This window comes from Miniopterus natalensis, chromosome 2, assembly GCF_054644295.1.
Source record: "Miniopterus natalensis isolate mMinNat1 chromosome 2, mMinNat1.hap1, whole genome shotgun sequence".
NCBI lineage: Eukaryota > Metazoa > Chordata > Mammalia > Chiroptera > Miniopteridae > Miniopterus > Miniopterus natalensis.
Window position 1 is genome coordinate 152485824 of NC_142082.1, and position 144179 is coordinate 152630002.

Consider the following 144179-nt stretch of genomic DNA (forward strand, 5'->3'; position numbering starts at 1 on the left):
AGAGAGAGAGTACAGGGGGATGAAAATAAAGAGAAAACCAGAATGAGAGAGAAATCAATAAGTAAATAGAGGAAAAAAAGTTATGAGAGACATACTTAAAAAAATTTCTTAGAATTGAGTTTCTGATTGATAGGGCCCACTGAGTTCACCAAGGCACCTTGTCCTGAAATTTCAGAACCTTGGGGATAAAAAGAGGATCATAAATGCTTCCAGGTTGAAAAAAAAAGTCAAATATAAAGGATTCAGAATCATAATTGTATCTGCTACTCAACAGCAACACTGGAAACTGGAAGACAACACAGTAATATCTTCAAAATTCTGAGAGAAAAAATATCCACCTGGAATTATTGAAGTCTTATAGTTCCTGAAGTACTGACACCTACTGAGCTAGAGACAACTGGGTGAGAGTTTAGGGATAATATAGTGATTGAAAATTAAATGAAGTCACCAAGGAAAAAGTAAAACTCATAAATTTCTTTTGTTTGCCCAGAAAACTAGACAAACATAAACACTGGGCAATTTTTAATTCCAGAGTAAACGCACAGGGGCTCAAGAAAAGAAATATAAAAAAATTACAATATATTACATGTAATTTGTCCACTACATGGCTCAGCTGTGCCTGGCACATAGTAAGTATTTAATAAGTGGAAGCTATGTGTAATGTAAGTGGTAGAATCGAGATATGTATAAAGTTGCATAAGAACACTATTAAAAGTAGAACTTAATTCATGCTCTGGTTGGTATGGTTCAGTTGGTCCCATGCATCGAAAGGTTGCCAGTTTGATTCCCGGCCAGGACTTATGCCCAGGTTGCAGGTTCGATCCCCAGCAGGGGGCGTGCAGGAGGCAGCCCATCTATATTTTGCTCTCACATTGATATTTCTCTCTCTCCCTCTCCCTTCATGTCTGTTTAAAAAAAAGCCAATAAAAATATTTTAAAAAAATAAATAAAATAAAAGAACTTAATTCTTTCAGCAGATAGGAAAGGCTTCATAGTATTAGAAAGCCAGGTGACAAGTGGGAAGGACATTCCAGGTGGAGAAAAGTATAAGCCCTCAGAGCTCACCGGTGACTGGCTTGTTTATGGTAAATGATGCCTTTTCGCTTTGACTCCTGGCTCAGGCCCTGGGGCCACTACCGTGTCCCAGATAAATTAAAGGCTGCTTAAATTGGCGGGGGAGGCGGATTGAGCAATACTGAGAAGCTCTGGGAGCATTGGGCATTTAGAGAGAGCAGCCAAGGGAGCCTCCCGGATGCAGCCATAGGTGTCCATGTCCATACCAAGACCGGACCTTCTGGAGAAACAGAGGTCTGAAAGCTCGTCATGTGTTAAGCAAGGAAGGTTGGGAGCCAAGGATTTACATTCTGTCAAGGTGACTTTCAATGATCAAGGCTGCAGACGAACCATTATGAATACTTAGCAACGCAGAGAACATTGTTGCCATGAACTTTTCCTGAGGAATATGCTAGAAAACTAGGCTCACATAATCAAAATGACTAAAATGATCTCGGCATTGATCGTTGCTGGTTCTAACATCACACCAAGAGAGAGTCCGACGCTGTGCGCGTCCTTGGGGAATAGCATGGCACGTCTGTGCAGCCGCGTCGAGGACACGAACCGAAGCCTCAGCATGGTGATGACCAAGAGAGGCGGAGGCTAATTTGAGAGAAAATTTGAGTGCAAACTCAGAAGCACCCAGCCACCTGGCTCCATAGGACAGGGAAAGGAGGGAGTTAAGAATGACAGTGAGGCCCGGCCAGGTGTGGCTCAGCGGTTCAGCACCGACCTGGGATCCAGGGGATCGGGGTTCGATTCCTGGTCGGGGCATATGCCCGGGTTGCGGGCTAGCTGATCAATGACTCTCTCATCATTGATGTTTCTATCTCTCTCTCCCTCTCCTTTCCTCTCTCTGAAATCAATAAAGATATATTTTTTAAAAAAAAGAATGACAGTGAGATTTCTAGTGTGGGTCACCTTGAGGGCGGTAGCGAGCTACCAAAATTTTGCTTTGGTCTTTGATTGATGGTAGAGGAGTGACATGATCAGACCCGCTGGGACAGACTGGCAGTTGGGAGGAATGCAGGGTTTCAGGGAGCCTAAAGGGAGAGAGAATGACTGGGAGGAAAAGGGGGAAGAAAAACTTACAGTTCACAGGGCTGAGGCTTCAAGTAATCAGGAAATATTATTTAGCCATTAACCTCGCAGACAGTGTGCTTGAGTGACAGAGGAATTGTCTGAAGGTAAAAAGTGACAGGGTATCTGTTCTGTTTTCTTAGATTCTGTCTGTCTGTCTGGCACGTGTTGATCACACCTGAAGGTTCACTCCTGTCCTGCACATCAGCTTGTCTGGAACTCACGCACCTGCTCACCTAACTCTCACACGCCAAGCCCACGTTTCCCCTGCCCTAAGCCTCCCGCAGCAGCTAGAGACCACCCCACAGCCCCAAGCCACTGAAATTATTCACACTAGCCCATTCCAAACTGTTGACTCTGTCCTGTCTTGCCTTTTCTGCAGAAACCCCAATTAAGGCTCTGGCCTGTGTCTTCCCCTAGCTCCTGCTTCTGCCTCCTCCGTCCTCTCAGGGTTCGTAATAAAAGTGGCATTGACCTCTTTTTTTTCTCTTAAATTCTCACCCTGGGATATGTTTTTATTGACTTTAGAGGGAGAGGAGGGGAGAGAGAAACACTGATGTGTGAGAGAAACATCCATCAGTTGCCTCCCACACTTGCCCCGACCTGGGATGGAACCCACAACCTAGGTGTGTGCCCTGATGGGAATCGAACCCACAACCTTTGGGTGTTCGGGAAGGTGCTCCAACCAAATGAGCCACACTGGCCGGGGCACACTGACCTCTTCTTCATGTAATGTAGTCACCTCCATAAATTAAAATCCTCAAAACAAAAATTAAAATAAAATTAAAATCCTCAGGGTAAAAACGAAACAGTACTATCTAATTCTGGATAATAAACATTACTTGGGGGAAATTTTTGTGTGCAGAAGACTGCAAAGTGTATTAGATGGCCTTCTAGTCCAATCTCTCCCTAGGAAATCTTAGACTCTGTGGTAAGTGAGAAGATAAGTGAATTAAGAAATGGAATTAAGCAAATATGGTTGCTTTGTTTGTGGTCAGGATGTAGAATTAGACACAGGTGGGAGAAGCATTCCCGGGATAAAATATGTGAAGACACACCCTACAACTCTGAAATGCATGTGAAAGTGCAATATTTTAACACAATCTTTTATTATTGAAGGCTGCAGTCACCCACCCGGTTTTTATGGCAATGCTGGGGCATCCTGCTCGTGCAGGCGGAGTCCTGTCTTTGGAAAGGTGGATTCCCCCATCCTACTGTGAAGGATGGAATGAGGGGTGGGGGCGACGCCCCTGTATTTCAGGAGGTTCAAGCTCGGTTTAACTGGCAGTTCCGCGAAGCGCGCGGCCCTTCTCGAGTGATGGGCATCACCTGCTTAGGGCCGCACATGCGGCCGTCACGAGTGCAATCAGCAAGGTGCGGGCGGACCCGGGCTACCGCGGCTCGGCTCTTGGAGACGCAGCGGCCCCACCTCGCGCCCCGCAATCTGCGCAATCGCGGGGAGAACGCGCCCTCTGGCGATCGAGCTCCCGCCGCCGGCCGACCTGGAGCGAACGCCCCGGGGCCGAGCGGGCTGCGGCCGCGGCGGGCCCGGCAGGCGGCGGTGTGGCACCGCGGCGCTGCGCGCGGGCGCGTGACGGGGCGCGCGTATAAAAGCCCCGCGCGGCTTAAAGGGAGAGCCGGGCGAGCGCGCGGAGGCGGGGGAGCGCTCGGCGCCGCGGACGCCGGCGGGTCCGGGAGCGGAGAGGAGGGAGCCGGCAGGAGACGCGCGGCGGGGTGGCGCCGGCGCACCCACGGAGCTCTCCTGGCTCCCGCCCGCCTTGGAGGGCGAGCCCGGGCTGCGGCGGCCGCGGCGGCCTGCGGAGGTGAAGCGGGGCTGCGGCAGCTGAGCAGGCGGCGGGCCTGGCGGGGCGGGCGGCCCGGGCCGCGGCGAGGTGGACGGGGGGCTCGGCCTCCCCGGGCAGGGCCCTCCTGGCAGGTGGCCGGTGCGTTTCTCTCCGGGTCCGCCCGCCAGCTCCGTGGAGGCGCCTGCAGACGTGGCCCCGGCCGGTGCCTCGGCGTCGGGAGGCGGGGGAAGGGCGGGGGTCGGTGCCCGGGGGCGCTGAGTGCTGGCTGGTGGAGGCGCGTCTGGCGCGGGCCCCTGCGGGGATTTGGGATCAGCGCCGAGGTGCGTGGGGCCCGTTATGCCCTGACTTCGGGGCTGCCCCTAAGGGGGGTGGGACGGACCCCTCCGACGCGCGGGGATGGAGGGCCGGGCTCGCCGAGAGGACCCCGTACACCGGTTGGGGGGTGACTGGTTATGGGTTTAACAAACCGGAAAACCAGCTTCGGGCGCTGGCAGCTCGAGGGAATCTCCCTGCAAAGTGCAGTGGTGACGGACTTGCCCGCAGGCTCCGGAGCGAGCGGAGGGAAGTTGGCATTCTTGTTCAAGGAGCGACTTCTCAGTCAGCGATGGAGAGCTCTAAAATAATTGTGTTCGGGATTTAAAAAAAAAAAAAAAAAGAGTTCACGATTGGGGTTGAGGCTGGTGGTGAGGGATAAAGAAGAGGGTTGAATGGTCCCAGGGGTGAAAGCGTATTTTTTGTGCTGACCGTGGAAGTCATCCCGAGCGCAGGCCGCTGCCCGGGGAGCGCTGGAGCCGCTGCTTCATTAGCAGTTCTTCCCCCGTCTGTGGAAAACGGAGCTTCTGGAAACATTGCCTTGCTGGGGACTTTGCCTCCCGCAAGGTGCTGGCCCTTGGCGCTGATTGCCGGAGGCGCAGTGAGGTGGGCGCCGGTCTCTGAAGCGCCGCCGGGGTTGGGCTCAGTTCTGTGGGAGAGGATTTCCAGGGAGCGGGTCTAGGTTGTTTAGGGAAGTGAAAGCCGGGGTGCGCCCGTCGAGTCCTAATTGACTTCGATATTTTGTTTCCCTTCCCTCCTTCAGGATCCACTGTTTCAATGGTGCAGCTCTCTTCATCGCCCTGTGGCCACCAGGCGCCCTCAGGCCATTCAGAGGCAGGAAGAGGGGGCGCTATGAAGGCAGCCAGGCCCCAGGTGAACCACAGCCATGGGGGAAGCCAGCGGGCCCCGAGCCCCCTGCAGTCCCCTCTCCGATCCGCTGCCGCTCCCTCTCAGGCCTATGAGACCTACATTGAGAATGGACTCATATGCCTTAAACACAAAATTAGAAACATCGAGAAAAAGAAGGTAACTATTCTTCTTCTTCTCCCAGCCCAGGTATTTGCCCCATTTTAAATAAGGGTTAGGGAACTGACATTTTGGCTTTCCATCAGGGCTCATGGATTACTTCTTAAAGTTTTGACTAGCCTTGGGATTTAGCTGGCTGAAAACGAAAACATACAAGCAGGCTAAATATGGGGCATAGTAAACATTTTCTGTTTGATTGGTCAGCGTAACTGAATAAAGATATTCTTCATGGTAAAATTATGCGTGCTAAATCCTGGAAGAGCTAGCTACTTTAAGTCAGATTAATCCCTTCAGTGTAGTATTAATGTTTCCTTTCATAGAGTGCCTGATTTTATTTTTTTTTAGCTCGTTTCCCTTGTGACTTTCTGCAGTAGTTGATATTGCAGCATAGATGCTGCAGTCATTGGAAGCGTTAATGATGGTAGGGCCAGGAAATGCTTTAGCACTGATTTTTGTGTTGCTAGGTGCTCGTTTGAGATTGGTAGGTGAAAAGCACTGTAGAGAGCCTTGTACAGGGATTCAGGAGATGCTGATGTGCAGATCCACTTCATCCCTCATTTCCTGAGTCATGTGGCCTGAGGAACAGTGCTGCGCGTTGGTGTGTGGTGTCATGATTCTCTTTGCTTGTGAGAATAAGGCGAGTCATTAACTCTCCGACCTAGGAACTCTTAAATATTTTTATGCCAAGACCTTGCTTGTAATGGAGGAGTGTGAAAAGATTTTTTAAGGAGTCTGATTGACTCTGTTTCTTTTCCTTTTAAAAATGTTTTTATTTTAAAAAATATACCCAGGGAGGTCATGAAGAAGGGCCAGTTACTAGTAGCTTCTCTGTAGCCCTCGCTCTCATCGGTTGTCCTTTGAACGCATACACGGTGTGATAAGGTGAGTGTGCCTGGGTCAGCACAAATTCCCCGACACTGTGGGAAACTAGTCAGAGCAGGATCTATTCAAAACAGGATCTGTTGATGGAGACTCATTACTGTCTTCTCCCAGGTGGAGGAACGATGTATGTCGGTCTACTTAAACTCTGGCTTAATTATATTACCTCTTGGGATACCTGACAGTTCCAAAGCTTTTGTTTCAGGCTTCTGGGAAAGCATTTTAAAGCTAAAAAGCCAAACGGGAGGAGCCTGAACATTGCTTTCAGAATACATTGTGGGTCCTGTAATTTTTATGGGCACAATAAATGCGATTTATTTGGCACTTGTTTACTGAAGTATAAAATTTAATTTAAAAAATAGCTTCAGTTTGAGGCTACTATAATGCTAGAAAAGAAGTCTTTTACATTTCTGTACTTCCATTAGGAAGCCTCCTATCTGACAAATGCCACATAATTCAACAGGTGACTAGTGGTTTAAGCATGAGCTTCAAGCAGGGTTTCTCAGCCTCAGTACTATTGACTTTTGTGGCTGAATAATTCTTTGTTGTGTGGGGCCATCCTGTGCATTGCAGGATGGTCAGCAACATCGCTGGTCTCTACCCACAAGATTCCAGTGGCACGCTGCACCTTTCTGCCATCCCCCAAGTTGTGATACTCCTGGGGGACAAGATTGCCCTGATTGAGCAGCACTCAGTTAAGGGCATATAATTGACTAGTTAAGCCTGTAGCCTAAATATATACAGAGGCTATTAAAAGGTTTTACTAAGCTTTGTAATTCCAGACTAATGTTCATTGTGTGATCCCCCCCCCCCCCCCCCCCCCCCCCGCCACTGGAACTCAGTTGCTGCCCCCTTTGTAGTAAAATGATACTGTTGCAGATTGATAGCTTACTTCAGGAACTTTGTTTTCATAAGAAACAAAGTCTAGTATTTATTTTATTTGCTTGAGAGTTTTATATTAGACTATAATAGATACAAGTTTCTCTTTTGTAGCTCAAATTGGAAGATTACAAGGATCGCCTGAAAAATGGAGAGCAACTTAATCAAGACCAATTAGTAAGTGACTTTATGATTCTTTGGTCAGACTTGCTGGTTTCCTTTTCTTGATAAAACTGTAGATAGGCTTGATGAGACCAAAAATTTGATAGGCCAAAAAAGAAGAGTGATAGCTGGCTTTTTGTTTTTGAACCTTACTATAAATATTAGACTGTAACTTTAAAAAATATTGTTTAACTTGTCCATGGTATACCTGGTCATTGCAAATTTTATCTAATTTGGTGGCGGAGAGTTTTTGCAGTATGGAAATAAAAAATAAATGTTTCATCCATGTTTGCCATTTTGACTTGATGGCATCTCCTAGCTGGGAAAGGACAAATGATCTTTTTCAATGAAGATTTTTGGTTGTGGATTACAGATGCTGGTATTCAAGGGTTTCTCCCTGGCCACACTGACTCTCTTTCACTGGCTTTGCATTTTGTGATGTAGTAAATTATAATTTTGCTGAGGCACAGATTTGAATTGTGTGAGCTCTGAGAGTGATGTACTCACATGAAGTACAGAATGATGATAAAGTGTGATGAGGAATCTAACCTAGTCTGGAGAGTTGAGGACAGCTTCTTAGAAAAAGAAGTGCTTTAGTTAAGACCTAAAAATTGAGTAGGACTTAGCCAGTTAAAGTGGGGAAAGAGGAAGAGCAGGCTAGGCAGATGCTAATGTGTAAAGGCCCTGAGGAGGAAAATAATATTTTTACAAAGAGCCTTTCTAAGAGACTGGAAAGAAGGCCAGTTTGGATGGAGTAATGAACCTGGATGGGGAAGAACACTATGCAGATCCTTCTATGCCACTTAAAGACTGCTTTCCCTAAAGGCATTGGAAGTGATGTAGATATGTTTTAAGCAGAGAATAGCTAAAGATTTGTAGTTTTAAAGAAATCACTTTCTGCGTGAAGATGTTTTGGAGATGGTAAATATGGATGTAAGGAGACTAGATACGGGCTGGCTGTAGTATAGGTAAGAGACTATGGGAGCTGGCCTCGGTCGTGGCAGAGGGGTTTGAGTAAAGCAGTGGGATTTGAGAGGTGAAATCAACATAGCTTGGTAACTGGATGTGTGAGTAGAGGGAAGAGCCAAGCGTGGTTTCCAAGTTTCTGCCTTGAACAGTTGGGTAGATGGCAAAACCATTTATTGGGCTTGGAAACACTGGGAAAGAAGAAGGTTTTGGAAGGGTGGGATACAGAGCTCAATTGTGGACCATTGGGTTTTTATGGGTTTTTTTTTCGACCATTGGTTTTTAACTTGCCTGTGAAACATGAAAGGGCGATGTCTGATAAGTATTTAGAATACAGGTTTGGACCATAGAGAAGTTTAGTCTACAGAGAAGTTTTACATCCCTCTGAGGACTGTGTACAGCAGGTCTTCAGTGTTGTTTTGTTACAACATTGATGAGAAAAAACATTGATTCTTGGCCCAGGCCACCGTCTGTGGAGTTTGCATGTCCTCCCATGTCTCTGTGGGTTTTCTTCACCAATTTCCCCCACATCCCAAAGATGTGCACTTTAGGTGAACTGTTGTGTCTCCATTGTCCCAGTCAGAGTGGGTGTGGGTGTGGGTGTGGGTGTGGGTGAGCTCTGTGATGGAGAGGCATCCTGTTCCAGGGTTGGTTCCTGCATGGCGCCCTAAGCTGCCAGGGCAGCCTCCAGCACCCGTGACCCTAAACTGGAAGAAGCGTGATGAAAATCCCCTCCCCTCCCCTCCCCTCCCCTCCCCTCCCCTCCCCTCCCCTCCCCTCCCCTCCCCTCCCCTCCCCTCCCCTCCCCTCCCCTCCCCCATTTATTTCAGTGTTTCATATTAGAAGTGTTTGGGGTTTTTATTTAGAAGTTTGATGTTTTTGTGATCAGAAATAAGCTGTAAGAACTTAACACTTGTTTATAGCAATTGGCCTTTGCTAAACTTGGTTTCATTATTTGTCATTTCACTTAAAGTCAGTTTCCAAGAACCTGTTGATAATCTTAAGGATTTACCCTACTATGGTGTTACCTGTGCATTCTTGGTTCTGTAGTTGGAAGACCCCTCTTTTTATTATGAAATATATGTTCCAAACAAAATGTTGCATGTGAATTATAATGCATAGTGAGGCAAGCATCAGAATCTACCACTCGCCCGGCTTGTGTGGCTCAGTGGTTGAGTGTCGACCCATGAACCAGGAGGTCAGGGTTCAAATACTGGTCAGGGCACAAGCTCCAGTTTCAGGCTCGATCCCCAGTAGGGGGCGTGCAGGAGGCAGCCGATCAGTGACTCATCACTGATGTTTCTCTCTCTCTCTCCCTCTCCCTTCCTCTCTCTGAAATCAATAAAAACATATTTTAAAAAAAACCCCAAACCTGCCACTCAACTCAAATAGTACATAACCAACACCGTTGAAGTTTCTGCCCAGGACTTTCTCCTGTAACCTGACCCTGAACTTTTTCTCCCCTCCTCCTCTGCTTTTATTTTAGAAGCACATGTGTGTTGCCCTTAAATCTGTTCAAATTCCTTTTTTTTGGTACCTTATAATAAATGCTATCATTATATATTTTGCAGTTTGTCTTTTCACTTGTGTTTAAGGTTTTTATATTGATGCAAGTAACTATATATCATTTGCTTTACTCAGTAGTAGTCTGTGACTATATGAATGTTTGAGTTGCTTGCTATTATGTTTTGGTATTCTACTTCGATCAATATTTTTATTATTTATTCATTTATTTATTTAAATCCTCACCCAAAGGTATTTTTTTCCATTGTTTTTCAGAGAGAATGGGAAAGAGAGCATGTGAGAGCGATGGGTGGGGTGGGAGAGAAACACTGATGTGAGAAAGACGGATGGATTGGCTGCCTCCCAGGGAGCCCCGATCGGGGCTGGGGATCGAGCCTGCAGCAGAGGAACATGCCCTTGGCCAGAATCGAACCCGGGACCCTTCAGTCTGTGGGCTGACACTCTAACCACTGACCCAGACCGGCCAGGGCTGGTCAATCTTACATGTGTTATTGAGACACAGGTGCAGGATTTTTTCAGGGCACATCCTTATAGTGAACCTCATAGTTAAAAATGTCAAACTGTCTTCCAAAATTATTGTACCAGTTTAGTCTAATACTGTTAGTACTTAGGAGTTCCTGTTGCTCTATATCTTTGTAAAGACTTAGTATTTTCAGACTTTTAGAAAATTAACCCATTGTGACTATAGAATTCAATGGGTTGTTGTAAATTTGTAGAGTTATGCAACTGTCAGGATAATCCAGTTTTAGAACATTTTTATAACCCCACCATCCCTTTTGCGCCCTTATTTGCTTTCTATCTCTATAAATTTTATCTTTTCTGGGTATTTCTTTCCCATCTGGCTTTCTTGACTTGGCATTATGTTTTCGAGGTTCATCCATGTTAGAGTATGTATCAGTAATTCATTTCTCTTGATTGCTGAGGATTATTTCTTTGTGTGGTTTATCCATTTACCAGTTGCTAGATATTTGGATTTTTTTATTTTGGGCTATGATGAATAATGCTGCTATATAAGTTTGCATACATGTCTTTTTTTTTTTTTTTTTAATATATCTCTATTGATTTCAGAGAGAGGAAGGGAGAGGGAAAGAGAGAGAGAGAAACATCAATGATGAGAGTCATTGATCGGCTGCCTCTTGCACGCTTCCAACTGGGAATCGAGCCCGCAACCCAGGCATGTGCCCTGACCGGGAATCGAACCTCGATCCCCTGGATCCTAGGTCGATGCTCAACCGCTGAGCCACGCCCGGCCGGGACATCTGTGAAATCTTAAAAAAACAACAAAAAAAGTCCCTTTAAATTTACAATATTTCTTTTACAATCTTGCTTAATTTTGTTTGTTATAGGTAATTGTTTGCAAATCTCTTCTACCATAGTATAAATTTCTTGAAGCTGCTTATTAACTGTGTTACCCGCATTTTGTTACTTGTGTAATATATTTGAGTAGTAAATGAATATTGACAGAAGTCCTATTGGCTCAGTGCTCTTAAAACCCATAGGTTTCTCTGACCTTAGCTTTATAGATGGGGACTCAGCCCTGTTATTATCATTATTGTTATGATGATAACATAAAATTTGAATTTTTAAATTTAAGTTTATATAACATCTAAATACTCTTTCTACTTTTTTGATTAAATGTTGTAAATGGCTAGTTCATAATGTCTTAAATCTCTCATGTTTTTAGGGAACGCTTATTTTGACATTTATGCTTAGACATTCACAGAATTGGTGTGCTCTTCTCGTGTTTGGCAGGAAGCAGTGGAGAAGTATGAAGAAGTGTTACATAACTTAGAATTCGCCAAGGAGCTTCAGAAAACCTTTTCAGGACTGAGCCAAGATGTGAGTATGTTTTCCATGCTTTTCCTAAATCCGGTTCCACCACTGACCTTGAAGAAAATGTCAGTATCTAATGATGGTATCTGGTTACCATCCAATCCCTGTTGACATTTTCCTGTGGCTGGGGGTTGAGGAGAGCTACTCCAGAACTAGTGTTTTCAGATTTCCCGAGCATCGAGAAAACATAAATGACATCTGAATATGAGGCATTGTGAATAAAGTATTAGTTACCTCACACTGAGAAAGGAATAAAAGCTGTTTTTATGGATACATTTATTAAAGATATTTTAGGATATAGGCCTGTATATTTATATACTATATAGGCTTCTAAGTTTAGCATTATTTAGTGTATTAGGAAACATAGACTCTTCTTGAGACTGTGGCAGTTATTACCAGGAAAACTTATGATTCATGTTAGAGTTAGTCTGGTCTCACTTGTTAGGTTCTCTGTGTTGGCAATTCAGACTTTTATCTCTGACAAATTGAATCGGTAATTAATGTCATGTCTTAAGCATTCATTGATGAAGGATTCTTCACTGTTTTAGAAACTTAGTTAGAAAGATCATTTTCTAACTATTAAAATTTTTTTGTAAATTTCTGGGTTGGGCAGGATGCCTCATAAGACAGTCCCGCCCTGGCCAGTTTGGCTCCGTGGTTAGAGCGTCGGCCCGAGGACTGAAGGGCCCCAGGTTCGATTCCGGCCAAGGGCCCGTACCTTGGTTGCAGGCTCCATCCCTGCACGGGTCGGGGCGTGCGTGGGAGGCAGCCAATCTATGTGTCTTTCCACATCAGTGTTTCTCTCTCTCTCTCTCTTATATTCTCTCTGAAAAGCAGCATGCCTTTTTACATGGTACTCGATTGATTCAGCAAATGTATGAAGTCCCGGCATGTGCTGGGCACCAGTGATAATGTTGGTGAACATCATGGAGTTGAAGCCCAAGGGGAGGGGTGCAGAGAAATAAAAAGATAACCATTTAATGTAATAGATACTCTGATGGGGAAGTCCAGGGTGGCAGGAGCCCATAAGAACACCTAATCCCACCTAACGAGAGAGCCGAGGTGATCGTGACCCAGTCCTGAAGGTGCCCGCAGCATCGGCGCCTTTCCCTTTGCCATCAGGAGACTGTGTCGAGAGGGTCCCACTCCTTGGGTAGCTGGACTTGCCATCTCTATACGTTTTCCTCCTCTCAAGCAGGAACTGAGAATCCTGTAGCAGTTTTGGTTCAGTGTCATTGCTGTAAGTCCGTATTGAAGTCTTGGAAAAGGTTTTCTGAGGCTTTGCCATCCTGAAGAAAATACCTTCCCCACATTACCCCCAACCAGCCTGTTCCTCATTCTCAAAGTTTTATCTCTTGTCCCTGATAGTAGCACGAGTCAAATTTATTAAGTTGCTTTCATACCCTCTAGAAAGGAATTAATAATTCCACAAGGAATCTTTTTCCTGAGGTTCCCCCTCAGTCTTCGTTAGGGTTCATGAACATACGTAACTCTCTTGTAGAGTTTTAAATACTGACGTTGTATCAAAGCAGTGTAACCCACCCACAGGAAAAATCGTTGATTTTTTTTGTTTTGGTCTCCTAGTCTTTATACCTTGGGAAATATTCAATATGAAGGAAACATTATCATCAGGAAAACAACTATGGGAAGAAAAGAACTTTCAGGTTTCTTAGTGGAAATAGATAGTACTTTTTATTGGCTTTTTGAAAGAATGGGAAGCCACTTTTGGGACCCACGGGTCGTGTCAGACTTTAAGGTGTTACAGTTCTGAGCTTTAGAGTAGACACTAATTTTCCATATGTGTTTTGCCCGCTAAATATTGGAAGATACAGCTCCACTCGGATTGACACACAATTATGAAAATATCTCTTAACTTTACTTTTAAAACAAACCTGTTTGCTGTGGCTGTTTTTTGGCGTTACATTTGTAAGACATTTCTCTTTGGTTTTTAGTTCCTTGTGCTTTAGCCAGTCGTCTTTGGTTGGTTGAAAACTGACCATTATAGTTTAAATATTCCCTCTTCTGGGATACAAGATTAAAAAACCCCCAAAACAGAGTGAAGCATTTTTCTTAAAATATTTGCTCTAAAAAGGCTTGAAATACATAAATATGGAAAAGTAAAACCTTGGGATTAACATGGACATCAATGGTAGGTGCTTTGCTTCTCACCGTGGCGATATTAGAGGTACTAGATACGGCCTGGAGTTGGGAGTCAGGTATTTGGACTCTCTGGGCTCTGGCCACCTGAGACAAACCAGCTTATTACTTAGTGATTTCTTTAGTTGAAGAAGGAAGCAGGGTGAAATGAATGTATCAGTTTTACAGTCAGTGTTACACACAGAAGTGGGCAGGCTTAGGTTTACAGTTGTAATACAAATATTACATTGTAATGATACAATAATTACTAAATAATAACACAAGGATAAACTGTGTGTTCTGGGTGCTCACAGCTGCAAACCTACTTTTTCCCACCCTGTATATGAGATTTATCTTCTCAGCTCTTTGGGATTAGACTTACTTAGGTGACAGTTGCTCCTACGCAGTGGTGGAGAGTTGTCAGCTTTAATGAGCATTTGTTTTAACAGCTACTTAAAGCTCAGAAGAAGGCCCAGAGAAGGGAGCACATGCTGAAACTTGAGGCGGAGAAGAAAAAGCTTTGCACCATCCTCCAAGTTCAGTACGTATTACAGAACTTGACACAGGAGCATGTGCAGAGGGACCTGAAGGAGGGCTTGAATGGTGCAGTGTATTTGCCTTTAAAAGAACTCGACTACCTCATTAAATTTTCCAAACTGACCTGCCCAGAAAGAAATGAAAGTCTGAGGTAAGCTGATGAAAATATTGTTCTGAAATAGAACACACAACACTTTAGTCTAGCTTATGTAAATGTAAATGTGTATAGATAATAATTAAGAAAACACTAATTGGATTCAACTTGGGAAATGTGGGCCTGCCTGGACTCTGACAGGGTTGACAGAGTATCTAGGAGCAAAGTGACTTTGGATGACCTTGGTATCATACTTCCTTATTGTAACACTGATTAAAAAAATAATGTCTGATCATCATGTTTTAATCTTATGCCAGGATTAACCATAATACTAATTATATATATTCTTAAAATTTGTTTTTGTGATTATCTTAGGCTGTGGTATTACCTCAGAGTCTTGGCCTTTTTTTACTGCTGTACTTAAGTGGAGGAAAGTAAAATTTAACTTGGCCAGTATATTGAAATTTTAAAGGGAGAATTATTTGATGTTCTTGTGTATGAATAAATACTGAGAAACAAAGCTGATAATTTAAAATACAAAACCAGCAAATTATGGCTCTTCCTCCTGGGAGCCTGCCCTCCCCCTCCCCCCTCTTCCCTTCCCTTCTCTTCCCCTCCCCCCCCAGGTGCCCTACCATCAGCTTCCTCACTTCCAAGCTCCAAGGCCCTTCCTGTGCCTCTATAACTTGTTTCCTCCTAGGAATTACTTCTTCCACCTCTGTGATTTACCAAATAAATGTTCTCTTGCCAAAAAAACCCCCAACAACCCAGCAACTCGAGGCTGCTCAGTTACCCCCCTACAGTTATACATTTTCTATTCTTGCTTTGATGGAATAAATTAGCTAGTGAACAGCTCTCTATGATTTTGCTTTGTTAGATACAGGTTATTCCAATAGTCTGTTAGCCTTGCTAAAGCAGAGTTAGATTACAATTGTTATTGGAAATCAGCCTTGTACAAGGGAGAAACCTAATAAAACACCTATGGACAGCCATATATATATATATATTTTTTATCTTCACCCTAGGATATTTTTTCCATTGCTTTTCAGAGAGTAGAAGGGGGAGGGGTGGAGAGAGAGAGAAACATCAATGTGAGAGAGGCACATCGATTGGTTGCCTCCCGCATGTGCCCTGACCGAGGCCCAGGATCGAGCCTGCAACCCAGGTATGTGCCCTTGGCCAGAATCGAACCCGGGACCCTTCAGTCCGCGGGCCGACGCTCTAACCACTGAGCCAAACCAGCCAGGGCCACATCTATATTTTTTATTCATGCTCCTCTGCCGTCACCCACGTGGCGCCTGCCTCCTCCTGCCGCACTTTGGTGCATGCAGGGGACGCAGCTTGCTTGCAGACGTGGAATGTAAGTGACCATATCTGAAAAGCAAGCTGTGATCTTAAAATTACACGCAGCCCCTCACATTTCCACGCCACCGTCCTTTCACTTAGGATGCTCGGTAACAAGGGCTACGGCATGGACAGCTTTCCGCTCTTTTTGGTCTGTTCCTTATTAACTGTATTTGGTAAAACAAAATCTTAATTTTGGTGGTTTTGAGGAAAAGTGCTTAGAGTTGAAATTCATAAATGGGCAGTTAATCGTCTTCTATAAAGTTTCAATCTCCCATTTTCAAAGAGTAAAAGGATAAAGCTCATGTTGAATGCCTTGACTGTTTGTGGGCTGGTCGTGTAGATTTGCTGCTCCACGTATACATGTATGTACCTCTAAAGCCGCTGTGTCTGCTGCTGCTTTCCTTGTCAGTGTTGAAGACCAGATGGAGCAGTCCTGCTTGTACTTTTGGGACCTTTTGGAAGGTAGTGAGAAAGCAGTGGTAGGAACGACATGTGAGTGTTCTCTACTCTGGACCTACGCAGTAAATACTGAACTTTCTGTCTAGAAGTTTAGAATGATATTGGGGGCCGAAGCTCTGCCAGTCCATCAGAACCGACATGTCTGACACACTGCGTCCATCGGGAGGGTGATCTCCCTGCTAGTGCTCTTAAAAGCAGCCGTGGTGTAACTGCACTCATCACACTGCAACCACGGGCAGCTTTGAAGCGGGAAGTCACTGGGATTTGGGAACAAGAGCTAAGGTCTGGTGCTAGCTTTGACGTTGGCTTGACCATTTTGGGGTTCAGTTCTCCATTCTGCATAGTCCCTGTTCTATTTCAGAATCTTAAATCTACACATTGTTTATATCAAGGCCTGTCTACCGGGTCTGCCTAAGAAAATATGAATGGTTTGGCTACATTGTCTACTGAAGCATTGTCGTCTATTGATCCGGAAATGAGCTGGAGAGAAAGAGTTTCTTTTGGCTTCCTACATAGACCTTGGCCCAGTGCTCAAGTAGAAATGGCCAGACATGAAGTCCATAGTTTTGTGTACTAGCCTAAGATAATGCAAACTCATTAGAAGCTAGTAAACATTTTTGTTAATAGTGATTAATAAATACTCTCTATAACTGTGACGAAATTTCTAAGTCCTTTCAAGTTTCAATCACAGAAATTTATTTCTTGGTTAGAATGCACAATGTTACAACTACTTTGGAAAATAGTTTGTGTGTTTTTAAAAAAAATAAAATTAAGTGAACACTTACTATATAACCAAACAATTATACTTCTAGTACCTGAGAGAACTGAAAGCATATGTTCTTATAAGTATTTATACATGAATGTTCATACCAGCTCTATTCATAATAGCTCCAAACTGCACACAGCCCAGATGTACATCACCTGAAAATTGATAAACAAAAGGTGGTCTATCCTTGCAGTGGAATCTACTCAGCAATTAAAAAAGGAATGAAGTTTTCATACCTGCAACAACATGGGTGAATTTCAAAATAATGGTGCTGAGTGAAAGAAGCCAGACAAAAAATAAGTATACATGTTGTATGATTCCATTTATATGAAATTCTAGAAAAGACATAACTAGAATGATAGCAGGTCAGCAGTTGCCAAGGAGTTTGGGGAGGGGATTGATTACAAAAGGGACATGAAAGAACGTTTTGAGTTGATGAAAATGTTCTATGTCATCATTCTGGTGGAAGTAACATGACTAGACTGTGCACTTAAAATGGGTGAATTTTGTTTGTAAATTACATCTCAAAGTTGATTTTCTTAAAAAAAAAAAAGACAAAAACCTATGCCATAGTACACCTGTGAAAGGATTAATAGACACAAATCAAATATGGGAACTCTGCTTAGTTTGGGAATCATGTTTTTAGTGGATATTAAAAATGAAACAGACTAAGACCTATTTATGGTGTAGTGACTTTAACATCATTTTAAGATTGTTTTTCTTGATCATCAAAGGGAGATGTGCTAGGAGTGACATAAAGCATAACTCAAGAGTAAAGTCTTAATAATGGAGTTTTGTAGTTTAAAAATCCCTTAGAGATGGTCCCAGATCGGGTTTTCTAATGGCTCTATGTTTGAGGAGCTTTTACTTCTCTAAAGCCTTAGTTACTTGAGGACGACAGATTGCTGGTTGTGATGTCTTGGGAGCAGATGGGAGAAATGCCTTTTCCTTAAGCTCAGGAAATAAATGTGTGCCTCTGCAACATACTTGAGTCTTTGATAAGGATTTCTGATTTTTAGTCATTTTTCAAATAGTGGAAATGGAGACCCAGAGAAACTTACGTGACTTGCTAAACTTTGGGATTCTGATCTTTAAAATTTATATTGATTCAGCCTGACATAAAGATGGACTGCATCTTTACTTTTCAGGTACTGACCAGTTCTTTGAATCCCCTCAAATGTAGAATGTTGTGATGACACTATAATTAGGATAAAATTATATTAGGATTTCTTTTCCAAATAATTTTCCATGATAACTGAGTCTTAATCACTCTTTCTTAGACAAACATATGAAAGATCTACTGTCTAAATTGCTGAACTCAGGCTATTTTGAAAGTATCCCAGTTCCAAAAAAAGCTCAGGAAAAAGAAGTATCAGTGGAGGAAGAAATGCTAATGAAATCAGAGAAGAAAAAACAATTATTGAAGACTGAATCTGTCAAAGAGTCAGGTTTGTGTGCTCTGTGAAATTCTTTAAGTGGTTGCATTTTTAACACCTCAAATGAGTCAAATTATTGTGAAATGATTGCCTTATTTTAATTTGTTAGTGTCTACGTGCACGGAAATCTTTACTTGCTATAGGATAAGCCTCGACTTAGGAAACATCTCTAGGCTTTATCACCACGATTTACCTTCTATTAAGAGAGAACCTTAATGGAAACATTAGGTTACACTTTGTTACAAGAGAGTACGGTCCACTGTTAAGATGAGACATTTATGGACTTTGAATCTCTTTGTTAAGCTACTTAGTAGGATAATTCCATTTGAAATTATTTAAAATGTAAGTTATAGTAGAATCCAGTACTGCAGTAGAACAAGAGTGTAAATAACCTAAGGTTAACATTACCGATTCAGGAAAAAGTTGACAAAATATAATATTTCCAGTAAAGGAGAGATACTCTTCAAAATTCCACTTTTGGGGGGAAGAAATACTGAGTAGATGACACTTTTGCTTTTGTTTGTGGAAGCTGGATTTATTTAAGAAATATTACTTCTAAGGAGGTGGTCCAGGCAGGGTTGCGGAAGCCACTTCCTCTTGGTTCTTAATACTCAATCCAGAGCTTCTGTATCTTTGCTCCCTTGCTCTCCTCCCAACCTTAAACCGGCTGGTGGGAGGCCTTTAAGGGCTATATTTCAAGCCGAGATGACTAATTTTTACCCCATGTAATTCCAACGTGAAAGAGGCTTTGTGGGTCAGAGGAGGTAGTCTTAGTTTTAATTATAAGTCAGTTTTTAACTGTAACTTGACTTGGAAAAGGATCTTATATGAGGAGAGCTGTTAGCTTCAGCTACCCTCAGACCACACGCTTTTGATCAGCAAGCAATAGCGAATATACTGAATTTTACTATCCTATTTCTGTAACTCCTCTGAAATATGTTGCTTAGAATGAATTAGCTGTAATCAGTCTGAAAACTTACAGTTTACCTAGTATTTATTCAATATTTCTTTTATCTTTCCAGAATCTCTTATGGAATTTACACAGCCAGAGATACACCCGCAAGAGGTAAGGTCCTGAGAGGTAATTTGCTGATTCGGTTCTGGAGCCTTCGGGTAGGGTTGTGGTCGGGAATTCCTGCCCCGGAGCTGGACCGCGTACGCCTGAATCCTGGCCCTGCCCCTTACTAGCTCAGTGACTTCGGGCAGGTACCTGTGTCTGTGATCCTCATGCCCAAGGTGGGGGGAATGGGGATGCCCGCCTCGTGCCATTCTGAGGGTTAAAAGACTCAGCTTAACTTCTGAATTACTTAGACTTTGGCCTGGCACACAATAGCTGCTTATGTTAGCTGTTACTGTTGTATTTGGCCTTGTATTAGAATTTAAAAATGGGTAGAATCTTGCTTGCTCCAAAATTTACCCAGGTTGGTAACAGAGGAGGGTATTTGTTCTTTTTGAAGTGACATTGAAATTCATAGAAGCTGAAAAGCATGGGAGAGGCAAAATTCAAAGTATTGATTGATTGGTATATAATGGAAATGAAAGTCTGGGAATCCAGGAAAGCTGGGCTTACGTTAAACAGTCTGACTGTGTTGTTGGACTGGCCTCTGCCTTAATGTTTCAGGGTGTCAGGTGAGTAGTGAGAAATGCAAACTTGGATACTTTGGAAGTAGCGATCTGTATCCGAGTCGCCTAAGACTGCTAAGAACTGCAGGTCATGGTGCCACGTTTACCTGATTGAGGCTCTTTTATCGAGATTATTCGACTCTGCCAGTCAAGTACAGGTCGCCACGTATCAAATACCAGAGTCTGCATTTCTGTTCATTGAGGGGAAAGGAATGGACAAAAATGTAGGACAGTCTTTGCAAGTAGAATCAAGACGGAAGTCCCCTGTTAGCGCGTGGTTCACCAGTGGACAGAGGAGTGCTAAGAGAGCTGCCTTATTCCCCTCAAGGTCTTCTATATATTTGGTGCCTCAGCACATTTTTTCCTCTGGTCTAGTTTCTTAACAGACGCTACATAGCAGAAGTAGATTATTCAAGCAAACAGCGTGACATGCAGTCTTGGGAAGCAGATTATGCTAGAAAACCAAACCTCCCGAAGTGCTGGGAGATGCTCACCGAGCCAGATGGCGAGGAGGGGAAACAGGACTCCTTCGAGTCCTGGGAGTCTTCCGTTAAGCTCCAGGAGCTGGCAAAGCCTGCGGTTTCCTCAGAACACAGGGAACAAGAGATGGCGAAGCTCAGGGCTGCTCTGCAGGAAGAGAAGCCACAGGACGTCCCCAAAGCCAAGCTAGCTCCTAGCCAGTGGAAGCCAGAGACGCCTAAATCCAAAGCAGGGTACGTTCCCGAGGAACAGAAGAAGCCGGAGACACCAAAGCCTTGGCCAGTGCAGCTGCAGAAAGAGCAGGAGCCAAAGAAGCAAACCGCAAAGTCCTGGGCCCCTTCTCTGCAGGGCGAGCAGGACCTCAGCAAGCCGTGGGCCGCTCCCCTGCGTGAAGAGCCGGGCTCGGGACGGCCGGAGACTCCCGCGTCCTGGGGAGACGACGCTGAGGGTGAGAAGCCCCCTTCAGCACCACGGTCACCCAGTTCCCCCGAGCCCTGGGGCGCGGCTGCAGGGAGCCTCGCACCCAGCCACCGGCTCCTGCCCGGGAAGTTTAACGCGGACCCCAAAGATGTGAGTCTCTCTCTCGGTCTGCTTCTGGCCGTGTAGACATAAATAAGGACTTGTGGTCACGATAACCTTTTGGTTTTCTTTAAAAAAAAAAAAATTAACCAAACCCATGTTCAATGAATGTATACAGTACTTCACTTAAACTATTTCATGTGTAATTTATGGTTTTCCCTTGAAAATTGGAAGTAGACCTAGTCCGTTGAGCCTAACCTGAGATGAAATTTCCACAGTGAAACAAATACCGTTTTAATGCCCAAAATGAAATGACGTGATATGACATCAAAATAGTGGATAGTTGAGACAAGATGACTGTGTAAACAAGTGAGAACTGGAGATGCATGTCACGGGTGAGAGCCTTGTTGTTAGATGGTATGTCACCGGGTGTCTTCCACCTGGCACATGGGCCACCTTTTCCCACAGAAGTTACACTTTTCTGTGTTCTCTCGCTTCTCTCTCTCTCTCATTTGCAGTCCCTCAGATTAGCCTGTTCTCTTTGAAGAAGGGACACGGTGGTTGCAGATATCCCAGTCATTGGGGACCCACCTGAGTTACTTTTCCATTCGTTTCATCATAAGAATTTTCTTGAGGCGGAAACCATGGACATTAAATATTCTGGAATTAGGTTTTGGAGGGTGAGATTTAGTTCAAATAGAAGGCCTCGTTCTATTCACGATAATTCATCTATTTCAGGAAGAGAAGAGGGCTTGCAGTGAATAATCCTTGGATACAGTGCTAGTTAGTGTTTTATTTTTATTCAATTGTAATTTATGTACCGCTATTTGAATGCAGGCTCGGTGCACCTTGTGTGCTGAGGCGCGTGAGCCTTCTACCCGCCCGCAGTGCTCTTCATCTCTAGCAGTGTGCCTCGCACGTCTGTGCCATAGTAGCCAAAAGTTTCTGAGAACTCTCTTGTCCTCTTAACAGTGTGGACAGCATTTTGCTTGGGGAAATCAGAGCGTTGCATTTTATAAATATACTTTTACCTCCGTTCTACCCAAGAGGAGAGTTTTAGAATTACTTGTCTCCTTTTGTTCTCCTTTCTTCCTATTTTCTTCAAGGGCTAATACTAATTTTAGCTTCTTCCTGACCCTGCAGAAAATGGGTAGCGTTACTTCATTAACCAGATGTCACACACAGTAATTGAAACATGTCAACCATTTTGAGAAACTGACGTTTAAAAACTCAGTTTTATACCTCAGTAAAGCTGTTCCCCCCCCCCCCCCATAAAGCTGTTTAAAAAAGCCCAACTTAAAATTCCGCCGGGTAGAGCAATGCTGAGCCTTTACGATACCACAGTATTGATGCCATGCCGTTTGCTGAACAATTTAAAATCAGGGGTGTTCCATTGGAAAGGTCAGAACTCATTTAATTTGCTTTTATGGCACCGACAGCATTATCCTGAAATTGCAAGGCCTTTCGGTGACTGAGAGGACACTGTACAGTCCGGGCTTCGTCTGTCTGTCTTGCGACCTCAGCTGTCTAGGACATGACCAAGTGCAGTCAAGGGCAAAACAGGCTTCAGAGACAAAAGACGGGATAACGTGAATTTAAGCACTAACGCTCATCCTTTTCTCCTAAGAGAGCTTTTCATTTATTCACTTAGGGTCTATTAACTCTTGTTTTATGCGATGCTTTGATAAATTTAGCGGTGTGACGTCCGAGTAAATGAAACGTTGACGAGATGCCGGTAGGGAGAGGCGGGCGGAGAGCTGGAAGCAGTGACCGTAAGCATCCGGCCTAACCCCGGGTGTGCGGCCCCCAAAGCGGGGCAGCCCGAGGGCTGCCCACCCTGCGAGCACCAGGAGCCCTTCACAGTATGCGTGCTTTCCAACAAGATATAATACTGCATTTCCCCAGTTCTGGGATATATATGTCTTCATTTTTTACATCTTAATGTTTCTGAAATCAGATACATCTTAAAAATGGAATGCGTATTTAAGGGGGTAGTAGTAATTTTTTCCATAGGGAAAAAATAAATCATTGGTGTGTCTTACAGTCAGTGGCATCTTATCCTAGCAGACGTACACTAACCGAAGCCCATGATGAGAGAACTTCCTGCCAAGGAAGTCCTTTATTTTGGGACTTCTCTTAAAAAATAGGATGTTTTAGAGAGATTCCCATTAAAGTTATTCCGAAGGTGGAAAAAGTGTTTAAAGGTTGATTAAACTATTTAGAAAATGCATTTATGTGGAAATTCTTGACCTGAGATAAATCTGATAAATGAGCATTGCTGTATGTTTTGATTTCATTTAGATGTCATGATAGGCTAAGATTCCTGAATTAGGCTGTTGAATTTGAATTTTACTCTTCACACATTGTGGGCTTGTCTCGTAGGTGCCTGAGCCTGTGCATCAGCCTGTAGGTTCTTCCTCTACCCTTCCAAAGGATCCAGTGTTGAGGAAAGAAAAACTGCAGGATCTGATGACCCAGATTCAAGGAACCTGTCACTTTATGCAAGTATGAGTCATTATTGAATGAATCTTAAATGATATTCACGGGGCTGCTCGCTTCTGACCCGAGGCATAATGAAGTTAAGAGCACACTCATCCAATGAGTAGGAATCCTGGCTGTGCCACTTCCTAGCTTGTAGAGTTTAGGCAAGTTACTTAACTCTCTGCCTCTGTTTCTTTTAAAATTAAGGATAATAGTTTCTATTCCTGTTTGTTGTAATAAAGTGAATTAAACACGTAAAAAGCTTAAAGTGCTCAAATACTAATACTGCTATAGATCATCAGTAGTTTCCACTGAGACTGCGAGAACCTACTCTATGCTTGGTATTCTGATAGGTAGGTGCCCTTGTGTAGAGAGAATCATAAGACATTCATTATCTTTAAGGAGTTTATATTCCAGTTGTGTAAGATTGTGAATTTGTGTTAAGTCAATAGTTAAATGTTAAATTGTGTCATACAGATTCTTAGAAAACTTCAGAATAGTGTGATATTACTGAGAGATGAAATAGACAAATAAGACACCCTTGTGTAGTAAAAAGATCTTGAGCTTTGGAATTAGATATGTGTTTAAATCCCACTTCTACCAGTTTACCAGCTGTAGAATCTATGGCAGGTTATTTAGCTTCCTTTATTTGTAAAATGAAGGATTTGCTATCCCCTCATATTATCTGAAGATTTAACTAAAAGACTAAAATGATCACCACAAGTGTGTTGCTTCAGTGCTCAAAATGTTGGAAACATTTCTGGGAGAACCACGGTTGGCAGGTGGCAGAAGAGAAGGGCTTCTTATTATGAATGTATTTAATAGCATGAGCTAGTCTAGAGGTTGAGATAATGTAATCAGACCCTCTCATGGTTTGGGTCTGATAAACATGAGGGTTCAGTCTGTACTAGGATTAATGCCTTGGTTTAAGGAGTTTTCTTTTCCAAGGTAGGCCTTAGAATTTAACTCTTAATTTCTGCTTCTGCAAAGACTTAGGTTATTAACCTTTTGAGATAGTTATTAGCTAGGTTCCTCTAGCTAATAAGCTATGGACAAGATCATGAATAATTTAATAGTAATAGCTCTTAAATGAATAACCTTTGTTTCTATTCATTATTTGAAAACTTGGCTTTAGGAATCTATTCTGGATTTCGACAAACCTTCAAGTGCAATTCCATCGTCACAGCCGCCTTCAGCTACTCCAGGTAGCCCAGTAGGTGTGTAATCATTCTTAAGGCTCTGAACAAACAGCTGTAGGTCTAGCAAGTATTTCTTTTACAAATAATTTTACTCTAGATATCTTAAGGGTTAAACTGTGTCTCTGTGTTAATTTATTCTAAGTGCATCCATATGTTGTCAGTTACATACAGGTAAATTACCATTAGAATAACAGTGTATTTAACTGACTTGTTTGCATTTTGAAGAAGGTCTCCAGATGGGTGAATGGAAATGCACAATAGCTGTTTTTGCAGTTTTTTATGTTCTTGGAATGAATTCTGACCAGAACTTGCTTGACTCCTTTCGACTTTATAAATCTAGCGTTGAGGATCCCAGGTCCTGACTATGAGTGAAATTACCTCAGTGATAATTACTGAGGAGCATAGTAATTAATGACGGAGCCTAGATCTGAATCTGGTCTGGCGCTTCACACTTCAGGCCTTTTGCTCTACACCAGTTCATCTTGGGAGGGGTGATGTAATCAAAGACATAGTCCAGCTGTAGTAAGAAGTATACACCAGCTAGACGACACAGAAATTCCTGGGTGAAGTAAGGAATAACTAGAGGAATTAACAGAAGTGATGGACATGAACAAGAAGAAACCAAACAGAAACTATGTAACTAAAAAGTACATTTAGAAGTGTGATCAAAGAGGAAAAATACCTCGAGACAGATGACCCAGCTAAGATTTACTTTGAAACTTGAAACTTACATGTATGAATTAATTACTATCCATCATAGCTCAGATTTTATCTTTTACATTACTATTACCCGTTATTTTTAAAAGTCATATTTCTGTTCTTTTGGAGGCCTTGTGCTGCTTTACTCATTTAACCTTGAAATGTGTATCACAGATGGAGCTAGTATCCTGTTCTTCTGCAATCCTCTCAGACTCTGTAGGGCTCTAATAGAAAATTCATGATGGACTTGAGACCTACTTTTTTCAGCTACTGCTTTTTTTTTCCTTTTCTGTAGAGTATGAACTTTAGTTTCCACCCAGTTGATATGCATAAACTTTTCTCCTCCCTCAGTGGTTTACTGTTGATTTCACTCTCTGCAGCATCTACAGAACAGAATCTATCCAGTCACAGTGATTTTCTTCAAGAGCCATTACAGGTAACTTCTCCAAATTAATCTTTCATTTACTCTTCTTTGCTATTCAGGGAAGAAACTCTTGCTTTGGCAAGAATAATCCAATGTAGTGATTCTAATATACATGTCTAGTTCTTAGATTAAGTGCAACCAGTCCTCAAAAGATTCCCTAATGACCATGGGCGAGGCATAGATTATAATAGAAAAAGCTAGTTGACTTGGTAAGGAAAGAGCAAACCTGAGGATTTCAGAAGTACTATGTCTGTGAATCTTACTTTGCTACTGAGCTACCTAAGTAACTTAATGTATCAACATAGTAAAGGGTCTAAAGAAAGTAACTAATTTTTTAAAACTGGTGGTTAGCCAGTCTCCCTGTAACAAAATGTAACAAAGTAGATAACATTCTGAGGAACTGATTTTCACAGAACACGCTTAGAGGTATGAAGGGACCACATCACTGAGATCTGTAAATGCCACATTGCATTTCTGTCAATGGTAAGTTCAAGGTTCACTAGTTTTCTGGCTATCTTTTTAAAAAATTTCCTCTGGATCCCTCTGAAAGCCGTATTGACCATTTTCTTGACAGTAGTTGCTTTGACAGTAGGTTAAATATTTTGACCAGGTGGGTCAATAGTTGTCTTCCTTCCCTTCCAGAAACTTCTGAGGAAATACCATTTGTTTACAGTTGTTTATATTTAGTTTGATAAGGTGTGGCTCAATTTTCAAAATGTGTTTGTTGAGCCAGGCGTTTCACCCCAGTCAATGCTGCATCTAAAGAGCTCCATGTCATCTGTTGCAGCTGTTAGGGTTCTACATGAGGCTTTCAGTTGACTAATTTTTTTTTTTAAAGCCACTGGTCTGGTTTAGTAGTTCTGGTTTGTAACATCATATTTACTCATCAATACTTAAAATGACCTTCAGCTGGTGTACTTAAAGAGCAATAATTTGGAATCAAGAACTACCATAATTTCTAAATGACTACTAATGTAAAGAATGCCACTTCATCTTTTTTTGTTAAGTGAACCTTTTAACTAAAATTCAAGTCTTTTAAATTTTACTGTCAAGTGGCCTGAGTTGCCTTAACTTAGCATCTGGGGATCTTTCTGTGGCTGGAGATGCGTTACGTCCCCACAACAGCCAGTCCCGCTTGTTGAGGGCAGCTGTCTAGTCTAGGAGAGGGTTAGAAGAAAGGTCTAGTTTTAGAAACTCTCCAGTCTCATAATAGTTCTAATATTTTGGTCAGATCTAAATTATACCTATTTATTTAGTTATATAAAATGTCCTAAAGGATATCAATATTTTTTCCCCTAAGGCCTTTTTCTTTGGTCCCCATCTCCTTCCCAAGAAGTGTTATATCATGAGGACCCCTTCTAGAAGGTCACTGAAGAAATGTAACTAGCTTGATATTGGCTACCATTAATTAGTTTTCAATTCACCCATTTTATTGCTTGGGCTTCTGAGAACCACATCGAAGTATTTACATAAAAGGAGTGGATTCACTGATACTTCAGGCCTTGTGACTGCTAGATTTTCATGGGCCGCTTTCCATTATATCCAGTACCTGTTGTACCATAGAATTCCCAGCCACTAGAATTCCTAGTTTTTTATTGGTTAGTTTCACAGCCTTCATTCCTATCTGCTTTTTCCCAACTTTTACTTTATTATTAGCTTAAATTTTTTTGTTAGAATTTTGATGCCATTGTGATTTATACAGAGCGTATCCTTTCTATTTATATTTCTACCTACCTCTTTAAGCCCCTGAGAGCGCTCAGGGTAAAAGCATAGTTGCTGTGCTGCCTGGCAGAGCTGTACCTAGAGTGTTAGATTTTCCCTGAGCTCATCTTCCAGTGAACTGCTGTTGAGGCCAGATTGAAAATCTAGCCCCAGGTTTCCAGGGCCAAGAACCTTGATAAGTGAAGATGGGACTAGATGTGTCCCTTTGGTGACCAGGCCTGGAAAGGCAGGGTAGCTGACTGCTTGGGTTTGAATCTCAGCTCTGCCACTTAATTTAGTGTGATCTTGGGTAAATTACTTAATCCTTCTTTGCTTCTGCCTGATTGTGAATAAAATGGGGATAGAAGTGCCTTCCTCACAGGCTTGCTGTTGGATTAAATGTGTGTAAAGTGCTTAGCACAGAGTCGGGCACTAGTGAGTGCTCAATAAGAGTAACGTGAGGAAGCCCAAGGCCCAAGAAATATAAAGTGAACAAAATGTGCCTTTTATAATGTTTTATGTCTTCCTGTGTCCAGGCTGCTGCTTCTCCAGTTACTTGTAGCTCAAATGCTTGCTTGGTTACTGCTGATCAGGCTTCTTCGGGATCTGAAGCAGAGTTTATGACCTCAGAGACTCCTGAGGTAATGTGAGACCAATTGTCTTGTCCTCTCTTCTGTCTTAAAGAGTAGCAGAACCAGCTTATTTTATGAATTACAGGCATGATCAGTTGAATGATTTAATATTTACACTGTACCAATGTGTTGCTTTCTGTAGATGTGGTCCTGGAATTCATACAGGTCATGTTATGGTGACTTTGCTGTAAAGTAGACTTAATAGAGTCTTGCTTTATCAGATGCAATACATGTGTCCAAATTGCTAATGTCAAAAAAGATGAGAAGTTCTGGGTAGGATTAGGCCAAATTTCTCACTATTTTATATTGAAGAAATACTTAGAAGAAAAATCTTTTTATTCATATAGCTGTGAAGCCTCAGTAACTTTATAGTGGTACTGTTAGCACTTGCTCAATTGGAATGATTTACATTCTTTTTTTGGCTAATTCTGTCAAAAGCATTTTATAGTATTATATTTGTGCTTTCAATTCTAAAGTGATAGTTTTTGCTAATAACTTTAAGCAAATCCTTGAGATGTAGCAAGAAAGGATGATTTAAAAAAATTAATATAACAATTCTTAGGTTTTATTGGGGGGGTTAACTTATATGAGAATATGTATTCCTTATAGAATATAAGAAAATATAGATGGACATTAGTTTTTATGGTACAGACTTGGTCTAAATTGAAATTACTTGGTTGCTCATTTCAAGAAGAGGAAATATTTGCTACCAAGTGAGTCACAGCCGTCTGCTTCATAATCTGAGTGGGATTGAATTTTGGTATCTTTTTAAGCCTCTGGATTTATAATCTGTTAAATCAATGTTTCGCTTATCCCCTTAGATAAGAATTATTTAAATTAGATCAAGCTTGGTTCTCTTTCTCAGGCAGCTGACTTAGAAATCCAGTGATAAGATTTTAAAATAGGGAAAAATCTACACCGACCCAGGAGCTAATCCCAGGTTTCTTTAAAGCCTGATTCTTCTGTATAAATTTGGAATAATATTAGATTCTTAGCCTAATGGAAAATACCATTTCAGGGTTTGAAAAGGGCTAGATAACTCATGGAAAGTTCAGCCCCTCATCCGTGAGACTGATCATCCGTGAGACTCTTTCACTTGGTCAGCAGGCTGTGTAGAGCAGACGCTAGTGTGCATCCTCAGCAGATGAGATTTGAAATTGTAAGCAGAAGCTGTTCTTTTGCACTCCCGTGTCCAGTTGTCACCCTGCGGAACCTGCTGACTTAGGCCGGTCTGGGGGTTAGTGTATGTTAACTGCTTGTTACACGGCAGGCGATTGGCTGATGCGGCATTTCTCCTCCCCAGGCAGCAGTTCCCCCGAGCAAGCAGCCACCTTCACTGGCCTCTCCAAATCCTCCCACGTCAAAGGGCCCTGAGCAGGGCTTCCAGTCACCTCCAGCGAGCAGTGGTTCAGTAGCTGTTAGCTCAGCGCCCTTTCAAGCCATGCAGACAGTGAGTATGGGACGCGCATGGTGACTGCAGCTCATTATTCCTGTTGAAAAGCCGTGGTTTCTCTTACATCTGCTGCCGGATACTGTGTGAATAAATTTGCTACTTTGTTACTCTTACTTACATTTGTCCAGTGGAAATACTGTTTGTGGTGGCAGAGGAAAGCCTCAAGAATTTTGAATGGGTGTTTTCTCAGAGCATTTCCCCCTGTGTGAAAATCAGTAGCAGGCAAAGCTGAGGACCCCTGTTAAACAAATAAACGGTGTGGGCGAGAAACATAACTTTGTCGGGATACTAACCCTTTCTATTATCACGCTAGTGATGGTCCATAGCATCAGTAACCCAACACAGAGGGCGCAACCTGGGTGTTCTGTCATTGTTGAAACTTTCATTTGATTTCATCTTGACCTCATGCAAGTTTTCAGAGGATTGTTCAGATTTGTGTGGTATTTTGGATTACATACATTACAAATTGTAGTTTAAATTTTTTTATGGTAATATTACAACTAGGTTTGTATGTTTACTCTGAAAATACAGAATAGCATAGAACAGTTTTAGGGGAAAACACACACAAAAAGGCTTAGCCAATAAGCACCTTCCCTGGTGGTGCCTCACGGCCCACTCCAGGCGGGCACTCCTGAGCGCAGCGCAGGGACTTAGGCTGGGGAACCCACACCCCGCTTCACCAACCCCAGCACGTCCTGCGGGCCGCTTGGAACAGCTTAGTTTCTTCGCTTTCCCTCTCTCCCTGTCAGTCCCTCTTGCACAGAATTGCCACATTGCTTGTACTGACTTTTTCCTGTTTCTAATTAAAAGCAAACAGTGGTTTATTACAGAATGAAATTGACAGTCCTTGCCTGACAGTAACTTTCAAAGTCTCGTGTGACAACCTGTCAGACTGGTCTCCTGCACGCGCCCGCACGTTCCTGTCACAGTGCCTTTGTTGCTCACGTCAGCCTGTTTTCTTCACCTGTCTGGATTCTGTCCAGTACAGATTGGTGCTCATTCGTTCATTCATTCAAAAACCAAGTAGTTATGGAGCCAGGCACTGTTCTAAAGTTTCTGGGGTTGTAACAGTGAAAAAGAGACAAGTCTTTGTGCTGAAGAATCTTACTCCTTTTTTTTGGAGGTGGGGGGCTAGAGAGAAAAGTATGTATATAACACATCAGGTGCTGTGTGTTGCGAGGAAAAATAGAGGAAGGTAAGGAGACTAAAGAGTAATCGAAGCGCAATTTTACAGATCATGGCCAGAGTCTGCACAGCCCATTGCCTGCCACGTGATAGAAATTCAGTACACTGCAGAGTTTTAAAAAAAATATCTTTATTGATTTCAGAGAGAGGGAAGGAGAGGGAGAGAGAGAGATAGAAACATCAATGATGAGAGTCATTGATCGGCTGCCTCCTGCACGCTCTTGACTGGGGATCGAGTCTGTAACCCGGGCATGTGCCCTGACCGGGAATCGAACCCCGATCGCCTGGATCCTAGGTGGATGCTCAGCCACTGAGCTACACCCGACTGGGCCACTGCAGATTTTTTTCATTCATCTTTAGGTTTTGAAAGAGTGCCACTTTCCCCTAAATAGCTTTCATTCTCAGTGAGCACAGTAGCAGGAAGATTGACTTTCGTACTTGGGTTTTAATTGTCAGAAATCAAATAGAAGCTTTTGTTTTTATGATCGTAAAATATGCATAACATAAAATTTACTGTTTTAACCATGTTTAAGTATATAATTCAGTGGCATCCACAGCATACAACCATCACTGCTGTCTATTTCCAGAGTTTTTTTTGTCATCTAAACAGAAACTCTGGACCCATTAAATAACCCCTTATTCCTCCCTCTTCCAAGCCCCTGGTAAATCTCTTCTACTCTGTCTCTCTGAATTTATCTATTCTGGGTACCTTGTATAGGTGGAATCACAATATTTGTCATTTTGTATCTGGCTTATTTCACACAGCATAATGTTTTCATTCATGTAGCAGGGATCAGAATTTCATTCTTTTTTCTGGCTAAATAATATTCCATTGTGTATAACATTTTGTTTATCCACTCATCTATTGATGGACACTTGGGTTGTCCCCATCTGTTGGCCATTATGAGTAGTGAACATTGGTGTACAAATATCTACTTGGATCTCTGCTTTCCATTTTTGGGTATATGTCTAGAAGTGGAGTTGTTGGATCACATGATAATTCTATGTTTAGCTTTTTGAGGAACCATGTACTGTTTTCTACGGTGGCTGCACCGTTTTACATTCCTATTAGCAACACAAGAGGATTCCAGCTTGACCAAAATGTTGCCAACACTTGAATTGTCTTTTTTTTTTTTTTAATAATAGCCATCCTAATGGGTATGATGAAGTAGTATCTCAGTGTAGTTTTGATTCCTATTTCCCTAATAACTAATGACGTTGAGCATCTTTTTATGTGTTCATTGGCCATTTATCTTCTTTAGAGAAACGTGTATTCAAGTCCTTTGCCCATCTCATAGAAGTTTTTGAATGTTGCAGAGTTTTGCTGGATGTCACCCTGAACCCTTTTCTATGAAACTTCCCGAATGACAGTATATATACCCTTGTCTTTTAAGGTATTTAATGTTAATGCACCTCTGCCTCCACGGAAAGAACAGGAAATAAAAGGGTCCCCCTATTCCCCTGGCTACCATCAAAGTTTTACTACAGCAAGTACACAAACACCACTCCAGTGCCAACTGCCAGCTCTACACGTGGAACAAACTGTCCTTTCTCAAGAGACTGGTAAGATCTGCGTGTGTGATATTTGAAGACTTAGATGACAGCTAATGGAAGGGAAGGAACTGTGCAGTGACACCTGAGCAGTTTTTTCCTGAGTAGTAAGCATTCTCTCTCTACATGTTCAAGTGCTGACAAAGACTTAATGCCTTTCCCTCTATTTAGTGAAGTTCACTTCAGCTTCTGTAAAGGTGGAACTCAGATGGTCGACTTGTATGAATATAGAGGCTCATACTTTTAACCCTGGGCGCTTTGATTGCCACAGACAGTGACAGAGGTGGATGGGGCATTGTCCGGCTGCTTTTATGAAGGGTTGGAAACCTTTCTGTTAACTCTTTTAGCACGGACTGGTGGCTCTTTGGCCTTTGCTCTTTTCTTTCTTCTTATAATAAAAGCATTGATTAATGCTACACTGTAACTTAGTACGCTTATTGCACTGTTTGCTTAGAGATGAGAGATTACTTTGATCTTTCATGCTCTTCTAAATCATGCAGGAATCAGCAACTTTGTAGTTATTTCCTAACTTAAGAGGCACTTGTAGATTTTTAGTGTTGGTATTTCAGACCCCCATTGAGTCTTCTAAACCTCGAAGCTGAGCAAATGAGTTGCGTGTTCTGGGTGCTTGGTTAATCACGGAGGCCGTGACCGTAAGCCCCTGGACCTGGCCACAGATGATCTCACTCTCGTCTCACCTGTACTGGGAAAACGCAGGGCAGGGGATTCACTGAAAGGAGATTTTTGTCATATGCCTTCTCAGTTACAGTAGTAATGAAAATCCATTTTCTTTTACTCCTTGATCTGGAGTATTTAGCCTTTTTTTTCTTTCATTGTGGTAAAATATATAAAACATAGAATTTATCATGTTGACCATTTTTAAGTATACGGTCCTGTGGCACTGAGTACATTCAGGCTGTTGGGCAGCCACCACCGTCCCCCATCTCCAGGACTCTTTCTCTTCTGCAGCTGAAACTCTGTTCTCATTTAACACTCAGTCCCTGTCCCCCTTTCCCTCCAAACCCCGGCAACCACCATTCTACGCTCTCCGAATGTGACTGCCCTGGGTACTTACCTTACGTAAGGGCTGTCACAATACTTGTCCTTCTGTGACTGGCCTGTTTCACTCAGCGTGTCACTCAGCCCAGTGTCTTCCCTGGTGATGTCAGAATTTCCTTCCTTTTTAAGGCTGAATAATGTTCCATGTAAGTATACAGGGTGGAGCAACAGTAGGTTTACAGTTGTGAGTACACGGAACACAGGGTTTATTCTTGTATTATTATTTATTGATTATTGTGTTTTCCATACGAACAACTGTAAACCTACTGTTGCCCCACCCTGTGTATATAGAGAGCTATTTCTCTCTCTCTCTTTCTATATACACGTATATAGCACCTTTTTTTTTTTTAAAGGGAAACCATTGTATTAAAGGTTTTGATACATAGTGACTTTTAGGTATAAAGAATATTGAGTCTTGATGACAATTTAATTCGTGGATTTTAAAACTGTTTCTTTAAGCAGCAGGTTATCCTGATGGAGCTATTCAAGTAAGCAACGGGAGCCTTGCCTTCTACCCGGCACAGACGAATGTGTTCCCCAGGCCCTCTCAGGCTTTCGTCAGTAGCCGGGGGTCTGTGAGAGGATGCACTCGGGGGAGATTACTGACCAACGCGTACCGGTCCCCTGGTGGCTATAAAGGTATGCTCTGCATAAAATTTAATTACACTGAATTATTTTGTTTATGTATTTACTTGACTCAAACTATTTTTACTTTTCCTGTTTCTTTTTGTAGTTGTCATTTATAATGTAGTAAAGAAGCCCCCATTTCTGCAAAATACAGTACTTAATATCCCTGTTCTCTAGAACTGAGGAACTTTTTGTATGAAAAGCAGATTCATCTGTTATTGACTGAAGTGAAACGTTGAGCATCTTTTTTCCCCCCCAGGAATGAATCTTGGTTTTCATAGTTGAATACGTTTTTGTTAACTGACTTGATTGCTCGAAATGTGTCATAATTAGACGATGCCCATTTTCTAGTTATTTGTCTATCAGAGTATGCCACAGATAAAAGCATAAACTTAGAGACTGTAATAGTGATATTCTCTTTAGTTTTAAATGTGTTTCCAAGTATTCCAGTCACGGCTCGGTGTTAGCAAAGTACACAGAAATCTTAACTACCTATTTACCTAACTACCACCATTTCCCAACCCCACCTGCATTCCAGCAATAGCAAATTTCTGCAGTTGGCTTATTTGAAGTGTGCAATATTTTATAAATGTCTGTCTTATTGTGGAAGCATATTGATAGAGTTTGCTTAAAGAAGGCATAAATCTAATGTTGGCATTGTAGGATCAGGTTTACTTTTAAAATGGTATACAATTAGACTATTTAAAAGTTTAGTATAAGTTTGCTCATAATTTTATGTAAGTTGTTTATTTATTAGGTTTTGATACTTATAGAGGACCTCCTTCAGTTTCCAATGGAAATTACAGCCAGCTGCAATTCCAGGCGAGAGAGTATCCCGGGACGCCTTATTCCCAAAGGGTAAGAAGAGTTGTCGGAGTTGAATAGTAGTCCCATTGTTGATGCTGAGCTGGTGATTTTTCTGTAGTGCAGTCATCATTTGTTTTGTATAAGGCACTCTTAGTTTTTACTCGTCAGTACTGTGAAGAGTTGAGTTGGAAGCTTTTCTAGTAACCCACCGAGGATCAGAGACAACTTAGAAGGTCTTGAGGACTGTATTAATCATGTTGTTTGTATTAATTCGTGTCATCTTCAACCTGTAAGAGAAATGGGGGTTCAGAAACATGTTAAATAACTTGTCTAAGGTCACTTGGCAAGTAAATAGTAGAACTAAGATTAGAATGCAAGCTCCTTAACTCCATGAATTTTTTTTTTTTAATGTCTTTATTGATTTCAGAGGGAGGAAGGGAGAGGGAGAGAGATAGAAACATCAGTGATGAGAGAGTCATTGATCGGCTGCCTCCTGCACGCCCCCTGCTGGGGATCGAGCCCACAACCCGGGCATGTGCCCTGACCGGGAATCGAACCGCGATCTCCTGGATCCTAGGTCGATGCTAACCGCTGAGCCACGCCAGCTGGGCGAGCGCCCCTGATTTTAAGTTTGCTATATTGCCTCAAATTTTACTTTTCTAGATATCAAGTATAGCAAAGCCCTTTTTAAAAACAAGTTTAATTTTTTGGTATATTCTGATTTGAATAGCTCAGCAGATATTCTTTACTATAAATGACAAAACTTTGATAAGAGGATGTTAGACGTTCCACCTTGGGAGCTCCCTGTCATCATCACATATGAACATATATGCTACATCAGCATTTTCACTTCTGAAGTTTTATAAGCCTTGAAGCACGGTATCCTACGGAGTTCTGTTGGAAATGTATGAAGTACCTGCACTAGAAGAGCCTGCAGTTCAGGGAGGAAAGCTGGGTGCCTGAACAAAGGCAGCCTTGGAAAGAGGCGGAGAGCACACCCTGGAGAACGTGCCGAGTCGCCTAGTGACGTGTTTGACCCGATACCAACCACTTCTCTTGTGTGACCACAGGCGTGTTATTTAAACTTCCTGAGCTCTAGGTCCTCATCTGTTAGATGAAAACTCATCTGTTTCAATTGCTCATCCGACTCTGAAGTGCTGTGAGGATTGCTCTGTGAGATACTCTGAAGATTAAATGAGCTAATACACAGGCTTAGCACCACACGCGGGGTGTACATCAGGCAGGCGGCTGTTAGCTGCTATTACGTGATCCTCAGGTACTGTGCGAAGGGGCTCTTTGGTTAAGGTAGACTTCAGTAGTGGACCTGGCTGTTCTTTATAAGTTCTCACGTGAGGATATGCTTATTGATTTTAGAGAGAGGGGCAGGGGAGAGGGGGAGAGAAAGAGAGAGAAACAGAACATTGGTGAGAGAGAACATCGGCTGGTTGTCTTCTGTACTCACCAGACATGTGCCCTGACTGGGACTAGAACCTGAAACTTCCGCCCACGGGACAGCGCTCCTGCCGCAGCTCCAGGGCTGGTCCTGTCTTCTGTTCTTTCTGTTCTTAATCCTCAGCTGAGGCTCCCTTTTCCATTGCTTTTCAGAGAGAGTGGAGGCAGAGAGAGAGAGAAACACTGATGTGCAAGAGACACATCGATTGGCTGCCTCCCGCCTGTGCCCCGACCCGGGCTGGGGACGGAGCCTGCAGCCGAGGTCCATGCCCTTGGCTGGAATCGAACCCAGGACCCTTCAGTCCACAGGCCAGTGCTCTAGCCACTGAGCCAAACTGGCCAGGGCTGGTCCTGTCTGTTCTTCACACCAACATTCTAATATTTTTGTGCACTGCTTTAAATGCCTTCCTGAGGAAACATAATATATTAATAATAGTGGCTGCTATTGGAAAGAGGGCTCTAGGGGAGGAGGCTTAATTATTATATTCGTTGCATACCTTCTTGTATTATTTAAATTTTTTATTACCTGTATTAATCTACACCACTAAGTATTCTTCTCACGGGTTGTGTGGAGGTGGACTTTTACCATACCTGGAGGCAGTTTAAAATGCTGCCTCTTGAACGTTTTTTCTTGAAGATCATAGATTACATTTCCAGGGACTAATACATTCATACAGTATAATTCTTGTCAATTCCCCTGTCAAGACAAAACAAAGCCCTAACGTACTTTGTACTTGTCTTTATAGTTAATAGAGCAAGATTGAAATAGGCTGTGTTCCTGCTTTATTAGCTCCCTTTTTTAAAAAATACATCTTTATTGATTTCAGAGAGAGGAAGGGAGAGGGGGAGAGAGAGAGAAACATCAATGATGAGAGTCACTGATCGGCTGCCTCCTGCACGCCCCCTGCTGGGGATCGAGCCCGCAACCCGGGCATGTGCCCTGACCGGGAATCGAACCCTGATCGCCTGGATCCTAGGTCGATGCTCAACCGCTGAGCCACGGCCAGAGGGGCTCTCCTTTTATATTGAGATGAGGGACAGAAGGCCATGCCATATTTTTAAATTTCTTTAATTGCCTAGCATTGTATCTAGGCCCTGGCTGGGTAGCTCAGTTGCTTAGAGCGTTGTACCTATACGCCAAGGTTGTGGGTCCGATCTCTGGTCAGGGCACATATGAGAAGCAACCGATGAATGCACATGTAAGGGGAACAACAAGTCGATGTATCTCTCTACCTTCCTCTCTCTCAAATCAATAAGAAATAAATTAAAAAATGTATTAACGTATCTAATCGGTCAGGTTCATTAACAGGTGAAGCAAGTATTGCTCCTGTTGCCCTTGTTATTTGTTTTTCTTGGCGTTTGGAAACGTCTGAGCCTCTTTGGAGGAGACCAGATTAAGGGCTCAGAGGACTTTAATCTTACAGAATTACCAGCCAGCAATCCTGGGTAATAACTAATGATTGTCTTGCATTTTGGGGGCCAAGGTAAATAGTATGTGTTTGTTTTAGGATAATTTCCAGCAGTGTTACAAGAGAGGAGGGACATCTGGTGGTCCTCGGGCAAATTCAAGAGGTAAGGATAATTGACTAGTTTATTTACCCCAAACTGCCTCATCCTGTGTCAAGTTCTACACTGTTTTCAGCACTTATCTTGTTGAGGTTTTCAGTTTGCTTAAACTGTAGTGCTGAAGACCTGAAGGAGAGATTAGACTACTTAGAAAGGCTGTGGAAATCTGTTTTCAATTTAATTAAAAGTGTAAAAAGTGTGCATGTGTTTTAATTTTCTTGACACCAGAGCACAGTTTATTTAACCTTAGATATACAGGGTGGGGCAAAAGTAGGTGTACAGTTGTGAGTATGGGACACACAGAATTTAGTTTTGTATCATTAATGTATTATTGTCTATGCAGACAATCGTACACTTACCTTTGCCCTCCCTCCCGTATACTCGCAATGCCAACATCAGGTCGTTTCATGGGATGTTTCAGGATGGTGGTCTTCGTGATAACGGGCACTAGCGAGTCCTCTAGTGTCGCTACACTGATACATAGGTATAAGCAACAATTAAGATACACGATTAAGATTTGAAACAAGCACAGGAAACTTGTAATACTGTTTAAAATGTGAAGGTACTATTTAAAGATTCAGTGTAACCGAGAAAGTCAACAATTACTAAAGATTAACTTTGTCACAGGAAAACAGTCCTTTTTTTTTTTTTTTTTAAAGAAAGGAGCCGATATTCGCATTGCCTTTGAAGCAGTATTTTTGTACAGTGCTTGAAACATTTTGTGACATCACATTAACTTGGACATAAAGAACAAGCATCTGTCATGGGCTTAGCTCCGTACCAAAATACCCTCGAATGGCTATAGTTCTGAAAGTTGGTTCTTTTAGGTATCTCAGTTTTATTGAGTTTTTCTACATCAGAAACTTTGAGTGGGTTTATCACTGAGGAATTAAGAACAGTGAGAATTAGGAGAAAGATGAAGTGAAAAGAATGTTTAAGCCTGGGTTTTAAAAAGTCTTTCCTAACCGTAACTAGTGGGTTAAGTTATCCAACCTTTTGAGGGCCTAATTTTTTTAATCTTAAAAGAAAATAAAACTAGGCAGGATCATCCAAGTCCCTTCTGGCTTTAGATTAGTGGCATAAAAGCCTATTGTGGGAAAGACTTGGAAAGCATCCTGTAGCTGTGCTTCATTGCTTTTGTTTTGGAATTGACTATAAAATGTATCTTTATCTGTGTTTCAGTAGCCGACTAATGTTAAATACTGTGTTCAAAGCTAACTGCTTCATTATGAGAAACTCACTGTTGCTAATAAAACAGCAGGGTGGAGTGATTCTTCTCAGGTGAGCAGCCCAGAAAGAGACAGCGAAACCTTTAACAGCGGCGACTCTGGCCAAGGAGACTCCCGCAGCATGACGCCTGTGGACGTGCCGGTGGCAAACCCAGCCGCTGCCCTGCTGCCGGTCCACGTGTACCCCCTGCCCCAGCAGATGCGGGTGGCCTTCTCCGCAGCCAGAACCTCCAACCTGGCGCCTGGGACCTTAGACCAGCCCATTGTGTTTGACCTGCTCCTGAACAACTTGGGGGAGACGTTCGACCTTCAGCTCGGTAGGTTCAGTTGCCCGGTGAACGGCACTTACGTTTTCATCTTTCACATGCTGAAGCTGGCGGTGAACGTGCCGCTGTATGTCAACCTCATGCGGAACGAGGAGGTGCTGGTGTCTGCCTACGCCAACGACGGCGCCCCGGACCACGAGACGGCCAGCAACCACGCCGTGCTGCAGCTCCTCCAGGGCGACCAGATCTGGCTGCGGCTGCACAGGGGGGCCATTTATGGGAGCAGCTGGAAATACTCTACGTTCTCGGGCTACCTTCTTTATCAAGATTGAAAGTCAGCACGGGATTGAGGACAGACGGTGATGTTCTGCTCAGTGGGAGTAGAGGAAAAGGCGAATTGGTTTAGGGAAATGTTTTCATTCCTAGAGGAAGGAGGAGGGTCCTTATTTTTGTTTTCCTCCCCAAGGTGAAAAAACGTCAAGCTGAATGACAATTAGCACTAATCTGGCACTTTATGAATTGTGATGTAGCCTCGCTAGTCAAGCCGTGAATGTATATTGTTTGCACTTAACCCTTAACTGTATTAACGTTCAGCTTACTAAACTGACTGCCTCAAGTTCAGGCAAATTATAATGCCTTGTTGTGCCTCAATAAAGAAGTTACATGCACCCCGGTGTTCTTACTTGATTAAACATTTAGCTGAGAGGTAAAATATTTTTTGTATTCATCACTGATAACTCTGGAATAAGATTATTTATGGGTTCATACTAATATATGAAAATAAGCCATTTATATATAACAGTTCCTTTTAGAGTCACTTTTCTCTGATATTATACATGTCACCCATCAAAAGATTTTTGTTTTGCATTGGCTAAATCACATATTTTCCTTGAAGCTATCTTGCAGTAGGACATGCGCTGTCCTTTAGTTAGGTATCTTCAAGTGCCTAATTCATGTATAACAACACAAGATACTACGACTGGTCCACCATCAGGAAGGCTTACGCTTTCCAGTGGATTCTCAAGTTGAGTGGCAACACGTTTAGTCATCAAAAGGCGTAGGTCTGTGGTCAGGCAGTGCTGTGTTTGAATTCTGATTTTGCCCCTTAGTAACTGACCTTGGGCAAGTTATTTTACCTCTAAGATCGATCTCTTTCTTCCAAAAGACCATTTCCCCAAGTGTACAATGGAGATGATGGATCAACCTCGTAGAGCAGCTGTGAAATTCAACTAAGAATATATCCAGACAACACCCTGCCGGCCACAAGGGCTTAGTCAATGACAGGCGCTGTAATTGTTTTTCTCATTCTGAAAACCTGAGTGTTCTGCGTGTGTGCTCCCTCACGCAGTGCAACAGGCACTGCCAGGACTGTGTCCAGTCTAGATGTACCTTCTCCTACGTCACAATTTAAGCTGCTTTATGTTTCTCATTAATAGGAACTTAATGAATAGTGTGTTTCTCAGTTACTTTAAAGAGTAGTTTTTTAAAGTAAGCATTTTGATGGCAGTGACCTGGAATGTTAGGGTTGGAGAAGTCCATTCTTACTGGGCAACCCAGGCGAGTCATTTGCTGAGGCAGAGAGCTCCTGTTTGGATCCACCTCTCGCTCAGAGGTGTTAAATAATTTCAGGACCATGGCATAAGAGTGTTATATTATTATAGTTAATATTTTTGAGTTGGGAGTGGGTTCAGCAATTAAACCCTGAAGACATATTTAACTTTCCATGGTGTTAAATTTTAGTATAGTGTTCTCAAGACAGGATATAACCTGATTCACTGTTTAACAGAACTTTTTCAATTCATGGCAGGTACTTTGTGGGCTAGGGATACTGATATTCCAGTTAAATAAGTTCGTGGCTTTTATGTTCAGAACAAAAACTGAAAAGTATATAGAAGAGCAGAAATATGATCAAATGAATGAAGGGAAAACTTGATGTTTAAAAACCATCATTGGTTTTTCAGTTCAGCAATGCCTTTCAGTCATTTTTACCCAGTATGTTATATACTACACTAGGGTCTTCAGCTTAGTGTTTTCTCCTGCACACGATGTTTATTTAAAATTGTGCCTATATATTTTTTAAGGTAAGTGTCACAACCAGAAGATTTATTAACTAGGGTATCCCCTCAAAGTAATGGCCATGCTTAGGAGAGGATTTTAAATGAAATACTGTCTTGTGTAAAGACAGCTGGAAATTATTCTTAGGCTTATGAGAATGAAAGGAAAAAGACCTTTGATTCTGAAGCAATGTAACTTCTGAGTAGACAGTTATTCTGGACACCTTTAGTAAAAAAAAAAGTCCAGATATCTCCTACAGAAAGGTGCGCACACGCACAGATTTTAGATACACTTACAAGTGGAGGGGGGATCCGCAGGTAGGTTCAGCCCATTTACGGGCCTTGTGTACAGAACTTACATTTTAATGGGAAAATCTGGGAGATAAGACTGACTGGAAAGGCATTCCCTGTAATTACCACGTAGTCCTTCAGTCTGTAGCTACTTTGTTGTCTTACTGGAGGTGGACATGGGAAGGTAAAGGAAGTTATTTACTAAATTTTCCCTCGAGGTTTTTTTTTTCCTTCTTTCACTTTAAATTTTGGGGGTGGGGAAGCTTTTTTCTGCCAAGGCCATTTGGATATTTATAACATCATTCAAAGACCATACAAAATTACCAACTTAAAAATAAGCTATGTAAAAAGCTAGATTTATTGAATGTTGAGTCCCGCCCACAGTTGCCTTGGCGGGCCAGACCAAATGATTTCTCAGCCGGCCTATACGGCCCGCGGGCCAGATGTTCCCCACTCCTGCTTTAGGTCGTTTAATTTTGTTAAATGAATTCTCCCCCAAGAGTTGTGAGCTAATGACTGACGTCCTCTAAAATGATTTAGTGCAAAATTGAGGTATTTAAAGCAGGAAATGTGTTTTGAGAGGTTTGCTCACTAGCTTCCTGTACCAATTATCTGTCAACCATCCTATTTTTTTAACTTTCTCAACTCGTAAGAGCTATATTTTTAGTGCTTTGACATCACATGTTGTGATTTTAATACCTTAATCCCTTTTTGCAGTTTTAATTCCTTAGCTTTAATGACTGATATTCTGTTGCGATCCTTGTAATAACTAGGATGATATTTTATGTATTTATCAGGTGAAATAATTGTGGGCATATAAATGCTAAGGTTTTTCCATATGAATTCCACTCTGCTCCCCTGCTAAACATTTTATTTTGATGGAAAAAAAATTTAGATTTCTCTCTCTAGGTCCTCTACTTGCTAATCTGTCTCAAGGTTTCCTAATCCCCACTTTAATGATTAGGCCAGTAGCTTTACCCCCATTTTCAGCTTTCGGGCCAGTGTTGACAACTGGTAAGTACAGCTCACTTGATACCAGTATGAGATGTTGAATAACAGGTTATAAGATATTGTTACGCATTATCAATACTAAGAGGTCTGAGGCTCACTCATTCTGTTTCTCAAGCATTACTCCTTTATTCCGCATACCTTGAAATAAGTTAAATGACTAATTTAGTCTTTCCAATATATGGGTTACCTGATTCGTACCTGGTGTGGGGGCTGCAAAGATGAGTGACGTTCAGATGTTCAGACGCATCAAGCCTCAGGCATATCCGTTTTACCTGCTGAGAGCAAATCTATTCTGGAATTATTTCTTTGGTTTCTATCACACCCCTGTTTTTTCTGTTCGAGGTCTGGATTGTTTACTATTCAGAAGCTAGACCCCCTTGGACCAGTTCATTACTTTTATCACCTTTTGTCGTCTCGGAGTTTCACTTTCCTGGGAGGTTTCCTGGATTTTATCTCCCTACCTTTTTACAGAGTTTTAAATTCCTGCCACATTTAAAATTTATGAGTACACTTCTATTATCTGAGGGTTCCTTACATACATGTAGTCTCCTGTTTCATGACTGCATTTTCTAATTCTAAGGATAAAGGTTTTTTAACAAAATTTGTCCCCTCTGTAGTCTATTGCCTACACTTTTTTGTTTTAGCCTCTTATCTGTATTGTTATATTTAGTTTCTTGTGATAATCAGTTGACTGTCTATGTTTAGGATGGGGCAGCAAAAATGACTGAAAGCTTTGAATGTGGAGATGGGACTTGCTGACCTCTGGGGAGAGCACCAATGGGGAGGTCTGCAAGAGTTTCCGAAAGTGGGACACACAACCCAGAAGCCCTCAATTTAGGATGGACCAGTTTGACTCGGACAATTTATTCCCCTAAAACTTCTGTTTAGGGAAAATAATGGCAGAAGACAGATGATCACCTGCAGTGGGAGGAAATCGAGAAGAAATAGATGGCCCCAAACAGGGCAACGGATGTGGAGGGGCAGTTTGTACCTGCTGCGAAAACATCAGGGAGCATAGGTGGAGTTTTAAAGTACATAGTTTGGCAAACGTGGGGAAGTGGGCGTTCATATTGTAAATGGGGATAAAACTGGTACATTTTGGAGAGTAGCAATCACTATCAAGATAAAGTACATGCTTTTGACCGAGAAGTTGTTCTGCTAGGAATTTACAAGTAGTTTTGGGATTATGACAAGATATATGCGTACGGGTATTTTGTGTAGCGTTAATTATCGTGAGCTTGTGGAAACAACCTAGATGCCTGTGGAGAGGGGACTGGCCACCTAAGCCCGGACGGAAGGTTCAGAGCAGAACGTGCAGCGTTTGTGTAAAAATTCCTGAAAGCATGCGTCTGATCACCTACAATCGTTTTTTTCTGGTAGTGTGTGCAAGAAATCTGACAGTGTTGGTCGTAAGGGGGTTGTACTAGAAGGAAGGGCGTCTTTTCTCTTTCTTTCTTGATCTTACCGTAGAACTTGAAACGTACGTGTTACTTTTCTGTTAGGAAATCTCAGGTAAAAGGTAAAATGATAGATTTCTATGGTCTTTACTCTGCCTCGTCTCCCCTCGGATAGAGCTTGAGTCTGGGGTACTCCCTCCATCTTCTGCTGGCACGTGCCTGTCACCCCCTAACTGAGGGACTGGTCTTATCCCTGGCGCCTTGTCGGAGCCCCCGCGCCTTTGTGAGGCGCCCCGTGTTCCAGGGGCTGGAAAGCCGAGGCCCGGGGCAGGCGGCCGGGGCCGGGCGGCGCGGCGTCTCCCGGCGTCTCCCGGCGCCTCCCGCAGCTCCGCCGCGTCCCGGCCCTCGGCGCGGCGCCTCCCGCAGCTCCGCCGCGTCCCGGCCCTCGGCGCGGCGCCCCCCGCAGCTCTGCCGCGTCCAGCCCTCGGCGCGGCGCCTCCCGCAGCTCTGCCGCGTCCCGGCCCCGGCGCGGCGCCCCCGCCGCATGCCCGCCGCTGTGCCGCACGCGCGCCCCCTCCGCGAGCGGAGCCCGTGGGCTCGGCGTCTGTGCTCTGGTTCCTCGTGGGCCCTGAGGCTGAGGCAGGGCGGCTCCTCTCTGCGCGCACAGGGCAAGCCTGAGGAAATGAAGAAGCGTTTTGGGGGGCCAGGGGGGGAGCTGATTTAAAAGTCGATGTTTCTTCTTTAGCTCTCCTAGTGCTCCTATTGTTAGCTTCTTTCCTGCCCACAAGCGCTACCATGTTAGTGCACAGGAACCCCGTTACTTTCGCTTGCATATCACTGATTCGTTTTTCAAAAAATTCCCCTTCGCCCCGGCCAGCCTGGCTCCGCTGGAGTGTCGTCACCCCCGAGAGGTGGCGGTTCCATCCCGGGCAGGGCGCGTGCAGGAGGCACCCGATCGATGCTTCTGTCTCACATCATGTTTCTCTCCCTCCCTCTCTCTCTAAAAAGTCAATGAAAACATATTCTTGGGTGAAGATTAAAAAAAAATTCCTCTGCTTGGCTGGCGTGGCTCAGCGGCTGAGCGTCGACCTAGGACGCTGGAGACGGAGGTGATTCCCCGGCAGGGCCCATGCCCGGTGCGGCTCCACCCCCAGTGCGGGGCGTGCAGGGGGCGCGGATCCATGACTCTCATCATTGATGTTTCGATTTCCTTCCCCCTTCCTCTCTCTGAAATCAATAAGGACATATATTTTTTTAAAAAATTAAAAAAAAAATCCTCTTTAACTGAGCGGTCAGTCCTCTTAGTAAATTGTACTCAGAGCTTTTGGTTACATGTGATGTTTTAAAGGAGGTAACTGTTGACTTCTATTAACAAACTACGAAGAGTCTTACACTTGCAGGATCCTTGTACATACTCCTGCGTATCTATCAGGTGCTGTGCATGCAGAGCTCTGCCAGTGGAGACGCTTTTTGAGTAGAGGTGTTTAACCACAAACTTCTCAGTATTCACTTAGTTTGTTTAACATGGTTTAAAGGCCATACTGTTAAACTTAAAGGTAGGGATTTTTGTGCACTGGGTTTTGCTCCCATGTTCTCTCTGCCATGTGGACTAGACTTAAGCCTCCTCGTAGACCAGCAGATGAGCCGCTGCCAACAGATGGGGAGGACAGCTGTGATATTCCATCTCGATGATAAAGTGTTAGATCTCCGAGAAGGCCACAGCGGCAGTGCTTGGAGTAAAAAATTACTTTCTGGAATTTGAGCTGTAATCACGCCAGTTATTCTCACTGTGCGCTATATTCCTAGGGTAATGGCATCCACTCCTGTGGGGTCCCCTAACCTATGACCCACTTTTCTAACTCTAGCCCTTATTCCCTCTCCTCCTGCACAGCTTCCTGCCTGCTCACCCAGCTCTGCTGTGAGTGCCAGGTGTGGCTTTCCAGTGGTCACTGGAAATCTCTAGCTGTATGACCCATAAGTACTTCTATTTCAACATGTCCACAGGTAAATTCATCTTTCCTCCAAAATCTAATACTCCTTCCGTTTTCTCTGGTTAATGACTTCTATAAGCCATCAAAGCTTGAAACTTCAGCACCATCCTTTGTTACTTTGTTACTTTGTGTATCTTATCAGTCACAAATTCCTCTTTATTCAACCTGCAAAATGCTTTATGTCTGTCTGTCTTTATTCCCACTGCGGGTATCCTGTTTTGGACCCCCTATTTCTCTCACATGTTTTCATTGATTCATCCAGCCAGTAGTTATTGATCGCTTATTATGTGCCAGGCACAGTGTGAGACTGTGTCTCACTGTGTCACATTCATCAAAGATGGGTAAGGTTTCTCCTTTTAAACAGAATACAGGATAATATTGCACCATGAACGCTGTGCTTATCTCAGTCTTCACAACAGCTCTTGGAAGCAGAAGAGGAAACAGGTACAGACAGGTGAGGCACATGCAAACCATGGTAACACAAGACAATACAGCTGGCTCAGACTCTACCTTAAACATGGCGACAATATCAATAGATACAGACATCCTTTCATACTGTGCAAAGAAATAGGAGGGGACTCATAAACAATGGACCAAATATAAGTTACACTTAATTTGTAGTTTAGGGAAAGCTACTTTAAAACACTTGCAAAGAGCCCAGCCGGGCGTGGCTCAGTGGTTGAGCATCGACCTAGGATCCAGGAGATCGAGGTTCGATTCCCGGTCAGGGCACATGCCCGGGTTGTGGGCTGCAGCCAATCAATGACTCTCTCATCATTGATGTTTCTCTCTCTCTTTTTCTCTCTCTCCCTCTCCCTTCCTCTCTCTGAAATCAATAAGGATATATTAAGAAAAAAAAAAAAAAAAGCAGTGTTGTGAGTTGTTCTGTTGAGTAGACATGATGAGAGTAGAGAAGGCGAGAAGTGGGCTGAGGACAGAGCTCTGAGGCTCTGGCAGTTGAGAGGTTGGGTGATCAAGTCCGTAATCAAAGGGAGAGGAATATATGCTTTAAGAGAGCACAAGGGAAAAGATTAAAAAGAAACAAGGGCATTTGGCATAATGCCAGATACCAGAGAGAGGATTTTTAAGATGAGAGCTGAAAATGTCTCTTGCATTTGGTATCTAGGGGATCAGTGTTGATTTTCGCTTGCCATTTTTTGGGAGAAAGGAGGGCAGAAGCCTGAGGATCGATCGCTGGTAGAAGTATTGAGTAGGAAATAAGGAAGCAGAGACAGTGACTGAAGACTATTCTTTGGAATGGAAAGTGCAAAAGATTGCACAGTAATTAGAAAGCATTACTGAAAAAAGATTGTGCTGTTTTTAAACTGGTATTTAGACTGAGATTGAGTCAGTGGAGAAAAAAGTTTGACAAATTGTCAACAATGGGCATGTAATAATACCCAAAATTTAATTAAAAACATATAAAGAGAGTAGAGTTATGGAGCAAGTTCCCAGAGGAGATGGGACAGGATGGGGCTCAGGTTGAGGGGAAGGAGATTAATTCGTGTCCGAGTGAGTGGAGCCTGATGGCTTTGCTCATCTCTACAGGGCTCTGTGAGAAGGGGCAGTTGCTGAAGGGGTGGAAGATGGTGCTGATCAAAGACAAGGAAGGGGATTGTGAAGCCAGAGAACACAGCACACATTTGTAGTGGTGTCGGTCTTCACAATGGGTCACGCGTAGACTTGGGAAGCGGGCGTCGGCCCACGGACTGAAGGGTCTCAGGTCTGATTCCAGGCAAGTCAAGGGCAGGTACCTCAGTTGCAGGCTTGATCCCGGCCCTGGTCGGGTGCAGGAAGCAACCAATCGATGTGTCTCTCTCACATCGATGTTTCTCTCTCTCTCTCCCTCCCTTCCACTCTGAAAAGCAATGGAAAAAAATATTCTCTGGTGAGAATGAAAAAAAAAAAAAAGAAAGAAACATGACTCTGATTGCAGCGTGGAGAATGGGTTAAAGGAGGGGCAAAACTGGAAGCAATCAAACACACTGCTAGGCACTTTTGCACCCAACCGAGGGGCACTGTCCCACTTGCAGCCTTTGCAGAGGAGACAGCTTTCAGGCAGGCAAGTTTTCTGCCACGTATACAGGGTGTCCTCCAACATCTATATACACTGTAACAGCTGGTAGTTCAATTTTCAAAAATGAAATGTATTTTAATAAACACTGCCTTTATAATTATTCAAGCTGTGTGTATACATTTTGGGGGGACACCCTGTATTCTACCCTCTTGATTAAACTGTGGTAGGCAGTGAGCCAGACAGGAACAGAGCAAGGATGATGGGCCAGGTACGGAAGGTCACCAGGGTGGAAAGCCCCAGGTGCCCAGCAACCGACAACTGTAGGGTCGGACCTCACCCCCAGGGTGGCCTTTCCTCTGCTAGCACTTGTGGTTTGGACCCCCTGACCTCTCCTCCCTAGAGATAACATCTAGGCCTCACTGTATTTCAGCTCCAGGTCCAGAAAAGCAACAAAACCAGCCACAGCTGACCTCAGGACCAGCTGCATTGGATAATGAGCCCCTGCCCTGGTGCAGATCAATCAATTAGTGGAGACCTAGACCCTGAAAGGACACACCTGGAAAGATGCTGAATATTCTATTGAGACCTTCCCTGAGACCTCTCCTAAAATCTCCATCCTTAAAACTATTAGGATGGGAGACAACAAGATGGTGTTGTAGGTAACTGCGGTATCTGCCGCCTCCCACAACCACATCAAGATTACAACTAAAATACAGAACAACCATCACTCAGAACCTCCTGAAATCTAGCTGAACAGAAGTCCTATAACTAGGAACTGAAGAAGCATCGAGACCGGTAGGAGGGACAGTGACATGGGGCAGATTGGGGCTTAATTGCAGAGAGGTGGCTGTGGTCCCACACCCGGTGTCATGGTTGAAAACTGGGAGGGATATCTCGGCAGTGGAGGTTTCCTGGAGGAGCAAGGGTCCCAGTCCCACATCAGGCCCCCAGCCCAGGGTTCCAGGGCCAGGAAGAGAAGTCCCACAGCTTCGGGCTGTGAAACCAGTGGGGATTGTGGCTGAGGGACGCAGAGGCTGTGGGAATCCCAGGTGTTCCTCTTAAAGGGCTGGCACATAGGCTCACTCAGACGTGCTCCCTCTGAGCCCCAGCGCTGGGCAACAGCTTGAAAGGAACCTGTGACGTTCTGGGAGAAACTAACTTGCCTGGAATCAGGGAGAGACCTGGAAGGGCAGCTTTTTCACAGACAGAAGTGCTGGCAGAGGCCATTGCTCCTTTGAAGAGCCCTCCCCTAACAGAGCCAGCAGGCAGGTGCCTTCTCTAAATCTCCATCATCCTGACTCACACCTTTTGCCCCACCCTGGTGGTTCCCAGAGACTTCACCCCTCCCTATTTGCAAGCTCATCTAAGCCATTTCCAGTGGCTTTTCTATGCAAGTGGCCTCTCTAGCCTCATGCTTAAGACTTTCCTAAAATCTCTCAAAGAAGCAGCAGCTGGCCTCAACGTGCCCCATATCTCTCCATAAGTGGCCCCAGGCCTGGCACTAGTGGCAGCCTGCATTGGTTCATAGCTTGGCCTCTCCTGGACACCTTCAATCCCAGCACAAGTAGCAGCCACCTACGGTTTGCTGTGTAGTTCATATTGGGTGGCCCTGGGCAGGGCAAAAGCAGAGGCTGACTTTGCATCTCCTGGGAGGCCCCAGAGACAGTGCACCAGATGGTCAGCTTTGACCATGCTGGATTACAACCCTACCACATCCATGAGTGACACACTCAAGGGGCAGACTCAGTGAACACCAAAGCTCCACTAAAGTAAATCCTGCTCCAAAGGGATGTCTCCAGAACAGCAGCTCTTCAGCTGTAGCTGTAGCTGGTCCTTGCAGCTGACTGGCCTGGGGGTCAATTCCTCCCAGTGATGCCAACAGCAACCAAGGCTCAACTACAACAGGACAATGCACACAGCCCACACAGGGGAGCACCTAGAAGGCCCAGCTCAGGTGACTGGGGAGACAGAGCCACCGGACCCTACAGGACACCTACTACACAAAGCCACTGTACCAATTCCAGGAGACATAGCAGCTCTACCTAATACATAGAAACAAACACCAGGAAGCAGCCAAAATGTGGAGACAAAGAAACATGTCCCAAAGGAAAGAACAGAAGAAATTTCTAGAAAAACAACTAAATGAAACAAAGCCAAGCAAGCTACTAGGTACAGAGTTTAAAACAATGGTTATAAGGATGCTGAAGTACCTTAGTAAGACTATTAAGGAAGAGGATCAATGGGGGAAAAGGGGACATCTGTAATACTTTCAACAATAAATATAAAAAAAAAAAGAAAAAAAAAAAGACTTGTCCAGCAGGGTGTATTTCAGTGGTTGAGTATCGACCTAGGATCCAGGAGGTTGGGGTTTGATTTCCGGTCAGGGCACATGCCTGGGTTGTGGGCTGCAGCCGATCAATGACTCGCTAATCATTGATGTTTCTATCTCTCTCTTTCTCTCTCCCTTCCTCTCTCTCTGAAATCAATAAAGATATATATATATATATATAAAAAGACTTAAGGAAACTAGTGAGATCATCAATGACATAATAAGTAACTGGTCAGAAATGAAGGCTACACTAACTGAAATGAATAATTTACAGGGAATCAACAGTAGAGTAGAGGATGCTGAGAATCAAATCAGCAATATGGAATATGAAGAAACAAAAAACACCCAACCAGAAGAGCAAAAAGAAAAAAGAATCCAGAAATATGAAGATAGTATAAGGAGCCTCTGGGACAACTTCAACCAGCTTAAAATCTGCATTATGGGGGTGCCAGAAGGAGAAGAAAGAGACCAAGAAATTGAAAACCTATTTGAAAAAATGACAGAAAACTTCCCCTACCTGGGGAAAGAAATAGACTTACAAGTCCAGAAAGCACAGAGAGTCCCAAACAAGAGGAACCCAAAGAGGCCCACACCAAGACACATTATAATTAAAATGCCAAAGGTTAAAGATAGCAAATCTTAAAAGCAGCAAGAGAAAAGCAGTTAGTTACCTACAAGGGAGCTCCCATAAGACTGTCAGCTGATTTCTCAATAGAAGCTTTGCAGGTCAGAAGGGAGTGGCAAGAAATATTCAAAGTGATGAAAAGCAAGAACCTAGAACCAAGATTGCTCTACCCAGCAAAGCTATCATTTAGAACTGAAGGTCAGATAAAGAGCTTCACAGATAAGAAGAAGCTAAAGGAGTTCACCACCACCAGACCAGTATTACAGGAAATGTTGAAGGGTCTTCTTTAAGAAGAAGCTAATGAACAAAATAATCTGACAAAATAGACCCAAAGACACTGAAGCATGCAACCGATGTTTGGTCGTATCTCAGAGGGAAGAGGGAAAGGAAGTGTGAGGTGGGAAGAGATTAACCAAAGAAGTTATATGCATATATGCATAACCCATGGACACAGACAATAATGGGTGTGAAGGCCTGGGGAGGGAGTGGGAATGAGGTGGAGGGGGTCAATGGGGGGAAAAATGGGACACCTGTAATACTTGCAACAATAAAGATAAATTAAAAAACAAAACAAGAAACTATTAGGATGGAGGACCCAGTGCACTCTCCCTCCTGGGAGCTCACCAGGGCCTTTCCCTTTCCCTTGCCCTCCCTCCAGGCAGATTACCATTAGCTTCCTTACTCCCAAACTCCAAAGCCTTTCCTTTGCCTCTATAACTTGTTTCCTAAGCCCATTTCTTCTAGGAATTGCTTTTTCTACGTCTGTGATTTACCAAATAAATGTTCTCTTATAGTTTGATTCTTGGCTCTGACTTCTTTCCTAGCCAGGACCCAAGTACCAAGGTTGCTGAACCCAGGTCCCATCTGACCCCACTGGTCAGACACCTGGTGCTGTGCCCACCACCTACAACAAAACCCCGTTAACTGAGCCAATGTATCCCTTGCTGACCGACTATTTCCAACCAGAACTCTCTTGTGTCGCCAGCTACTTTGGTCAGCAAGGTGTTATTATCTGCTCCTGGAAAGATCACATTCCCTCAGATGTATCTTGCCCACAATATATAATCAGAATTTTCTTCTGGTTAACCTTAGGGAAAACTAGCTCCTCAATATTTTTATGCCATTGAAATTGGCCATAGTGTGTGGAAACGGTATAACCCTTCAATGCCTTTCACTACTTTTCTGAGAAGGTCTGGAAATTTTTCAGAAACTCAGGCAAGTAGTTTCTCTGATTTCCGTATTTCCAGAGTTGACATATTTTACCTGTTTACATTTGTCTCTTCTGCAGATTGTAAACTCCTTCATAGTAAACTGCATCAAATTCATGTTGCTACAATGTGGCACATGGATATTTCAGTTCCCTGGTTCCACAATAGGTTGGACAAACGTTCAGTGAGCGAATGAATGATTGAATATGAATGAGTGGGCTAGATGATCTCAAGGTCCTGCCAAGTCGGCCCTGGAGTAGGCTCCGTGGTGATGCCGGAACAGTTCTCGGGCTGACAAGAAGGGCTGGTCTATCCACATAAGGTGAATTTTGAAAGCGCTTGTAAAGAGACACCTGGCCAGTCGGTTTCCGCAGAGCGGGAGAGGAGGGCGGTGTATTCTGCAAGCAGCTCCGCGGTCGCTGGGGGCAGAGAGAGCCGGTCCCTCAGTCCCTCGGCGGAGACCGCGTTCCGTACAGCAGCATGGCGGCCGCCAGGGGGAGCCCATAGGGAGCCGCCATGGCCCCCGCCGGGGGAAGGGGCCGCCGTAAAGCACGCGCGCTTCCTCTCCTCCCGCCTCCCGCCGGCTGTCGTAAAAGGGTGAATGGAGAGCGAGTTGTGGGGGGTAGAAAGGGAGGATAGGGGGCGCGGAGTCGGAGTGGCGCAGCAAGTGGCTGCAGGTGGCGACGGTGGCGGGGGGTGGGGAGTGAGGTGGTCCCGGGGTCACGGAGGAGGCGGCTGAGGGGCCGAGGGGAAACCAGAGCTGCAGCCTGGCCTACTGGCCCGGGGCCGCGGAGCCCCGCCGGGGAGATGGACCTCAACCGGATCATCCAGGCGCTGAAGGGCACCATCGACCCGAAGCTGCGGATCGCGGCGGAGAACGAGCTCAACCAGGTGAGGCCGGGCGGGGCCCGCCGGCGCCCCGACCCCCGCCCGGCCGCGGCCCCCGCCCCCGCCCCCGCCCCCCGGGTGCGGTCGGCGCCGGGCCGTCCCGAGCAGCCTCCACCTGTTGGCCCCGCCGCATCCCTCTCGCCGCTCTCCTGCCCCGGAGCCTGGTGCGCGCGGGAGCTGCGCTGCCAGCCTGTGCGGGGGCCCCGCCGCATCCCTCTCGCCGCTCTCCTGCCCCGGAGCCTGGTGCGCGCGGGAGCTGCGCTGCCAGCCTGTGCGGGGGCCACGGTGCATCTGGGGGCGCTGACGTGGGGACGCGGGTGGGAAAACCCCCTCAACATTCAAATCTGCGTTCAGCTGCTCTGCACACCCGGCCCTTCTTGGGTGCTGCTGTGGGAACCCTGCCCCTCGCCTGCCTCGGGGCGCTGGCGGGGCTGCCTGACGCCGAGGGGGCCGGGGTGGGGGGCGGGGCGGGGGGCGAGGCGGGGGGGCGGGGCGAGGCGGGGGGCGGGGGGAAGGGAAAAGGAGGGGGTCGGGGGTCGGGGGGAGGGGAGAGGAGGGGGGCGGGGGCGGGGGGAGAGATGGGGCGGGGGGAGGAGGCGATGCTCCGGGGGCCCTGCCTCACACCTGGCACGTGCAGTGATTTCCTGCAAACGCTGAGATGTGCACGACTCTTACCCTGCATCCTCTGTTCCCACCAACCGGCCTCGGCCTTGTTACCCCGGCATTTCCAAATTCTAGCGACCCCAGACTCCAGCCTACGTTTCCCTCCTCACCTGCGGGAGTGACTCCGGGCCTCTCACTAACCAGCGCGAGTCGAGGCCACCCCTAGGTTAGGGCGACAGCTGCTGAGGGTGCGGTGACCCCTACAATATAAAGGAATGTTCCTAAGTGAGCGGTTCCCCCAGCGTGGCCCCGGGAGAGCAGCGGCCCCGTCACCTGGGGACTCGTTGGAAAAGCAAATGATGGGGCTTCAGCCCAGACTTAGAGCCTCAGCAGCCGGGCTGGGGCCCGGGTTTGTCTTCATCAGCCAGCAGGGCGGTTCCCTGCTCCCCCAAGTGTGAGCACCACCCGCCTCAGTCGGTTTGTGCGGGGTTCGGGGGCTCCCCGCCTGGAGCTGAGTTGAAAGGGCAGGTGGGCCTCGTGAGCCTTTGAAAGGCTTTGCTTCCCTGGGACCCCGGCGGGGTCTGGAGTGAGTGTGACCCCAGGATTCCCGGAAGAAAAGGGACAGCGAGACACTGACTCGGGAGGGGAGGCTGAGCTGAACTGAAGCCCAAAGGGCATGTCTTTCTTCTTAAAAAGAAAAAGACTCTCACTCAGAATAGGAGAAAGTTAAAGTTAATACCCGTCCCAGGCTTTACAGGCAAGGACTGTGTGTTGATTGGTTAGGAAAATAGTCATCCTGGGGTTGGTTAGGAGGAACAAAGCAAGAGCTGGGCTTGCAATCTATTACCATGACTATTTGCGCCCCCTTCTCGCGGTGACCAGATGTCACTTTGATAGTGTCCAGGGGGTTCCTGCCTTTGATACCATGATAGGCTTGCCGGCCTCTGTTAGCACGCCCTCGCTTTGGGTCGGGTTCATCAGTGCGTAAGTGCCGCTGATTGTATAGAAGTGGAAGAGGCAGGTGGGAGATCCCGTAGAACGAGAAGTGAAATTTAGAATCCAGTTCTATTTTTTTTCATGGTATTTTAATCCAAATTCATTCCATTCTCACTCTGCCCTACCCCATATTCACCCAAGTCGTCACAGACCGCAATTTCCTCTATAACTTCTAAAAGCAGCTTATTGCAGTGCACTCTTTCGCGTTTATATTTTGTATAATACTTTGGATTGTAATATGCGCTAAGTATTTTTTTGAATTGTGTGTAAGTAGAAGACTTCAATTATGAACCAGGTGAAGAACTGGGAGGGGGACAGAGAGGGAAGGGCAAGTTCAGTAGAAGCCCTCAACATGGCATGTTGGAGGACTAGAAAAGTGAATGTAGTGGGGCCCTTGAGGCAGAGAATGGGAAAACATCAAGTCTTTGTTTTAAATGAGCTCTCATGAAATGCAGAGTTTAGCTAAGCAAGTAAACTCTTTATTTTCAGAAAACTTCACAGATACAAAGTAAATAGCCTCAAGAAATCATTGAGAAATGTCTCCCCCCCCCTTTGAAATGTGAAGCCCAAGGTGGAAAAAGAAATTGGATAAATATTTGTGAGGAAAGTAGTGTGAGAATACATCTGAAGTAACCACTGAAGGTTTTAGCTGGTCAAATTAACAGACTGAATCAGGCCTAAATGAAAAGACAGAAAGTTGCAGATGTTCTTTGAAGTGCAAACAGTTGCAAAAAGAGGGAGTCTAAAATGTGTAAATGGCAACAGTGTTGAAATAAAAGTAGTCTCTGCAATAATTATTTTCAAATAAGTAGCATTAATCTAAGTATAAAGATTATTTTGTATTTATGTATAATAAGATTTTAAAAAAAATACTAAACTACATACATTAGAAGTAAACTATATAGATATTTAATTCACTATAAGATCTTCCAGTATCTCAAAAGTTGCAAACACAAGTTATTTTATAATGTAAATGTAGAAGGTGTAGAAGATTGGGCTAAATCTGTGTTAATTTTGACTCTTGTAAACTGTTGTTGAAAGAATTTTTTTTTCTTTAAAACTACTTAAAAATTCTGGTGGCTTCAATTATGGATGAAACAGAATTTACTTCATTTACAACAGATTGAGATTCTGAGGTTTATACAGGATGAAAGGAAGAACGATTATAAGATAATTCAAAATTATAGAAAGGTTTGGGAAGCATACTGTTCTTAGATGGAAAGGTTCAATATTTAAAGATGCCACTTTTCTCCAATTTTTTTTGGTCAGTCATTTATCTTAATAAATGCAATTATAAATAAATGAATAGGAAAGGTGATACATTAAAAAAATTGAGTGGTATGCCATCATAGATCCAGGCTCCTAGGGGAGGGTAAACTGAACATCATTTATCTGGGTTTAGCTTTACTGCGAATTTATGAGTCTTTTCTGGGAACGTCAGCGGGCAAGGCCAAGTACAAGCTCTGGAAACCTTGCAGGGTTGTAATACGGTCCAGGTACCAGACATCTGGTGGGAGTATGTCAGAAGGAATGGGGTGCTTCTTTAGTTTTTTGTGCTTCTAAAGTCACCCTGGCCAAACTCAGAAGTCAGTCAAGTTAGAACATGGCTATGGGGTGAAATGACCCAGGCAGCAGGCACTTCATCAGCGCAGGCTCACTTGGGCATAGTTAAGTTTAAAAGATGCTCCAGCAGCCGAGGGCAGCGCCGATGGCAGCTCTGAGTGCTGTGAGGCACACTCTTCCCATCAGGACAGGTTCCCTCCAGAGCTCATGCACAGCTACCTAATGTCATCTTCTCCATTTTCCTGTGTTGGATCTTCTGTTTTCTATAGCACATGTTTTTCTGTTTTTGGTTTGTTAAAAATATACCATAAACAAAATCAAAGCACAAATAAGCTGGGAAGAAACACTTGCAATGTACAGGTCAAATAAAAGGTTGAGATTGTAGCTCTTAGAATTTATTAAGACTAAAACAGATATTCCATTTACAAAAGGATAAAGGGAATAAGGGATTTGTAGAAAAGCAAATAGCCAACAAACAGGAAAAAGTTCAACACAGAGGAAATGTAATTTAAAATATGAATAAGATTTTAAAGTTTTTGAAGGAATGATAATGCCTATATTGGCATATAGGCACACTCACATGCTACTCTTGCTACTGTAAATTGCTAAACCCTTTCTGGAGAGCATTTTGACCATATATGTGAAAAAACAAATAAATAAAAATGTTCATACTCCTTTATTCATCAACTTACTAAAAAAAAGTACTGTAGTAATCTTCATTTTGGAGAGTTTCTCTCACTCTGAAAGTCTCTATTATTCACAGTAGTGTATTTAGTAACAAGTACTAATAGTTATTCATTTATATTGCCCTATTTTAAAAAATATTTCTTTGTAATTTCAGTCCTACAAGATTATCAATTTTGCCCCCAGTTTACTTCGGATTATAGTCTCTGACCATGTGGAATTCCCAGTGCGTCAGGCAGGTGAGTTGGGTTTGTATCCTTTATAAATTTATTTGTGGTGAAAGGAAAATAAGAGTTTTATTTTAATTCTAAATATCTGTGATTTCTTGAAGAAAAAAAAAGGAAGTGCACAAGAAGTGTTTCTAATGGCTTAAAAATCACTTTCCTTTTCCGTGGAAACTTAGAGGTAGACACTGAGCTATTAAATTTTCCTTAGTTTTTTCTTTCTACTTTTCTTTTTTCTTTTTACTTTCTTCCTTGCTACTATACCTTGCCGTTTTCCCCCCATCCTTCCCAATTTTAATAGCTTCATCTCCCTACTTTTTTATCATTCCTGGTGGCTTAGCCATTGGGCGCACAGATTAATACCATGAATTTATATATGTGAATTTGAGCTCCATTCATGCGTCAGATCATAGAGGTAAAGTATTACACAGGTGTCCTAACCACACGATTAGGGAGCAGGACTTTTGTTTTAAACTTAAAGGTAAATAGACTTACCTTTAAGTCTATTGGACCTGTGGTAATTCCATGGTGTTGTGTATTGGTTTATTTTGTTTTATTTTATTTTTTGCTTTTTTAAAAAAAATAAAAAATCTTTATTGATTTCAGAGAGAGGAAAGGAGAGGGAGAGAGAGAGATAGAAACATCAATGATGAGAGAGTCATTGATCGGCTGCCTCCTGCATGCCCCTGACTGGGGATCAAGCCTGCAACCTGGGCCTGTGCCCTGACAGGGAATCCAACTGTGATCCCCTGGATCCTAGGTCGATGCTCAACCACTGAGCCATGCCCAGCTGGGCAATTTTTTGCTTTTTTAATAAGATGGTCATTAGAGCCCAAAAGGTAAAAAAAATGGAAAAAGTCTTGGAGTACCATGATTCCTAAAAAGAGAGTAACTTCAACATAGAGGGGGTAAAATAATAATAGCTAATTTAAAAATAAGTAGTTAAAAAGGCTTTTTAAAGTTATTATTTAACTGACATATACTCATTGTACATAATTTGGGCAATAGAGAAGAATACCAAGAAGAAAGTAAAAAATTACTCAGCATTCACCACTCAGAAATGAGCATCATTAACACCTTTGCATGTATTTGGGTAGAGGGATTGATGAACAGTTTTACAGAAATGGGGTTGTACTCTACATGCTGATAAAAGTATTTAATTTTACTTGAAATAATAATGAAAAACTAAGGGATCATTAGGCTTCGGGAAAATACTTATAACTATATGTATGATTTCCTGAAAGATGCCTTTGTAGTTAAGAAAAATCTATAGAAAAACATTTGTATTGAAATATTTGTAAGACTTCTATGTATGTTTTTTGGAATGATTGCTCTCAGTTTATTTAATCTTTGTTTTATAAAATAGGCTGTTCTGAAGCCACATTTTGCTAAATGGAACCTATTTTAATAACCTAAGTATAGATACGGCCATTGTGAATTTCATATGGAAGCTTTGTGGAAACAGTACTTTTAAAGATCTTAAAGCGACTTATTAAGCTAATATACCTTTATATGACATATAAACATTACAGAAACACAGAATCTATATGTTAGATTGCTCTTAATCCCACTCCCAAATTAGCTGCCATCAACTTTGGTGCATGGTTCTCCAAGTCTTTTCCCCCCCGTAGATATGCTGGCTTTAAAAAGTAGCAAAAATCTGTTTATATTACATATGCCATTTTATAATTTCCTTTTTTTCATTTAACCATGTACCTTGGGGGATTGTTCCATGTCAGTGCATATGCATATACTTTATAACAATTATTTAGTATTTCTTTGTACAGAACTGCTGTGGTTTATTTAAACAGTTTGATGTTAATGAACATTTCCTTTATCAATCCTTTTTGTTATTGTTAGAGAGGCAATGCTCAAATGAGCATCCTTGCACATATATTCCTGGATACTTGTGGGAATATTTTCTTAGAATACATTACAAGAAATGGAAATGCTAGGTCGATGGATCTTAATGATGTGAACATTTAGAACTTTGAACCTTATTGCCACGTTGCTTTTGCTTGCGTTTTCTAGCAACAGTGCATTAGAATGCTAGGTTCCCCATATGATGACAAAACCATTTAAATCCCTATAGAACTAGTCTCGAAAATAAAAAGCAAACTTCAGACAACAAAGATACATACATGGTAAAATCATGGACTTACAATTCAGTCATTGAATGCTGTTAGTTTTATAACTAGAAAACATTTTTATTATGGGGCACCACACGAGATGGCCTATAGAAAAGGCACAGTGTAAGATTTATAACTGTAAGATTTTCCATTTTTGCTGGCTGTCATGTTTAACATTGAAGGGCTTAGCTTTTTTTCTGTAAAGCTGAATTAAAGTCATCTTTTTGGTACTGCTACATTAACATTTTTTACCCCCTCTAACTTAGCTGCCATTTACTTGAAGAACATGGTGACACAGTACTGGCCAGACCGAGAACCTCCCCCGGGAGAAGCAATATTTCCATTCAACATTCACGAAAATGACCGCCAGCAAATACGTGATAACATTGTGGAAGGGATAATTCGATCTCCAGATTTAGTGAGGTACATTATACTGTATTTTCCTACTACTAGGAAGCACAAAAGCTATGGACAGGGGGAAGTTGGATTTAATCATCAGCCTCAAGTTTGGTTTTTCAAAGAGGTAAACTAATGAAGACGGACACTCAATGAATATTGTTTTACTGATTTGTCTTGCGTTTGTAATCCTTTGCAATTATTTTGGGAAAGATTTAGTTGCTTTAAGTTGCCACAAAAAAGAGTTAAGGCAAAAATCGCACTTAACTAAAATTGTTGCATAAATCCCTGCTGTGTAAATAACTTATGCTCTTAGTTATGATCTCTTGACTTTTTCCCGTCTGCTTTCCTTTTTCCTGACACAGGGAAATTGACTTCTGGGAGTTTTAACCTACCACATTTCTTAACACTTGACCTATCTTTTGATTCATTTTTCTGACCCGAGTCCCTCTGCCTTTGGAGGAGACGGGACAGAGTGGTCCGTGGTTTTTCACGTTCAGCTTAGGTGCCGTGGAGCAGTGCTGCCAGGAGCCCTCTCTGCGGCCACGGGAATCTCCTGTAGCTGCGCCGTCCGGGGTTTAGCCGCGCGGTGTAAGTGGTATTGAGTGTGTGAGACGTGGCTCTTCTAACTGAGGAGCCGAATTTTTAATTTAACTTTGATAAATTCAAAGTGTGCACATGTAGCTGGTGGCTGCCCCTGTTATTGGACCTCACGGCTGTAGAGTCATAAGCATTTTGCAGTCTTAAAATAGGAGAAACAAACTCTTTTCAACATGAACTAGTAATTAGATTCCTTTTGAAAATGGGGGAGGGAAATAGATGAAGCCAAGGTAGGGGAATGAAATTGTTTAATGTCAAGAGATTAGATATCACTTTCCCCCGAGTGTCTAAGGCACATTATGACATAAGCAGGAGAAAGGGGAAGAAAGTGTGAGGAAAGAGAAGAAACGTTGAACTCCTCTTTGTTCAGTTATTTTGTCTGTTTAGAGGAGAAAATGGGTGTCCTGATTAAAGAAAATCACCATTATTCGCATTGGTTGTCCAAATGCCAACCTAGGCAGTGGCTCCTCTGATGTACCATCATGTATCCATTTCTTGTCAGAATCTTTGCATTTTCAGGTGGCCCTGAGTCTTGCAGTGCTTCTACATAGCGATGTATGGAAGGATGGCTGTTCATAGCCGGCCTCTGCTTGGTTGCAGTGAGAAAGGGTTTGGAGGGTCAGCCTGAAGATGAAATTTGAAAAAGTGAAGTTTCAGTTTCGTTGCATGCAGATTACACTTACTAGTTGTTTAGGAACAGTTGCTGGTGGCACAAGGGGAGACCTTTATTTTTATAATGAGACGGTTCTTTGTGGCTTTGCTGCTTTTATGTCCTGAAGCCTTGACTAATCATTTTTGAAGAAATATTTTTAAAGTTCATTTAAGAGTATTGCAAAGAAAATTTTTCAAATAGGTTTGGTAACATAAGGAAAAGGCATTTTGTTTGTTTCATTTCAGTGAATCTAAGTTATTGGCTGTTCAACTCAACACACGCTTTTAATTTTTTTCACTGTAAAATTCTAATTTAGCCAGGCTCCCTTTCTAACCATTTACAAATGACCATGTAAGGACATATTAATAGTTTATAGAAGAGAACTTTTTCCTCTCATTTTCTTTTTAATAACAATTACAGTTGGGATCCTGTTGAGGAAATGATTACTGACCTAAGTGTTATGACATCACATCTTTTATTTTTTTACTTTGTGGTTTTATTGAAAGGATTCCTCTTTTTCTGTTTTTCCTGTGGCTTTTTTTCTTTATATCTTCAGAAATAGCTCTTAGATTTCCTCTTCAGAAATTGTCAGCTTGTCTCTTGTACACAAAGCACAAACTTTAATATTTCAGGAAGCTTTGCTGGGCGCAGCGTTCGGTGTTGGTTGTTAACTGAAAGTAGATGCTTCCAGGTTTTGGCTCCCAGACGTGCTTCCCGTCACTGTGTAGGCCTCCGTTGTACTCTGACCATTTTTGGGCTAAGTTTGTCCACTTAAAGGGCACAATACTTTATTTGTTTTGTTTTCCTCTTAGGATGTGATAGCCAAAATATAAAATATAACAAGCTGGGAAATTTTGTAGAGCTAAATTCATAGTTTTTTTTTTTTTTTTGAAAAATTTTAATGAATTTATTTTAAATTTATTTTTTCCCAAAACTGTATTTAGGATAAGACTGTTTGAAAGGTTTTATTTATTTATTTATTTATTTTTAAAGAGATGACTTGTTCTCTTTATTTTCAATAAGTTGAGCCACTGAGAAGGTTTGTCTCAATAGTACTGTTCTTTGTCTTCCCACCCCAGATAGATAACTATATAGTGTAGGTAAATAGGAGTTAGAGTGCTTGTATATAAAATAGTAGGGGTCTTTGAAACCTGATATTTATTAACTACTTAGACTTTCGACTTTCCTCCCCCACCTTATAGAGTCCAGTTAACAATGTGTCTCCGTGCCATCATTAAATATGATTTCCCCGGTCACTGGCCAGCAGTAGTTGACAAGATAGACTACTACTTGCAGTCACAGAGCAGCGGAAGCTGGCTTGGCAGTTTATTATGCCTGTATCAACTGGTGAAGACATATGAGTAAGTCGATTTCCACCGGCTGACAGTATCAGCCTTGCGTTACTTCGAGTTAACTTGCATAGAGGGGTCTGCTGTGGGTGTGCTGGGGAATCGGGTTAATTTGGCAAGTGGTGGCTGAGCACAATTACACTTGTTTATTTACGGCAGTCGTTTAAAGAACCTTTAATCTGCAAGTGTACATTGCTGATCTCTGAGGTGGTGATAGGATGTGAGAATGCTGTGCTTTTCAAAAATTATTTGTTAGTTTCAGAGGACCATTTATTAATAGCTTTCCTTGGAAACTTTGATATACAGGTATCTTAACATTTGTCTTCAAGTGAGCACATTATTTATTAAGTACACCAAACATTTAACTTTTTAGATGCAAAATAGGAAATATTAAAGCTTCTTTGCTAGTGATTTTCTTTTCCATAAAAGTTGCCTGGGAGGCGGGAGACGAGTGTCACATTTATTAGCACTGCTTTCTGGTTTCTAAGAGGACTGCTACTTGTACATGCAAAGTCCTGTAGTTCTTTTTACAAGCTAGTGAGTTCATACTCTGTAGAGCTTTTAGAAGATATTTTAGATTTGTAGAAGTTGAAGTGACCTAAGAGCACATAAGTTTGTGAACTGTTTTAACTTCTCAATTTAGGGTAGTATAAAAGGAAATGTTTCCCCCCACATTATTTGCTATATAATAGGAATGTCTATTTAAACAGACATATCAACTTGTATTTTATAGGAAGAACTGTGGTATAATAAAAATTAATTTAAGTTGGAGGAAAATTTATTTAGGAAAGTCACAAAATAGCCTTGGATTCTTTTGTTATTTTATTTTTTAATTTAATCCTTACCTGAGGATATTTTTTCCATTGCTTTTCAGAGAGTGGAAGGGAGAGAGAGAAACGTCGATGTGAGAGAGACACATCTATTGGTTGCCTCCTGCACCCGCCCCGACTAGGGTGGGGGATTGAGCCTGCAACCGAGGTACATGCCCTTGTCTGGAATCGAACCCGGGACCCTTCAGTCTGCTGGCCTGGCTGACGCTCTAAACCCTGAGCAAACTGGCTAGGGCAGTCATGGGTTCTTCTTCTTCTTCTTCTTTTTTTTTTTAAATCAAACATTTTTATTGATTTCAGAGAAAGGAAGGGAGAGAGAGAACATCAGTGATGAGAGACTCATTGATCGGCTGCCTCTTGCACGCCCCCTGCTGGAGATTGAGTCCGAAACCCAGGCATGTGCCCTGACTGGGAATCAAACCTCAATTTCCTGGATCATAGGTTGATGCTCAACCACTGAGCCATGCCAGCCGGGCAGTTCTTTTAAACTAGTCTAATTATTTCTGAAAGATTTTCAGTATTCTTTCTAAAACAAGGATGTGCTCTTTTAAAGTTCTTTCAAGTTTATTCTAACAGTCCAAACAGAAAATGTAAGCCAGTGGTTGGGATGTTTTTGCTTTGTTAGTTTTATATAGTTTAAAAATATATATATATTTGTTTATTATTTATACTTCTTTTGTAAGGGGGGGTGGAAATTATTTTTCTTTCTTTTTGTCTTTGCTCATGTAGATATAAGAAAGCAGAGGAAAGAGAACCTCTTATAGCAGCAATGCAAATATTTCTGCCTCGTGTTCAGCAACAAATTATGCAGCTTCTTCCTGATTCCTCACATTATTCTGTTTTACTACAGAAACAGATTCTGAAAATCTTTTATGCACTTGTTCAGGTAAGTTTCTGTTGGAGAAGATGAATATGGGGCCTTGCTTTCCTGCCTGACACATGGAAAGTGCTCAGTAAGTGTCAGTTATTGTAAAAAATTATTATATAGTCTCACATATGTTTCTTTAAAAAAATGCTTATGAGAGAACTGGCTCACAGAAATTGACTTGATTGGCCAAAGTCATCGGAGTGGCAGAGCTGAGATTCAGTGTCCATGTGCCTTTTTCTCCAGTGTCTGAAGTGCTGGGTCTGGAAGAACCAGGGTAGTGAATGGCCCCAGAAACCGGTTACTTGGTTGATCTGTCCATAGCCTTCTACCTGTAGATTAGTTATGATTGTGGGAGAAGAGGAGGGAAGAGAAGACACTCCCTCTTTATCAGGAAATCATACTGATGGGAGTTTGTTTGCATTTGACCTACTTTAAAACTAACAAAGAAGATTTAGTGCTCTCTTCAGGTGAGGGGTAAAAAAAAAGTGACCTCGTCACCCTCCCCCAACCCTCTGTTCCCCATCTCCAGCCCAGACTCCCCAAACTCCCCACTGCACTTAGAACAGAGTGTGAACTTCCCAGCACGGCCTGTAAGCCCTTCGTCTCTCCACCTTTCACCTTTCTCACCTTTGTGCCTCACACTCCAGCGGAACTGAAATTCGTTCAGCTTCGTGAACGGGCCGTGGCCTCTCTTCCTTCCGAGCCTCTAAAAGACTGCGTTTCTGCCTGGCCCCTGCCTCCCCGTCGTACCCTGGCCGATTTGTGCCCTTTCTCCAGGTCTCGGCTTGCAGCCCTCCTTCCAGAAAGTTGTTCCTGATGGCACCCGGCTGGACGAGGCGGTCCTCCTGGGTGCCTTTGTCGATACTGTGCCGCTCTCATCTGTACCCCCGTAACCCCACAGGTTAACTCCTGGCGTACAGGTGCTTTTTCCCTCAGCGAGAGTGGGAGGTGAGGGACTGTGTCCCCTCATCACTGCGTCCTTAGCGTGCAGCAGGCTTCGGGTTGCCTGCATGCAGAGACGGTGCTGCCTCGTCTCCCTTTCCTCACGTGTAGCGAGGGGACCCACAGTGACACGGGCTATGTGTTATGCCAGCGGAGAGGAAAGTTGTTGAAAAAATGTTTCAAGAGGTTTTCATTAAAGTGGTTAAAATGAGTTCTCAGCACCAAATAGGTAATTATGTGAGATGATAGAGGTGATCTTACTGTGCTAATCATTTCTCAATATATACACACGTATCAGAGCCTCACAGTGTGTGCCTTAAGTGTATCCACACAACGCTATATGTCAGTTATATCTCAATAAAGTTGGGAAAACTGGTTGAAGTGAAAAGTTTGAAAAAGGGGTAAATGGTAAAGGGGTAAATGGTAAATGGTAAAGGGGTGAATGGTAAAAATCACTTACATGGAATCTAATGCTGAATAAATGAGACCTTACTGTATTAAAAATTTTGTTTTTCACTTAAAAAAAGTAGCTCCGAGGAAACAATTCATGGCATGTATACTACTGGATTTTAAAATTTTAATTTGCATGCATATGTTTATAGTCTGTTTTAAACTTGAGGTTGAACCATATGAATTACTGTTTTCATGGTCAAATGTTAGCCATTTATGTGTTTCTACCTCCCAGTGTGGATGAGATTGCTGACTTTTGGAGGAGGGGGAGTGACTGCTTGATGGCCATGTTTTTTTGTTCCCAGTATGCGTTGCCTCTTCAGCTGGTGAGTAACCAGACCATGACAGCGTGGATGGAGATCTTTCGAACTATTATTGACAGGACGGTTCCTCCTGTAAGAAAGAGCTTCTGTTCCTAAGAAAAATCGGGAAAACGTGGGTTTGGGGTATTTGTGGCAGACTGATTTGTGATCTTATCCTATTTGGGGGAAAAAATGTAGTAAAAATAATTAATAGTACATAAGCATTTTGGGAATGTTCCTGTAAGCGAAACTAATAAAATAATTCTATTTAATCCTACTAAACTGATAAAAAAAATTTTTGAAAACTGGTATTTATTTCTCTAGCCTTTTTTTCTCTGTGTCTATATACAACCACATTTTATTTATAAAAATGGTATATGCAGGTACTGATTTGAAATTTATGTTTCACTTAAAATCTTTTATAAATATTTTTTATGATTATGAGTGTTTTTACATTCTGTCATTTTCATTGAATGCTTCATTTGCCGGATATTTAGGTTGTTTTAGTTTTTTAATGTTTTAATTGTAAGGATGTAGTTAAAATTTTATAAACATACATGATTATTTTCTTTGGATAGACTCCTAGAAGTGTTTTAAGACTTTGACAGATCTTGCAAAGTACTTCCCAGAAACATTGCCCTGGCTTATACTTTAATAAGCGGTGACTGAGAATATTTTACATAAAAGCCTAAGTTTGCCAGTTTGATAGGTGAAAGATGGCATCTTATTTTTATCTGCAATAAATGATGCTATAGTTCACTTATTAAATTAACTGAAATAGCTAATAAAATAAAATTAAAATATATCAAGTATTTTAAGATTTAAGCTTGTCTTTAAATACACAGTTTTTTTCCTTAGTCAAAGCTCATGACAAATTATAATTAAGTTTAATTTATAAACATAAATGCACAGAATTTATTGAACAGCTCAGTGAATTTTGGCAAACATACACTTGTATTACTGTCACCCAGACCAAGATATAGGACCTTTCTGTCATCCTAGAGTTTCTTCAAGTGACATGGTGTTTTGTTTTCTATTTATTTTGGCCTTTTGAAGATGGGAGATAAATGTGAACAGCATTGGTTAGTTGAAATTTACTTTGCTTATTTAATTTCTACCTAGCAATCTGTAAGAAGGAATTTGCATTTGTATGGCAATCTAAATTCCACAATTAATATTACTTAATCTATATAGCAAGATTTATTCAGCCTGTGTTATTCACATAAACCTTTTTATTATGCAGAAATTTAATCTGGGTGTTTTTGTTCTCTTAGGAGACTATGCAAATTGATGAAGATGACAGACCAGAACTAGTCTGGTGGAAGTGTAAGAAGTGGGCACTGCACATTGTAGCTCGTCTGTTTGAACGGTAATTCCCTTTATTAGATTTACGATCTTATGGTCAGTATCTCAGTATTGGATATAATAAAATTGGATTGGCCCCTTGATGGTTCACAGTATATGCTTATTTGTCTTTAGTGCCATAGAGGGTAAAAAGTCACCCTCTGTTTTAAAGTAGGCTTAATTGTGATCACTGACTTTGAGATATAATGAGGTGCTCAGTCTTCTCTGAATCTTTCTACTTTTCTATAAAAAAAATGGGGAAATAACATTATTTAGCTTATTGGAAATATCCAGGAATTGTACAAGAAAGTGCATGGCCATTCAGCTCCACAGGAAAGTTAGTCAAATTTAGTTATAGAAGCATTTATTGAAAAAATATGTTAGATATATTTTTATTTGTAATATTTACCCTTTAGGAGATCTTTGTTAATTAAGTAGGTAGAAGTTTCCGTCTGAAATTTTAAGTATGACCAGAGTCAAAGTATACATGATTTCATTTTGGGGCTTGTGAAAGGGAGGGAAGTGTTAGTTTTCTGCCCCAAGAGACTACATCTTTCAACAAGGGACTGTATTTAAACTAGCGAACATGCTTGTTTTTAAAATGCATGGTATTTAAACATTTTTTCTTTGTCTTTTAAGATATGGAAGCCCAGGAAATGTCACAAAAGAATATTTTGAATTTTCTGAATTCTTTTTGAAAACCTATGCAGTGGGAATTCAGCAGGTAATAAACTTATGCTTTTTAAATAGAAGTAGTTAAGTAATTTCTATCCAGTTAAAAGTAGGGTTACAAACTTTAATACATTGTGTATTTATAGGGGATGAAATGGCAGCTCTGGGAATTTAAGACAGTGCAATTAGTTTTAGAACCAAGTGGCCTAGGACAGCTACTACAAGAAGTGCCCTTCCTGACTCCTAGATGCTGGACTCAAACCTTTTAAGTTTGTTGATACTGGTGCAGCAGTCACCAGTATTAGATTGGATTCTTCTATTAACTTTCTGACCTCTTATGAGTTTCTTAAGCTCTCTTTCTTTGAGCCTCACCTCTTTGTTCCAAGCTTTTATAAGGTAAGAGTTAATGGGATACTAATTGATCTATTTCAAGAGGATTGAGCTCAGAAGTTAAGACTTTCAGCTGAGAACTTGTACATTTTTTATGGAAGTTTGGGAACCATTTCTATGCAGTGACAATTAGGTGTTCTTGAGAAAGAATCTAGGTTGATACTAATATTTAAAAAAAACTACAAAGGAAAAGTAGACATGAAGATTGATTGATCCGTATTGCCATTTGAATCGTATTTTTGTTAATATTTCAACAAATAAAATGTAATAACTATTGAGCACTATCTGTCAGGGCCCTATTGAGGAGGCAAAGATTGATCAGATATAGTAAAGGGCTTTAGTGATATAAAGAGGGTGTTTCTACGTTGGGGCTTCTGTGTTGTAAGTGATACAAAGTTGCCATTTTAAACCTGTCATCTGAGACGGAATGCTTCCTTTTACAGACTGTCATTTTATGGAGTGCCATTTCTAAAAATTATCTTGTAACAGTTCAGGAGAGCTAAGGCTGTAATTTTGTCACAGATTAGTTTGTTGGCCCTTGAGACAGGCTGTAGGGAAGATGAGTGAGTGGCGGATAACGTGACCGGTCAGCAGTTCACCGGGATGCTGCGTGCTCAGGCCGGTCCGCTTTGCCTTTGTCCTCGCTGCTCGTGCACCCGTGAGCCGCCTCAAGTCCATGCCCCCTGGAAGTGCCTTCGGTGAACTTTTTCCAGTGTCGCATAAACGCACACATGCATTTAAATTTCACACCTTTGCAGCCATGTCGTAAACTACTTGTACCTTAGTTATTGAAGGCATATATTTCTAGTTTTGAGGAATAGTTTTCTCATCAAAAACTGTTCCTTTCTTTACTCTTACGTGCCGTCTGCCTCCACCGCCGAGTGGTATGAGCCCCAACTACTGGGAAGAACCTATTCAGTAGCATCCATCTTTAGCCTGCTTTGCTAAAAACTGCACAGGTGATGGCAGGCCTTCTGACAAATTTTATAAACCCGAATTTTACATAACTTGAACTGAATTTATAAATTCTGTAATGTTTTGAAAGAACCCTTTTTATTTATTCAGTTCATTTATAAGCCTGCCATAGTGAGGAGCTCTGGAGAGCAGGGATTAGAAGACTTGGACTTTGTTTTGTTACCTCTGCTGGGGTTTTCGGGACAGTCATGGATGCTTTGGGCATGGTTTCTTCCTTATAAACATTCTCTCTCTTTTTAATCAATCTTTTGAAAAATAACTTCTTGCCTGCCTGGGCGGGGCTCAGCGGTTGAGCATCGACCTAGGATCCAGGCGATCGGGATTCAATTCCCAGTCAGGGCACATGCCCGGGTTGCGGGCTCGATCAATGACTCTCTCATCATTGATGTTTCTCTCTTTCTCTCTCTCCCTCTCCTTTCCTCTCTCTGAAATCAATAAAGATATATTTAAAAAAAACACAAAACTTCTCAATTTTGTGTTATGTTTATAAAGACTTTCTGTGGTCTGAGATTCTAAAATGAAATTCTTCCATATTCTAGGAATTTTATGCTTTCATTTCTTTTGTTGTTGAATTATTTCCCCATCTGGAATTTATTTTGGTTAGGGAACCAACTTCATTTTTTTTCAGGGGATTAATCAGAAGTCCCAGTACTATTTTTTGGATAACTTATCATTTCTCTTCCTATTTTAAATGCACTTTTATCAAATATTAAAATCTGTGGTGTCTGTTGCTGTATGGTTGTTTTCAGTGTTCATTTAGTCAAGTTTGTTGTTTTTTTAACAGGATTCTTAACTTATTTGAAGAGCTAGTATATGAAATAGAGTATGAACTTACTCTGAGTAGTTCCATAGGTTAGAAGTAGGACAAATGGCTGGGCATTACAGTGAGACACCGTTCCAATATAACATGGACCTGTCTAATAATTAAAACTGCCCATGTGCTTTCTTTCAAAATATTGACTTCCTTTAACATCTGTTAGTTTTTACCTTTATGCATTCTGGGTTTTAGGTCATGCCTAAAATGCCCCTCCCCTTAACCTTAATATTGTTCATGTTCTCCTATATTTTCTCTTCCTATTTTCCTATAGGTACTACTGAAAATTTTAGACCAGTATAGACAGAAAGAGTACATAGCCCCTCGTGTTCTTCAGCAAGCATTCAACTATCTCAACCAAGGGGTTGTTCACTCTGTAACGTGGAAGCAGATGAAACCGCACATGCAGGTTGGTATCAGGGAGCAGTTCTCCAAAATTATTCAAAATGATAGAAATCAGGTTTTCGCCCGGCTGGCATGGCTCAGTGCTTGAGCACTGACCTATGATCTAGGAGATTTTGGTTCGATTCCCGGTCAGGGCACATGCCCAGGTTGTGGGCTTGACCCCAGCAGGGGCCGTGCAGGAGGCAGCCGATCAGTGACTCTGTCTCATCATTGATGTTTCTCTCTCTTCCTCTCCCTTCCTTTCTTTGAAATTAATAAAAACATATTTAAAAAAGAAAAGAAATCAGGTTTTCTAGACAGGTTGGTGTCAGGGACCAGTTCTCCAAAATTATTCAAAATGATGAAGTCAGGTTTTCTAGACAAAGCAAGTGTTACTAATTCCATATTTTATATTGAATATATTTTTATTCCCTTAATAATTACAAATGGGTGCAGTCATATCTGATATGAAGGCTTGGAAATTTAAGTATTTGAGAAGAGTGAGTACTTCCAAGTTTTTTTAGTTGGAAGACTTGGATTCAGTTGACCTTGTTTAATTGCTTACTTAAGGATAGAATTCCACATTGTTATTTAATTAAAAAATGAGAATGAAAAATTATAGGCCATTAATAAATAAATTCTTATTTGCATGCAGATAATTTTTGGGTAATTCAATAATGTTAGGAACCAATTTTTTTCCTCTCTCAAACTATAAATTCTTAAATTCTGTAATCTATAAGATGGTATCTAAAAAGGAAAATAAATTCTTTTTCTTTGCCTGTGGTGTTCAGGATAAAATTTGTTTAGTGTTATTACAGATCTTAACAAATATAGTATCTTTTGCATTGTTTTCTGTGGATGTCTTAATAATATTTGCCTAATCTCCTTGATCATAGAGGGATCACTTCTTTGCAATTAATAGATACTGATGTCTAGCCTGTGTGGCTCAGTGGTTGAGCATCAACCCATGAACCAAGAGGTCACTGGTTCGATTCCTGGTCAGGGCACATGTCTGGGTTTCAGTTTCAATCCTCAGTGTGGGGTATACAAGAGGTGGCCTGTCGATGATGTATCTCTTTCATCAATGTTTCTATCTCTCTTTCCCTCTCCCTTCCTCTCTCTCTAAAAATCAATAAAAAAAAAAACCCCACATATGTAAAAAAAGTAGATACTGATTTCATTTTATTTACTGTGTTCCTGTAAAGTAAGGCTGAATTGCAATAGTATTTTTTCTACTTGATGTCTTTGGCCCTAATTTTACATGGCTGAATGTAGGAATAAGAAACTGATCCTTAGGCTGAATTTTTGCTCTTAGAAATATTCCATTCATTTAAGAGATGATTCTGTCTTTTTTTTTTTTTTAATCCTCCCCCAAGGACATACTTACTGAATTTGGGGGGCGGGGAGGGGGGGAGAGAGAGAGAAAGAAAAAGAGAAACATCGATAGGTTGCGCTCTGACCAAGGATCGAACTCGAGACTTAGGTATGTGCCCTGACCGGGAATCAACCCACCACCTTTTGGTGTACGGGACAGGAGCCATGGTGGCCAGGGTGAAATGGTTCTGTTTTTACATAAGTAATTGTTGGAGCACAAAAGGGCTTAGGACAGTGTACATACACTTAGCAGCAACGTACATACAGGTGTGGCTTTACTTTTCCCCCTGAAACCTGCATGCGTAGAGTAGGAAATTAGGCTTTTGAAAATGGAGGAAGAAAAGAAAATTTTAATATTGTTGCTATGTTGACATTTAGAACCAAAACAGACAGGTAAAAATGTTCATAAAAGGAAAAATAACAGTAAATATAACCTTCGCCTAATATTTATTTCTCCTTAAAGAGTCAAGTTATGCTTAACGCTGATTTGTTAGTGAAACTTTATTATCCTTTCTATTGCTTCAAAGAATAGCATTTACATTCATCTCTTTCTCTGTTTCTTTAATCAGTTGTTGTTTAAAAACAGTCTTACGTTTAACCCACCCCTTTACCCCCCTCCCCCCCTCCCCCCTGCCCCCCACCACCCCCACCCTAGGCTCTTGCTTTCCTGCTTTCACCTTAGTCACTGCAGGCTTAACAGAAAGATTAATATAACAGTTTGGAAAACTAACATCATAAAGGCAGTCAGTAAATACATTATTAGTATTCCCCAAATTTGAATGGCCTGTACTCATTTGTTGTTTTGTTTCTTTTCTTAGAATATCTCTGAAGATGTGATTTTTGCTGTGATGTGTTACAAGGATGCAGATGAAGAGCTATGGCAAGAAGACCCACATGAGTACATACGGATGAAATTCGGTAATCGAGATGGCTTCGCTCCCCCTCAGTTCCTGGATACAGAAAGTCATACACCTAAATGTGTATCTTGAGGAGATTTTGTTACTTTGTTAAATTCCCGGAGTTCTGCTTTGCACAGTAACCTGTGAAACTCACGAGGGTTTGATGTCCGGTTGAGCCAGTAAGCTTGAGGCCTTGGGTGGGAGGGATGAAAATCCGCCTTGTCTACCCACCTCATGGGGCTGTAGCAGTCTCGGAGCCATCTGCAGCCTTTTCTGCTGTGATGTTGATCTGCAGGGACCATCCCTGTCCGAGCCTTTTGGGATACACGCGCTTGTAGATTGGGCTGTGCTCAGTCAGGGGGATCCTTTGGATTTCTGCATATTTTAAGAGCACCCCAGTTTAGTTTAGTTTCCCCCCTTATCCTAGAGGCAGGTATTCACTAGAGAATGAGATTATCCAGTGGCCCCACTGTGTGTCCCAGTTCTCCGGGGGGTCCTTTTAGCTTGGATTTTCCTGGAAGCTGTTGAACTGTGTAGGCTGCCCGAATTCATTTCCTTTTATCTCCAGTTTGAATTGATTGCTTCTTGAAATGCTCAGGCACTTCGCCAGGCAAAATCTTATTTGCGCACCTTTGTTTCTCCCGCACCTTAGAGTTGTCTGAGGGCAGGGGCATTATTGTATCTATTTCCTTTATTTTGAATTCTCCATTCCTTCTACATCTCTACATTCTGTTACTAGTGTTTGGTTCTAGTATGTCCTCAATAAATGTTGAGATCAGTACAATATTGCTAAAGCTGTGACAGTGCAGTGCTTTCCTTTGTGGGACCAGGTGTCCCTGGCTACCTGAGTGAAGCCTACTGGTAGGGATGCGAGGTTGTTTCTACAGTGCTTTGTGTTAGTACTGCTTGATTCAGTAACTGAGGAAGTGCCTCTTCTCTTGGAGACAAAGTACAGGGAAAGCAGATGAGTGAGAAGTGATATTTACCATCTACTTTCCCTTCGTTTTACCTTTGCCTTTTAAAAATCACTGGGTTTTTTTTAATTCTGTAAACCAGTGTCATATGTGGACTGTTTTATTTCTTGATTTTGGAATAGTGATTAATCAGGTTTAAAATCCATAATAAGTAATTGTATTTTTACTAACATGGTTTCACCTTTTAAAATCTTAGATATTTTTGAAGATTATGCTTCTCCTACCACAGCAGCGCAGACTCTCTTATATACTGCTGCAAAGAAAAGAAAAGAGGTACGTAGCTATTCTTTGTAAATCCTGTGTTGATTTGATGCTCTAATATAACCCTAGTATTTGAAAAGTTGTATTACTAGTTATAATTTGTCACTTTAAGAATATTTTCCTGTCCTGGTAAGGGCAAAGAGTTATTTTGTTTTCTTAATTATACTTGTTTGGTAAAACACAATAAAATGGCTTTCATTTTGAAAATTTGTGCATTATATACTTAAAACTATAGTAATGCAAGGAAAATTAATGTAGACTAAAATGGATTCTTCTATTTCTTTAGGTGTTGCCAAAGATGATGGCATTCTGTTATCAAATCCTAACAGACCCGAACTTTGACCCTAGAAAGAAAGATGGAGCCCTGCATGTGATTGGTTCCCTAGCTGATATTTTATTGAAGGTTAAGTTACTTAAAATTTAATTTACTTAAAACTACGAAGCACAGCCAAATGACAATATGAAAGCTATGGATAATTTATAACTGGTGACTGCTTCTGCATAATTGAATTGACTGTAAATATTCTTCCTGTCACCTGTTTCTTTTTTCTTTTCTTTTTTTAAAAAATATTTTTTATTGATTTCAGAGAGAGGAAGGGAGAGGGGGAGAGAGAGGAAAACATCAATGATGAGAGTCATTGATTGGCTGCCTCTTGCACGCCCCCTGCTGGGGATTGAGCCTGAAACCCAGGCATGTGCCCTGACCGGGAATCGAATCCTGGATCCTAGGCCGATGCTCAGCCGCTGAGTCACACTGGCGGGGCAGTCGCCTGCCTCTTTAGTTAAAAAGAACATTTGACTTTTTTGTTTGTCAGTGTTTCAGTATGAAACTGTTGCTATATAAAAAAAGAATATGAAATGACTTTGTTTCTATAAAAATCAATCAGTATCAAATTATATTTAAGGTACTATTTTTGTCTTGTTTTAAAACATGCAATATGTAGGTGAGGTAGTTTTACAAAATTGTAACTAGAAATATATATAGAAATAGATATTTTTATATTTTATATAAATATTTATATATTTATATTAATATATATATATTTTACATATTTCTATCCTATATAAATATATAGAAATATATGTATTTCTTTAACTAGAAATATATATAGAAATATATAGAAGTATAAGTTATATTAAACATACTTTATTAGGATGTGATTTTTACATATGAAAAAGACTTGATAAGTTGAAACTTAATTTCTATTTTCTAACAGAAGAGTTTATTCAAGGACCAAATGGAGCTGTTGCTGCAGAATCATGTATTTCCATTATTATTGTCTAACCTGGGGTATCTTCGAGCTAGAGTAAGTTTTCCATATTTCCGTTATGTATCTTAAGATCTTCATTTGTAAAATAATTATTGAACTAAATGTTTTTGGATAAATTGACACATATTGAGGTAAAATGAATAAAGAACAAACTAGTAAATAAAGGGATTTATGGATTTTAATTCCAGCTGTTTTCGTTTTTCACCCTAGCCTCACTTCCTGCATATGCAAAAGATGCAGTGAGAGGAGTGATGTTATAGCAATGGTACAATGTAAATTCATAGACTGATTAATTTTCAGTGTCCAAAAACAGCATGAAATTCTAGTTTGGCTGAAAACTTGATTATGATTTCCAGTGTATTAGGTAGATATACCTTAGTGAAGTGGGAGAAATAATAATCCATGTAAGCTTATTTGTGTTCTAAGTGTGTACTACTTATAGAATCAATATATTTTATGGAGAAATAAAAATAGAACTTTAATTCAAGCTCCTAGAATTTATAACTGCATCAACATATAAAAAAGTTTGCTAAACACAATGTATGTTAATAATACCTTACACATTCTAAAGCATTTTATAAACAGAAGATAATCATCACTGGAGAAATATTTGGGCAACTGAAGATTAGAGATGTCGAGGGCACATGGTATTTTTATAGGTAGGCTGCTATCTTTGAGATGATGTGTAAATTGTAATTCTTTTGATAAAAGTCTTTAGTAATTCAAATTAATTACTGTTGATTGTGTTTTATGCACATAGAAAATTTAAAAAAGTAATATGATTCTGTGGTCTAATAGTTTAAAATCTGGTAATCTATACAAGGTTTAAATTCTTTGTATCTTATGTGAATGAAAAAAGGAAGTTTGCTATAGTGGAAGGAAAATGATGTTTCATTTGTTTACTGTAAAGGCCTGCAAATGAATGTCGAGCACTGGTTTGTAGTAGCTTTTACAAATAAATAATAAATTAGTTATGAATCATAATATTTATTAGAAGGATAACCGGGACTTTTTAAACTCGTGTTTTCTGAATTTATTTAGTTTTTCAATATATGGTTAAGAAACTTGAAGAAAATTCAAGTATAGGGGTTAGGATTTATATTTGAAATAGGGTAGACTTTTTTGTTTTGTTTTTCGGAGACACTTAAATTTGGCTCTGTTTTCTTTTCCCTGTGAAAAATACCATTGTATATAGGTAATTTTAGAAGTAATCAAACTGCCTTTTTTTTTTTTTTAAATAAAACAACTGGGAGATCCAGAGTTAACAACTAAGGCTTATATGCTACCCTTCAAAAAACAAACAGTGCTTGTTAGAATTAATGATATTTTACTTGGTAAGAAGTTCTGTGTGACATTATTACAGAATACCGTAATCCTAATAGTTCCCTGTTTACTTCCTTCTTATAACATAGTCCTGTTGGGTACTTCATGCGTTTAGTTCTTTGAAGTTTCATAATGAGCTCAATCTAAGAAATGCGGTTGAACTAGCAAAGAAGAGCTTGATTGAAGATAAGGAGATGCCTGTCAAAGTGGAAGCTGCCCTTGCTCTGCAGTCATTAATTTCTAACCAGACACAAGGTAAAGCCCAGAATACCTTTTAGAAGGTTGGTTTGTTTGTTTACTTATGTTTGAACGTGGTTTTCTCAAATAGTTTTGTTCATTTCCTTGCCCAGTAAGGATGATTCTCTAAGTCTTGAGGTTTAGGGTTTGGATTTCTGAACTTCTGCCCCCTCAGAATTTTATAGGAGTTTACTTTTGACCTTTTTTAGGAGTTCCTTTTGACTGTGGTTTCCAGAAAAATTTTAAGTTAGGGAGCAAGTTGATAATTGTTGGGTGTTATGATAGACTGGGAATTAAGAGGCCTGGTATCTAGTTTTGATTGTGCTACTAATTTGCCATATAAACCTGGGCAAGGCACACGAATTTGTCAAGGCTGAGAATTCTATACGTTTAACTTTACGGGGGTTGGACTAGAAAGCTTTAGGATTCCTTTCAACTCTAGGATTCTGTGGTTCTGCTACTTCTGAAAGTAGCAAGTATTATTTCTAGTGCGTGATAACACAGGTATCCCCTTTGTTTGTTTAGAAGAATATTCTGTCCAAAGTTCAAATAAACCTTTAAAAGTAAACATGAACCTAGTTTACCTCTCTTGAACAGTGTTTTAAAGGAGGTCTGAATATTGTATAAGGATATGTGGGAGGAAGACGAATAGAGATGCGGTGGGGCAGGGAATGGGCACCATCAATCAGTATTGGGCATGGTTTATGTACATGATTTTTTGTATTTGTATCCTGGTGTCATATCCATGTTCTATAAGTCGTGCTGATGACAGAGCCTATGTGTGATTAAAGCTTATCCATGGGGGCTATTGGCATTTTGGGCTGGACGGTTCTTTCCTGTGCAGGACTGATTCTGTATTACTCATGGGAATATTGATACATTGATGAAGATTATTTTGGTGCAGCTTTTTAACTTACTCATTACCGCAAAGCAAGTATCTATCGAGAACCTGTTACCCTGTGTTGCTTTACCTTGTGAGCAAGTTAATTCTTTTTATCACTTGTGAATGCCTAACTTTTTAGTGATTTTGTTTGTTTTATTGCATTAGCTAAGGAATATATGAAGCCACATGTGAGGCCTATTATGCAGGAGCTGTTGCACATTGTTAGAGAGACAGAAAATGATGATGTAACCAATGTTATCCAGAAGATGATATGTGAATACAGTCAAGAAGTAGCTTCCATTGCTGTCGATATGACCCAACACTTGGTAAGACTGGCAAAGTTTTATGTTTGGTTGGTATAGAAGCCTTGAATAATCTAAATAAATTAAACTCCAAAGTTTGGAGTTTGGTTTTATGTGTAATTGTAATGTTAATATAAAAATGTTTGTTCTTCTGATTTTGACAGTTAATTTCTATAGTTAATTAGATTTAAACCTAATAACATTTAAGATGATCTCTTTTCATCTATAATATTCTGAGATTTCATAGTGATTTGCTTTAATGTGAACCTTCTAAATTTTCACTTTCTGGACTTTGAATCTTGAAACTCATTTTCTTCAGTTTTAGGCAATTTCTTGTGTTACCTCTTTGATGAATTTTTCTCTGCTATTTTTCCTGTTCTATAGTTCTGATGTAGAATATTGGGCCAGGACTGAGTTTCTGATTTCCTTACTTTTCTCTCCTGTCTTCCATGTCTGTTCTTTCTGTTTCATTTTCTAGGCGATTCCTTGACTTTGTCTTCTAAACTTTCTATTGAATTTTTTGTTTGAGTATTACTAGATTTCGGTTTTCCTAGAATTTGGATTTATTTGTTTAATATCAACCGTAAGTTAAATATTAGCTATCTGATTGTAATACCTAACATATGTTCCACTCTAGTTACCAGATAAGGGAAAAAGGGGCTATATTTAAAACATAACAGTTTCTATCATTGATTCACTCAGCAAAATGCATAACACTGCTGACATTTACGTGTGTGACACTGCTGTTTTGCCGACTTATAATAGTGAGGGATGGGAATAACTACTAATTGTTGAATATGCTTATGCTATCTTCATAGGCGGAGATATTTGGCAAAGTTCTTCAGAGCGATGAGTATGAAGAAGTTGAAGACAAAACAGTAATGGCCATGGGAATTTTACATACCATTGATACCATCTTGACAGTTGTTGAAGATCAAAAGGAGGTGGGGTTTCTTTGTGTTTTATTTTGTCATCATAGTAACATTAACTGAAATTTATATGATCAGTGGGCACACATTTTAAAGTCTTGACTTTTAAATTGCTATTTAGTTGTATTGCTAGATTTTAAAAATTACCCTCAAATTTAAAGACACATATTAAAATGATTGAGGGGAAATATTACATGTGGTTATAAAGTGTATACTACATACCCTTCATTCTGAACTGAAGTAAGTTCAGTATATCACGTCTGCTATGTCCCAGGCTAGGTTTTTAGGGAATACCAAACTGAAGAAGATATGACTCTGCCTTCCGGAACCCATAGTCTAGTCTTCTTGGTAGAGAGTGAAAACCATTCAGTCACAGTGACAAATACTAAATAACAGAACAAAGTTCAGAGTAACAGATACTGTGAGGATGGAAAGGAAGAATAGCTTAAAACATCATTTTCCTGAACTGAATTCCAGAACAATTTGGGATAAGAATTGTGCAGACAGTCGTCAGGTGCTTTCACATCCATGAGCTGATGGAATCTTACCCACACCACGGTGAGTTAGATGGAGCAGGTAATGGTAGTGTCGTTTTGAAGAAGTAGAAACAAGATCAGGTAGTATCAAGGGACTTGTTCATGGTCACCAGGTTTTGGGTTTGCAGTCAAATCACCCTGATAACATACCAGTTTATCCCCACCTAAAACCTGCTGCTTTCTTCCCCAAGCATCACATAACCTTTCCTTAATTCAAATTAGATTTGTGTTCTTTATGTCTGTGAGCTCAAGTCGACTTGTTTGGCAGTGATGGCAGCTCTTGTTTTACACAGCGAGGACTTAGGAAGCAGGTGCCTGTTCTTTAAATAGCAATGTTAAACCCTGTGGCTGCTGATTTATCCTGTGTTTATCATGTATCAATGCAGGATTACCAGATTCCTAACAAGGTTCGGTGTTCTTCTCCTAGGCAGGCCTTCTTTCATCTAAAAGGCTTAATGTGAACATTTTTTTAAAAAAAATCCTCACCTGAGGATATTTTTTCCATTGCTTTGCAGAGAGAGAGTGGAGTCTGGGGGGGAGAGGGAGGGAGGGAGAAAAACATCGATGTGAGAGAAATGCATTGATTGGTTGCCTCCTGCACGCGCCCAACTGGGGCCTGGGATCCCGCCTACAACTGAGGCATGTGCCCTTGGCAGAATCGAACCTGGGACCCTTCAGTCCACAGGCCGATGCTCTAACCACTGAGCAAACCGGCCAGGACCTTAATGTGAATTTTAATTTCCATATTCATTCTTTTAGTTTTGTATCCTTTTAAAACTATACAGGCCTCTTGGGAACAGTGGGCTGATCCAAATTAAATTACAGCAAGTATGCTTAAGGATAATTCTTTTACCTTATATGTAGAACTTGTATTTTAAGTTTGAAGAGAACTAGACCTGAGAAATCACCTCATCCAGTTTTCCCAAGTATGTGTGTGTAGGATGGGCAGTAGTAGAATGAGCAGCAGGATTATTTTGAAAACAAAATAGCATAGCATTTTATATTTTTGTTTTAATTTCTTTACTCTTGATATTAAATTTAGTTTGAATTTCAAATAGAGTTAAAGGAGCAAGTGAACTTACTGTAATTATCAAGGGAGGCAAGGGTTAAAACTGAGAGCAGTAATCATATCCAGCTTCTTTACTTACAGATGAAGAAGCTAAATGGCTTTACCAAGGTCATAGATCAGCCATTTTCAACCTTTTTCATCTCACCGCACACAGAAACTAATTACTAAAAATGATGTGGCACACCAAAAAATACATTTTTTGCTGATCTGACAAAAAAATAGGTATAACTCTTATTCATTCACACTGGATGGCTATTGTGTTGGCTGTTGTCATTTTTTTATTTGACAGTCTAAAGGAAAAGAGGTCAGTGCCCCAGACTAAATAGTCAGGCATCGCATGTTTTAAGAATTCTTGAGGCACCCCAGTGTGCCAGGGCGCACTGGTTGAAAATCGCTGCCATAGATAATTAGGGGCAAAATAAAAATCAGAATCTTGTCTCCTGATTGCTTGTCCTCTGATTTTAAATTTTAGCGTGTTAAAAACAAACTTTGAAAACAGTATTTTCTCAAAAGGGAAAGTCACAAGTGATGAATACATGTATAAATACTCCGTGTGTGAAGAGCACAAGTGAAAGGCTAAAACAGTTCTTAAGCACAATGCATTTTTGCTTACTAGTTTCAAACATATTGACAAATTTTTAAACTGGGAAATTTTGATCATTTGAACTTTAAGACAGAAGCTTAAGCTATTAAAGAATACTTGTGAAAGTTGAAATAAGATACTTAGATGAAAAGTGTAACCCATAGTGGATTTTAATTTTTTCTTATTTAAAAAATATTTAGTACAAACGTTGAAAATTCAAAAGGTGTGAAAAGGTATTCAGTGAAATTTCACCTTCTCACTCAGCTCCCCAGACATCTGATTCTACCAAGGAGGTAGCTCCTTTACCAGGTTTTTTGTATCCTTCCAGAGATTTTTCTATTATAATATCAAGGCAAGAAGTGAATATGTGTATTTTTCTTCAATGAAAATGATAGCATACAGCTCTTATCTGCCATTTTTACTTCATATTTCTTGATGATTCTTTCATATTAGTCAATAAAGTTACATATTTTTAACAGTTGCGTAATATTTCTTTGTATGATAGATCAGATTTATTTAACCAGTCCCTTGTTAATGGATATAATTTAACTGACTCTTGTTAAGTGAACATTTGGTTGTTACTAATCACAAATGTCACGGCAATGAAAGATCTTTTACATGTCATTTTGTACATGTAATAAAATATCTGGAGGGGAAATGCCTTTAAGCTGAGTTGCTGGATCAAGAGATGTATGTATAAGTTGGAAGGATACTGCTCACTTGTCCTTCACACTCCCTAGATCGAGGTAAAGTTTCTCCTTTTGGTGGTGGTGGTGTTAATCCTCCCTGAGGATATTTTTTCCATTGCTTTTCAGAGAGTGTGGAAGGGAGGGAGAGAGAAACATCGATCGGCTGCCTCCTGCCAGCGCCCCGACCGGGAATTGAGCCTGCTACCCAAGTGCGTGCCCCTGGCTGGAATCGAACCCGCGACCTTCAGTCTGCGGGCCGATGCTCTAACCGCTGAGCCAAACTGGCCAGGGCAGCTCCCTACTTTTTGATTACTGCCAGTTGGATAGGTGAAAAGTGTTAATTCTGTGCTTAGAATTTGTACTCTTATTATGTATTAGAGTAAACATCTTTTTATAAGGTTAAGGTCCATTTATATTTCTCTTTTTGTAATCTTTGCCGTTCTTTTTGTTGGTAGGATCTCCTGTGAGGGGAATTTTATCTTTGTGATATCATTTGAAAATAGTTTCCTCAATTTTTCATTTATCTTTGACTTCCCTGTGCTCTGTGCAGACATTTTAAAATTTTGATACCAAATGCCTCAGCATATTTATTTCTGGTTTCTGGGCTTTCGTTCGTTTTCCTTCTTTAGGGTTATACACAATTCTTTTTATATTCTCTAGTATCTTTCATGTCTAAAGTCTTAACATTGAAATCTTTGATCTATTAGGAATTTATTTTGGTATAAAATGTGAGGTAAGGAACTAATTTCATTCGTAATTTTATTATGGATTTGATTCTCAATTCCTCTGTTGGTTTAGTTTTCAGAATTTTCTGGTATTCTTACATGTTTAATTTTTCACATGAAGTTTAGAATTAACTTGTCAATTTCTCTCAAAAATCCTGTTGGTATTTTCATTGGGATAATATTAAATTTACAGATTAACTTAAGAGTTATGATGAATTTTAAACTGTTTAAAACTTGTCTTTAGGTTACTCAGCAGTTAGAGAATATCTGCCTACGGATCATTGATCTCGTTTTACAGAAACATGTTATTGGTAAGTTTAAGGGTTGAGTAAAAATGTAAATTGAGAATTAAAAAAATTTGATGAACTTTCAGTGCGTTGTTGCCCCTTTAAATTCAAGAAGGTGGACAGTACTGAGAAAGTGAAAAGGCATTCTCTTCAGTTTTTAGATATACTTTCTAATATCTGTTTTTCATTTAGAGAGAAACTTGAATACATTCAATTAAGAACTTTTGGTTTTAGAATTTTTAAAGCACACAGAATTTTAACTTTTACATTTTGAGAAACCAAGAACTGGGATGAGGTTCAGGTGATTTAACCTGGGATTGAAAATTTGAAATGATGGGCATGTCTTAGCAGAAGTGTGACTTAATTGTTCTGATATCTGTTATGGTGCCTGACTTCTGAATAGAATCAATAACTAATGCCGGATATTATAAACTAATGGGAATTTTTAGAGGAGGCTACTTTTCCATAGTATCCAAGTATTTTGAAGATGCTAACAGCTCCAAGGCATTTTCGCATGAGGGAGATGTATCTGTATGGTATACAGATAGAAAGATGCAAGAAAAGCATGTTACTCCTTAAGAGCAGTTGCTCCCAAAGCTTTTATCGTTTACCCAAGTAGTGAAAAATTGAGCATCCACTTCTAATATATATGAATGATTTTAAAATATATATTTATAGGCAACATACATATATTGCTATACTATATGTACATACATAAAGATAGAAATATAATGCGATGAGATTAAAAGTGCTCTAATACATACTCCCATCTCGGTGGGTTATTTTGCATACTGCCTCAGGTACAAACTCCCTACTTTTTGGAGTCATTGCTGTAAAGCAGTAATTCTCAAACTTTGGTGTGCGTAAGAATCACTAAGGACCTAGTTAAAGGGAGGATTCCTGGACTAGAACCCCAGAGATTCTGATTCTTAGTTTGAAGCAGTGCCCAGGAATCTGCATTTTTACTGAATATTCTGGGTGATTCTTATTCAGGTGAAACTAACCTGGAGGTGCTTTTTGCTAGTAGGATCCCTGAATACAAATGCCTTTCTTTACCTTCGTGCTAGAGCAAATGCAAAACAGGTAACATAATCTAGTAGCCAGGAAAGATAGTCGCTAGTAATTGCAGGAAATTAGGTGACTAAATCTTAAGCCCTGGCTGTTGTAGAAACAAAAGGAATTCTTAGTGAAAGTGGTACACTAATAAACAGAGTGATTTATGTGACGTGGTTAGAAACTTATTTAACCTGTTAGGGACTCCAAGGTCAACTTTTATTTTTTAGCAAAGCATCAATTCGTATAAAGATTAGGCAAGTAAGGATATTACTGTAGTCCCCCCTTATCCTCGGGGGTATGTTCTGAGACCCTCAGTGGATGCCTGAAACCGTGGATAATACCAAACCCTTTATGTAACTATGTTATTTTCTATACGTGAATACCTGTGATAAAGGTATAATTTATAAATTAGGCACAGTAAAAGGTTAACAACAGCAATAATAAAATTTAACAATCATACCAACATACTGTAATAAAAGCTATGGGAATGGCTTGGTGGCCAGTATTAAGGAACACAAGGGTTATGGAACACAAGCACCCGAAACTGTCACCGTCCACCTGATAATCAAGAGGGCTGCTAAGTAATGGGGGGGCATACGTACAGTGTGGGTGCTCTGGACAAAAGCATGACTCATGTCCCAGGTGGGACGGGACGGGATGGTGCAAGATTTCATCCTGCTACTCAGAACAGAATACAATTTAAAACTTATTGTTTACTTTGGGAATTTTCCACTTCTATTTTTGGACTGTGGTTGACCGCAGGTAATGGAAAGCGAAACTGGGTGGGGGGAGGGGGAGATGACAACTCTGTTGGAATCATTTGAGTATTATACCAATACACAGATAAGAGATATAAAAATTATTATATACTTGAGGGTGGGAGAAGTGGCTGTGGCCAGGCAGCCCAGATTTGCAAAGGCTCCTGCCGCCGCGATGCCCACGACGGGCGGCTGGGAGCAGCCCAAGAGGAGACCCGAGAGGCTGTCCGCTAGACCTGCCCCTGTGGCAGTGGGAATGAAGCAAAAAGGGTGGCAGGAAGGGATGAATCTGCAGACAAAGCAATGCAAAAATAGGGAAAACGGGAGCAAGGGGAAAAACAGGCCGAAGTGTCTCACCAGGGAATTAAAACGGAGAAACTGAGAACGGAGAGGGCAGCCTCTGATGGAGAGAAAGAAGCCGCGTCTGATGAGTATTGTTTGCCTTGTCTTGTCAGTGGTCCCTTGTACAATCCAGAGGAATATTTTTATCAACTATTTTGTCAATGCAAGTTTTTGTAGCTCTAAAAACATTTTTAAGAAGAGAGAAATTCCACTGCATCCCATTTTTAAGTGTAAATGCTTTAAAATTTTTTTTAAAGAGATGAAGTCATTTGCTGGTTGTTTATTTTTTGGTACAAGGCTTTGATTTATAACTTTACGAGGAACTATATTTTATATGTTAGAAAATATTCAGTATTATAAGTATTGGTAAAAACCCCCACACCTTTGCCTTGTCTGATTGAGGAGGGGCAGGTCTTGGTAAGAATGGAAGCTGGCTGGCAGTATATGTGGGTGAAGACGTGAGGGCCGAGAAAGGGGTACGTTGGCTAAGAGCAGTAGGTGTGCCTGTATAGCCTGAATCCCCGTGTGGTCTTTGTGTTTAATTGTTGCTAATTCCTAGCATTCTAACTAGAGATTTTCTTCTTTCCAGAATTCTATGAAGAAATTCTTTCCCTGGCATATAGTTTAACCTGCCATGGTATTTCCCCTCAAATGTGGCAGCTTCTAGGTATATTATATGAGGTTTTTCAGCAGGACTGTTTTGAATATTTTACAGGTATGGTTTTGACCGTGTAGCATTACTTTTCTGTGTCTAGATATTATTTCCTTTGACACTTGAGATAAAGACATAGATGATTTCAGTACCAATCAGAAAATAATTGTTCTTACTTCCCTGTGAGTAAAGGGTGGGGCTGCTGTGGCAGGGATTTTTCAGCCTCAGGAATAGAGGCAAGAGGAGGGAGCTCGTGTTTCCTGTTGTATCTTAAATTAGTTTGCGATCTGTGTGTGTAATTCAATTACTGTTTTCTGAATACTGATTATATTCCAAGCACCGTTCTAAGCTCAGCAGTGCAGCAGCGAACAGAAGAGCCCTTGCTTTTCTGACATTTCGTTCTGTGGGGAGGGGAGGGGAGGTATGGAAATGCACAGACAAGCAGGAAAGTACGTAGTATGTCAGATGGCGATGAGTGCTCTGGAGGAAAGGAGAACATTCAGATCAATCCCTACGTCAAAGGATGAACACTTTAATCTTTCTCATCCACACTTGCCTCATCTATAAATAGGGCACATTTATCACGTTTGTTTCTAGCGTTTTGTAGTTGCGAGGAAAGATAGTAATGTGTGGGTGCAACAGAAATGTGGTTTCAGTGGGAATAACTTATTTCTACTCCTGTTACTCAAGTCTCATTGGGATTTTGAATTTTTTTTCCAGACATGATGCCTCTCCTGCATAATTATGTGACAATAGACACAAATACTTTACTCTCCAATCCGAAGCATCTAGAAATACTTTTCACCATGTGTAGAAAGGTAAGCATGCCGTAGTCAGTGGTCGTAGGGTCGAGCGTTTTACGCTTTCATTTGTTTCTTATGCATTTAGCTCTCCTGTATTGCCTTCATCAACATATATTTGTCGTTTTGCTTTTTAAATGGAATTTGGAATTGTGATTTGAAATTTTCATGTTGTATGTTGTACTTGAGAATGTTAGCCACTATTCTAGCTGTGTACTTTATAATGTTCAGAGGTAAGTGATTTTCTTTGTGCCCTTTTCTTTCAAAAATGCAAACCTGTTACTTGATTAAAGAAAAGTGCTCGGAAAATAACCATAGTATGTCAGTCATTGATTTTTCTCTTAATTGAATGCATATATTGGAAGTCACTAGATATAGGATGTAAGACAAAAGATTGAAATTGTTGGAAAAACAGCATCATTTAGTTCAGTCCAGGATAATTTATAAACTACATAGTGGTAACTGTTATGTTTATGTACAAACATGATTGTCTACTGTGTCATCTTTGTCACAGGTTAGATTTGGCCTTCTGTTAGTTATTTCTTGGAATCATTAATGACTAAATAATGTTTCCCTTCTGTAGGTGAATATATATATATATATAGTCATAAATATAAAACTGTATTGCATACAGCTGGCAGAGTTTAGGAAGCTCAAATAGCCAGACCTAAGAGTTTGGCCTTGGAGTTGGGAGTAAAATTATAGTGTACAACTTGTTTTCCTCACTGGAAGGGATGTGTTCCAGGATCTGCTAAGAGCACTGGACCGATAATTAGTATATCTGATTCAGGTCGCAGTTCGGTTAAAAAGAGCCTGGAAGATGTGGGGAAGTCACTAAGTTTCATCACATATAGACTGAAGGAGTAGAATCATGATTGTAAAAGATCGCTGTAGCTGTAATAGCCCAGCTTCTTAAATCATAATCACTTGGTGTTCTTCAGTTTTTCTAAGTTACAGAAACTGCTGCTAGTGAGGAAAAGAGGAAGAGAAAGCAGCAAGTAGGAAGCATTCCGTTAGTAACCCGGAGCTGCTTAGTATTATAGCAGGTGGAATAAAAGTGATACTCACACTGATGCACTTACGCTTGTCAAGGAGTGAGAGTGTTTCATAGTCCTCGTGTTAGTAATAATTAATACTTCTTGAACTCTTACTGTATACTAGGTATTTCCTAAGCACTTTATACCTATTATTTAATCTTTACATTATGAGGAAGGTATCACTTCTTTGTTGAAGAGGAGACTGAACCACAGTTTCTTGCATTGTGCCTGAAGTTTAGTAAATTGTCCTGAGTCACAATGTGTTGGAATCACACTTGAACCCAAGCAGTCTGGTGCCAGAGCCAGACTTAATTTAATTTTTAAATTACTGAAATATTTTTTGTTTCTTTTCCTTTTGAGGAGTTGGGGCGGGAAAACAAAACCAACCAACAAAAAACCCAAGTAAATGCAATTTGGTCAAAGGGAGTGATTTTTTCCTTTCTGTATCGTACAGCCCCATGAGGCAGATAGATTATCACTCTCCTTTTACAGATGGGAACCACAAGACAGAGGTTAAGTAGCTTCTCTAAAAACACAGCTACAAAGTCGCAGAGCTGGAATTTGAACCAGCATTCTGGGCTCCAGAGCCCATTCACGTTGAGAATCTAGATCTAGACACATCGCCTAGAGGTAGAATGTTAAATTTATGTAAACAGAGTTGATTCTTGGTTTGGCGGGTACCTGCTTATTATTCAACTCACTGTTCCATCTGTTTTCTAGCTTCCAAAATTTTATAGCTGTCTCTTTTTCCCTTCTCTCCATCTTTGAGAATCTGTGCCTCTAAAATCTCTTCATTCTCATTTTAATGGCCATGTGGGAAGGAATAAAATCAAATGGGAGTATTCAGTCTGTTGTCTTTTTCTGGAATTTCTTTTTAATTCAGTTTTCTTAAATTGTATTTGTCTAGGAAATTATCCAGTTCATCTGAGTTTTCAAATATATAAGGAATAGAGTGTTCCCCATATATTCTCTTATTTTTAATCGCTCCTTTGTATTTATATCTTTCATTCCTAATATTTTATTATTTTGTTTTCTTCGCTTTTTAAAAATAATTTTTTATAAAAGTTGTCTATTACATCTTTTTCTCGATGAATCTTTTTTTGGTTTCTCTCTCTTACCTCTTTTTGTCTATATATTTAATTTCTGTCTCATCTTTATTCTTTGGATTGAGTTTGTTCTCTTTATGTCTTGTGTTTGAACTCATTATTTTCCCATCTTTCTTAGTTTCTATCATAAGCATGCCTCTAGTCTACAAATCTCTCTTCTGGGAACCTTATAAAGTATATAATATTGAATTATGGTTATTATGAAAAAAAAAAAAAAGGGTACATATGGACAAGAAATCAAAAAGATCGGAAAAATACAGGGTTTGTTTTACTGTTTAAAAGGGAGATTTAAAACATTTTATTTTAGTATTTTGTTGTTTTGGTGCCTTTAAAGAGAAACTTCATTTATCTAGATAGCTAATTCATACAGCCCACTTTATTAATTCAAAATTAAGTGAATTTTTACTCCTTATGAGGAATTAGAGTAAAGAAGATAGATCGACTTTATTTTGACCTTTCCTCTTTGGGTTGGCAAAGTAAACTTAGAAAGCAAGCAAAGCTATAATTTTAATGGTGAATTTTTATGGGATATTTACTTCATGTGGATTCGATTTAATTTTATGCAGTGCCACTTACTGCTGAGCTAATTCTAATTACTGCAGGTACTGTGTGGAGATGCAGGTGAAGATGCAGAATGTCATGCAGCCAAACTTCTTGAAGTCATCATTCTTCAGTGCAAAGGAAGGGGAATTGATCAGGTAATATGCATGGAAAGCCTCTTACTTGATGTTTACATTTGAAATTACATTCCTGATTGACTTTTGTTTATATTATGATGGAGATTTAAAAAGATAGCCTAAGCCCTGTCCGGTGTGGCTCAGTGGCTCAGTTGGTTGAACATAGTTTCATGTATCTAGAGGTCACCAGTTCCATTCCCAATCAGGGCACACGCCTGGGTTGCAGGGGGCGTGCAGGAGGCAACCGATCAGTGTTTCTCTTTGTCAGCAATGTTTCACTCTCTCCTCCTCCCTTCCTTTCTCTAAAAATCAGTGAAAACATATTTAAAAATAAATAAAAAGATAGCCTAGAGTTTGTGTGTACTGGTACAAATCCTATTTAAATGACAAAGAAAAATATCCGTGCAATTTGGAAATTGTACCTTGCATTTTTGCCGAGAAGGAGATACACAGAAAAATATGTAATAACTTAAGGGGCTATCAAGCAAATCATAAAGAAGATAAATGTGTTAATGCCACACAGTTGGATTCCCAGAGATTTGAAATTTTTCTTTGTTTTTGTGTGTATTATTGCAATATTCTCAGATTATCTTTTTTTAAAACCAGAAATGAAGATAATATGTAAAAAAGAAAAAAGTTCCTGTTCACTGATTTAAAAAGTATTATAAATTTTCAACACGATTACTTTAGTTTTTGATGTTATTGTGGTGTGATAATGAATTACTGTGAAAAAAGGATTTAAGTGTTTAAGTAAAACTATAGAGTTGTCTCTTCTTTCCATTTTTATGACAGCTTTATTGAGATATAATTCACATACCATTCAATTTACCTCTTTAATGTGTATAGATTTGCCTCTTGTAGACATTTCACATAAATGAAATCATATGTCCTTTGTGAATGACTTCTCTCACTTAGCATAATGTTTTAAAAGTTCATCCATGTGATAGCATGTATCAGTACTTCATTTATTTTTATTGCTAAGTACTCTGTTGTGTGCACATATGACATTTAGCTTAGCCATTCATCACTTGATGGGTATTTGGAATATTTCCATTTTTTGGCTATTATGAATAATATTATGAATATATGCAAATTTTTATGCAGGCAGGTTTTGGTTTCTCTTGGTATATATCTAGGAGTAGTAATTCTATGTTTAACTATTTTAGGAACTGTCAAACTGTTTTCCAAAGTAGCTGCACCATTTCCCATTCCTCCCAGCAGTGAATGAGGGTTCCAATTTTTCCACATCTTCACCAACACTTGCTTTGTTTTCCTTGTTATAGTCATTCTAGTAGGTGAGAAGTGGTATCTTGTGATTTTGATTTGCGTTTCCTGATGGCTAAAGATGATGGTCTTTTCATGTGACCATTTGTATATTTTTTTTGAGAAATGTCTATTAAAATCCTTTGCCTATTTTTAATTAGGTTATATGTCTATTTATTATTGAGTTGTAGGAGTTCTTTATATGTTCTAAATTCAAGTTCCAAAAAACTTGCAAAAATTTTCTCAACTTGTGGATTGTCTTATTTTCTTTTTTTTAAAATGTCTTTATTGATTTCAGAGAGAGGAAGGGGTAAGGAGAGAGAGATAGAAACATCAATGATGAGAGAGTCACTGATCGAGTAACCTGGGCATGTGCCCTGACCTGGACTCGAACCACGATCTCCTGGGTCATAGGTTGATGCTCAGCCACTGAGCCACACCAGCCGGGCTCAATTTATTTTTTAATAAACTTTATGTTTTAGAGCAGTTTTAGCTTCATAGCAAAATCGAGCAAAAAGTAGAGATTTCCCATATACCCCCTGCCCCCACGCATGCATAGCGTCTCCCATTACCCACACCCCCATCTGAGTGGTACATTGGTTACAATTAATGAACCTACACTGACGTATCAAATTCACTCAAAGTCCATAGTTTATATTAGGGTTCACTCTTGATGTATGTTCTGTGAGTTTGGAGAGATTTATCATGACATATATCCATCATTATAGTAACACAGAGTAGTTTCACTGCCCTAAAATCCCTCTGTTCTGCCTGTTCATCCCATCCTGCCCTGAAACCTTGGTTTTTAAAATTTACTTCTAAAATGAGCTTATATTAAGACGTCAGAATTTTATTTTACAGAAATGGTTTCAGCCCATCCATTTTAATTGAGAATAACTGCTGGCGCAAATACTTGTAATACAATTAGGTCATGGGGTCAGACGACTTTGTTTTATTGTGCCAAGTCCAACATGCTTTTCTTCAGTCTTTTTCTTTTACTTAGACCAACAGGAATTTTCTCTCCCAAGAGAAATTCTGATCAGATCGTGCTTATTCTCAATCCTTTCACTTATCTCCCCAATTTGATTAATCACTGTAGTCATTTTACCTTAAACTTAAACGTGGGAAGGCTGAGTCCGCATTGGATTGTTGCCACCGTGTGGGCGTGGACTCTTTAGGACACTATCCAGCTGTGATCTGCCCTGGAAAGGGAAGGAGACTTCCTGGCACTCCTCTAGGACCTCTCTTTGGCCCTTTCATCTCTCTGGGTTTTTTTGAGAATATAAATTTAATATCTCTAAAAATGATTTAAATAAGCAAAGGTTTTATTGCCATTAAGAGTATCTTATTTACTGATTATACTTTTTACCAACATCCAGCTTTCTGTAAGTTACTTACTTTCTCTGTGTATGTTGATTCTCTTTTTGTGTTTTTCCTCTAGTGTATTCCACTTTTCGTTCAACTTGTTTTGGAGAGATTAACCCGAGGGGTCAAAACTAGTGAGCTCCGGACTATGTGTCTCCAGGTTGCGATTGCTGCCTTGTACTACAACCCTGATCTGCTGCTGCATACCTTGGAAAGAATTCACTTGCCTCACAACCCTGGACCTATAACTGTACAGTTTATAAATCAGTGGATGAATGACACAGATTGTTTTCTTGGGTAAGTGTTTTCTTAATTTTACACTACATTTCTGTTTCTGGAAAGTTGAATTTTTAATATATACACATAATAGCATATAGAAAGATAATTTTCATATCTTTTAGTGTGTTGCTAACATATTTAATTTTTAGAGAATTAAGAATGTGCTTCAGGAGTTTAATCTAGTGAAAAGAACGGTGGCTTTGGAAATTAAGTATAGCCCTTCTCCACTTGTTTTTAACTTGGCATATTATTATATCTCCACGTAACAAAAATTAAGTGTCCATCCAGGTTCCATTACTATTAAGTGTCTGTGGGTAAAAACATTCTAAATTGAGTCAGGTTTCTAAGGAAGTTACCAGTCTGGTAGAGATATAGTGTCTGTCCCAGGATATGAACACCTGGCAGAAGGGAGCCCGTTTTCCAATGTGAGGTCAGGATGGTTACTTGTAGCCTAGGTGCTGCCCTGGTAGGAAAGCTTGTGCTTATATGAAGCACCCTCCTAGTTTTCTAGCATAGGGAAAGTGAGATTCTTTTTTTTCTTTATTGATTTCAGAGAGAGGAAAGGAGAGAGAGAGAGACAGAAACATCAATGATGAGAGAATCATTGATTGAGCTCGAAACCCGGGCGTGTGCCCTGACCGGGAACCGAACCCCGATCGCCTGGATCCCAGGTAGACGCTCAACCGCCGAGCTACACCCGGCCGGGCAGGGAAAGTGAGATTCTAAAGTAGTTATATGCCCACTTCAAGTGACCCAAAACATAGTAGTGACTGCGTTATGCTAAAATTTGAGCTAAATTGCGGACTAATGTGTTTAAAGCATTAGAAATAATGAGTGTTCTTTTTAAGCTTTGTAAGATATCATTTAGAAAACTTTGCTGTGGGGCAAAGACTTCCAGCAGGAGAAATAGTTAGGAGACTGCTAAGTGTTGGGGAGATAGTGGAGGCCCAAATTATGATGGTAGAACATCTTTATAAGCTGCTATATTTATTCAAATTATTCTATTTGTAGGAGACTGGAATTTGGCCCTGTTTTAGATTTCTTACCAGAGCCTTGGAGGGACGAACATAGTTTAAAGAGAAATTGTGCTTCAAGTTGTCTCTGACAAAGATTTAGGGCGTAGAGATCTGGTCCTTCACAGTTGTGCAGTTGGTACGCTTGTCTCTATTAGTGTCTATAAGCAGTTTTCCAAACATAGAAAAGCTGCCTCAGCTATTGCATAGACTATGCATGCTTGGACTGCGGTTCCTTGGATTCTTTAGAGCCCCACTTGGTAATCATCTTTCCTGCTGTGAACCCCTGACACCTGGTGTGCGGGACTAGTTAGGGGCTACATGGATGGAGGGCCTTCTGCATGCCCCCCACTGGGGACTGAGCCCACAACCCAGGCATGTGCCCTGCTTGGGAATCGAACCCCGATTTCCTGGATCATAGGTTGATGCTCAACTACTGAGCCACACTCGGCCGGGCCATGCCACAGTTATACCATATGATAGCCTTTTTATTCTTAATATTTTTAGTTTTAAACAACTTAGAAGAAACATTTAGTAGAAAAATGTATGTAATGTATATCGGTCAAACTTCTTTCCTTCCTAATTCAATTTTCCTTATCTTGTGTTATAGCAAAAGACATTTAACAGATTTACTTATAAACGTTAAGTTCAGCTTATTAGATGCTGAGTTTTTGAAATAGCTTTTTGCACCTGGGGTTAGTGTAGAGTATATCTGCCAAAAAACCTTAGAGAAAGTCTAAGGGACTCTCCCCTTTTTCCTTTGGATAGGAATTTTATGCTGCCAAATGCAGGTATTCCTGCTTTAATAAAACTTGTTATGCTCAGGCCCTGGTACAGCATTTCTATTAATCACAAATTGATAACACAGTAAGGTTCACTATCCTAATTGCAGACTCCCATAGGTCTTTGATGATGATAATTGGTTTAGAAAACTTCATTTACGTAGGATTTCATATAGTACAAAATGGGGCCTGTGTCTGTGTAATTCCAGTGAAGGCACCATAGGGTCCCCCTTGGACAGCCCTTGTTTATTTCTTCAGACTTGGTCCTCACTCCCCACATGCCCGTTTCTGTTTCCTCCATCACTTGCAGGCATCATGACCGGAAGATGTGTATAATAGGACTGAGCATCCTCTTGGAGCTGCAGAGCCGGCCTCCTGCAGTGGATGCGGTGGTGGCACAGATCGTGCCCTCAATTCTCTTCCTCTTCCTTGGCCTCAAGCAGGTCTGTGCTACCAGACAACTGGGGAACCGGGAAGATCGCTCAAAAGCAGAGAAGAATGATATGGAGGAAAATGGTAACGGCTTCTGACGGCAGGGGGTGCTGGAACTGAGTTTTTTCGAGCATACATTTCCTTTGAATCTTAGTCTATCTAAGTCATTAAACAGATTTATGTTCTTTGGCCTGTTGCACATTTAACAGATATTTTGGGTTTGGTTGACTTAATTATATCATGTGATACAAATTTATATTTGGTCACTTTTGACGTTTAAATGGTTTATTATTGAGCCTAGTGAATGTTGTTACACCCTGGAAAATACATTTATAACAGGATTAAATGATCTTGACAATAAGTTAACAACCCAGTATTTGTTAATTTTTTTGTGCCAGTGGTCGCAGTGAAGGCCGCAGTTATGAGTTAAATGAACCGTTAGACTTAGAAGTGTTGTACAGCAGATTTGTACAGAGTGCCTGGTTTTTTAAAAATGGTTCATAAGTGACTCATCATTAAAAGTGTAATTGGGAGATATTTGTGGCTTACATATTATATATTTAGAATAAAGCACATAAGTGAAGGTGATTTACTTAATCGAGTCAGAGTAAGATTGTTAGAGTCAAGAATATTAGATCTTTATTTTACTTAATGATATTGCAAAACTGCTTGCTAGGGTCCAGGAAGTAATATTATTGAACTCCAAATGGAGTTTTTCCTCTTCTGGTTAAAAACAAAAATTTTTCTGGAAAACATACAATTCTATTTTTGATTCTAAATTCTATGGAATACTATGTAGGTCTTTTGTAGTAATGTTCCTTTATTAGAAGGTGTTTTTTTTTTTCTAAGCATATGCCAACAATGATAGATTTTTTTTAAGTATGTTACGATATTCTCTTTCTAATTTCTTGTATTGTCCACTTTTTATTGGCTTATAATTAATATGACTTGAGGGAAAAATTTCTGTAATATTCCAGACTTTCTTGTTGAATTTCTTACTAAAGCATAGAATGATAAACTAGCAAAGGTATTTCTTGCTCTCTTTGTAATTATACCTTTGTTATATGCGTGTGTTTATGTGTGTATATGTATATGTGTGTGTGTGTGTATGTCAAAACTATGGTTTCTTGCCTTATTTCTAAGCTACCTTACAGTTTAATCCAGGTATTTACTGTCTACTGGTTATTTAAAATACTGGTCTAACTGCTTAGATCAGACCAGCACTGAAAATAGAAACAGTCCATGGTAATAAATAATTCGTATTTTGACTTTTCAACCCACATATAGCTAATTACCTATTTTATTTTTCCTTTACATTTCTATATTTTTCTGTTTCTATTAGCAGAAGTGACCTCTTCACTCAAGCGTTTCTGAGCAGTTCATAGTCAATTAATTGTTAAGACTGAATTCTCAGTGGGAGCTCATAGTTATTTAAGATGTGTTGTATACTTTAGTGCATTAATTGCGCCTATATGTAGACTCCCTGGCAGTGGGAAATCTGAATTCTTACCAACACAGGCATTAATCGTTGTGTTCAGGGACCATCAGCAGCATTGCCATTGGTGACATAATAAAAGTTAAAGTTTCAAATTAAAAAAAAACAACAACACACGTGCTGACTGCACAGTCATTTTATATCTTTTATGACAAAACAGTTAACTTGGGTATCTGCTGTTAAGCAGTATCTTATATTGAGGAACGTGAGGCAGCCACGGCCAGACACCGGCAACGTTCAGCTGGCCGCAGACTTGGGCGTAGCTGGCGATTGTTTTCAGAGAGGGGATGGCCCTTTTCAGCGGAGCAGCTACCAGAAAGCTAAGGGTTATTTTTAGACATATATTAAATTGTGTGGTAGTTTTCCCATTTCCAGAGTGTCATTTTGTACCTTTTGTTTTCTTTATGGAGCCTCGTATTTTGTTCTCATGTTCTATTTCCTGTCCAATGGCGAATGGCCCGCAGAGGAGATTTCCAGCGACGAGGAGGAGGCGAGTGCCCCGGCGCAGGCCGCGCCGCCGAGCAGCGGCCGGGGGGACGGCGACGACGAGGACGGCGACGACTGGGACGAGGAGGTCTTGGAGGAGACCGCCCTCGAGGGCTTCAGCACTCCGCTCGACCTGGACAGCAGTGTGGACGAATACCAGTTTTTCACGCAAGCTCTGTTAGGTATGTCTTCCTTCCCTAAGTCCTCAGGTATGTTGTCTAAATTCTCTCCCCATTTCCCCTTGTTGGAAGCTGTGGGATCTTTTTACTTTGTTAGCAATTTATCAAATTTGTACATCGGAGGACACTATAAATACAGTTAAGGACGTATGAAAGATTGGGAGAAAATATTTACCACGTACATGTCGTGGGCTTAAGATCCACAGGTAACGAAAACCTTCTACAAATGAGTAAGACCAATAACCCAGTATGAAAATGGGAGATGCAAATGGAAAATTGATAGAACTAAAATAATAAACCAATGAAAATGTTTAGAAAATTATAAAGTTATAATGAAAAGATTTTATTAGTACAGATATTTTTGTCTTATAGCTACATAGTATTCCTGTGGTTGTATTATAACTTATTTCCCCTGATGGACTATTTACAGTTTTTTTTGCTATTATAAGCAATATTAAAGTGACCAACCTTATGTATAAAATATTGTTACCAACAAGGTAATGCTAGTATAATAAATTGGCATTATTTAGCATTGCTACAAATGCTGTTAATGAAGGTAAAGCCAATTCTATGTTTTATTGAAATTTAGCAGGAATTAGAGAGAGCGAGCACAGGGCAGGACGCCCCAGAGCACGGGGAAGTAAGAGCATAAGTGTGGAGGCGGGAACAGGGAGAGTCGCCCTGAGGCCCTCGCTGCCACGCGTGGGTGTGCGTCATGATCAGCAGGAGCTTTTCGGTCTTGAGTGGGGCCTTAGGATATGTATTTTAAAATGTTCCTTAAGTGATAGGCAGTCATCTATGGATCGGCATGTGATGGAAAGAAGCACGTAGATGAAAGCCTTTCAGAAGGCAGCAGAGGGTGGTGGGAGGGGACATGGGGAAAGGGGGCAGGGGTGGGGATTTACGGTGCGTGGCTGGGGGGAGGGCGGAACTGTGATGGGGGTGGGGAGGTGAAGAGGGTTTGGGGGGTAAGATGTTAAATTTGGTTTTAGTTGTGCTGAATTTGAGGCACTGTCCAAATGGAAAAGTCCAGGAGGCTTAGGGAATGATTTTGCCTAAAGGTCCAAGTTTGAGTTCTTGGTGTAGGTGCGATGCGGAAGCTGCAAGTAGCATGAGGATTCTGGAGGAAAATGGTAACAAGTGGGTACAGGGGCTTCCCAGTATCTGGATTTTAGGGAGCGTTCATTGTTAGTAAAACCCTAGGGAGAAGCGGAGATGGTGAAGGAGGCAGAGAACTAGTAAAGCAGAGGTTTTTCGTGTCCAGCTGTCCTTTGATAGCCCCACCTAGTTGGCTACTGAGTGGATCCTCAGAAATAATCCAGTGTTGGAGTAAGTTTCATCACCTTGTGTTTGTACTTTCTGCCTCTTCCCGTCTGCGATCACTTCATTATAATTTGATCATGTCATTATTATTCTCTGAAGTAATTATCACTGGGCTCCCTTATCTTTTCCTCTACCTACCCCCTTCCCTCCAAATGCAACAGCTGTGCAGAATCGGGACGCTGCCTGGTACCAGCTGCTGGTGGCCCCACTCAGTGAGGACCAGAGGAGAACGCTGCAGGAGGTGTTCACCCTGGCAGAGCACCGGAGGACGGTGGCAGGTCAGCCAGAGTGGTTCTCGGATTAGAGTACGTGTGTCAGAGTGCCAAAGCAACCCCATTCAATAAACCCGGGGCACCCACATACTGTGTTTTTAATTGTTAGACGCCACCCTTTCAAGATAATAAGAAGTTATTATTTTTTCCATCTTTTTAATCACTCATGATACCTTAGCCCTAGGAAACAAGGTGGGTTACTATGTATCCGTTAGTGGTAGTGTCATTCCCACGTTCGTCCTGTTTTGGAGCCAAAGGTAAGACATAAGGGTTGGGATGAGTCTTGCTGAGGGAGAGTGAGTCATTCCTCCTAAACATCTTACGCGCAGATGACCAAGGCACTTTATGAGCTCGGGCAAGGAGCTGGCATTCCTGGAAATGAAGGACTCTCCGTTTCTATTTGTTGGGCTTTACATGGTGGTGATTCTTGTTGATTTTTAGTTTTTGAGCCGGAGACATTATTTTATGCCATCATTATTATGGTCACTCCTAGGAAATCAGTGGAAGAGATTTTGTAATTACAAAGATATTTTTGTGGGAAACATCATAGCATAGGCATCTAGAATTGAGAACCCAGGCTTTCTTCGCTGACTTGGGTTTTCAGTCCCGCACAGATTCTCTTCCTGGTAGGAGAGGCCTAGGCGTCTTTCCTGGAGCTCGTGGAACTCAACTTTGAGGCTTGTTTTCATTTTGCTCATTGTTAGCAAACAGTTTTTCCATGATGGTGAACATAATTACTTACTGCCCTCAGGAGGGCAGGATCATTAATACCATGAGTGACATTTCTTTAATTCCAGCTTCGCACCTTAAATGCTTTTCTTTCTCCCCTCTCTCTTGGCAAATGCTAGAGGCAAAGAAGAAGATTGAACAACAGGGAGGCTTCACCTTTGAAAATAAAGGAGTCCTCTCTGCTTTTAACTTTGGGACTATGCCCAGCAACAACTGAAGATGGGACATCAACTGACCAAGACCAAGTGTCATCGGGATATTTCACTTCACCAGGGGAACGTGGGGTCCAGGGAGGAAGGGTTGGGAGCTGCTGTTTGGCACCTTCCTGCTGTGCCAGTTACTGCCTGGCATAGGGCGGTATTTTTATCCACTCTCTCCTTTGCCCTTTCTCACCCTGAAATATGTATTTTAAGCAGCTACTGTAATGTATGAAATTAAAGGAAAACAAAATCATTGGACTGTAAAGGACAAATCATATGCTCCAAAGGATGAATGACCAAGGTGGTGCTGGAGGATTGGATCAGATGCACGTCTCAGGTTTTTGCAGAATCAGTGGATTGATGCGGATAACAGTGCCTTCTGTTGTACATGAATTATCTGACAACATTTTTTTTGGAGTGCATTGCGGTTTTTTTTAAAGCATAAAACATATTTCTAGATATAATGTAAACCTTGACGATTGTTGACTTATTCTGCATTTTACTGTGTGAATTTACTGTTAGGCAGTTAGCTCCAAGTCACTCTGGTTTCAAAAACGTCACTGCTCCCCTTGCTCACCCGGCTGCTGGGGCTTCAGGGGCTGTAACATATGCGCTGGCTCTGGGTTTTCCTAAGGAGTTCTGTGGCTTTTCTGAGTATTGTCTTATTCCCTGTCCCATCTTGTTTTTCAGCTCTGAAAGGGTGGTTATTTTTTTTTTTTTTTCTTTTTAAAAAAAATATATCTCTACCGATCTCAGAGAGAGGAAGGGAGAGGGAGAGAGAGATAGAAACATCAATGATGAGAGAGTCATTGATCAGCTGCCTCCTGCACACCCCCGACTGGGGATCTAGCCCACAACCCGGGCATGTGTCCTGAGCGGGAATCGAACCCCGATCTCCTGGATCCTAGGTCCATGCTCAACCGCTGAGCCACGCCTGGCCGGCAGAGAGGGCGGTATTCCTTTCGGAGGCAGCAAATATGAGTATCAATTTTATTTATAACCTGATAAGTTCAGGACTCAAAAATTTCTTGGCAGCAAGTGTCAGGCACTCTTGAGTCACTGGAATTAGTAAGTCCAAGTATATTCTGAATCTTGTGCTTAGTTATGCAGTGAATTGATAATTATTCTAAAACACATTGAACCAAGGGGAAAGGTACTAATGAGCACGCTGTCTTTCCGGATGGGGACTTGCATTTTAATAACATCATTCTAGCTGTGTTGGACCCCTGTCCAAAGCAGTTTGTAACAATGTTTTTTTAATCTAGGAAGAAAGAGCCCAATCTAACTTGTTGCTTCCTCACACATCAGAATTTTCTCCTGCCTGATTCATTCTAGTCTTTATCACAGCTCAGTGTGGCTTCTTATTTTTTTCAAGGGTCGGGGCTATTGGTCGGCTGCACTCGTCGGTAGTAATGATGTGAGCCCGTAGACAGTATTGCAGATGGAAATGACAGCTGGTTTTCTGAGCTGACTCAAGACCGGCACACGGGTCATGGTGTTTTCATTCAGTTAAGTGGAAACGTGTCTTCAGAACTTCCTGTGTTACTCTGTGTGATACAGTCCGTTTTTGTGAGAAGTCCGCAGCTTATATTTCCCATCGGTGACCGGAGGAATTTTCTCCAGGTGCTTCCTATTGTACCGTCTCTTATGAACTCTTTTTAGAATTTTGGGTTATTAAAGTAGTTTTTACAGAAGCAGCCTAAGAAGCCATGAGTTTCGAGTTAAATGATCCCTTGCTTTCCTCGGTCCCTCTCTTCCCAAGGTATTGATGTCACGTCGAATGTGCCAACTGGTGGCTGGAAGAGGAAGATGGCACTGGGGGAAAGTTGAGCTATCTTAAGCTTTGAAACTCTTTTTATTCCTCCCATGTCCCGAATCATTTAATTTTAACGTAAATAATATGCCTTCACACTGGATTGTCAAAGGCATGTGATTTCATTTTTGTGATGTATCGTCTCCTGCAATATGAAAGGGAAATAACTGTCAATGTGTATCAACCCATCTTGTTTTTGAAGCCAGGGTAGTTGTATAATTTTGTTACCAGCAGTGCTGACCTGAATGTGACCTGGTTATCTTGGCCATGCAGGAACTTGTATGAATGTACTGTAAAGTAAAATGCGGACTGATTCCCAGGATCCTGAACTTTCCTGTGTGTAATGTTTTCTGAAATGGGGAGTTTTGCTGAAATGTGGCAGGTGATGAGAAACCCACTAGTGTTTTCCTGACTTCTGGGGACCTGAAGCAAGGTGGCTTTTGGGCTGGGAGGGTAACCAGGACCCATCGGGAGCAGCTGAAGAGTGGGAGCGAGAGCCCGTCTCATAAACCGGGATGCTGACACGAGTGCGACAGAAGCTCTGGAAAAGCAAAGGTCCCGTCCACATCAGGACCGGGAGGGAAAGGAGAAGGTGCCCAAACGGGCCATTTCTAATGGGCTGCCATCAAATTAGGAGCCCTCACAACTGAGTGGAATGGGCAGTGCTGGCCTTTTTATGCTGAAACCTTACCTATCATGGCAGTAAGCTCCTCCCCACTTACAATTTCTATTAAGACCACATGGAACCAGTAAATTGTTAATCAGGGAAAATTCCTAAGATAGGAAACATTTATTTTAAGTTATATCACTTAACTAATATAGTGAATTACAGTCCCGTTTTCTGTTCAGCAGTTGAAACTGAAAACTAATAAATCTATGGAGGAAATCCAGGGAAACTTGGCTGTGTGATCAGAGACCGCCAGAGTGTGTGTGTGTGTGTGTGTGTGCGTGCGTGCGTGTGCACATACATGCCTTGCATGGTCATGCTTCTGTCCCTGTTTTACACTCTTCATTGAGCTCAGTGTGCAAGTGCTGACTGGGGTGGCTTCGAAACTTCGGGCAGTCCACTAGTGACTAAGGCGCGAAACCAATGAACAAGGGTAGGACTATGCTTTAGGAGGAAGCACCAACATGAGGGCAACTGTGGCTGATCCTGTAGCCAGGAGAGAGGCGGATGCAACAGAAAGCGAGTGGCGGGCCGCAGGAGGGGCTGGGCTGTGTTGTGGAGAAAAGGGAGTGCAAGGCTCTGCCATCCAGGGGGAGGTGAGTGAATGCACATGCTCCCTGGGTGTGCGCCTCGGAGATATCACCCAACTTGGAAATTATACAAGGAGATAGGTGCCTCTCAAAACCTGGAAACTGGAGGCTTCCCAAAGGGCTTGAAATTGGCAGAGACGAAGAGCAACTCAGGCAGAAGTGACCTTATGGAGACTTTTTCCCAAAGGACCTCCTTGGGCATGTAGGGCACAGCCAAGGAGGTTGAGAACTACACAGCAAGGCCTCACGGGCAGCTTTCAGCTGTGGCCCAGGGTCCCACACCAAGCTCTCATTAGTTCAGAGTGACCCACCATTCCTACTGGCCAGCTAGTGAAGATAGTTCCCTCATTTCTCTTCCTTTGCAGCCATTCTCTCCTGGGAGCTTGATCTTCACCCTGCTCATTTCCAGGCAGTCTGACTCCACTGGTCTTCTCTTTCCTTATGCATATCAGTGGCTTAGAATTGCTTCAAAGTGGTAATCTCTGACCTTGGAATTAGCTCTCTCTCTCTTTTTTTAAAATAGATTGGAGAGAGATGGGGAGAGGCAGAGGGACAGAGAGACAGAGAAACATGGATGTGAGAGAGAAACCTGTCAGTTGCCTCCTGTACGTACCCCATTGCAACGTAGGCATGTGCCCTGACGGGGAATTGAACCTGCGACCTTCCGGTTCACAGGGCAACACTCCAACCAACTGAGCCACACTGACCAGGGCTCCTCCTCCTTTCTCACAGGACTTGTTTTTTGTTTTCACCTTGAGTTACTCATGCCATTGATTATAAACTTGAGGGCAGAGACTATGCTTTGCATAGTATTTTGTACACATTTTGTCTTCTTTATATACCTTGTGTCTGGTGGCCAAGCATAATTAATATGAACAGATGAATGTGTTTCTGCCAATGAACTTGGAATTTAGAGGCATCTCAGAGGCCACAGATAGGATCTGAGAGTCAAGTAGTTTCCTGTGGAGGCACCTGGTTTTTTAGGAGAAAAAACAAATTTGCAGCAGCAGCAGCTAGATAATGAAGTAGATACAGGCCACTGAAGGTAAGATGTGGTCTGTAGATCCCTGTGGTCCCCGCTGATCTTCCCATTTCTAAATCCACAGGTTTTCTGTGCAGCAGCATCACAGGCAGTTGAGTCCCCCTTTTTTCAGACCTCTGTTTAGTGTCCATAACAAAGAACCCCTTTCTCCTAACTCCATCTGTTTCTTTCCTTTCCTCTATGGGTTCATTATCCTCTACTTAATTTTTAAGAGCCTCTTTATTTATTAATCGGGTATGTATTTTGTAGAAAGTTCTTCCGAGATTAGCCCTAGGCTCTCTCCTACTGTCTTGGCTTTAGTTAACACTCCCGACCTCTCTGGCATCAGACTTCTAGAACCAATGGCCACCTTTTGAGGGTCGCAGGTAACTCCAACTCCACATGTCCACATAGAAATGATATTTTTAACCCTCTGTCTCCAACCCTGCCCTGCCCCAGTGTTTCTTGATTGGTATTACCAGTCAGTCAGTTCTTGTTAGATAGTTGGGTGTCAATGTTGATGACTCCCACTTCCCTCCTCAGACTGATTAACTCTTCAAAAAATATTCTGAGTCTCCCTGTTTCTATCTTATCTTACTGTAGGCCATCACCATTCCTTGCTAGGATATCCTAGTGCCCTCCAATCTGAGATCTCGCATCTGCTCCTGTGCCCCACCTCACTGCCCTCGCCTGTCCACCAACTAGGCAGAATGATTTTTCAAAATGGAAATTTTGGTTGTATCACTAACCTGAGAGATTACGATCTTACTGGCTTTTGGATACAGATAAAATCGTTAACCCGGCGAGAGACTTGGCCCTATATCAACTGTCCATCCTGAGCTACTTCCTTAGCACCTTCCAGCTGCCTTTTCTCACCGCCTCCAGTTCACTGATTTCTTCTCCTCCCTGGAGGTTCACTGGTGTCATTTTCTTTTCCTTCTCTCTACTCTTTACCTGGTAAATGGCTCTTCACCTTCACTTGGGAACCTAGATATTTCCTTAGAGAAGCCTTTCTACTCTGCCAACTTTGAATCATGCATCCCACTTATAATCAAATAATTGTGTAATATGAACTCGAGAGCCAAAGCAATGCCCTACTCACTGCGGAAACCCAGCAGCCAGCATAGTGCTTTGCTTACAGTGGCTTTAGCATTGGTGGCCCGCATGATCCAAACCTGTCAAAGGAAGACTCTGGTAATGGCTAAGTTGGAGAAGTCGATGGGACTGAAAATATCCTCCTTGAGATGGGATTACTTGCCTAGTTTGAGTCAAGCAAATATGTAAGGGTCAATAATTTGATCTCCCCTTTCATCTAGTGATATTTAAATGCTCAACATTTATTTGGTGAATTAGGGAGAAACTGATCTATTACTAATGAAACTTGTATACTTCTATTTTCAAAATAAGAAATTTATTGTATGCATTTATTACGCACAGTTTTCCAAACCAGATAACTCCATTTTGGCCATTCCCAATAACCAAAACTACAAATTCAATTTCATAATGTTTTAGCTCCCTGCAGCTGCTGATGTCAGAAACTCCCAGCTGGGTTGTGTCGGCATTGGTAGCACGTTTACATAAAACAAAATGCCCGGCATTGGTAGACAGCAGGAAGAATTATTTCTTCATGAAGGTGGTGTCTGCTCTGGTGGGAACAAGAGCGGTTTTCCTTTCACCAGCTCAATGGGGAGTCGTATTTGGAACCCCTCATCGCCTGGGACCGTGCTCCCGGCGAACCCCCATGAGCCTGAGCCCCCCTTACAGTCGGTGTCCAGGCTGTGGTTGGCACCGGGGTCCCCTGAAGGCAGACACAAGCAGGCGGGCGGTTGGCCCTCTCCACGTGCCTGCAGCGGACGGGCTTTCGGCCCCTTTTGACCAGGTTTGAATGATAAGCTCTGACTAAACCAGGGCAACTGCCAGCTGGTGCTCCTTCCCCTCCTGCGCGTTCATGGTCCTGTCACCTTATATCGATCCTCACCAGTGGTTGTCCTTTGCTTGGCTGCTGTATTGCAGGCTGCGGTAAGCAGGATAATGACACCCCACCCCACCCCAAAGATGTCGAAACCCTCACCCCCAGAACTGGTGAATGTGGCAAAGGGGACTGAGGCTGCAGGTAGAACTCGGTTTGATAATCAGTTGACCGTAGGATAGGGAGGGTGCTGTGGCTTAGCAGGTCTGCCCAATGCAATCACAGTCTGTTAAAGTGGGAGAGGGAGGCAGAAGAGAAGGCCCGAGTGAGGAGCTGGAAGAGGGACTGAAGCCACCGGTGCTGGCTTTGAAGGTGGAGGAAGGGGCCGTGAAGCGACAGAGCCCCTAGGAGCTGGAAAAGGCCAGGACGGGATTCTTTCCTGGAGCTGCCAGCCCCGCCAGCACCTTGACTTTAGCCCAAATGAGACCCGTCTGGGACTTCGGACCTCCAGAACTGTAAGATAACAAATCTGTGTTTTAAGCCTTGATGTTTGTGGTAATTTGTTATAGCAGCAATAGAGCACGAATACACAGGCCCTGGGTGGGGAGAGGGCAGGTGCAGGAGTCTCAGCTTTGAAGACTGAAATATTGGTTAATATTTGTGGCTGGACATTTTAATTTCTAAATCAAGATCATGTTTTGCAGTATAGAATGATTATGGGGCCTATTACTACCTAAGCGTGATGAGAAAATTATTGGGCCTGCTGGGTGTTTTCATCTAAAAACGGGGAAACTTTCTGCAGTGGATAGAATTTAAAGAGCAAGTGGGAGGTAAAAATAAATGTGCACTTTGATTGTATTCCATAGGTTGTGATTGTTTAATGTCCCTCTTATAATAGTACAGTACCTAAACTAGTGTAAAATATTATATTTTGTATTTAATACATTCATTCAGCAAATATCTCTTGGTGCTTGACGTTTTCTGAGTGGGCCTCTTTTGTGAGCTTTCCCTTCAGTTCTGTGAGAAACTAAGGTTTTTTCATTAAATTCCTTTCCTGCTTAAGTTAGCTCAGCTGGTTGCTATTGCTTGCAACTAAGAAGGCTAAGTGATGCAGGAAACAAAATAGTGCTTTTTCATCTGGAGAACTGTGTGACTCCAGATGGACTGTGCTTTGCTCGTGGTAGCCAGTCTCCAAGATTGGCCCTGTGGTCCTCAATATCCCTTGGGTTGTTCCCTCTCACATTGTTCCAAGGTTGGAATGTAGGATCAGTAGCATATAAAAGAAGTTATCATGTCATTTCCAAGGTTAGGTTATAAAAAAACAATGGCTTATGTCTTGGGTGCACTCAGGCTCTGCCACACTCTTGCCCACTGTCTCCATTTACTTGCTCTGCTGGAAGCCATGTCATGAGCGGTCCTATGGCGAGACCCACCTGGTGAGGGACTGACACCTCCTGCCAACAGACACATGAGTGAATTAAGAATTAGATGCTTCGACTCTTGTTAGTTCTTCAGAGACTGCAGCTAAACCACTCCTGGAATTCTGACTCTCAGACCCTGTGTGAGCTAATAAATGTCATTTTTAGCTGCTAAGTTTGGGGACAATTTGATACTATAGATGACTAACACGTTGTTTATTAAAAATGCTCCTACACTTTGCAATGTGCATAAAGGCACTACATCCTGAACTTGTAGGAATACAATCGGGTATTTCTCGTACAGGAGCACTGGAGAGGGAATGCTGGCATTGGATAGGAGGCAGAACTAGGTAATCACCGAGGTTCCTCCCCAACCCAAGATTCCACAGTAGATCGAAACTGAAAAGTGAATATAATAGCTGAATTTCCCTAAATGAATCTTATTGTCTACTTTCAAACTAGGCTTTATCTAAAAACAGATATGACAAAATATGTAGCTTAGATTCAGTTTACATCTATTTTCAAATGTTAGGCATTTATTCTCAGGGAATATCATTTTTATTTATTTGAAGTCAGTTTTATTTTTAATATGCAAAATGTTTTACAAGTGAAAAGGCATGATCTAATTCATAGGCTATATTTATAAGGACATAAAACTCCATTTGCAACCATGGCTGAATTAATTGTCCCCATATTCAGACATTATCTCTAGTTACACTGACTCCATGGGTCAGTCCTTCTAACTCATGCAATTGAGACGGTTCTTCAACAGATCAGTTTAACATGTGTGACAAACTTGCATTGTTATAAAGCTATTCCTGTCTCTGTCAAAAACATTCACAAGCCTGGACATGCCTCTCTGTCCTTGGGCTATATTTTTACCATCTCATATATTCAATTTGAAAATCTGATTTTCAGAGATGTCTGGGTTTAGAATGGACTGTGGGTTTAAACAGCAGAACAGGACTGCTCGTGTAATATAATAACGCAGGCATTTGCCTCCCCAGGTCTTTTGTTGAGCTGTCACTTGGCGACAGTTATTTGGTGATACTGTTAATTTTATCTGCCATGCAAGAACCACTAAATTAGAGGAATGGATTATGCTGTCAGTCAGGTTTGACAGAACCTCTATGAATTTTGTGATGGAATGAAATCAACACGGTCCAGGGGCACTAACTGTGATAAGCAGTATACCTTAATAATTAAAGGGCTAAAATGCTAAAATGCTGTAAAATGCATTTTTTTTTTTACGGTGGAGCTATTTTCCCACTGCCTGCTTTTGTAAGATTGTAAATGTGGTCCTCAGGGTAAATCTTAACTTACGACACTTTCAAAGCAAAGTTTAAGTGTGAAGTTTAAAGGCGTTTGAGGATATATACATATATAAGCGTATGTGTGTCTCTATGTGTGTTTGTAAATGTATGTGAGTGTTTGTATCCACACACACACACTTCAACATCTGGGAGCTTGAGAACTAAACCAACAAAGACACACAATTTTTATTAATATTCATGTTCATGGGAGTCACAGACAAGAAGTGAATGTTCAAAAAAGGGGTTAGATTTCGGGGCTTATATACCATTTTAGGGAAGGAGAGTGGGCTTGGGCTTCAGGGGATGGTAAAGCCGCGGCAGAGTGACTAGGAAATCGTGCGGAAAGCTAACGGAAGAGAAAAGGTGCCTTACGAAGCCTGTTGATGCAGACGCCTGCGGGTGCCCCCTTGGCGGTGGGCGCCTTCACAGAGGGGGACGTGTGCCTGGCTCGCAGGTGGATTGCCTCCCCCTCAAAAGAATTCTTACAACAGAGTGGCATATTCTGGAGTGACATATCCTGATCCCCTTCAAGTGAATGCCCCTTTGCATAGCTCTGCTATTTTGAAAGCTGTAGAAATGTTCAGATGTCACAAGAAACAGAAAGAAACATTATCTTAAGGGAAAATGCTAAAAGTCGAAATATAAGAACATGGCAGCGAGCAGGGCCTTGGCCAGCTGCTCGCGCACCGGGCGGCCGGGGGACAGCGGGGGACGCCTCCGCTCTTCCCGTCCCCGTCGCTGCCTTCCTGCTCTGCTACCAGCAGCAGGCAGAGGAGGGAGGCTTTCCTTGTCCCCAGGATCTCAGAAACGATTTTGCCCCCGTAGGTTTCTTGATGGTCTGTAGAACGTTCTAAAATTCTTCATTCTCGGCATGTCCTTTGCTGCTTTGATAAAGAACCTTTCGGGGCCAAGGTGACGTTTAAAGGGCATGGACACCAGCTTTCGCAAGCTTTTATGTTCATTTCCCTTATTTATGGTCTCTGTCAGTTTCTAATTTTTCTTTAGATTTCTCCTTGTCTCATCCTGCTCTTACCTGAAAATTTAGTTTGGATTAGGAACGCGCTGAGCTCAGTGCATACCTGCTGGGATTTAAGGGATGGAATGGCCGTTAGCCTGGCTGCCTCTGGATATTCTGGCCGTGTAGCAAAAAGGGAGGAGGTGAAGGGAGAAGAGATGTGAAAACACAGTGGACAGTGGGATAAACTGTTGCGGTCATTGGGACAGTTAGGAGCTAAGCCCGTCCCTGTCCCTTCCAACCAGAAACTCCCCTCCCACGCAGTGGGGGGGCTCTGCCAGAGCAGGCCCTGCGGGGGTCTCCAGTGGGGGGGAGGGAGCTGATGCGGAAAGGCCGCTGTGAAGCACATCGGAGGTGTGCTCATCCTCTGACCCCCCCCCAGTGCCTGCTTTGTGCTGGGCGCACAGTAGGTGTGGTTATTATTGTTCACACTAATAGTCAGTACTTACTGTTTTCTTACTAGATACTCTGCCACTTTTTCTCAGTAACTATAGAAAATAGTCAATAAGAGAGCATTCCTGCAGCCCTCAGGGCAGAAAATGAAGTCACTTGATCAGCTTGTAGTAGGGTTCTCCAAACAGAGCAGATAAAAAGAATATCTATCATCTATCATCTATCTATCATCTATCTATCTATCATCTATCTACTCTATCTATCTATCTATCTATCTATCTATCTATCTATCTATCTATCTATCTATCATCTATCTATCTATCTATCTATCTATCTATCTATCTATCTATCTATCATCTATCTCTATCATCTATCTATCTATCATCTATCTATCTATCTATCTATCTATCTATCTATCTATCTATCATCTATCTATCATCATCATCTCTATCTATCTATCATCTATCTATCTATCTATCTATCTATCTATCTATCTATCATCTATCTATCATCTATCTATCTATCTATCTATCTATCTATCTATCTATCTATCTATCTATCTATCTATCTATCATCTATCTATCATCTCATCTATCATCTATCTATCATCTATCTATCATCAATCTAGCTATCATCTGTCTATCTGGGGGGAGGGCTTCTAATATAAGAAACTGACTCACAGGATTATGGAGGCTGGGAAGTCCCATGATACGCAGTCTGAAAGCTGGAGACTCAGGGGAGCCAATGGTTTAAGTTCCAGTCCAAGTAGGAAAAGACCAATGTCCCACTTCAAAAAATGGGCAGAGAGAACAAATTCTTCCTTCCCCCACCATTTTTTCTCTTCAGGCTGTCAGTGGATTGGATGATTCCCACCCACATAGCAGGGCCATCTGCTCTACTCAGTCTACAGATTCAAATGCTAACTCATCTACAAAAATCCTCACAGACACACCCAGAAATATTGTTTAACCAAATCTCCAGGCACCTCGTGGCCCTGTCGAGTTGCCACATGAAATTAGCAATCACGCATCTGTGTGTTAATGCAGCTCACTGTTAGGAACCCAGAATGAGGTGGAGAGAAGGAGTATGGAAGAAGTTAGTCCATGGTGAGCATGCTAGATGAGCTTCTGCAGGGTGATTTGAATTTTAAAAATTTTAATATTTTAGACATTAAAAAATATTAGAAGGCTTTCTTATTTTGGAAACTAAAGGCTGCTATCAACTTGACAGCAGTTGAAGAAAAACTTGAATGCACCAATCACTTGGTTATCTTAATTTTTGTTTCCAAAATTGCACATGAGCTTTTTGGACTGAGACTCTTAAAAAACTACCAATTTCTGTTTTGATTTTTAAGAAAATCAAAATCAAAGGATGAGAGGTAAATGACCATATTTTTGTTCTTAGAAATTAAGCCAAAGTATCATAGGAATATCTTATGAAGGGATAGTTTCACATTCCCCACTGAGGTCATTAGCCAATAACTAAGTGATTCTCTGTTTTACAGAATTTTATTTTTATATTATTATTATTATTACATATTACTAGTTATTAGCTGAAAGTTGTTCAGGCAAGGAGAAGGGCAATTTTTCACAACAAGCACTGTAGGAACCCTTAGTCTCTGCAGGTTGGCACTATCCGGAGAACAGAAATTGTAGAAGGAGGCCGGCTGCTTGGGGAATTGAACCCTCATAACCATGATGCTGACATTTTATAAAAGGAAATATATCTTTTTTTTTTTTTTTGGTGCTATTTAAAAATTTTTTTTATTTAAAATATTACAAATGTCCCTTTATCTCCCCAATGACCCATTCCACCCCCCCTCCCAGTCCCTCTCCCCACCATTGTCCATGCCCTTGGGTTGTGCATATCTGCATATAAATTCTTTGGTTACTCTCTCCCCCTCCCCCCCCCCCCCCGCCCTCCTCCATCCCTCTGACATTCTTTGGTCTCATCTGTGCTTCCATGTCATTGAATCTATTCTGTCGATCAGTTTATTAAGTTCTTTAGATTCCACGTATAAGCGAGATCATGTGATGTTTGTCTTTCTCTGCCTGGCTTATTTCACTCAGCATAATTTTCTCCGGGTCCATCCACACTGTCCCAAAGGGTACGAGATCCTTCTTCTTTACAGCTGCGTAGTACTCCATGGTGTGAATGTCCCACAGCTTTTTTATCCACTCAGCTACTGATGGGCACTTGGGCTGTTTCCAGATCTTAGCTATTGTAAACTGGGCTGCTATGAACATAGGGCTGCATATATTCTTTCCGATTAGTGTTTCAGGATTCTTACGGTATATTCCTAGGAGTGGGATCACTGGGTCAAAAGGCAGCTCCATTTCTAATTTTTTGAGGAACCTCCATACTGTTTTCCATAGTGGCTGCCCCAGTCTGCATTCCCGCCAGCAGTGTACTAGGCTCCCCTTTCTCCACACCCTCGCCAGCACATGTCGTTTGTTGATTTGTTGATGGAGCCATTCTGACAGGTGTGAGGTGATACCTCATTGTGGTTTTAATCTGCATCTCTGATGATTAGCGACATCGAGCATTTTCTCATGAGTCTCTTGGCCATCCGTATGTCCTCTTTGGAGAAGTGTCTATTCAGGTGCTTTGCCCATTTCTTAATTGGGTTGTTTGTCTTCTTCTTGCTGAGTAATATGAGTTTTTTTACACTTTGGAAATTAGCCCCTTACCAGATTCATCCTTGGCAAATATGTTTTCCCAGACCGTGGGGTTCCTTTGTATTTTGAGGCTGTTTTCTTTTGCTGTGCAGAAGCTTTTTAGTTTGATGTAGTCCCATATGTTTATTTTTTCTTTTGTTTCTCTTGCTCTAGGAGATGTATCAGTGAAAATTCCACTACGTGGAATGTCTGTGACTTTACTGCCTATGTTTTCTTCCAGGATTTTTATGGTTTCGTGACTTACATTTAAGTCTTTTATCCATTTTGAGTTTATTTTGTGTATGGTGAAAGTTGGTGGCCTAGTTTCATTCTTTTGCATGTACCTGCCCAATTTTCCCAGCACCACTTACTGAAGAGACTGTCCTTACTCCATTGGATGCTCTTGCCTCCTTTGTCAAATATTAACTGACCATAATGGTGTGGGTCTATTTCTGGGGTCTCTGTTCTGTTCCATTGATCTATATGCCTGTTGTACCAATACCAGGCCGTTTTGATTACAATGGCTTTGTAGCACAGTTTGAAATCCGGTAATGTGATCCCTCCCACTCTGTTCATTTTTCTCAAGATGGCTGCAGCTATTCAAGGTCTTTTTTGGTTCCATATAAATTTTCAAAATGTTTGTTGTAGATCTGTGAAATATGCTGTTGGTATTTTAATAGGAATTGCATTGAATTTATAAATTGCTTTGGGTAGTATGGTCTTTATTTCTTATTTTTTTTTAACCTTGAAATTTAGAAAAAAAAATCAGGGAGAAAAGAAGAAGAGAGAATATGCAAAACTATTTTATACTTCATTTTTAAAACCAAGTTATGTTGTTCTATATTTTTTAAAATGCTCTATTTTTCAAAGGAAATATGGTTCTTAAAAAATAGTGCAGCTGCGCCGCAGATCATGCTATAAAAATTTCAGAAAACTACGGTCATAAAGGAGATGAAAAATAAGACACTTAGGACATTTATAGGAGCAAAAGCAAGTTGAAAATGTGAAACTAGTTGCCTGGGAAACTGCTGAGTGGGTGTGGGGGGAGGTGGCCATTTCTGGGATTTCTGATGAGGTTGTTACATTCCTAAACCTCCGTTACCTCCTGTTGTGAATGTAATGCCCCCCCGCCCCTTCTGCTAGGCTAGGAAGAGAGAAGGGACCTCCAAAGGGCAGAGCAAGCCTTGCCCCGAGCGGCAGGGCGCTGAAGGCGAGTCACAGCGGCGCCTGGCAGCGGGAGGTGGGGACGGGGAGCGGGCTGCTCCTCTGCTGCAACTTCTAAGCCGTATTTAGGGAAAACTGCCTAGATCTCCTTCTTACTAAGCCGCTCTACATACCTGTTCATTCCTTTCGATTATTAGTCATATGGTTCTTATCTTTGTGTGCTTAGTAATTTTTAATTTAGTGCTGAAAATTGTGTAAATATAACAGAGGTTCCAGAGGATGATGCCTTTCAGTGGAGAAAGTTCAAACTCTTCCTCCGCTAAGAAAATAGAGCGGCAGGGGAAACCCGTTTTAGCCTGATCGGGCTCAGCCGGCCGAGCGACGCTGCGCTCCGGCAGATTCGCTCTCCCCTCGCCTGCCCCCCCCCCCCCCCCCCCCCCCCCCCCCCCCGCGGGTTCGGCGCAGCCGGGCGGGTCCCTGCTGCCTTCGCCCGTGGCCGGCGGGGGCGCTGCTGCCCTGCTTTTCCGCCCCGCTGCCCACAGCTCTTCAGCTGAGCTCTTTGACCTCCCACCACTCACGTCTTTGGAATTAGTGGAACATCTTGCGTGGGGAGACCAGCTCTCAGGTTTCCGGTTTTGTCATTTTCGTCCGACTGCCCACTGAAAGCTCTGTGAGCTTCTCTGTCTCCCCGCAGAGACCCTGGGTCTGGGCCAAGCCCAGCTCCCGAGCCTCTAACCTGCGGATCCACGGTGGCCCTTTCCAGTCGCTGGGCTTACGCCTTGCATTTCAGGAATAGTTTCTGTCTTTCAAATGTGCCCTATCCCACTGTTCTGACTTTCTCTGTGCATATGTAGGGTACCCTTTGCCTGCCTCGAGCTCTATTATTTTGTTTTTAATCCCTCCGATCTCTTTCTCGGTTTGGTTTCATTTTGCTCGCTTTCCCCATTTTTCCGCCTGTCCATCTCTTACAGCGCTTTTCATAGTATTTATTTTCACTCGTGTTTTTAAATAGTTTATTATGGTTTTTTGTTTGTTTGCTTTCTGCCTGCGTCCTGCCAGTTCCTCTCCCTTCCTATTTTCCGTCAGACCATCGGCCGCCTCTTCCCTTTTTCTCTCTCCTATTTCTCCGTTGCTGATTGTCTGCAGGCGCCTGTGTCTCTCTTTGTTCCTCCTTTATTTGTGTTAAATAGATACATTGTGGCGAACCATTTAGTTCCTTTGTTGGTTCTCTTTACTATATGTTTTTTGAATTATTTTTTAGTGGTCGGTCTGGGGATTACAGTATGTATTTTATCTCTAAACAATCTGGTTCAGAATACTACTAATTTAACTGCAAAAGCACATGCACAGTTTGCTTCAATACAGCCCCCTCCGCTCCCCCCTGTGAACTGTCTCTCTTGCTCGGTTGAACATTTTTGTTTTTGCTCCTGGCGGGTTGACTACCAGGTGTCTAAGCGTGGCTCTGTTAGAATTTGTCCTTCTTAGGACTTGAGCTTCCTGGCCATGTAGTTTCATGTTTGCCATCAAATGTGGGCAGTTTTCAGCCATTCCTGCTTCAGATTGTCCGCCCGGTTTCTTTCCTTTCAATAGGGCGCCTCTGTGTGCTCCTCTGAGCCGCACCCCGTCCGTGGCGGTCCCGCAGCCTGTCACCCTCTGCTGGCTTCCCCGGCCGCCCCCCCCTGGGAAGGTGGCCCTTCATGCTTAGCGGGTGTGCTTCAGGGGCTGCCTTCGCGGGTTGCTGCTCTGGGTACCCCCGGGCACCCCCCACCTTTCTCTCTCTTCCCCGGCCCCTGACACCTGTCCCGCCTGGGTCCCGGCCGCCGCAGGTCTCACTCAGGGCGAGGTCCACCTTTGCTGGTGACTTCGCAGGCCTGTCGCTGCCACCTCCCTCTGCGCTCTCGTCACTCTCATTTCTGCCTTGGGCTGGACTCCTGAAGAACTCTGCTGAACTCAGCTGCTGTACAGACACTTCCATTCAATTCAGACCTAGAGGGTTTTCTAGGTTTCCTACTTTCGTGAAAATTGAATTTGTGGCTTTAAAAAACTCTCTGTGTTGCCCGGCTGGGTGTGGCTCAGCGGCTGAGCATCGACCTAGGATCCAGGAGATCGAGGTTCGATTCCTGCTCAGGGCACATGCCTGGGTTGCGGGCTCGATCCCCAGCAGGGGCAGGAGGCGGCCGATCAATGACTCTCTCATCATTGATGCTCCAACTCTCTCTCTCTTCTCCCTTCCTCTCTCTGAAATCAATGAAGATATATTTTTAAAAAAATTGTTTTAAAAAAAATAAACAAAAAAAACCTCTCTGGGTTTTTCCCTGTGGCTTTTAAGAGGAGTCATGGGAAGATCCATAATTAAACTACCACTGTATTTATACCAAATGTCCTACAGGTATGTTAAAGAATGTCTAGCATGTTTTCAAAAGCTATGAGAGTATTCAGAAGAAAGACAAGACAGACACAAAGTTGGCCCGGAGTTTTAGTCAGATGCTGTGACTGTCGTTTACTTCAGTGGACAACTTTCGTGGGGGTTGGGGATCAGAGCGATGTCACAGGAGGTTGGGACCTGTCTAAGCTGCATTTTGAGCAGGATTGAGAAAACCCCTTAACAGGGCCAACATCCAATATGAGAGTATCAAAATTTCTCAGTGAGCCCAGGCTGGTTTGATTCAATGGTTAGGGTGTTGGCCCGAGGACTGAAGGGTCCTGGGTTCGATTCCAACCAAGGGCGTGTACCTCAATTACAGGCTCGATCCCCGGCCCCAGTTGAGGCACATGCAGGAGGCAACCAATTAATGTGTCTCTCTCACATCAATGTTTCCCTCTCTCTCTCTCTCTCTTTCTCTCTCTCTCTCTCCCTTTCCACTCTCTCTGAAAAGCAATGGAAAAAATATCTTTGGGGGAGGATTAAAAAAAAATTTCTCAGTGATTTCCTTCAATTTATCTTAGAGAAAGAAGCCAGAGAGGCAAAGAAGTAGAGAGAGCAGTGGCATTTTACAAAGGGAATAGAAGATGCAAACGGCGAAGATAGATGCTTTGGGCTAATGAGTAGGACAAAAAAAAAAAAAGATTTCTTTCTCTGATTAGACAGGTCAGCACATAAAAGTGGATAGATGGGTTTCTGATATAAAAATATAGTTTCAGAGCCTTGTGATACTTTCAGAAAAATTTCATTTTAAGTTCACAGGCCAAGAGTAGGTCAAGTTTTAATTGATAAACTCTTAAGTTGAAGAGGTCTCATGTAATTCTTTTAAATCTTGCTATGTGTTATACTGTACTTAACTGGTGTTCATTTTAACAGAAAAGGTGTGAATGGGTGGGTCACAAATCCCATTATGTATCAGTTATCCATTCCAGACTCATTGCATTACCCGCATTGCATGCATCACCATCCACCAGGTGACAGGGACAGCTCTGCAAGTCTTGTGCACTGGAGAAGGAACCAACCAGCTTCTTCCTGACAAAAATGTTAGGCGGTCTGACGTGCCTTCCAGGCCTGGATTTCAGATATTCGAAAAGAAGCTAGAGGAGATATATTTGTAAGAGGTGGATCATTTCTATAATCCTCCAAGCCACAGTGTAGATGGCTGCCTAGTAATTCTTGGCCCCTAAGTCTAGTCCTAACAAACCCGGATAAAGTCCCCCAGGCAGGATGGGCCTGCCACAGAAGGCTGAGATGAGACCTGAGAGTGACAGCAGGGCTTGCTGCTGTAAGGTGATCTCTCCAGAGGGATTCTTTCAACTCAGGTCAAAAGGTCAGCCCTAGGATCTGTCTCATTCTTTACAAACATTACAGCGCTTGACTTCATTATAGGGATGAAGATCTGTGAGTTAAGTGATGTAATGTCAACAATCCTTTCATAATCCTGTGCTGATGAACCGACTGCTCGGAATATGCTTTGATTTAGTTAAATGTGCTGGAGCAGTTTGCAGGTCCTTGAATTCTAACAACAGCAATGGCTATACTTACAGTGCAGCTGTTGAGCTGCTAATCCTTCAGGGCGTGTTCTAGAACCGACTGATGGTAAGCTGCTCTGAAGACAACAGGTGTGACTTCTTTTGTCTGTATTATATTAAAATATATATTAAAATACATCTGTATTGAAAATCATGTACTTTTTATTTTGAAAACGCTCAAACCTTGAATTGCAGACCAGTTTGTTTCATGATTTTTCATGAAACTTTAAAATATAGTAAATAATATAACCCACCGATAATCTGTATTAGTTTTTTCAAATGATATTTCAGGGACCTTTATAATCCCTTCTAGATAAGTGATACTGACATATGAATGTTGCTTTGGAATTTGGCTCAGAGTCATTTAAAAAATAGTAGCGTGGATGTTTCTCTTCCCTTCCTGGCTAAATTCTGACTCAACACAGTCTGAGTGGCAAAGCTGAGAGAATGTAGTGGGGAAATAGTGTGTGGGTAAGGAGAATTAAAAATAATTCCGAAGTCCCGAGATGCCTGAAAGGGTTTAAAATAAAGAAATAAGAGCCCACGAGGTAGCTAAAACAACAGCAGCAGCAACAACAAAAAGCCCAAAACCAAAAAAAAACCATGCCTCAATATTTAGTGTTTCAGGAAGCACAGCACAATAGCAGGGCCACTCGTATCATCTGTGCTGAAGTCGCAGCCTCCCCCCCTTGTCACTGGCTATCACACCCACATCCCTCTTCTGAAGAAAGTGAGGGAGGCCAGATGCCTTTGTGGGGATTTAGGCAAAACCATGTTCTAGAGAGAAACTCCATAGGGATGGTGACAAATGGATCAGTTTGATGCTTTCATTATAAAAACTATGGATTCCAGGAGATCTGCAGAAATGGACATTATCCCAGTGTTCGCTAAGCTATGCGCTGACCTTCCACGAGGTCTGCTGCGTAGCCACGTTTTGGGACCAAGAGTTACTGGCGAGCCAAGAGGAAGGGGAAGCTCTGCTAGACCTATGCTCCTGAATCCTCGCCGAGACCCTTGGCACTGACAGTAATCAGGCGTCTCTTGTCATCCTGAAAAGCCCCTGCACACCAGAACCTGGGCTTCTGCTTCAGGTCTCTGTCTGCATTGCAGCTTTCTTCCCAGACCAGACAGAGCACGAGGTTGCAGAAAGAACGAAGAGGACAAGCGCTGGGTCCCTGGTTCAGATTCTGGCCGCTGAGCCAATTACCATCCACTGTCAGATCATTTAGTTCATATAATACAATCACGGCCTGTCCTATTCACCCAACTGGGTTCTTACGAAGAAACTGTCAAACATACTAAGATTTTTGAAAGTTGTAAAAAGCTTTACAAGTGTTATTATGTTTCATCTCTCATCTAATCAAATGTGTTTAATATCGTCTTTTATATATTTGCCTCCCTTGGGCTGCAAGTAAGATGTGGGATGCCCAGAAGGCTGCCAGTAAACGCTTGTTGCAGGTGTGATCAGCTGGAAATCATGACCTTCGTGGGTCATTCACAAGTGGAGCTGCTTTCAAAGACTGGTCCAAATGGGAATTCGAATCCCATGCAAATCAAATGCGGAACTCTAAGGCAGTTCTTCCTGAAACCCCCTTTCCCTCCTAATTCTCTAGCACACTGTCACTCTGGGGCCTGTCACTGTCCCCCCCACAGAAGGACCGTCTGCCTGGTCCTTCCCGGCTGACCTCAGTACTCTCTCTAACCCACCCTAACCCACCTCTCCCAGCCCTCACTGGGCCCTCCACACAGGTGGATGCCCCTGGGAAGTGAGGCTCCTTCTGACTCTCCCTACCCTGGCATGAGAATCGGCCTCCGCCCTCAGCTCTGCCTCCGAGGAACCCAAGTCCTGCTTGATCCTGCTCAGAGGAAGAGGGAGGCACTCGGCAGTGGCGGAGTCAGAACCTGATTGACCCGCTGGAAGAAGGGCTGGCGATGCGCGTAGCAATAAAGATTTTATTGGAATAAAGAAGTTCTGCCTTGTCTCTGGCAAACAGAGAAAAGACGATTTCATCTTTGTGTAAATTAATTTCCTTAAGCTAAGAACCATAAAATTCTGACATCTGTCTCACTATACTTTACTGGATTACAAAAGCTGCTGTTTGCTAAGTCATCATCTTTTGTTCCATTCTGAGGAAATTTGCTGCATCTCAGGTAGTGTCCAAATTGAAGGTTCTGGAATTAGGGGGAAAGTGCTGAGTAGGGTACTTAGTAGCTAAGACAGGCAATGAGGCTTGCATCAAATCTTGAGTCGAGGCCACTGGCTGAATTATGTCTTAGGTCTCAGCAGTGTTTGGCTACCATCCTTTATTCAATCAATCTTCTCGAAAATAGGGAATTCAGAAAACGCAACTAGAAATTATGAAGGGCTCACTGCATGCTCAGCACTGGCAGTCTAGATGGAAGCCCATACGATGAAGACCGGGTGCTTAGGAGACTGCAGTGCACTAGGTTCCTGCAGTGCACCAGGTTCCTGCAGTGCACCAGGTTCCTGCAGTGCACTAGGTTCCTGCAGTGCACCAGGTTCCTGCAGTGCACTAGGTTCCTGCAGTGCACTAGGTTCCTGCAGTGCACCAGGTTCCTGCAGTGCACCAGGTTCCTGCAGTGCACCAGGTTCCTGCAGTGCACTAGGTTCTTGCAGTGCACCAGGTTCCTGCAGTGCACCAGGTTCCTGCAGTGCACCAGGTTCCTGCAGTGCACCAGGTTCCTGCAGTGCACCAGGTTCCTGCAGTGCACCAGGTTCCTGCAGTGCACTAGGTTCCTGTAGTGCACTAGGTTCCTGTAGTGCACTAGGTTCTTGCAGTGCACTAGGTTCCTGTAGTGCACTAGGTTCCTGCAGTGCACTAGGTTCCTGAAGTGCACTAGGTTCCTGCAGTGCACTAGGTTCCTGCAGTGCATTCCTGCAGTGCACTAGGTTCCTGAAGTGCACTAGGTTCCTGAGCCTGGGCCTGCTCACGGACATCACCCCTATGTTTGCTGGCTTTTTTACGGTGGTCCTGGGGGATTAGTGCCCTGCTGGGACTCTCAATAAAGAATCAGAACATGCTAGATGGCAGGAAATGCCCATTTGTCATAAAGAGAGGTCCTGCAGCATTCCACAAAAAGACCTGATAGGTGGGGAGGAGGATGCCATTCCATTCCTGTGAGTTAAATAGAGGGGGAATAGAATTATGTTTTGCAGATGAGGAGGCCGAGTTGGAGGGAGGCTAGAAGGGATGTATCCAGATGCACCAGCAATACTCAGCTGAGGCTTTCAATTAAAGCTTCTCTTTTGTATTATTCTGGTCACAAGCATCTTCTTTTCGAATACAGAAGATTTGTTCATCAGGATGTGTGGAAGATTATTGTTTAGCAGATTTCCAATCCTCCTGAGCTTCTTTAGACGTGGGGACAATAATGGATGTCTTACTGACAGGAGGAAAGGGGGTGACAATTTATATTCATTTCACTCTGGAGTGTGGCTGTGTGTGTCCTGCTCCGCCCTTTCCCACTCCATGGTCACTCCTTCCACTAAGGTCACCATGACTTTTTAAATTTTTATTTTATTTTTAAAAAATATATCTTTTTTTTCTTTTCAAAAAAATATATCTTTATTGATTTCAGAGGGAGGAAAGGAGAGGGGGAGAGAGAGATAGAAACATCAATGATGAGAGAGTCATTGATCGAGCCTGCAACCCAGGCATGTGCCCTGATCGGGAATCGAATCCCGATTGCCTGGATCCTAGGTGGATGTTCAACCGCTGAGCCATGCCCAGCTGGGCTTAAAATATATCTTTATTGACTTCAGAGAGAGGAAAGGAGAGGGGGAGAGAGAGAGAGAAACATCAATGATGAGAGAGTCATTGATCGGCTGCAGCCCGTAACCCGGGCATGTGCCCTGACCGGGAATCGAACCCTGATCGCCTGGATCCTAGGTTGATGCTCAACCGCTGAGCCACGCCCGGCTGGGCGCCATGACTTTTAATGGCAAAGCCCAACTGGTGGTGTTCGTGCTGGTCTCTGCTGCATTTGGTTCTATCATCGCTAACAAACTTGGTCTTTTGGGGATTGTTTTCCACAGGATTCCAACTCTCCCTCTCTTGTTCAGCCGCCACCTGCATGCTCATGACTCTCTACCCCAACCTCTTCCCCAGCCCTGGGGTTGTTCCAGAAGCTCTTGAATCTGCATTGCCACTTGGTGTCCCCCAAGATCCTCAAACTCGGCACTTCCAGAATGGAAATCACCATTTTCTCCAGCAAGCTTGTTCCTCCTTCTGTGTTTTGCTTTCCTTGGGGATACCATCTCTCCAGGCCACCATTCAAATAAATGCAAGGGTAACTTTCTTGAACAGTTCCTCTTCCTCACTCCCACACTAAATCAATAATTGGCTAATTCTATCCATGTTGCCAAACTTCTCCAACATGTCCCTTCTCTCCATTCCTTCTGTCCTTGCCCTACTTGAGACCCTTAGTGTCTCTCATTCAAACAATTGCAGTCACTTCCTAAGGGGCCTTCTTGCTTCCAACTTTGCTTCCTCGGTCATCATCCAAAGTACAGCCACGTGATCTACCTAAAAGGAAAATCTGACCGTGCCATCCTTCCGCTTAAAATCTTTAGTAGCCCCCACTGTCTACAGGATAATGTCAGTCTTCTTATAAGAAAAAGGTCTTCATAATCTGACAATACAGTGCAGTGGCTAAGATGGGGGTGTTAGAATCAGACAGATTCCATTGCTGGCTCCGCTGCTTATTAGTGCTGTGGCCTCGGGCAGTACCCTTGACCTCTCTAACATGATGGAGATATAATAAAGATGTATACTTGAGGCAGCTACTCACCAAATATCCACATATTTTCGTATGTTTTCCAGCCTTTCTTGAAGTGAGGTTGGGGCCATGTGACAATTGACAGGGAGTGGCATTTCTGGGAGGCCTGTGACCCTCCTCAATCTTCCTCTTTTCTTGCTGTGACAACCTTGGAGGCCACATGTTCAGGTGGCATAACTAGTGTGGCCAATTCCTCCTTTACCTGTTAGGGTTACCCACTGGACCATGAGTTCCCTAAGGACACACAGCACTTTGCTGTGGCACCTCCAGCTCTAGAACAGTGCCTCATTCATATCAGGTGGTTCACAAATGTTTGCTGAAAAAAAATCAACACTCCCTTGAGACTTTGGAAAAGAAAGTATATATTTTTTAAAAATATGCAGAATAGAATTATACCCTTGTATTAATTTGCCAAGGCTGTGATAACAAATATCATAGACTTAAACAATAGATATTTACTTTCCCACAGTTTGGGAGGCTAGACGTCCAAGATGAGGTGTCGGCAGATTTTCTTCTGAGGCCTCTCTCCTTGGCTTGCTGACGGCCGCCTTCTCGCTGTGTCTTCATTTGGTCTCTCTGCTCTACGTGCAAGTGTCTGGTGTCTTTCCGTGTGTCCAAATCTGTTCTTTTTTTAAGGATACCAATCATTGGATTAGGACTCACTTTAACAGCTTAATTTTAACCCAATTACCTCTTTAAAGACCTTATCTCTGAGTATGGCTATAATCCAAGGTGGCAGGGGTTAGGGCTCCAACTCATGGATTTTGAAGGACACAATTTAGCCCATAACAACAGCTATCTGGAGACCACCTTGAAGTGACTCCAATGGACCAGAGGACCTTTTCCTCTTGGGAGAAACATCTTGTAATAAAAATGATCAGGACAACAGAAAGTAACATTCATCGTTGGTATGGCATGATAGCAGCCCACACCTACTGTCCGCTCAAAGTCTTATGCTAAGTTTTGTAAATGCATCATGTTTTTCAATCTCAAAACTGAAGTACAGGAGATAAAATATCGTGTCTTAGGATATACAGCTGATAAGTGGTAGAGCTAGGATTTAGGATTTGAATCCACACATATCGCCCTTCTCCCCATCCCAGGGAAATGTCACAAGTGCCCTACAATGCTTTCCACATGACAGGTATTCTCTTAGGTTATTTCATGTAAGCTAACTCACTCAGCCCTCCTAGGAGTGCCATGGTAGGTACTGTGTTATCATCGTCTGCTGCCCGAAGGCACTAGTGGGAAGAGGCGGAGGAGAGTTTGAGCCCAGGGAAGTCTGCCTGCTACAGCAAACAGCCTTGGAAAGGGAGGTAAGGTAATTTGGCCTAGGGAATGCCACTGAGAAGGGACAAGACTGGGGTTTGAACCTGGGTCTCTGGCTGCAGACCCAGCACCCCTCTATCCCCGGCGCCGCCCTCTCTGCCTGGGTCACCCCTCTTTGTGTTCTCTGCACATCCTTGGTGATGTGAGTCTCCCAGACTCGATGCTGAAGGAACGAGGGGTGGGGGAAATGCTCCTTGGCAATGTTATGAGAATAAACTCTTTTTCCTTAGACTGATTAGCTGCAAGTTTAAAATTTCAATACACAATCCTCTTGCCCTGCTGGGTGGATCAGTTGGATGGAGTGTCATCCTGTGCACCAAAAGGTTGAGGGTTCAATTCTGGGTCAGGGCACATACCTAGGTTGTGGGTTTGATTCCCAGTCGGGGCACATACGGGAGGCAAGTGATCAATGTTTCTAATATTGATGTTTCTTTCTTTCTCTCCCTTTCTCTTTCTCTAAAAATCAATAAACACGTATCCTCAGGCGAGGATTAAAAAAACAAAAACACAACTGTCTTTAGAAAATCGCGCTGGTTGCATCTGGAAGTGGGTGAGAGTCTTCAGCAGGGGGGCAGTTGTGAGCAGATTCTTTGACTTTATTATATTGATGGAAGTTAGGTCTGTCACGGGGCCTCTGGGAATATTTGCACAATTTAAAACATAAGCTAGAATAATATTTTGACATAACTGTCTGCCCTAAGGAATCTTTTCATAATCACAGCCTTAATATAAATATTCCCATTTGGGATCCCTCCCCAGGCGGAAGAGGGAGTACAGGGGTGAGACTTTGGGTGTGCTTGGAAGTTGGCAAGAAACGCCTCATCCCTGGGGACTGAGTTCCCTCTAGACAGCGTCTCCATCCCTCTGCCTTCTGCTTCCCTCAGCTGGGAGCCCTGTCTTTCCCACCCTCGCAGGCATCTGTGGCTTTGCTGTCCCCTTTCTAGACCTCTTCGGTGGCTCCTTACGCCCACTGTTAAGGCTGTAAGACGCGGTCAGCATCTGGATCCAGGCAGTTCCCCTGGCCTCCTGCCACCCCCGGCTCCTAAGTCCCTCGTGCCCCCGCATCTGCACCTGCACTATTTTCTGACCACCGCTTACTCCCTGCTGGCACCAGGACCCATGCCCAGCATGCAGCTCTCCTGCTCCAGAGTGGGCCCCTCCATGAAGACTGGACACAGCCCCCATCAGAGGTGACCTGCTCTGCTTCCTGAAGCCAGTTTTGTTTCACCTGCAAGCCCTGGGTCCTTTTATAGAGTCCTCACTGTTATGGCTTTTTGATTTCTATCTCAGAATGCCAAGGAAGGCAGCGTCTGAAGTTAAGAGCCAGTGTGTCCACGGTAGGCATCAATAAATGGTGGTTTCACCTCTTCTTTTACTGAAAAGAAAATTACATTGCCTGGCCTGTTAAATGACAGTATTGAGGTAGAAATTATTAGAGAAAAACTTGGAACAGTTAAAAAAAATGTTTTAACCGTGGTAAAATATACATGACATAAAACCCACCATTTGACCTTCTTTAAGTGTACACTTCAGTGGCGTTAAGTACATTCACAATGTTGTGCCACCATCACCACCATCCGTCTCCGGAACTCTTTCAACTTCTCCAGCGGAGACCTCACATTAAACGCTGACACCCCACCCTACCCTCCTCCCTCCTCCCTGCCCCTCAGCCCCTGCTGCTCGCTTTCTGCAGCTGTCCCTGTGAATCTGCCTGTTCCAGGTACCTCATGTAAGTGGAATCAGATAATATTTGTCCCGGCTTACTTCATATAATATTGAGTCTGGCTTATGTCACTCAGCATAATGTGTTTAGGTTCTTCCATCTTGTGGCATGTGTCAGAGCCATGCCATCTTCAGGCTTCATAATAGCCCATTGTATGTATTCAGCACGTTTTATTTATCCCTTCATCTGCTGGAAGACATTTGGGTTGTTTCTTCCTTTTGGATATTGTGAATACTGCAGATGTGAACAGATGTAAAAGTATATATATATATCTGGAGATATTATATATATATATATATATATATATATATATATATACACACACACACACACACACACACACACACACATATATACCCAACAGGGACTCAATTCTGTTGGGTCGGTCTGTCTATCTATCTATCTATCTATCTATCTATCTATCTATCTATCTATCTATCTATCTATCTATCATCTATCTATCTATCATCTATCTAATCTATCTATATCATCTATCTATCATCTCCAGAAGTGGAATTGCTGGATTGTGTGCTAATTCTGTTTCACTTTTTTGGGAACTGTCATGGCTTCTGTTTGCCTCTTGACTCTGTGCTTCCCTTCATCTTCTCCACTCTAGGCACAGACTTCCCTCTTTCTGCCTTGGAAGCGCCCGAGAGGGAGGATACGATCTTGTGATGGGCTCGCTCCAGTTCAGAATGCCCTGCGAGACAGGCCCCTGGCTGGCCAGCCTTTAGATGGCTCCTTTGGTCAAAGATCAGGGTTTGTTTCTGATGAGTTGTGTCCACATGATCAGGGCTACATGAGAAAACCACTTCTGAAGTGTATAAAACCCCAACAAGAGGCCTGTGGATATTGCAACATTCCTGAAAATTAGGCCACATGCAGGCACAGGGTTCACAGGGAAAACCCAGGAGGGAATTATAGACCCGTGAGTCATTATTCCACCCTGGACACAACTTACTGCTTTTCTACAGCTTGTTCCCTGGTCTGTCCCCATCTTTCAGTCCAGCTTTTCACTACTTGGCAAAGTTTGGCGTTATCCGGAAACTTCTAAGGCTTCATTTCTCCTTGAAACTCATATCCTGATAAGATTTGTGAATTCTGAAGATTCGTAATTTAGAATATTGAGTTTATTATATTAAGCAATATTCAATCTTGCTTTATTTTTTATTTTTAAATTTATTTTTATTTTTACTTTATCTTTACTGTTGAAAATATTACAGATGTCCCCTTTTTTCCCTCTTGACCCCTTCAACTGAGCACATACTTCCTACTCCAGTCCCTTACCGCACCATTGTCTCTGTCCATGGGTTGTGCATATATGCACCCAAATTCTTTGGTTAATCTCCCCCACCCCCACCTTCCCTCTGAGATTTGTCAGCCTGTTCCATGTTTCTGTGTCACTGAATCTATTTTGTTCATCAGTTTATGAGATTCTTTAGATTCCACATATAAGTGAGATCATGTGTGTTTGTCTTTCTCTGCCTGGCTTATTTCGCTTAGTATAATACTCTCCAGGTCCATCCACACTGTCCCAAAGGGTATGAGATCCTTCTTCTTTACAGCTGCATAGTACTCCATGGGGTAAATGTCCCATAGCTTTTTTGTCCACTCACCTACTGATGGGCACTTGGGCTGTTTCCGGATCTTAGCTATTGTAAATTAACTGCCTTTTGACTCAGTGATCCCACTCCTAGGAATATATCCTAAGAATCCTGAAACACTAATCAGAAAGAATCTATGCAGCCCGATGTTCATAGCAGCGCACTTTTCAATCTTGCCTTAAAGATGAGTGCCCCGTCCTTCCCTCCCAGCTTGTAGCCTGAGCTCCTGGGACGGCCAGGCAGTTGCCCTCCCTTCCCCCCAGGAAATGATTGCAGCCTGTGAGGGGAAGGAGGGGAAACGGAACGGAAATGTCTTACTTGAGTGGTTCTCTCAGAAGGTGGTGTGCACTCCCTTGTCTTAAACTGATTTCTGCGGGTGTCTTTCTGGTTTGCTTGGTTACAGCGCTCTTGACACGAGTGGTCCATTCTCTTTTTTTCCCACAATTCTCCCCCTCAGCCTGTGTTTTGCTGGTGGTCAGTCATGCACAGATTTTCTCTGTTGGAGTCCCATTACCCTCTTAGGTAGCAGGGGAGAGCCAGCCCTCTCCCTCATGGTCCATGGGGAGCACTCCCGTTTACTCTGCCCTGACAAACCCTGAGGCGCCAGGCCGCTCCTGATGTGTCCCTCTATGTGTCTGTGCAGGTCACATTCACTGTCCCCCTTGTAAATTAACTGCCTTTTGACTCAGGGATCCCACTTCTAGGAATATATCCTAAGAATCCTGAAACACTACTCAGAAAGAATATGTGAGTCAGGCATAGTCCCTCATGTCCCCATAACTGAAAGGAACACATATAAGGTCCTCCAGGGGGTCCTGTTGGAGTTTTTAACCCTAGGCTTGAGCTGCGGGAAGAGCCTCCATCCCTCCCCATGAGGGCGAGGCACAGAGCACCAATTGTTTCTGCAGAGAATTTCCCTGAGGGTTCCCTCTGGTCGACACATCTCAACTCTTTGAACTTGTCTCATTATGACGATCTGTCTTACGTTCTCTCAGAATCTGGTATTCACTGCACCTTGGGCCTCAGTTGAAACTTCTAGTTTTACAAGTTATATTCATTGACCCTTCCCTTTGCTCTGCACCTAAAACTTTTCCCAGTCCATAACAAATCTCCCTTCCCCCAACAAATGCTATTATTACTTTTTTCTTCAGTTGCTTTTGAGGTAAAACTCCGTCCAAAATCTAAATTGTGCCCTAGCTGGTTTGGATCAGTGGTTAGAGCATCGGCCCACAGACTGAAGTGTCCCAGGTTCGATTCCAGCCAAGGGCACTTACCTCGGTTGCAGGCTTGTCCCTGGCTCCGGTCAGGGCAGGAGGCAACCAACCAATCAATGTGTCTCTCTCATATCGATGTTTCCCTTCCCCCCCTCTGAAAAACAATGGAAAAAATATCTTCAGGTGAGGATTAAAAAGAAATGGAAAATGTTATTGCCCAGTATGTGAGTTATCTTGCACAGCACCTGGTAGGTAGTGAGTGCTCAATGCGTGCTAGCCCAGTGCAGGTTAGGTCCTGGTTTCCTTTGATACTAATCAAAACTGGACAAGGTGTTCCTGAAAGGTGAGCTGCAATGTGGAACCTGAAACTCTATCAGTCACCGTCTCCTACTCTGTTACGTTACAATCCACTATCTTGCACTGTGAAGGAAGCTTTACCCAGGGATGCTTGGCAGCGTCATGTTCATTTAGAAAATGTGATTCAGGGAGTTACTCAGATCCTCCCAATGCACATGCCATTCTTCCATATAAAACAATCACATACCTTGATATCACCACCAATCTCACCAAAAAGTCTTTGAGCATTGGAAAGCTGATGATGAATATAAATGAATACAGTAGTAAGTACAGTTTTTCCAAAATCCTAATTTTCGCTTGAAAATTGGAATTTTATCACTGGCAACAAATACTACTAGTGGTTTCCTTGATGGGCTCACTGTTTATCTTTTAAGAATCTGTCTGCCAAGTAGCCAAGTCTGAGAAACCACGTGTCTGTCAGTGGTTCTGTCAGGTCAAAATTGAGTTCTGCGGAAATAAGAGACCAGTTCAGCTCTCAGCTCGGGCAGGTGCACGGGGCTTTTTTACCCTGTGGTGAAAAAGGCAAGTAATCTATCAATATTATTATGAAAATAGGCTTCCTAGTCTCACAAGGCCCCTCAGGGATCCACAGGCCACACTGAGAATTGCTGATGTAGAATATTCCTTCAATTAAAATAAATCTTTTCTGAGGCTGACATTTTGACAAATTCAGGTCAACGCTGTAAAGAATATCTCACAATTTGGATTTTCTGATTGTTTCCTCATGCTCAGAATTCCAGTTAAATATTTTTGGCACTAACACTATACAGGAGATATGTGCTTCCTGTTCTATTTCATCAAGAAGTGCTTACTGTGAGTTTGTCCCATTTCTGATGATTCTACATTTTTTTTTTTTTTTTTACAATTCAATGAATTAATTGGGCAAGTGAGAACACTTAAAAATATATATATATATACCCTTATTGATTTCAGAGAGAGGAAGGGAGAGGGAGAGAGAGAGAGAAACATCAATGATGAGAGAGTCGTTGATCTGCTGCCTCCTGCAAGTCCCCTGCTGGGGATCGAGCTGCAACTTGGGCATGTGCCCTGATCAGGAATTGAACCGTGATCTCCTGGATCCCAGGTAGATGCTCAACCGCTGAGCTACACCCGGCAGGGGAAGGACACTTTTTAAAGTGGTTCCTGTCTCCTTTTAACATGTCTCCACTGGTCTTTAAGCAATTCCTTGCTTTCTGGCATACAATATTCAAGATTCACTTTCTCCTTTGCCTGGAATCCTGAAATCAGCCATTTGTCCAAGGAACTTTGGTTCCTTTTAGTGGGAATGGTATTTAGAAATCAAGATCTAGGCACTATTTGTACTCATTGCTAAAAGGGTGTCATTTTTAGGCTTCAGTAGACAGAGCTAGAATTTATATATATAGTTTAAAATGATCAATTAGGAATTACTCATCCATGTAACACCATGGATGACCTTCAAAGACATTACACGGAGTAAATGAAGCCCTAAAAATAAGGTCTACAGAGCAGAACCAGAATCCTGGAGTCCCGCTTGGCCCAGCGGAGCCCACCTTCAGACCTGTGAGTGGAAGATGCAATGGGGCATTTTGGGGTTGTGTGCTATGCAGTTATTTACTGTTGAAGCCAGAACCTGAGGAATAGAAAGGAAGCCAAGGGCATGTGATCTTGGAAGTTAAGAAAGTACTTCAAGGAGGAGTAGCGATGGGCCGTTTCAAATACCTCTGTTAATATGACATTGCAGACTGGAAATGGACATTGGATTTAGCGGCATGGAGTTATCGGCGAACCTAACAAGAGCAGCATCACAGGCCTGGGGCTGGACGGGTGGAAAGTCAGATCAGAGTGGGTTTAGGAGAGGATGGGAGATGAGGAGCTGGAGACAGTGAGCTAGAAATGTCTTTTTAGGAATTTTGGTGGAAAGAAGCAGAGCAGTAGCTGGCCAGGGAAGTGGGGTCCAAAGGAAGTTTTGTTTTGTTTTAAACTTAGGATGGGAGAAATAGCAGTGTGTCTGCATCCTGATGGGGCAATACAGAAGAGAGCAGTAAGTGATGGTGACAACGTAGGGGTGACGGGGAGTTACTGGAGTGATCTCCAGGGTAGAGGGAATGCACGGAATCTAGGGCTCCAGGGGCTTCTTTGGGCCAGGCTCTAATGAGTGTCCACCCCAGCATCTCCCACATGCTGAACTCTCCATAAACTACAGTTGAATTCACCGAATTGAACATACTTTCAAAAAGACCGGTGAACAGCAGGATGGTACCAACATTGCTGGGCCTGAACCCAATTCAGGTGTTGGCCTCTCCGATGTAGGCCTCGCGTCTGATAAATACTCAGGTCAGCACTTTCTGCCTTAACTCCAAACCCTTCCATTTGGACACCACCTATAAAGAAGTGGCAGATTTCATCCAAATGGGCGAGGGGGGGATGCTGGGTCAGCAACTGTAGTGTCTCATCCACTAAAGTGCAGTGGGACGCACGCCCAGCTGTTATGGTTCTTTAGTTCAATTGGATTTATTTCCCTCAAATGGAATTCTTATCTTTCTGCAGAATATCTCTTTTCCAATAAAAACAATTACCAGCACCATGCAGCTCCCAAAGACAATCTGGAATCGCTGCGGTCTGTTACTATGTTTCCCACACACCCGGCTGCAGCAAGCTTGTTAAAGCCCCACAGTGTCACTCACTCCCTAAGCACATGCAAAGGTTTCGGGGGTCCCGCCATGGGTAAGATACTGTGCGAGCCCTCTGGGTACCAAGCCTTCAAGGAGGGGGTGATGTAACTCCCTTCATCTCATCGCTAGAGCCAGGTTCCCAGGAGGCATGTCACACAGGCTGGCTTGACTGCCCTCCATCCAGTCATTCCACGGCATGGGACGCAATGACAGACACATGCGTGAGTGTTCGAGCTGAAGGAGGGTCGCCGGATTTACAACAAACAAACAAGTAAACAGCAGGACACCCCGTTAAATGTGAGGTTCAGATAAAGAACACGTGTATTTCAGGATAGCGTGTTTCTGGAGGACCCCATGAGCCGCCTCTCGGTAGCATTCCCCAATCGGCTTACCCCTGGCCAACCTGCCCACTTTGAAATATCTGGCTCCTTCAAGAATAAGTGCTTTTTTTATTTTTGGACATTAAAGGCTGCATTAGGAATGGAATTAGATCCCCAGGTTGCAATTGTAGAGGAAGGTATAAATGAAACCTGGAGTGAAACCAAGCACAAATGAATAAAACATGAGGTTTTTCTTCATCCCCTCTCCCTAGTCACCCTTTACACGGTCTGCCACAGAAATGCAAATTTCTCAGCACCAGGGTTAACGGCCTGTGTCCCCAAACGCGCCACCCTGACCCCGGAGCGAGGAAAGCTTCCTTGGCCGCGCCCTTGCTGGGGGAAGCGAGGCCTCCGCGGCTGCCTTCCCCAGAGGCAGCGTCGCCCCGGGACAGGCGAGAGGTTCCCCCGCTGCAGTTGCCGTCTGGGGGGACCCTGACTCCTGGGGCTTCCCACTCACTGCCTTCCCAGAGTCCTGTGCCCGGCTGTTCTGCTTCATTCCCGAGAGAGCTGCTGGGAGGTGCTGGAGTAGCCGTCGCAGATGATGAGCCCAGAGGCAGGGAGCAGTGAAGGCTTTAAACACCAGGGCGCCGGTGGGGCCCAGAGGCCGGGCCACAGAGGCGCCCCTGCTCCCCGCTCTGCCCCCCGTGGCAGGCTCGCTGGCCCGGGCTCCGGTGACCAGGGAGGCCCCCTGCCAGGGAGGCCTGAGCCAGCCTCCGGCCCGTTAACGGGGTGGGCAAGGACAGAGGGCCGAGTCGGGGCGCAGAAGAGGGGGCGAAGGATAGTGATCTGTGCTTCTGGGGGAGAGACCCCGGACAACTTCCAGCCCCTCTTCGCTGGAAGGTTCATCAAGGGTAGTTTTGCTCTGGAAAAAGGGAGGGGGCAGAAGGGAAAAGCAAGGTTATTGACTAGTCAAAGGTCAGAAGGAAAAAAGAAAGTAAGCATAAGAAATGGGAAATAATATTTAAAGTAAACCTTTCGTCTTGACATTTGAGTAAAACAAATAAGTCAACTAAATTCCCGTAGGTTTTGGTTCACACGAACCAGTTTGCACGCGCTGGGTACGAATGCCTGGCCCCCAGGAGTCTATCTGTGATCGGAGAAATCACGGTGCCTCATTAACTCACTCTTTATTTATAGACGAGCAAGGGATTCGAGAGAGTCAACATCCAGATACATAAGGCAGACCACAAACTGCTAATTTCACCTTCAAGCATCCGTGATACGGTCTTCAGGGAATTCAGTGAAGGCAAAGGTTTTTGCTCATGTAGAAGAAATACAGAAAGAGGAAACACGAAGGGGACCCCAGCCCCCGCAGAAGTGGATGGTTTCTTCCATCCCCATGTGTCGGGTTCCGCCCACGTTCCTCCAGGCCTGGGCCTGACCTGGATTTAGTTTCACGGCGGCTTTATAGCTCTAAATAAATAAGAAATATTATCAGGTTAGGAAGTGAGAACCCGTCTTTAACGCTAGAGGGTTGTGGAAACCACTCTTTACATCTAAGCATTCAAATGGTTAACAATAGTTATCAATATTATTTTCTGTTATTTAACTAATAGAAAACCAGTCACTATTATTTTGCAAAATGCCATGCCCAGCACAAGTCTTTCATTCTAAAGTGAAGGAACCTGGAATGTGGAATTTCCCTGCAGAGAGAGTCTTGTCAAACCCGAGGCGCCTGCAGGGAGTCCAGGGATTTCAATTGTAGTGCATCGCTTCCCGCTGGCCTGGACGGGGAGGAAAACTGCAGTTTTCAGCTGTTCTAAAAACTGCTTATAATAGGGTTGGTAAGAAAAACTTTCTTCCTCCAAATTTTTTTTTTATTGTGATAAAATACACATAACATACAATTTACCATCTTAACCATTTCAAGCATGCAGTTCAGGGTTATTAAATACATTGATATTGTGCTATCATTTCTCACCTCTCCCCATCTCCTAACAATCACCAGTTTACTTTCTATGTCTATGAATTTGACTAGTCTAGGCACCTCAGATAAGTGGAATTACAGTATTTGTCTTTCTGTGACTGGCTTTTTTTTTTTTTTTAAATTAATTAGCATAATACTCTCAAGCTTTATTCATGTCAGTAGCCCGTGTCAGAGTTTCCTTCGCTCTTAAGGCTGAGTAGTATTCCACTGTGTGTATCGCACACTTTGCTCATCCCCTCCTCCTGATGAACACTGGGCTGCTTCTACCTCTTAGCTGTTAGAAATAATGCTGCTGTGACTATGTTTAAATGAATATCTCTTTGACACCCTGCTTTCAAATATTTTGAAGCAACTCCAGAAGTGGAGTTGCTTGAGCATAGGATAATTTTATTTTCAATTTTTTGAGGAACTGCCATACTGTTTTCCCACAGCAGCTACAATATTTTATGTTCCCACCAACTGTCACAAGGTTTCCAATCGCTCCACATCCTCACCAACGCTCGTGATTTACTTTTTTCCTGTTGCTAAGTAGCCCTAATGGGTATGAGGCAGTATATTCTTGTGGTTTTGATTTTCATTTTCCTAATGAATAGTAATGCTGAGCATCTCTTCATGTGCTTAAGGGCCATTAGTGTATCTTCTTTGAGGAAGTGTCTATTCAAGTTTTTTGCCAATTTTTGAATTGAATCGTTTCTCTTGTTGAGATTTAGGAGTTCTCTCTCTGTTGTAGATAGCAGCCCCTTATTAGATACATGGTTTGCAAATATTTCCTCCCATTTTATGAGTTGCTTTAACTTTTACTCTGCTTATAGTGTCTTTTGATGCACAAAAGTTTTTGATTTTCATAAAGTCCAATATGTCTATTTTTTTCTTCTGTTGTGTTTGCCTTTGGTATCATATCCAAGAAGTCATTGCCAATTCCAGTGTGAAAATTTTGCCCTATGAAAACTTTTCATTGTCACAGAATCTTAGAGTAATTGCCCAACCCTGCTCAAGGTCCAATTCAGTAAAATCTTTTCTTCTATCACTAATCTGGTCACCTGACCTATGCTTAAATATCTCCATGATAAGATGCTCAATACTTTCTTTAAATTAAAAAAAATAAATAAAATTATTGATTTGAGAAAGAGGAAGAAAGAAAGAAAGAGAGAGAGAGAGAAAGAAAAATGATTTGTTGCTCCACTTATGCATTCATTGGTTGATTCTTGCATGAGCCCTGACCAGGGATCGAACCCGCAACCTTGGTGTATCGGGACTACGCACTGACAACTGAGCTACCTGGCCAGGGCCAAGATACTCAATGCTTTTTAAGGAAGACAAGATCACTTGTGAAAGAAAATCTAGAAAGACTAAAAATGTCTTTATTTGAAGTCAAAATTTTTATGCCTCTAGTATCTACTATTCAATTTTAATTGATCCGCAGCCTACCTACACTCCAAAGCAACACAAAATAAATTTCTCCTACCAGGGTAAATGTCTTCAAGTGTTTGATGAACATTATCCCAACCCTCCCAAGATTTTTTTTGATCTGGAAAACAAGTATCTTATTGAATATTATATCTGTCAGGAATTTAAAAAATTGTTTGTTTTGCAGCAAAAGAATACTCACTGTGATTTTTCAGTTTCAATAGAGCAATCACCATAGACATATTAATTCAAAATAATGAAGCCCAAGGCTAGTAATGCCTCCCTCAATTCTGCACACTTATTTGTACATATTAAAACTGATACATGTTATAACGTTTACAGCATTGTGTTTTGCATCTTGTAGTTGTTCAATATCTATAGCATTAAAATAAAATTTATATACAGTTTGCTCATGGGTAAGACATTTATAGACAGAAAAGAAATAGAAATACCAAGATCGGGTTCACCCCTTTATCAGCTTAGTTTCATTAAAAGAAGAAATAGTGGAAAAATATGATTGTAAAAGAAACTGTAAAACTTGTAGGGTATGCATTTTGAGATTAATTAATATTTAACCAGAAAAGGAATATAGCGCAGTAGTTAAAAATCCCAGGTTCAAGCCCTATCTCCAACACTTAATAGCTGTGTGACCTTGGACAATTACTTAGTCTTTTTGTTTCCTAGTTTATTTGTAAGGTGGGGATAATCACATTACCTATCTTATAGGATTGTTGCCTAGATTTAATTAGTTAACATATATAAAGTTCTTAGAGTAGTGTATCTCATATAGTAAGCACCCAACACATTTAACTGTTATTATTAACTCAGTGATTTACTCTCTCTATTTTTCTCTCCATATAATGATCACTTGATTCATTGGTCAATCAGCAAATTCCTTTGTTTCAACAACTGTTTTTCTAAGTTCAGTAACATGACTACATATATATTTATAGATTTATAATAAAGTTATGTTAGTAATAAGAACTTAAGAAGACTGGTGTTGAAAATGTTTATGAGATAAAAGAACATCAGATCATTTCTCTCTCAAATTTGACGTTATCATCACTGTTGAGGGTTCTGCATCAAACTCACTTCTCCAACTGTCTTTGTACTTGCTTTTCCATATTTTAAGTCCTTTGCTCATTTTCAGACAAAATTATATCACTTGGAATTTGGTTCCAAATATAATTGGTGTCATCCTAAGATATCACGGATTCCAACTCTGGGCTTTGCCTGATGAGAGACGAACACCCGGCGTTTCTGATCGTAAATTATCAATGAGCAAACTGTGTACACCTATTTTTGTGCTGTGAATATTAAACACCTACTGGACGTCAGAGGCAGTGGTGTAAATACAGAAAGAGGCAGTCTTTCTCCTCCAAGACCTTCCAATCCAGCAGGAAACATAAAATATACTTAGAGAGAGACCTAACAGCACATTTCTATAGATTGTGTGATTTTCAAGTGATGGCACAGACAGTAAGTGCTCGGGGAGTTCAGAAGCAGCAAGGAAAGAGGGGGTGCGCCGGCAGGGGGCTCCCCGTGAGAGGGAGGCGCAGGGCACGTCTTCGTGGGTGGGCGCAATTAAGTCGGGGTGCGGCGGGCTCCTCGAAGGACACGTGCAGGCGCAGAGGCAGAAATGCCCAAAGCATAGTAGGGACTTGTCAAGCTGAAGAGAGGCTTTTGTAGGCAAACAGAAAGGGAAAACTGAAAATGAAGTCCTGTGGGATCCTGGATAGCCCAAAACTGCAGGATCAATGATGAAAACAAATTTAAACTATCATGCCCATTAACAAAAAGATTCATCAGACAGGTCAATGATGTTAGATTTTACTGCATCTGCTTGAAGATTGGAGTGTTGAGATTATTCATAAATTTAATGCCTTGACTAGATTAAATGTTTCTCCCTCAAGAGCTTTGTCAGGAAGTTTTTGCTTTTTAAGTTTCTATTTGTGAACAAAAGCTCAGATGTTGCAAATTAAGACAGAATGAAAGCATATTAAAGCAAAACCTAAAATGATACAATGTGTACTTCTTACTCTTATGGATTAGGGGGCAAGGTCTGTCAAATAGCTCAGCCCGGTGAGAGTCAGAAACTCACGTTCTTTACTCTTCTTGCCTTTCTCAGTGAGAAATCAAATGGCCCTGACAAAATAATTTCCCTGGCCTCCAGGCCTCCCATTTACAGAGTGGTGACAATAGGGTGTTCCTGATTCACTTTCCGGGGAGGTCATGTGGTAGAGCTGGAAGAAAACAAGATTTTGGGGGTAGATGTTTTGCCCTGACCGAGTGTCCATCTGGACCCTCCAACAGCCTCCTCATAGGTCCCTGGTGCCCACTCTGCTCCCTGGTGCCCACTGGCCCCAGCACCTGCTGCGCCGCTCCTGCAGCCAGAGCTCCCTTCAAAGCACAAATCTGACCACATTGCTCTCCTGAAAAACCTCAGAGATTCTCCCAGCAACCCTGTGGCCGCGTCTAGTATAGCGTCCATGCTTATCCTTTAGACAGGCCCCTCGCTGTGGCCGCAGGGCCTTTGTATGTGCTATTTTGTTGCCTCTTTTCTCTAAACTTCCATTCATCCCCCAGTACTAACCTCCACATCCCTCCACTAGAAAACATGGCCTCTCAGGCCCCTTAGTTCCCCTGATTATATGCTCTTTAGGGACCATGACAGTCTGTGACATCAGAGAGCATGGCTGTAACTCTACATTGGTTTAGTGATTACTTGCTTATCTGTCTCCTTCTCTGGACTGCCATGAAGGCACAGGCAGTGTTTTTTAAAAAATTTTTATTATATTTATTATTCAATTCTTGGTGTTCACACAGCATCTAGCACATAACAGACGATTCAAAAATGTCTGTTGAGTTTGTGAATTTACTGCTTGTGTGGCTTTTAAAATAGAGATAAATAATAGCAGCGTCTAGGAAAGGTGGCTCACCTGCTTTGAAGGATCGTAATCGAGATGAAATGTATCAACATGAGGATGACAAGCCACACTGTGTACAAATGTTAGTCTTTATTGATTATGGAGATCACCAAGGACAAGATGAGATAATACTGCATGAAATCTTTAGCTCCGAGGTGAGCTGAAAATCATACTTCAAATGGAAATCTAAGACTGAAAGTTCATCTGTGAAAAGCTTCCACAAGAAAATAATCAGCCAATTGACAATATTCAGGATTGCTCAGTCTTTTCAATGTACAAATTTATGAATTATTTATGTCACTTATTTTTCTGCTTTTGAGTCCAAACATGCTGCCAAGAGGGGCTTTCTTGTGGTGCTGCTCCTGCTGGCTGTTGATTGCTGACAACAGGCGACAGCAGTTACTGCAGGCATCCAGTTCCTCTGACACCATGTGACTGGGCATCTTTCAGCTTCTGTCTGACTCATCTGGGCCAAAACCTGAGCCTGCAAAACCACACTGACCTTGGCTTAGAAGACACTTAGTTGTTGCCTTATCAAATAAAACGTCCCTGAAGAGAGGCACTGGGAAAATGCCTTAGGAGCACTACATTACACTATAATATTTATATTTTATATGTATATACTAAATACTATATATTACTATATATAATGTATACATATGTAGTGTATATAGTATATTACATTTGTTTATATATGTGTATATATAATGTACATAGATAGAGCACATTATATTCATTTTTTAAATTAAATTTATTGGGGTGACATTGGTTAATAAGATCATATAGGTTTCAGATACAGATTTCTAGGATACAAGATCTGTATATCGCTCTGTGTGCCCACCACCCAAAGTCAAATATTCTCCTGTCACCATACATTAGGACCTTTTCACCCCCCTTTCCCTCTGGCAACCACCACACTGCTGTTTCTGTCCATGAGTTCCAGTTTTATATCCCACACATGAGTGAAATCATATGGCTCTTAGCTTTTTCTGAAAGACTTGTTTCACTTAGCATAGTATTCTCAAGGTCCGTCCATATTTTCACAAAGGGCAGTGTTTCATCTTTTCCTATGGCCGAGGAGTATTCCATAGTATATCTGTGCCTCGTCTTCTCTGCCCAGTCCTCTATCGCAGGACGCTTTGGTTGTCTCCAGGTCTTGGCCACCATGAATATTGCTGCAGTGAACATATAGTACATTATACTTGCTTTTCTGACAGAAGCTTTCAGCACCTACCTAACAACACACAGGGCTGTATATACAAGTTTATAGTTGTGTGTGTGTGTGTGTGTGTACCTAGCAAGGATGGCCAAAAGAAACCCACAGAATGGCTTGTGCTTTTAAATAAAAAGTTGGCTAAGTACGTTAAATCGTGACCTAGAGCCATCGCGGTAAATATTCTTTAATGTTTTGCACACAACAAGTGTGTAAGAAAAGTTTTGATTGCATTTCTAATGACAACAAAGCCCTTATTTTAAGATTTTTTTATGAGATCAAAAAGCATTTTTTTGTGACTATGTCAAATGGACCTAACATGACCGGCACACTCATCTTTGTAAAATGGATACACTGTAGTTATCAAAGCCTCCATATGTCATATGCTACACTCATTTCCCCAGTTCCCTGTTTCCTTTTTATTAAAAAATGTTGATGGTCTTTCAGTTACCAGCAGGGAGGGGCCACCGCTTCCCGGTAAACCTGCAAGGTCCCTCCACACCCGCTGGGGTAACATAGCGCTCCCAAGGGTGACCAAGGGCGACAGCACAGCTCCTCTGGGTGCCACCTACAATGCTGAGTTTTAAGAACAGAGCATAAAACCCCGCCCCCCTTTTTAATAAAAGGTCTAAATTTCTAAAAGGCCTAAATTTAGAATTAGGGAGGACCTTGCAGGAATTGAATCTTGTGCCAACACGGCCTTTGAGATTATATCAAGAAAAAGGTTTAGAAAAAGTCACAGTGTTTCCCTCGGTGTATGACAAGCTGCCTCTGCCGAGCTGCCCACAGGGCCCAGGGCCCAGGGCCCGTCCCCTCGCGGAGCATAGACTTTCCGAGCTCTCTACCGCTCTGTCCACCGCCTGCCAAGGTCGCCAGCTGCCTGTGGGCGTTTATTCCACCTGTGGCGTCATTGACCCCTGTTCTAACCAGCCATTAGTGGAGATATCATTTATAATGCTTTTATTTGTTTGTTTGTTTTTTAAATATATCTTTATTGATTTCAGAGAGAGGAAGGGAGAGGGAGAGAGAGAGAAAAATCAATGAGTGAGTCATTGATCGGCTGCCTCCCGCACGCCCCCTGCTGGGGATCAACCCCCCCCAACCCGGGCATGTGCCCTGACCGGGAATGGAACCTCCATCTCCTGGGCCATACATTGATGCTCAACCGATGAGCCACGCATCCTGGGCCCTCCAAGTAATTTTTAATTAAAAAGTGAATGGGCAGCCCAGCGGGCGTGGCTCAGCGGTTGAGCATCGACCTAGGATCCAGGAGATCGGGGTTCGATTCCCAGTCAGGGCACATGCCTGGGTTGGGGGCTTGATCCCCAGTCGGGAGCGTGCAGGAGGCAGCCGATCTATGACTCTCTCATCATTGATGTTTCCCTCTCTCCCTCTCCCTTCCTCTCTCTGAAATCAATAAGGACATATTAGAAAAAGTAATAATAATAAAAAAGTGCATGGGTACTGCTGAGGTCTCTGAGCAACTTGCAAAGTGAAGAAGAGGAATTTTGTCATTTGTGCCCTTTTTCAGCCGTGGAGCTCTCTCTCCGCGACCCGTAGGGTCTCCCCAGGTTCCCCTGCCATGATGACGGGGGCTGGGTCTGATGCATGGGGCAGTGGCCTTCTCTGGAGAGCCTTTCACCTCTCAGGAGCTGGCAGGAGTGAAACGGTCCTTATTTATAAGCTCGGGAGCTCTCGGTCTCTCCTCCGGCAGATTCCTCCTGATTATTAGAGTCCTAGCATCGGTTACTCAGTTTGTAAATGAGCTTGCTCTTCACATTCTCCTGCCACTGCTTAACTCTAGACCATTTTACTGTTTACTTCCATCCTCAAAGAAAATAATAACAAAGCAGCACCAGTAATGATGACAATAGTTTTTATGTGTAATAAAATGACATACCTAATAATATAATTAGTAAAAATTAAAACATCTCGTTTGCTTTTGGAGGTGTTTTAATAAAAATTTTTGTGGGCCAACATCCTAGCTAATATGACATTTTGAGATGATCAGTGAGTCATTTATTCCAACCTCTGCATCTATTAAGAAAGAAAATCATTGTGCAGCCACTTCTAAGGGACTTTCTAAATTATGACACTGGAACATAGCATTTGAAGATATTGCTTTAAATCAGGGATGGGGAATGTCTGGCTCTCTGGCTGTATACAGCCTGTGAAATCATTTGGTCTGGCCCTGCCAAGGCAGCCACAGGCAGGACTTGAAATTCAGTAAATCTAGGAGCCTTTTTCATAGCTAATTTTTAAGTTGATAATTTTGTGTGGCCCTCAAATGATGCTTAAATATCCAAATGGCCCTTGGCAGAAAAAAGGTTCCCCACCCCTGCTTTAAATCAACGTGTATCAATTAAAGCTTGAACATTTTAAAGCTAATATTTTATTTTAGTGATATTTACGTTAACAGGACTTTTAGTCATATGATTATAACAACATTACCTTCCATTTGTCTAGTGCAGCATGTGTTAAAACACTTGCATATGTGATCTTGTAAGATCCTAGCAATTATTAAAAAAATTCACACAGCTACCTAAAACCCCTTTGAATTATGAGATGGAACAAATAGACAAATTTACACTTCAGGGATACAGAAGCTAAAGCACAGAGGTTTAGTACCTTGACAGAGATCCCCAGGGCAGGAGAAGTTCAGAGCGAGAGGGAGAATCAGGTCTCTCTAGTCTAGATCACTTTCTCCAAAGAAGCTTCCTGCAGTGTTTTCTGAACTTGGATAACTGAGCTTGGCATACGCTTTCCCTAACGGAATGATTATTCTCTGCATAGGAATTTTTCCAGACAGGCTGCCTTAGAAGGCAAGTTTGACTGGCAGGAGACAGGCACCCCACGGGCAAATCTGCATGCAGCAGGTGTCAGGGGAGGAGCTGGGGAAGCCTCATAACTAGTAAAACACAAAGGCAGAGAGAAAGCATATTGTTGGCAAGATGAGTAGAGCTAATGGGAGTTTGTTGTTGAAGTAGAAGGAAGATTAAACTGACTGTTCCCTTGAGGTCTGTTTTGGTTTTTAATTTCCTAATGTATGTAACCTGTGATTTGTATTATGTTGCTTATAGATGATAGGGAAGAATATCTAGCCATTTCATATGCACAAATAAAAGCAGATTGCTGGGCAGCTCAGCTTTAAAATAATTCATAATGTAACTTGCTTTCTAGAACACAGAAAAGCTTCAAATGTGGTTGATGTTTAAGTCTGAGCTTTCTAGACAGTGCTTTGCTGCAGCCTGATGCATTTCCTCAGCTCCCTCAAAGTGCACTTTCAAAGAGAATAAGAAAGAAAATAAAAACTTCTTTGAACTCGCCATAGTGAAAAAATAATTAAAACTGCAGTTTATTGCAGGCTGCCTGTCCATTGGTCAATGAGAATAAAATCATTTTCTTGCATTAAATTTGACATCTTTTTCTTTTTAAAAAAATATATATCTTTATTGATTTCAGAGAGAGGAAAGGAGAGGGAGAGACAGACAGAAACATCAATGATGAGAGAGTCATTGGGGATCGCGCCCCCATCCCGGGCCTGTGCCCTGACCGGGAATCGAACCCCGATCGCCTGGATCCTAGGTCGATGCTCAACCGCTGAGCCACGCCCGGCCCGGCTCTTTTTTTTCATAATTAAAAAAAAGTCTTTATTGATCTCAGAGAGAGGAAGGGAGAGGGAGAGAGAGAGAGAGAAACATCAGTGATGAGAGAGTCATTGATCGGCTGCCTCCTGCACGCCCCCTACTGGGGATCGAACCCGCAGCCCGGGCATGTGCCCTGACCGGGAATGGAACTGCGATCTCCTGGATCCTAGGGCGACGCTCAATCACTGAGCCACACCGGCTGGGCTCTTTTCATTATTTATAAGCATTCATTACATGCCAACTGTATATGGAGCTCTGCACAGATCATAAAAAAAGAATTCCTGCCCAACAGGTTTCACATTAAATAAGATGAAGTGTGTTTTATACAGCACCTGCCATGCGGTAGCATCTTACCAATTTCATGTTGCTTCCGTGAGGCATTTTAAATAAGGAAAGAGAAAAAAGCACGGGGGGTTTGTATCATCTGTGGAAAACTAGCGTGTACCCTGTACTGTGGCTAGATTTAAAGGCAGGTTCCGCAACTTGGCAGGGGAGGGTGCATTGCGAGATTGTGGATTTAAAAATTGTATAAATGGTCCTAACAGCAGATGGCTGCTTCCTAAATCATCAAGACCACTTCTCATATCCTGCAGAGTTGGCCTCAGAGATATGATCACAATGGCTGGGTGCATTTTACTGAGCTGAATCTGAAGCTTTAGAGACATCCCAGTCTCCTGATACAGTGTGGCTGTCACCAGTGTGAGCTTCCTGCCAAGCCCAGTGAGTTTTATTTCTTAGGCATTATTGGGGTCACTGTCATTTTCTTCATAGCTAGACCTGACGAGCGTTATCTAATCTCAACAGAACAGGTTCCCTTAATCTCACCAGCTCGACTAAGGAAATGCTGTGGTTCATGTTCAGGTCTGAGCTTTCTAGTCAGTTCTTTACTGCTGCCTGATACATTTCCTCAGCTTCCTCAGACTGCTGTTTAAAAGAGAATAAAAAGGAAAATACATGATTAGAAGAAATCAAGACTAAAATCAACTCTAAGGGGAGAGGGAGAATCAAATGGCAGAAGAACTAACATTCCCGAGCACCTACTAGGTCCCAGGTACTGTGATAAGCACGGTCCATGCTTTGCTGGCATTTATGTGAACATTAACTATAAAAACCATTATAGTTCACATCCATGTTACTAGCTTTAAGTCCAGCTATTAAAATTCTTGGAGTCTTATTTTCCAACAAGTATTTGAATACATAATCTTCTCGTATGGAAAATGAACTGCCTATCAGTTCTTTTTTTCACATATGTATCTCTTTCATTGCACATCTAGAAGAAAAAGAGCTGACACAGAACTAACTTCTCAATGGCCTGGCTACCACCTCATCTCCCTAGAGGTCATGACCTTCCTCATAAGATGACCTTATAAGGTTTCAGAAAGGAAAAGGGAAAGAGATTGTGATGCTTGGGCCAGTCAGTAAAGCGGTTGCTGCCACCTGCATTTTAGTGAGCTTATTACTTAGAGGCTCCCTCCCTTTTAAAAGGAAAAACAGTGTCAGTTACATGCTTTGTCTCATGAAGATTTACCTGACTTTGCAAATACACAGCTGAAGTCCTGGGGAGGACCATGTCCCTATGGCCTAAAAGAGCACTTAGAGCCATGTCGTGCTCAGAGAAAGGCCAACAGCTGAGGTTTACTGAAAAGGACATCTGGCTCTCTGGATGCATCTAGACCTAACCAAGCACACCTTAAAGATGGGAAAGGGCTCAACATATGTGCTTGAAAAGGCCACCCTTTAAGATGCATGAGGCTGCTATTTTCAGCCCAGTAACTCCCTCGATAAAAATGGGTGACTTCCTTGGGAACAGTGGCAGCTCCAAGAGGGTTGTTAGGGATCGGCCGTGCTTAAAGCTGCTTTTTTATCATTTCAAATGTTCATACTCTCTCTTGACCTACCTTGCACAATTCACACAATTCTCCTGGGGAGGATTTCTGTGGGTGGGGGTGCTCATGAAGATTCTTTACTTGGACATTTCTATAGCCTAAGGCTGGAGCACCTGAACTGTTGCAATTCACAGCCACCTACCTGTGCTTCCTTCTCGGGGCAGGATGCCCATCCCTCACTGACCCACCTGAGTCCCACCTTCAGGGCCCGTCCGTGCTCTTCCTCTGTGGACTCTCCCTAGTCGCCCCGCTGCAGGTCTCTGACACCCCTGTGCACTCCGGGAACAATCACTTCCCAGCCTGCATAACAGGCCTTGATGTCTCTCCTGAGGGCAGAATCAGGCCTCACACCTCCTAGACCAGAAAGTGTACACAGTTAAACAC

At 42.1% G+C, this 144179-nt stretch overlaps 2 protein-coding genes across 4 annotated transcripts; both read left to right on the top strand.

Annotated features, from left to right (window-relative positions):
• Positions 1-5012: 5012 nt before the first annotated feature.
• CAPRIN2 (caprin family member 2) lies at positions 5013-40476 on the top strand. 2 transcript variants are annotated; one of them, XM_087814738.1, is made up of 18 exons: positions 5013-5276; positions 7149-7211; positions 11439-11525; positions 14105-14343; positions 16043-16125; positions 18139-18306; positions 19317-19360; positions 20293-20967; positions 23299-23421; positions 24533-24614; positions 25676-25731; positions 27957-28061; positions 29356-29502; positions 32085-32253; positions 33763-33939; positions 34685-34785; positions 37695-37758; positions 39011-40476. In XM_087814738.1, the coding sequence occupies exons 1-18, from the start codon at positions 5028-5030 to the stop codon at positions 39577-39579; spliced, it is 3201 nt and encodes a 1066-aa protein (XP_087670864.1). In that variant the 5' UTR covers positions 5013-5027; the 3' UTR covers positions 39580-40476. The 2 variants fall into 2 exon arrangements, with proteins under 2 accessions (XP_087670864.1, XP_087670865.1); XM_087814739.1 differs by having other exon boundaries at positions 38967-39112.
• Positions 40477-52903: 12427 nt separating this feature from the next.
• IPO8 (importin 8) lies at positions 52904-100948 on the top strand. 2 transcript variants are annotated; one of them, XM_087814740.1, is made up of 25 exons: positions 52904-53061; positions 57062-57143; positions 59524-59680; positions 62108-62266; positions 63814-63970; positions 65650-65739; positions 66921-67015; positions 67630-67714; positions 70116-70250; positions 72418-72517; positions 73669-73745; positions 74020-74136; positions 74951-75040; positions 76417-76582; positions 77613-77773; positions 78568-78693; positions 82525-82591; positions 85313-85438; positions 86096-86193; positions 88921-89016; positions 91700-91920; positions 94008-94213; positions 96089-96292; positions 97774-97890; positions 98733-100948. In XM_087814740.1, exons 1-25 carry the CDS (start codon positions 52978-52980, stop codon positions 98828-98830), a joined length of 3114 nt encoding a protein of 1037 aa, XP_087670866.1. In that variant the 5' UTR covers positions 52904-52977; the 3' UTR covers positions 98831-100948. The 2 variants fall into 2 exon arrangements, with proteins under 2 accessions (XP_087670866.1, XP_087670867.1); XM_087814741.1 differs by having other exon boundaries at positions 97774-97917; positions 98733-98822.
• Positions 100949-144179: the final 43231 nt, after the last annotated feature.

Bases quoted from the DNA above. Each gene is read 5' to 3' on its own strand.
- IPO8 (XM_087814740.1), top strand. From the start codon at position 52,978: ATGGACCTCAACCGGATCATCCAGGCGCTGAAGGGCACCATCGACCCG. The intron at 78,694-82,524 runs GTGGGGTTTCTT...ACTTGTCTTTAG, and splicing joins TTGTTGAAGATCAAAAGGAG to GTTACTCAGCAGTTAGAGAA. The intron at 86,194-88,920 runs GTAAGCATGCCG...TAATTACTGCAG, and splicing joins TTTTCACCATGTGTAGAAAG to GTACTGTGTGGAGATGCAGG.
- CAPRIN2 (XM_087814738.1), top strand. From the start codon at position 5,028: ATGGTGCAGCTCTCTTCATCGCCCTGTGGCCACCAGGCGCCCTCAGGC. The intron at 23,422-24,532 runs GTATGAGTCATT...ACTTGGCTTTAG, and splicing joins GAACCTGTCACTTTATGCAA to GAATCTATTCTGGATTTCGA. The intron at 37,759-39,010 runs GTAAGGATAATT...CTAATAAAACAG, and splicing joins TCCTCGGGCAAATTCAAGAG to CAGGGTGGAGTGATTCTTCT.